Here is a 129,906-nt window from a genome sequence, read left to right as displayed (position 1 = left end):
GAGAGAAGAAGTCAACGTCTAGCTTCAAGCTTCAAAGGACAGGCTGACCCTCTTGTGAGGGGCTAATGCAGCTGGTGACATTAGGTTGAAGTCAGTGCCACTTTACTATCTCAAAAACCCTAGTGCCCTTAAGAATGATGCTGAATCTACTCTGTGTTTTAGCGACAGCACGACACAGCCTGGATGACAGCACATCTGTTTACAGCATGGTTTATTGAATATCTTAAGCCCACTGTTGAGATCTGCTGCTCAGAGAAAAATTTCCTTTGAAAATATGACTGCTCACTGACAATCACCTGGTCGGTCACCCAAGAGCTCTGACAGATGGACAACGAGGTCAATGGTTTTGCATGCCCGCTAACAGTATCGTGTCAAGAAAACTTTTACGTGCACTGGAACCCCAGAAAGTTCATTGGACTTGCTCAATCATGATGTTGGCTCTCCTGTGGCAATCTGGAATCGAACCTGTGAGATCTCCAAGGTGTTGCTGTACGTGATTTCATTTAACTCTCACAAGAGCTCCATGGGGTAAACCCTATTGTCGATCCCAATACCTGGATGAAGAAACTGAGGCTCAGAGGCAGAGACGGGCTGGTCAAAGTTTAACAAGCAGCTTGGGGAAGGAGGAGGGTGCTAATCTGTAGCATTTGTCCATGTCCATGGCGTAAGACATCACCATGGCCAAGGTCAAGCAGCCAACAGGAAGTCAGTGAACACAGAGCTGGGAAAAGATGTACCAAGGCGGTTCGCACGTGCCCAATCGAGGCAGCTCTGGTGCGTGGGCTTGGAGGGGGGCTGGGCAGCTTCCCCACAAGTGCTCATGGCACACGAGTGACAAAGTCAGGGCTCAAACCCGGTCTCACTCCAGACTACCCTTCTCACTGAGGTGCTCTCGCACGCCTTCTAAACTACCAAGACGTCCAAAGGGTCCACACTGGGGAGATGACCATGGCAGAGGGGAGGAAAGAATGGATACGGGTTTGCAGAAAGCACTCGAAGACACACATTGTTTTCCACAGTTGTAGCCCAGCAGCCTGAAAGTAAAGAAAACAGAGTTCAAAGATCAATGACTAATTAACATCCAGCTGCCAAAAAAGAACTGTGCTTTGATCTCAGCAGAATATTACACAAACTCTCCCTGGGCAAGAGACACCTCAGGGAGAATTAAGAGGTGGGACAGGGAGACTTCATTTAGGAAGACTCAGAAGTACTTTCCTGTATGATCCCTGGAATTCTGGCCGAAGGGTGGAGCCCAGGGTGGGGTGGGGCAGGGTGGGGGAGGGTGGGGGGTGGGACAACAGCTCTGGTATTATGGGATTAAAGAGTCAGGTTTCAACAGGCATTCCCAAACTGAAGACAGGGGAAGGTGGTGGTATTGGGGGTAATTTCCAAATTCCGTCATTAAGCTTCCGTGCTGCCTTGTGGACCCAGACTGGACTGTCGTGGCAAAGGCTGTGGCTTCATCAGGGCCCTTGGCACATGGTGACAGCGGAGCACGGTGTGGCATGTTGGAAAGAGCTCTGGACTGGATTCTAGTCCCTGCCCTTACGGACTGGCCCATGTCGGGTATGCTACTCTGAGCCTGTTTTAGTCATTTACAACACAAAACGTTTGGACTGGATTAATTTTTTAAAAATCCGTTTCCATTCTAAAAGGCTCCAATTCTGTGCCACTTAAATATATTCATTTCCTAAGTCCTGTGCTGCATGAAGACACTCTGATGAAGCAAATCTAACGTGAAAATAGAGTCACAACCATACGGTGCTTGTGAGCACCAGGCACTGTTTTAAGGGCTTTGCCCATGTTCAATTATTTAATCCTTACAGCCATCATTTGAAATAAGTGACTTTATATGAGATGATAGAGGCTAATGGAAGTTACTGTGATGATCTTTTCACACTGTATGTGCGTCAAGTCATTATGGTGAGCACCGTGAGCGGATACAGTCTGGATGTCAGTTATAGCTCTATGAAACCGGGAGGGGGGAGAAATTAGTTGTATTATTATCTTCATTTTGCAGATAAGGAAACTGAGGCACAAAGTGGTTCTATAAGCCAGTGGGATAGGTGCTATTCTTACCCCTATTACACGGATGAAGAAAGTGAGGCTTAGGACCCAGTGGCATTTGGCCCAAGGAGGCTGGGGAGGCACCTGCATCAGGTCCAGTACAGGCCTCTGGGGCATGGCGGGACTGGCTGGGTCTGGGCCACACCACAGGGCTACAAGGAGCAGCTCTGGGAAGCTCACTTTCAGCCCCTCATCTCCTAACCATGCTGCATGGCTGAGTCTGCCTCCTGGCTGTGGTGGCCCCAGGTCTGTGGGGAGAAGTGGGGGGGGGGGGTTCTGAGGTGATCCCCTCCCAGAGCCCTGACTGATGCCCTCAGCATTTCCCCGGGCTCATGTCACCCATCTTGAGGGACCCTGGTCTCATCCTCCTCCGTATCGAGGAAGCGCATCTCCTTCCTGCCCTCCTACTTCCTCTCTCCTTACCTCCTCCAGTCCCTCAGACCAGCAGGGGCAGCTTCCAACTTTCCACTTCCGCTATTTCCGATCCTCCCGTCCTCAACAGCAAGCCTGTGGCCTAGGCATGGTGAGCACAGCAGGATCTACTCCGTTCGGTGAAGGAACTTCCTGGGCCGGGTCCTCTGAGACTGGTTCTTGACCTCATTGGGGGAGGCGACCCTCCATGTTCTTCCTGGGTGTGCCAAGAAGGCAAGCAAGGCTCTCCCCCCTTTTCTGGCTACTTCTCAGGGCTGTGTTTGTAGGGAGCAGCCTGAGGGCTGAGGTGACCTCTTGCCCCAGACGAAGAGCAGGCCTGCTCTAAGAGAGTTGCCTCCCTAAACTCCGTGTTCCCTGGCCATGACACACACTGTTCTCACCACCTGTCCCCGGCCTTTCTTGTGGGCATGTGGGGAGACCAGTGAGGAATGTGCAAATGGGTACAAATATGGTAGCTCCAAGGGATTCTGTATTCCTGTGCTGGTCACACTCAGCCTTCAGCAATCCATTACAAATGTTCGTTAAATTCTTGTTACTGGCTTGTATGCACCCAGCAGCCTCCGCCCGGGCCAAGCAAGGGCTCACGGCCCCTTCCCCCCGGGAGGTGCCCGGCTTCCCTTAGATTTCAAGTCTGTGGGTTGACCTGTGACTTCAGCTCTCTGAGAGGTTCGAGAAAAGTGGTGAGTTTTCAGATTTCTCGGCAGACCCTCATTTGTTTGATTCAGACCCAAAAACACTGAAGAGAAAGGCTGTGCTAAACCAACCGGATGAAATGATTCAGCAGTGAACAGAGACATCAGGGAACAAACCACCCAGCAAGAAGCGGAAGCTCTTGGAAATTAAAAAATGTGAGAAGGAGTGGACTGAGCTGAGAATGAGTCTACAGATGACTAGGTCGTCGTTAGACTCCTGTCCGAATGGCACCATCCACGACCATGTCCATGTATCACTTCGATAAGAGAGCTTTAAATTTATGGGAGGACAGAAAAGTCTGATTACTCACAAAGTCAGAAGAACAGGGAAAACATCTGATGGCACGTGGTCAGTAGCTGCCGCAGCGTGGGAATGTACGAGCAAAACAACAGAACCCGAGTCTGGCCTACTGAGAACATCTGAATCGGCTCTTCTCCAAGAAACAGAAACCAGAAGTCCGGGCAGTGTAGGCTCCTTAGAAACCTGGCATGTCTATGCTTCTCGTCCTATTCAGTGACTGTAAAAAATCGAGTTGCAGCAACACCACAACTCAGCATCTAAGAATACCCTTAAAATGTGTCTTCCTACAATTAAGTTGCATGAGATGAGCTGTGGGTAGCAGGCCTCACACCCCGAGGTCGCTGCCCAGACAGGCTGACACATCGTGGAGGTTACAACAATTCACATTGGCTTCAGCCAAGCTTCCTTGCAGCCAAGAAAGGCTTTGCCATCTGAGGACCCCCAACAGTTACCGGGCCTGGGATCAGAGTTCCCGGACCGACCGCACCCCTAAACACTCAGCCATGTCGGGGTTCTCCTGGTCTGAAATCACTTTCCTCAGCCAAACATTTCCAGAAACACATTTCCAGAAGGAAATGAGTCATCATGACACGATATGTAATATTTTAGCTGTTAGAGAATTCCTTGAACCCTTTCCATTTAGTTGCTTCAAACTTAATTTGAAGAAGTAACTAGCTTTCACTTACTATAAGGCGAAGTCAGATCAAGCAGAAATTTGGAACTTTGGCAATGCAGAACAATCTTTCCAGCTTAAGGGAAGGAGATGGTTGTCAACATTTGGATTGCTGGTTTCCACCTTGGCCCTGTGGCTCATCAGAAAAACAAAACAAAACAAAAACCAAATTCATTGAATTTCATCTATCTTCCCAGGCACAGATAAATCAAAACCAGGAAGCTCTAACAAAAAATATACCGGAGTCCCACTGAGAAAAGTCTAATGTTACAAAATGATATGCAGTCCATATTCTCTCTTCTTCCTAAGAGATGAGGATTTGGAACAAACAGGGTCTTGAGCGGACCAGAGTTCTGCAAAGAGAGGATTCCTACTGCTTCCAGAAATGGAAAGAGTTACTCATTGTCACAGCCAAGCTCGCATAGGGTCAGAAGCTTCTGGTTGCTAAGCAGCCTCCCCTAATTCCGAGCTTCCTGCTCTACTAGGCAGGAGAGAGAGTTTTCTATTACAAATCTGCCAAAGCAAGGGCTTTCCACACTGATGATGAGTTTCTAACCACAGTCAGCAGAGGGGGAAAAAATTTTCCTTGGGTGGGAAGAATAGTCTTCTGGTGCATAAAAAGCTGTATTCCTTCTGTATCGTTACGGAGCCTATATGCAAATGCAGTTTGGAAAGTTGCTAATTAGCCTAGAGGAGCCCTGTGGTTAGAAGTTAAGAGTCTGGGGCTCTGTGGCCAGATTGTCTGGTTCAAAGCTTGTCTCTTCCCTTTGTGACTTTGGAGAAATTGTTACACCAGTGGGTGCCTTTGAAAATTTCATCTGTGTAATGAGAATAATACATTTGTAGTGAGGACTTTGATGAGTTATTGTCTACAAAATGCTTAGGACAGAGCCTGGGGCATACAAAGCACTCAGCAGAGGGTACCCATGGTTATTTTGGTGGCAAACTTCTCATGTCTCAATTGCTTGCGATCCATGAGCCATCCTCTACTGGCCAACAGAGGAGGAACAGGACAGTTCCCACAGGGTATTCGTTAAGGGAGCCTTCTTCCAAACCCCCGCCCCAGAAAGGATTTTCCTAAATCATCTTCTGGTCTTTGAGGTCATTGGCAGCTTTGTGGTTCCGTTCTGCCAGCTGAGGAATTTATCTTTTTGCGTGCTATATCACATTTGTATCACATCTACATCACATCTATATCACATCTGCATCGCATCTATACCACATCTGTACACATCTATATCACATCTGTATCGCATCTGTATCACATCTGTATCACATCGGCATCACATCTGTATCACATCTATATCACATCTGTATCACATCTATAGCTCTGCATTGGGCCCACTGGCCTGATTCTTGGGCTATGTGAGGGTTTCACACTCCTAGGCTAAATTATTGCTGTCTTCCAGAACAAGAACCAGGCAATTCAAAGATTTTGGAACTTCCAGAAAATGGGTGATATCCTATGCTATCATGTTAGTATAAGTTCTTTGATTGACCTAAAATACATATACCAAAAAAGGGTACAAACAGTAAGCGAACCACTTCGTGAGTTGTCACAAAGTGCGGAAACACGTATTACCATCATCCCAAGATAAAGTCATGACCAGAACCTTGAACTTTGAACTTCGCCCCTCACCCATTCTCTTTCCAAATGATCACTGCTTCTCTCTTACTCAGAGCTAACCACTGTCCTGATTTCTGACATGAAAAATTAGTTTTCTTGGTTTTGAAACCTAAATACATGGAATAACAGAGAATGAATTTGCAACTTGTTTCTTTCATTTTATATTAGAACCAAAACAATCACGTAAGCTGTTGTATGTAGTTTGTTCTGAACATAGATTTTGTGCTCACTTTGGCAGCACATATACTAAAATTGAACATAGATTTCAATGTCTTTTTTTTTTTTTAGATTTTATTTATTTATTTGAGGAAGAGAGAGTGAGCATGAGCGGAGGGAAGCAGAAGGACAGGGAGGAGCTTGCTCCCAGCTGAGCAGGGAGCCCCACATGGGACTCAATCCCAGGACCCTGGGGTCATGATCCGAGCCAAATGCAGACGCTTAACTGCCTGAGCCACCCAGGCACCCCTATGTAAGCATTTCTTTTCTTTTCTTTAATTTTTTAATTTTTTTATAAACATGTAATGTATTATTAGCCCCAGGGGTGCAGGTTTGTGAATCGCCAGGTTTACACACTTCACAGCACTCACCACAGCACATACCCTCTATGTAAGCATTTCTTTTTTTTTTTTTCTTTCCCAAAGATTTTATTTATTTATTTGACAGAGAGATCACAAGTAGGCAGAGAGGCAGGCAGAGAGAGAGGAGGAAGCAGGCCCCCCGCGGAACAGAGAGCCCGATGCGGGGCTCGACCCCAGGACCCCGGGATCATGACCCGAGCCGAAGGCAGAGGCCCACCGAGCCACCCAGGTGCCCCTATGTAAGCATTTCTGATGAGTATATAACTAGTGGGGAAATGATCAGTCACTGGATATCTGTATGGTATGGTAAAACCAAACAATTTTCCACAGTATTTGTACCAAGTTGCACTTGTGCTAGACACGCATGAGTTCACTTGCTCCGTATTCTCATCAAAACTGGGTATTGTCAGTCATTTTATTCTAGGGTGAGAATAGGAGTGTCTCCCTGGGATTCTGATTTGCATCTCAGATGATTAACTGTTATGAATCATCAGATGCTTAATTAATGAATCTCAAATACTTAGTTGTATGAAATCTTTTATCTAGGAAGATTATTATATGAATTATATGATTTTTTCTTATTTTATAAATACAGTAGACTGCATTGATTGATTTTCAAAAGTGAAACCAATTTTTCATTTCTGGAATAAGCCCAATTTGATGATCTTTATATTTTGGTTCAATTTGATGTGATAATTTAGAGCTTTGTACCAATGTCTTAAAAGAAATTGACCTACAATACTTTTTCCTGTAGAGTTCCTAGGTTACAATGACATTATAAAACAAGATTCGAAGTGTTAGTGTACCCCTTCCTTCAGTGTTTGGAAGAACTCATTGGTAGGGACATCTAGGCTTGAAGTTTTGTTTTATTCTGCTTTGAAGGAGGGTTTTGCTGCTATTGTTAACTTCTTGGGCAGAACATTAGGAAAGTGCTCATAAGTACACAGCAATACATTTCCAAACTGAGTATAAAGCCACGAGGCCAGCTCCCAGATTGAGAAACACAATCAGAACATAATCAGCACGTAATCAACATGCCAGTGGCATTTTCTGGTCTTCTTCCAGCCATTAGCTCCCTTCCCAAGCGTAACTGCTTTCCCGAATTCTGAGACCATTATTTAGTTTGCAGTTTTGGTACTTGATCTGTTGAGACTTACTTTTTGATCCAGTATGTGGTCAGTTTGGTACTGTTTTGTGTTCACTTAAAAAATAAATTGCCTATTTTGAAGTTGCTGGAAGCAGTTTCCTACGTGTCAAGTTAGTCAAGTTTGATAATTGTGTTGATCACATGTTGAATAGCTTTCATGCCTAGTTGTTGGCTTGTTCTATGGGTCAGTGAGAGAGATGGGATGAAATCTCCAACTATGTAGACTTGTCAGTTTCTCCTTTCAGTCCTATCACTTTTGGCTTCTTATATCTTGAAGTCATGTTACAAGGTTCATAAGATTTAGAATTATGTTATTTTCTTGGTGGATTGAACATTTTACAGCTATGAAATCTCCCTCATTACTTTCAGTAATGTTAATTGTCTTGAAATCCATTTTGTCTGATGTTAGAATTGCTTTACCGGCCTTGTCTTTGGTAATGTTTGCAATGACTCATCTTAAGCTACCCTATTATTTAAACATTTTGGTATTAAGAGTTGCCTCTTGTAGGCAGCATATAGTTAGGGTCGTGTTGTCATTGTTCTAAAGATCTTTGTCTTTTAAGTCATGTAATTTGTCCATTTGCAATGAATCTAATTCCTGATGTATTTGGGTTTACGTGTACCATCTTACTGTTTGTATTATACTATGTATCCTGTGTTTATCTCTTTTCTTTTCTTTTTTTGCTTATCTCTTGTCTTCTCTTCATTTTCATTAGTTAGATTACTCCATTGCTTCCCTTTTATTAACTTGTCCTACACATTCTGTACCATTTATATCTGATAGGATTTCAATTCAGCCTAAACAGTTTCCTTTAATATTTCTCATACTACAAAACTGCTAGGAACATATCTTCTTGATTTTCAGTTACCTGAAAATGTCTTTGCCTTTATTTTTGAAGGATATTTGCACTGAGTGTAGAAATTCTGGGTTAACAATCTTATTATTGATTTTAGCTTTCTGAAGGTATTGGTCCAAGGTCTTCTCAACTGCTTTGTGTTTGATGAAGAGTGAAGGTTACTGAAATGATTGTTCTCCTGTATATAGTGCTTTGGTTTTTTTACCCTGCTACTTCTGTGATTTTCTTTTTCTTTAGTTTTCAGCAGTTTGACTATGATGTGCCTAGGCATGCTTTTACTCATATTTATCTTATTTCAGGTTTCCTGAACTTCTTAAACCTATAAATGTATGTGTTACACTAATTTGGGGGAAAATCTAGCCTTTGGTTCCTTGTGGGTTTTGGTTTGTCTTTTTTCTTTTTGTCTCATTTTTCCCATGTTTTCCATCTGAAACTCCAATCATACGTATTTTAGATCTTTGCTAGTGTCCCACAGATGCATGAGCTTCTATTCATTTCTTAAAAATTTTCCCGTTTTTCATATTGGATTAATATTCATTAATCTATCTTCATTTTTATTGAATCTTCTTCTTGTGAACCTTTAATTTGAGGTATTTTTTACCCCTAGAATTCCCATTTGGATGTATTTTATAGTTCTTATTCTTCTATTGAGATCTCCCATCTTTTCCCTTCTAATGACCATGTTTTCCTTTATGTTTTTAGCCGGTCATTATCTCCACTTTAAAATTCTTATCTCTGCTTCCCTCTCTCTCTCTTTGTCTGCCTATCTGCCTACTTGTGATCTCTCTCTGTCAAATAAATAAATAAATAAATAAATAAATCTTTAAAAAAAAAGGGGGGGGGCGCCTGGGTGGCTCAGTGGGTTAAGCCGCTGCCTTCGGCTCAGATCATGATCTCAGGGTCCTGGGATCGAGTCCCGCATTGGGCTCTCTGCTCAGCAGGGAGCCTGCTTCCCTTTCTCTCTCTCTTTGTCTGCCTATCTGCCTACTTGTGATCTCTCTCTCTGTCAAATAAATAAATAAATAAATAAATCTTTAAAAAAAAAAAAAAAATTCTTATCTGCTAATTCTAACATCTGGATCACCTCAAGACCTGTCTCCACTGATAATCTTATCTTCTGAGATTTGGTTATATTTTATTGATTCTTCAAGTAAGTTGGGGTTGTATCCTGGATATTGTGATTGTTTTGTTGTGGAAACTCTGCGTTCTGTTATATTCCTCCAAAGGGTGTTGGTTTATTTGCTTAGGTTCACATAGCAAATTCTGTCTATTGTGTGGCACCTCACATTTCTGTAGTTTGATCGTTAGCTGGGCTACTGGCAGCCTGCCCTGCATATGCGTGATTCAAGGATTGGCTTAACATTTAGACAGAGTATATGTGCAGAATTTGGGATTTCTCCTTCCTGGCTCTGTTTCTGGGACTCCCCTTCACTTTCTAGAGGCTGTGGTTGCCCTGAAATCTGATTTCTGGTTATTAGAGAGGCTGCAAAGTTTCTTAAAGTTTTGCTCATCTCATGTGGTGCAGACTGTAGCATCACAAAAAGCTAAAAAGCTAAACTCAACTAAAAGCTGTCAAAAATGAAAAACTTTTTCTGTGCCATTCTCTTAACTCAGGTGTCAACTGACCTTCAGACTGCCTGTTTTTGCCTGCTCTTCAGTGTTTTCAGGTCATTATTTGTTTTTAATTTATTTCCAGCATTTTATGGTTTCTACTTTAACATGTGGCTGCTTTTTAAGGTTTTCTGTATTGTTTATTTCAGAGGTTTTACTTGTATATTGCTTTGTATTTGTCCTGCATGGGCCTTGAATTGGGGCCTCCTATTCTCGTTAGTTTAGGAAAATTCTTAAGCATTGTTTTTAAAATATTCCCTCTGCCATGTCCTCTGTCCTCTTTTTCCAGGTCTGAAATTATTGGTATTTTAGACCTTTTCACTGTGCTGCAAATCTCTTGTCTTGTTTCTATGTTTACCACCTTTTTTTTTCTTTTTAGTTTCTCAGTTCTTCAGTCTAGACTTTTTTTTTTCAGTCTAGATGTTTTCTGACGTATTTTTTCTTCATTAATTCTGTCTTGGTTGGGCTTATTACTCTTCGTGAACTCCTATTCACTGGGTTATTAATTTTGTCTATTAAAATTTTCAGTTCTGTAATTTCCATTGGATTCTTTTTTTACAGTTTCCACTTCTCTGCTGAAATACTCTCTCATAAACATAATTTATAGTTATTTAAAGGCCACATCAGTTAACCCTAATATCCAAATTTCTTACAGGCCCTTTTTCTATTGGTTTTTCTCCTTTCTTAATAAAAAGTTTTTTTTTAAATTTTTGAATGATTAACATTAAATAACATTGTGTACAAGAAATCATAGGTATAGTGTAAAGTTCTGTATGATATTTCTTTAATAAAAGAAAGATCACTTCATGGTTTCAATAGTCTTATAGATATTGGATATAAAAAAGTGGAACAAAGACAGCTGGGAAAATGGGTTCTGGTCTTGGAACTTTGAGGACTAAAACTGCCCCATCTGTCTTTCAGGGAATGGCACATCTCGTAGTTGCTTCTTACTGATGCTCTGTGCCAATCAGTTTATTACTTATTGACATATAAACAATGTAAAATGACAATCTAGGAACACCTAGGCGGCTCAGTTAAGCTTCTGCCTTCAGCTCAGGTCATGATCCCTGGGTCCTAGAATCGAGTCCCACGCCAGGCTCCTTGCCCAGTGGGGAGCCTGCGTCTTCCTCTGTCTATTCTGTCTGCCATTTCCCCTGCTTGTACCCTGTTCCTCTCTAACAAATACATAAATCGTAAATAAATAAAATGACAATCTACCCCAAATCATCATGATATTATAGACCTCATACCCACCTGTTTCCTCCTGTCTGTTTCAGTATATTTTCATTCAGATTCCTGAAGAAGAGAGTGCAAGAGGCTCAGTGAAGTCTATGGATTGGTATCCACTGGGACAGGCGCGTACCCTGGGTTAGTCAGCCATAGCCGTAAGTGTGAACTCACATATTCAAAAAGGGCAGAAAGACTTACTGAGAAGTAAGTCTCAGCAGGCATGCCTGGGTGGCTCAGCTGGTTGGGTGTCTGAATCTTGACTTCAGCCCAGGTCACAGTCTCAGCATCATGAGATGAAGCCCTATATTGGGCTCCATGCTGAGCACAGAGCCTGCTTAAGATTCTCTCCCTCCAAGGTCCCTGGGTGGCTCAGTCATTTAAGGGTCTGCCTTCAGTTCAGGTCATGATCTTAGTGTCCTGGGATTGAGCCCCATGTCGAGCTCCTTGTTCAGCAGGGAGCCTCTTTCTTCCTCTCCCTCCTGCTACCCTATTTGTGCTGTCAAATATATAAAATCTTAAAAAAAAAAAAATATATATATATATATATATATATTCTTACTCCAGTGACCTCAATTTCATGGCTGAAGTGTAACCAACCCATATGTTCCCACTTCTGAAAATCAGCCGATCCCTTAACTCTGTGTTTCCCCAGGATTTGATAAAATTAGCAGAAGGCGGCGGGGGGGGGGCGCCGGGAAGTCCATCAGAGACCCAAGCAGCACACATAGCGCTTACATGCCTCACCCCTCCTTGTGGCAACCTTTTCTCCATATCACATGGCCCCCTACCAAGCTACTGGAGGTGGAGACATCTGCCCGAGTTTAACCCTCACTCTCCCACCTTCCAGCCACGTGACTTAGCACAAGCTACGTAAACATTCCAAACCTCAGTTTCTTTGGTATACTTCCCATGATTGTTGAAAGGTGTCTCAGGAGACCAGGGTCTAACACTGGTGTTTACACAGTATAAAACCTCACTAGTTGCCTTCTCTTCTGAAAGGAGTTAAATCTTGTCAGTAAGCCACCAACTGGCCTTCCTGTCTCCTACCTCCTTTGAATCCATTACGGTTTGCTGGCAATCAAGTCTCAAATTCCGCGAGTACATACATGACATCAGTGTAGAAGGTAGTGAAGATGATTGTGTCGAACCAGAAAGTCTCACTTATTTTTTTCTTGCTCACTGTCACGGGTCTGTCACCTGCAATGTCATCTCACTGTGGTCAGAACTGAAAAAGTACTTGACCTCAAAGACCCTTAAAGGCCTGCTCCTTTATATCCCCAAATCCCCATGCTGGAGCAAGAGGGAGAGAAGGTTGTAGGTGCCTTCTAGCAACTTACCCTGAGGATGGCGGTGGGCTAGGGGAGAGACCTAAGTCCTCCAACTGCTTAGCTGCAGAGATTGTGACAACTGGACAGTACTGGCCCATGCTCTCCCTGTGCCCGGGATTGGGGTCTCTGGAAATTTGTCAGTAGGGAAACTCCCTGTTTTCCGAGCACTGTCCACACGTTGGCCCCGCTTGCTTCATGGCTCCCCCTGCCGCCGCTGGAGGTTCCCCACCCCTAAATCTCTGCCACACTGTCTGACCCTTCATCTCCCAGCACTCAGCTTCCCACTCCCCTTGCGGAACCCCTGGGGGTCTTCCTCCCATGGGTGTCCTCCCTTCTATGAAAATGCTTAGCGGCTGGGCCTGGGGAAGGATACTCCTGGAAGACTGACCTCCCATCCCTCTCTTGTGGGGAGTGGGCTGGGGTGCTCTGCACCTGTCACTTCCATCTGGTGAGTGGACAGGCTTAGGGCCAGTCTCCAAAGGAAGGCAGAGGGGTACACCCTCCAGGAGAGGGAAGAGAGGGCATTTCTCACTGGCTAGGAGCCTCGCACTCTGTGGGAGTTTTCAACTATAGTCGGATGTCCTCAGAGTGAACTTTGGGGATCTGGGAGGCCATTCCTCCATGACGGAATGTGTTTTACCATCTGCTTGATGTAGCTGCCTCGGTACATTCATATCCTTTTTCCTGAGATATTTCTTCTGTTGGCATTTTTTTGTCAATTACATATCTCTTCATGACAGCCACAAACTCCCCTGTCTTGAAAAGCCCAGACTCTCTTCTGCCCCTATATCCTATCCTGTGTACACTGTAGACACCCCTGAGAGTCAACCCACGCCAAGTCCCAGCTATCCCTATAATGCCCTATTCTCCAAAGGAACTCTTGGCACCAACTGAGTGTCTTTCTGGTCTACCGCTTATCAGTGGCTCATACCACTTACACCAATGGGCACACACCCCCACGCCCCCAGGTCCTTCCAAATTTTTCAATCTGTCGATTTTCTATTTATCCCAGTCCCCCACTCTGCACACTTAAAAATTTTAATGCCTGTGTTCCCAATTTCACCTAAGAGTTGTGCCTAACATACAGTTGAAGTCTGTTGCTACAATGATCACACTGCAAATGTAAAAACCAACCTCGATGAGAGAAATAGAGGAGGAGGAATTTGAGCATTAGTGAGCACTCAGACATGCAGAATAGGGTGCTAAAAGGCATGTATTATTCTATTAGGATGATCTGTGATGGAGTCATAACTCCTGTCCAAATCCCACTCTCAAGAAGGTGTAGGTAGCAGCCCCCACGGGTAATGAAGCCAAAATAAAAAAATAAGCGAGTAGACACGAAATGGAGTGGCTTTTTTTTTTTTTTTTTTTTTAGAGATGGAGGCGGGGAGGGAGGAAAACAGAGAGAGAGAGAGAGAGAGAGAGAGAGAAGTGGGGAGGGGCAGAGGGAGAGCATCTTAAGCAGGTTCCACGCCCAGCACCGAGCCTGCCGTGAGGTTCAATCTCACGACCCTGAGACCATGACCTGAGCCAAAACCAGGAGTCGGACGCTTAACTGACTGAGCCACTCAGCCACCCCGAAATGCAGGGGCTTTTAATATACTATTGAAAGTTGGCCACAACTATTTGGTGAATGAGTTCACTGGTGGTGAGTACAGCTGCAACTCTCCTCCTCAGCACATTTACCCCGAGCTTTCTAGAAAACACTAGTTTGAATTTCAGATATTCAAATTTCGGCAATTCTGAGATGTCTCAGCTAGAAAGTGCCAGAGGCAAAACAAACAAACAAAAACAAAACAAAAACCCTCCTCAGCTTACCTTCTCTTCGCCCTGGGCTCTTCACAGCCCACCTGTTTCAGAGAGTGATTGCAAAGGCGTTATTTCCAAAGAACTGAATACATTTCCTCAGAAGAGATTACATTTTAAATGATGTTTTTAAAAAATTTCCATTTAATTACTGTAGGCAATTTGTGTTTCTCAGTTTCCAATTATTATTGTCAGCACAGCCCACTTACTCACTGTAATTTCTGAGTAAGGACTTGTACACAGGGGACGGTTTTGGTTTTTGTTATGGCAATTAAAGATAAATGTTACGAACAGATTCTGGTGGGAAATAAACCCAGCCGTCTGCTGCTGAATGTGCCAAGAGCGGTGAGCGCGCCCTGCTTGGGATTCCCTTCTGCCCCAAGGGCTTAGGCTAGTAGCCAGGGCCAGGAAGCTCTTGTATCATTTCCTCCCGCGTTAGGTTTTTCCCCTTCCAAGCTGGCACTAGGTTCCACGGGCAATTCTTCTCTAAAGGGATCACAGAAGCTTCTCTCTCATCTTCTACCTGGAGGTTCTTCACACGAAGATATGGGGAGAAGGTTCAGGCGAGTCAAAGGGGCGATGCGTGTTGCTCCGTGGGGAGCACGTCCTGCCTCCCTGTGGGTTCAGACGAATCAAGGTGCCGTCCAGGAGCTCCCTCTCCTCCTCGCCCCTCTAGCTCCAGGGCGGAGTCCATGATCTTCCATCTTTCCTGCAGGTAATGCTTTCCGTTTTCCATTCACTGTGCCTCTTTGTCCCATTATTTCAAAGAGCTGTCTTTAAAAATGCACTTCCAGGGGCCCCTGGGTGGCTCAGTGGGTTAAGCCTCTGCCTTTGGCTCAGGTCATGATCTCAAGGTCCTGGGATTGAGCCCCGCATCAGGCTCTCTGCTCAGCAGGAAGCCTGCTTCCCCCCTCCCTGCCTACTTGTGATCTCTGTCAAATAAATAAATAGATCTTTTTTAAAAATGTGCTTCCGTTGGAGCGACCGTCCTGTAACCTCTTGCTTTCATAGGTCTGCGGCAATGCAGCTCAAGCTGGGTGTGTGCGTGTGTATGTGTGTGCATGCGCGCGTGTGTGTGCATGGAGCAGGCATTAGTGATCTATTCCCTCCCCGGAGGATCCTGCTCATTACATTGCTGGAGAACTTTATTTCAATGACTGGGAATTTTATGTGGACTAGTATTGCCCACAGAAACCCACCTCATGGTCCTGCTTTGTAGAGTTGCACAAAGTGCCTCGTGATTTCTGCTGTTCCCTGCGGCCCAGGTTGGGCCCGTCCTACCGCTGGACCCTCTCCCATTGCTTGCTGTCCATATAGAATGAAGCTTTTCCTTCCTCTCCACCTACCGTCTTTATAGGCGTCTCCAAGAGGATTTTCCAGAGTTGAGTCCAGCTTCGGTCCAAATGATAGCGGAAAGCCCATCGGCGTCACCAATTTAAAACGGTGTACCTGGAGATTCTGTGTTTTAGGAACCTTGTCTTCTACCTCCTGTCTTGCCTTCAAGCTCCTGGGAGTTTTAAAAAGTCTGGATCGGTCCTTGTGGGTTCTCTGATCTTTACGTGAGATTTCTTAGGTCCTCACGATTCTCTGCCCTGAGCGGACTTGTGACTTGCTTCCTTCTATGTGCATTTTCGGGGCACCCGCGCTGTGCCAGAGGTCCTGCCATCAGCGAGCTGATACTCTACCATCAGACAAGTTCGGAGAGTGGTAAATGGGGCTGATACTCGCTAGAGACTAACTGGACGGTAGTACCAGAGGCAGTAAAGTGGGCACTTCTGCCTGGCTCTGGCGTTTTCCAAGCACTCAATTATTAGCTCAGAGTTTTAGAAATCCATAGTGTATGGTTGTATAACTTTTTAATTCACTGTCTGGCTGAGGAGGGTTTGTACTGTACCTGGAACTGTTCCAGATTAAGGGACTAGAGAGGCAGTACAGCTACATATGGTGCTTTTCCTTGGATTATGAATAAAATTGCTATCAAGGCCAATATTGGTATGAAGAGAGAGATTTTAATCTAGACTGTATATTAGGTAGAACTGTATCAATGTGAAATTTCTTGAGTGTGATCATTGTATCGTGGTTCTTAAACTGTCCTTTGTTTCGAAATACTAGGTATAAAGCATCATAATGTAATTTACTCTTGGTTCAGGAAGAAAAGTGTATCTATCCACAGAGAGAAGTGTACATTTGTACAGACAGACATACACACACACACTCAGAATGCCACAGAAAAGGTGGCAAAATGTTGACAAGCAGAAAATTTAGGTGACAGGTATATGGATGGGTTGAAGTTCATTGTATTTCTTGAATTTTTTTTCTGTAGCTTTGAAATTCTTCAGTATAAAGAGTTCGGTGGCAGGGGTCGGGGGGGACAAAAAAGTAAAAGAGAAAATACTTTGAAACTACCTTGTGGTTTTTGAAGCAAAATCCCAAGAAGAGAAGAAAGAACTCACGAATCGGTTCTGAAACCAAACACAAATACTTTTTATTTATGGGATATCATTTTTACATCAATTCCATTAAAACCTAAAACCAGTTTGCTGTACTCAAGTTAGGTGGCAGAACAGGGTTTCAGTTAAGCTGGAGTCACAGAACTTGCACACGTCTATGGGCGGAATGCAGATACTGACGACACGAAGCGTTCACAGTTACAGGCTGGCTGCCGTCCGTTTAACAGTAACCCCCCAGGGAAAGGCCTTAGGATGAAAAGCAACCCACGTTTTGGTCTCATTTACAGACACCCAACACTTAGTTGGTCAATGAATTTTATACATTTATTATACAACATATGAAAGAATAAAAGATAAGGCTTACAGAGGTATTTTAGCAGTTGTAAGAATAAAAACCAAGGGCACACACTAACTCGGAAAGCTTTCCGTATAAACTTCAAAAGCACTGTTAAAATGGAGACGGAGAGGCAACAGATGTGTGTTGTTAAAGGAGAAGGTTAGAGGCTTGTCTAGTCGGATTTGTAAAAACTTAATTCAGAGTTCATGCTTTGAAAAAGCTGCATGTAACATTATAGTGGGTGTTTATGGCAAATCCAATCGTGAAATTTCTGGCCTACCAGTAAACACCGCAAAGTTGTAATCATGACGACGGAGTATTGCAATGTGTAGTTCAAGACACCGTGGGAAGAGAGAAGGGGTGTAGACAGGTAAGAAAGAAAAACCAGAAGAAGGCACCCTAATTTCTTGAACATTAGCCAGTAAGTAAGTGTCTGATGACTGCTCAATTTTATGTAACTTAGGGACATTTTTTAAAAGAAAAGCATCTTGTTACTCGTTTGGCCCCTTTTCGTCTCCCTAAAAATAACTGCATAAAATCAAGAGCCAAGTTGCCCAAGCAGTCCACAGGCACAGAGGCTTCTTTTTCAAGGGAGCTCGAAAACTATTTGGAGTCTTCTAAATGTACGAGATCTTCATTGCTTGGGAATACTTACTTTCCATATTCCAGATCACGAATAGCTTTCCCTTGGGCTTTTTCCCCCTGATCATCAAAATGTTCACAGTGGCTGAAATGAAACATCTCCCCGTAACCATCCTCTTATGTTAGGATTAACTGTGCTTAGTGTTCCCAAACATTCTCCAGTACTAACCGTAACTCCAAAAATAATTTCATCTATGATTTCTACTTGTTTAAACAAAACTAGAGCGGATTGAATCTAAGAACTGTTGCCTTTAAAGTGTGATTTTTTTTTTTTTTTAACTTTGCGGGATACTTCTGAAAATGAATCAAGTTCTTCACAAATTCACACCTGCCTCTGGCCCATCGCCCCTGGAACACCAGGCACCTGCTGGGATGGAACAGATCGGTCCCGAGGGCTGTGCTTGCGTCAACACCTTCTCTTCTCTTCGGTTATTAACTTGTGCAAACTGGTATGAGGTTGTAAGGTAGAGAGGCGAGTCTACCATTCCTAAGCAAGGAATGATGAAGTCTGCTTAATCATTACAGAGTTTTTCACACTTCTGGTTTATTTCACAGCAAACCAAGCCTTTCTTTTTGGTAGAAAAAGGAAGTGATTTCATTCTACCGTATCATGATTTTGTATATGCACACACACCGTATATACATACAAAATTTCTGTCTTTGGTGGTTCAGTTAGGGAGAAAATAATATGAAAATCCGAACACTGTTTGCAAAGAAACTGTGACATAGTGGTCAGGAGTAGCATTGTCTGTGTGCTTTTGCTCATTTAATGCCATTTAAAGGTTCACATTTAGTCCAAGAGATTTTTTTTGGCCAGATTTTGTGATAACCCGAACCTCTTCCAATCATTATTCCATCACGGATCTTGCTCATACCTACAGCATGCACCTGTCCAAATGCACCATTAGCTTTTTACCGGTTTAAATCATTAGACTTTTATGTTTTCACAAAACTTTAGGGACTAAATTAGTCATTCAATAGCACCAGATAGTTGAGGGGGAAACAGGTTATTTATACATTTCCTCAAGAAGGGTAAGGCAAGGAAAAAAAAAAGAGCAAAAAAAAAAAAATGACATAAAATACAAACCTAAAAATACCATCCTGTTTACTCTCGTTTCCTCATCCACATAAATAATGGCTATCACCTTTCTGTACAAATTATTCGGGTAATGAATGACGAGTGGCCCCTCCAGGAAAGGTCCTACCATGTGATAAAATGAGCTCAATGCTGGTGGTTTCGTGTCCATTGCCTGCAATGGACATTCTGCCAGGAAAAGCCTAGCATGAAAGAAAACGAAACAAAACACCTCTCACTTATAGTATAGTTCTTTTTCCAAAAAAAAACTAGAAAATTAGACACCATGAAAGCTTAACTAAAAATCTAAACCACAACTAAAGGTGCTTCGCGGTTACAAATTGCCAGCAAACCATCAGGTTTCCACAGAGCAGGCAAAATCAATGTTACCTAGAATGGCACGGGAAGCATCGGGAGACCCAACACTGACGAGAAGGCAAAAGGGAGAACAAAAACAAAAACAAAAAAAACCCAAAACAAAAACAACAATGGAAGTTTATAAGAGTTTCAAACTCATTTAAAAAAGGTGCAATTTTAATTTGTTCATTTGTACCTATATTCAAACTACTACGGCCTAACATCAGAGAATAAAAACCTACACCCTGCGTGGTGGAAAGCATCTGTGGCATGGTACGTGTCTAGATGTTCAAATAATTGTACCTTCCATCATTTAAAAACACTCACATTGAAGTAAACCAAATTATATTTGGCATGTGCCTCTGCGAAGGTCTGACTCGCACCTCTTTCCACAAGTTGGCCTCTTAAACGATGAGGTTAATTCTGGCAACATTCGCTTATGGTAAAGGTTGTTCTCTCTTGTGTTCTGAAATGCTACACTGGAGACCAAATAGAGTATAACTGGTTCGTTTGAAAAAAGGGACTAGAAATATGCCACAAAAATTATTTTTACAATACAGTTTTGCAGAAATAATCTCTAGGTGAAGCTTTGTCTTTTTATACACATATACAAAATTTAAACAGCAATATACACATCATCACAGTGAGGGCGCTGGCAAAGTCACCAATCTGTAGTGTTAGGTACAAACTGCAAAGCAGCCTTCCAAGAGGACGAGGCTACACAGCAAGCAGAGCCGGCCCGTTCAATAGCAAACACCAAAACGTCCCTGCAAAAGGGAGACAGTGCAAGAAAAGCAGCATGCGCTTGGATACAAACAGCAATTTATGGCTAATGGTTGACAGATCTGTGGTAACAGTGACTCTCTCGCTGCTATGCATAAAGTCCTAGGACATCTGTTTGTCTTTATACCACTCCACAAACTCGTCCAACAAAACTGGCCCTGAAGAGAGAGAGAAAACAAAGGGACTATATAAGGCTCTTCCCAGTGAGGCGGGTGTGCCCATGGACTGGGGGGGCGGGGCTGGGGGCGGGGTTGATGTGTGTGTGTGTGTGTGTGTGTGTGTGTGTGAGAGAGAGAGAGAGAGAGAGAGAGAGAGAGAGAGAAAGTGCGCGCGAGCGCGCGCGAGCGCACATGCCCAGTGCCCTGTACTTACACGCTCCGTCTTCGTCGTAGTTGCTGAGGTCAAGGTTAATTGTCCTGCTAAACTCTAGCACATTGCACCACTGGTCTTTGTTAATAACTTTATATTTTGATTGCTGATGGAGGGAAAAGTAACATGAATTACTGACACTCACAATGAACAAATGGCACGGTTTCAACTGCTGTATGCATCAACTTAACAAAGTTCATGAAGATTAACTCTTTCCATTTGAGGTATGTTAAGCACCAATCTAGGAGAAGGATGAGAGAGAGCAAGAGTAGAACTTAAGATGACAATTCCCATTAGGAAAATATTATGAGGGCTCAACACAAAATGACAAGCACATCAAAGAAACATGATTTTTATCCCTAGAAGTGAAATTTCTAGACTGCCAAAGCCCTCATTAACCTACTTCATAGAGATCCTGCAAGAATTACAAGAGATAATTTATGTAAAGTACCTCTTTCAGTGCTTGGCAGAAAGCAGGTGCTAAATAAAGAGTAGCTCCCCATTAACAATCCCTGGCCTGATCAGCATGCTCACTGTCAAGTACACACACGGCAGGAAGTTACTCTCCGGGAACTGACGAAGAGCTAGCAGCGGTCTCAGAGCTAGGTGCTCTAGCTGCTGGAGAGAGTTACTGTTCTAATCATTCAAACCTTGAATCTGATCATAAAAGTAATAAATCAGAACACCCATGAAGTAGTTCTCCTATTCCACTCAGACAAAAAACATGCCACAGGTATTTTCTTTTCAAAGTACACGATTCCTGTATAAAGACTGAAAAATTAAAACTCAGATTCAACAGTTTTTAAATCCTATCCACTAAAAGTCAGGAACACTGGGAACCAATACGAGGACGGAAAAAGCAGAGAGAGCTGAGCCCACGGTTTTGAGGATGCAAACACAAGAGAAGCTCAAAGGAAACGCTCGCTGTGTCCTTTGAAAAGAAAAAAAAAAAAAAGCCAACTAATGTAAAAGAGAGGACAAAGCACAGACCACAAGTTGAACTTTCGAAGCAACTCAAAGCAAACATCGGTCTCGGAAACCGCTGCAGACGCTCCTGGAACCATGCAAAGTCAGACTGGCTTGCGGCAAGGTCTTTCAGCTACAAAACTCCTCGCACTGGGGCTCAAATTCTGCTCTACTCTAAGAATAGGACCTATTTGTACTCATTTTCCGAAGAAAACTAACATTTCATGGGACGGCCAGAGAAATTAGAACAGATCACTTGTAACCACGGACTGTCACCTCAATAAATACTTCTTATAGTAAAACTATTTCTTATACCCGTCTTGAGGAGTCCCGGTTAGTGACCATTAAAAGCAGTTTTTAGTAACAGTCCTCAAAGAATCAGATCAGCTGAAAGTTTTTCTGGATCACTGCATAAAGTGAGCTGGAAGAAAGATTAAGGCAAGAGTGAAGCTGGAGTCAGGGTAGGGCCCAAGTTTTTCTCAAAGACCCAGGACCCTCGTCCTTTGAAGCAAAGGGCACTTTTTAAGGGGTCTGGGTCTGGAGGGCAAGAAGGATGCCGTCTGTGATAACCCCCGAAGCTGAAACTTATGTCTCCAGTATACTTCCAGGTCCTACAGTATCACAGGGCATCAAAACCAGCTCCGATAACCAGCAGCTCAAAACGTTTGATCATTAACACTTAGAGCAAGCAAACCTAGGTGGAGTCAAGCTCTGGAGATTTTTTCTAACGCAAACGGAAAGAAAATGGAAACTGAGGGAGATGTTGCCAGCGTGCCTAACCCTTAGATTGACCTAGGTGCCCGCATTCTTGGACGTAAGAGTAGAGAACAGTACAGGACCAACTGCTGTGAGTAAGAAGGTGGACAGCTGTTTCTGAACCTTTGCTTCATAAGAGCGGAAATTCATCTATAGCCACAAAAGAAAGTGAATCTTGGTTCACTGCTGTTATACAGAGCAGGATATCCTAACGGAGGTCAAGGGGGGCAAGAGAGCGGGAAGGACAGTCATGGCCGTCTCGGATGCACCTGCACCCGGAAGTGATGTGGCACATATACCCCGCCCCCCCAGACACCCCCAGAGAAAACAGGGAACTGCTCACAGACAGCGATTGTGTCACCATCATTCCTATAGGCAGAAAAGTACAACAAACAGAAAATTATGTGAAATGGTTAAATAAAGTATACTTGGTAGTTCTAAGCAAGCAAACATACATTCCATAAAATAACAATTTGGTACCTCTAAGAATTGGTGAAAAACTGGAAAAAGGGGCCAGATTTTTCCTAATAACAGTCCCAACATGCACTTGGCAGTGTTTATGTCTAGGCTGCGCTGGTCCTTTTCCTGTTTAACAAACAAAAACAAGGATGAGCCAGATGCCCCCAAATAATAAATTCCAATAATCCAAATTTCTATTTCACTTCAACACAAAATTAGTAAACAGCTCATTTGTCATACACCATAAAAACCCTGAACCAAGCCTGAGGTGGGGGAGGGGGCGGTTCAAACGCAAGGGAGGGCTTAATCAGTTTGGTGCTGTATCAGTTTACCGTGGGCAAGATTCATGTCAAATGAGTGATCGCCCTAATGCAAAAGCGATTAGTTATGTACTCACGGTAACTACGATCATTTCATGGGATAAAGAAAAATCTACAAATCGATCACTTGCTGCAACATTTACAATAATTATCCAAATCATAATTATGGACCCCAAAGCCTGTAACTTTACTAAATGGAATTTAAAGGTTTCGATTTCCATACTTAGGAATCAGGTTTCCTTAAGAAAAATCATTTTTTTTCCCACAAATTTATTTCACTGCTAAGTGTTTTTCATTGTTTTTCTTGAACCTAAAAAGCTGGAATTAAATCAACTCCTAATAAATGCTGGGGCTCTGGAGATTCTGAGAGGATGAATGCATCCGCGCACTGGGGGGCAGTGTCTAATGTGCTGCAGTCCTCCTTACCTTGGATTTATTAGATGTAGAATCTCTTAGCAGAACACCCCTAACTAGTAGCCAAGTGAAAGACAACATTTTATAAGGAAACCAGAAAAGCAATAATACATTAACCTTAATATGGGCAGATTAAGTTCAAATTCACTTCTACTTGCGATGAAGGATACTACTTTCTCGTTCTGACTTTTCATACAAGTTTCCATTCCAGAAATACAAGCAGGCTGTTTCTAAGTAAAGGGACTGAGGACCTGGGCCCATGAGCGGTAACCTCACATATCCGAAGCTAGCCTCCTGTGGTATTTTAACTACAGTGGAAATGTGCAAAAGGATTTTTGAAAAAGGGAGAGTGAGCGCCTGGCCATCCTGCTCGGGACGGAATCTCAGTGTTCGCCAAATTCAGGGATGATGCTGGGACTACCACGGTCAGCCACGTATGAGCCACACATACCTTCCGACCAAAGTAACTGTTACCTCGAGGACTCTAACACTGAGGTGCTCGTTAGTACACATGGTATTTCTGGCCATGACACTGGATTTGAAAGGGAAGGACTTGAACAATACGGCCCATGGGAGGGCCTCACTCAACAACAGCAAACAGGGCAGATGCAGATACAGGAAGATGGGCAACAGGTCTGTCTCGGTCCCAGTCGCAAAGCGTTAAGGACCGTTCCCCGACAGACCAGGTCAGATGGTCCAAGTCCCCCTTCTCCGTTACAGGCCACACAAACTGAGTCTGATGATGGTGGGGGCCCAGCTCCACAGCTCCATGCAAACAGGTGGGACCTCCTTTCCACGGCGTTCTCTGCCTGTCTCCTGGCCACGCATATGCTCTTGCTCAGGGCTGCGGGACTCACTCTCAGGGAGAGGAGGACAGGAGGAGAGGTGCACCCGAGCCTGCCCACCTCTCGCCAACCACCCTCATCGGTTTGCTGCATTTCAGGGGCTCACACTTCTGCGATGCACTGTGCAAGCAAAGGGACAACTTCCCCTTACCCTGTAACATGGGTGTGGCAGACAGCAACAGCACACCACACTATAAAGCAATCCACAGAAAAATAAAATAACGAGTAAACTGTTGAAAACACACGCGGCACCACGGGACGGGGCCCAAAGTTCATTTGCTGAACAACCGCTCAGGCAGCACAGGGCTGAGGCCACCGGCGTCCTGCAAACCCTTTCCCCCTGAGGAGTTTGTAATCACTCACTACGCCTAACGTCGCTAGTCTTGCCTTGATACAGTTGTGCCTTCTTCCAACATCAATGCCTCTGTCCCCATCACAATGGACATACACTAAGGTGACAAAAAAAAAAGATACAAAGGACCTGGACAGACTCTTTGCAACAATATAATCATCTGACAAACTGATGATCATGAAGGAATTTCAATGCATGTGTTTGGCAGTGATGCCAAAACATGGAGGAAAGGCATCAGACTCACAGGACCGGAAGCTGAACAGCACTCACTTACTCCTGCTCTGCAAGGGTGCCAGCCGGCAGCTCGCAATCACTAACACCATCTTCTGCCTAGCAAATAAGAGAAAGATATTATGGACGCACTCGCGGTCTGAACGGTGGCATCTCGCTGATAACCAACATTGCCGGTGCGGGGATACAGACTAAGTGCAAATGACCATGACTGGAAACGCTCAAAGTTCCTGGGAACAGCATGGTTGAGAGCTCCCACAGCACACATCTCCTAACCAGCAAAATTGAGACACGCCCAGGGGGTTCTCAATGATCCTAATGGCAGTCTCTGCAAAAGGGTTCCCAATCAGAAGTGAAAAGAAACTTCTAGGATGCTATGAGGCAGCCATCGACATCACAGGCAGTTAAAAAAAAAAAAATCACCTTAACAAATTCAAGGAGTACAGCAAACACATACAGAATCTCCTTGAGAGAAATTAAATAGTACCCTGTCAACACTGACCCGATGACCCTCTGCTCTTGGAGCAACCAAGGAGCAAAGGACAGATTTCTGCATCTCAAGGTCAGAATCTAAGCAGAAAGGACCTTGAGGCAGTCTGTCAAGAGTCCGTCAGCACCCCGCAAAGGCCCATCAAGGTTAAAGGAGAAGAAACCAAACTTTCATTCCTGCCTACTCCTGACCCAAGAAGTGGGGGTATCTCTTGCACGCACTTCCACTGTCTAGGAGAACAGCTTAAAAAGGAATTTTATTTTTCAAATAATAATAGGAACCGAACTGGTTCTAGACACCAAAGATACACTAACTCCCTACAACACACAACTAGATTCTGCCTTGCTGTCTTCCTTAAACAGAGATTTTTAAAAGCGCAGTTACAGATGAATTGGGCCTCTTCGTGGGGCAGCTGTAAAACCAAAGGAATGTACTCTGGAGATCTGAGGAAGGTATGTGTCGTCTCCGGACTAAATGCATTCCTCAAGCTAAAGTCTAACAACAGTGAATGTAGAAAGTGATGACGTTTATCAAGGTCTGATTTAAAGTTTTAGTATCTATTTACATATATTCAATATACACATAAAAATTGCCTTTGTTTATGTAAGACTGTTCCAGTATAAGTCTTCTTGTAAAATATGAAAATTAAGCACCTTTTTTCTTAAAATGGCTCAAATGACTTAACAATAACAGAAACAAAGCAATTTAAATATGTAAATACGGTATTACAAAATGAATCTGTCACCACCCTAGATATCTAGATATTCTGTACAAGAGGTTCCCAACTTCCAGATTCTCTATTTCCAATTTTCACAAAGTGGTAACAGCTTAAAACTTGTATGTGAAACGGGGCGCCTGGGTGGCTCAGTGGGCTAAAGCCTCTGCCTTCAGCTCCAGTCATGATCCCAGGGTCCTGGGATCGAGCCCCACATCGGGCTTTCTGCCCAACGGGGAGCCTGCTTCCTCCTCTCTCTCTCTCTCTCTCTGCCTGCCTCTCTGCCTACTTGTGATCTCTTTCTGTCAAATAAATAAATAAATAAAATCTAAAAAAACAAAAAACAAAAAAAAACCTTATATGTGAAAAGGGAAACCCTGAATTATTAAAAGTATAAAGAAAAAAAAACCTTCAAAAAAAAATCCCTCATGTTTTCAAGAGAGACTAGGTGAACTCAAGAAACCATATATGTGACTACAACTCACAAACATACATGGCAATTACCAAGTCAGAAATTGGTACGTGAAATCAAAAGGCCTAAAGGGAAGACCTATGACACACGCCCCGCAATTCTTCTAGGTCACCACTGGGATTATAAAAAAGAAAGAGAAAACGCAGTCCTCCTAAACACGGCTACCTAAGGGAACAAATGCAAGGTAAAGACAGTGCTAAAGAACTCGAATTGTGATATGGTTCGGTTTTTGAAACTGATAATACAATAAATCAGTTTTTCAAGTGGGAGTTTTTTTTTAAATGAATGTGAAAAAACAAGCAAAATGTCAAAAAACCCAAGAGTGCCCTCCCACTGGGAAATGTGAAATAGTTTTGCTCTTAGAACTTACCCAGCATTCATTAAGATAACAATGTTTGCAAAGCAATTACTTAATTAAGCTAAACTATTGACACTTCCTTTAAAACAAAAGAAAAAAAATGCCAAAAGTCTTTCCTTGTCATTTTACTTGGCACAGATTCTCTGACTGTAAGCACTACTCTTGGAAAACAAGTCATTATTTGGAACTTGAGGTTTGCAGACAACCTAAATCATGTCAGTGTAGAATAACTGAACAACTGTTCCTAATTCTACAGGGCAACTTGCGGACTACTTCAAGTGCACCAAAAGCTGTTAAAGGCGCCTATACTTAAACACATTCAATACAACGACTCTGTTAGGTCAGGCGTTATTACAACCCCCACTTTATAAATAAGGAAACTGAGGCACGGGGAGCTGAATGACAGTCATCAACCAGTTGGTCAAGCCCAAGCCCGAGCTCTTGGCTGAGTAGCACAGCACCTCCCTGAGAAGGAATGAGTGGGGAGAGAGAGGTTGGAGGCAGCGAAGTCCAATCGGCTTTACAACTAGGGGCTGAGCAACCGTGTCTGCCCCAATGACGGGATGCTCAGGGTCAGGAACCGGGGAGGAGCAGACCACACCCCCTTCCTACTTTCGTCCTCCCCCTGGACCACCCCGTTTTCTTCCGAATTCACAATGAAGAGAAGGAGAAGAAAGTGGAGGGACGGCGGGCGGGTGGGTGTGTGCGGCAGGGGGTGTGGACAGGGAAAGTAGGCAACTGTGCTGCTGAGGCCGGGAGAGACGGACCCACGTGAGAAGAGAAGAGAAGCGGCTCCCGAGACCGCAACAGACTCGGGTCAGCGTCGGCGTCAGGCCGAATTCTCCGCCGACCCGGGCCCCGGGCCGCTGAGCCAGGCCTGGAAAATGCTCCGGAGCGGCTTCTGCGGGTGACACTCACGGTCATTCCTCGTTTGCAGGGAAATGACTCAGCCGCTGTTTCACTTAGAGGAAGACGACACACGAGCTTTGGGCCGCGTAACTTCTGCCGTCTCGCCCAGGCCCTGGGGCCCGCCCCCCGCAAAGCGCGCCCGGAGCACTGTACCAGCCGCGGGGAGCGCCCTGCCAGCGCCCAGAGCATCTCACCGCCCACTAAGCCCGCGACCGCGCCTCCCAGGAAGAGACGCTCGGGCTCTTCTGCCTCCACGGAGCCCTCCGGCTCCACTTCTTCAGGCTGGACCTCCAGGAGTGCGGGAGTGAGAACCCCCGCCAGAGAACTTGCCCGCTGTTCGGGGCGCCGCGAACCGAAGGCCTCCCTGCCTCCAGCGGTGGCTCCTCCCACCTCCTCTTCCCACCCTCGGTCTGTCCATCCGCATCATCTCTGGCACTCTAGGAGGACCCCCACGTCCCCTCTCTCTCCTTTCTTTCCCGGGCCGGACGGGGCCTGCTCTTCTCAGGGCTAAGACGGGGCTGCGCGCCCCCCTCGGCCCACCATCTACCCTCCTCAAAACTCTGGGTGTCCACTCGCCCCGCGACCGCAGCTGGCTACTTGCCTCTGCCATAGAAAACAGGTAAAACCAAATGTAACATATTTAATAACTCTTCCCAGATCAACACAAATTACTATAGTCTTTTACCTCATTCCATTTGTCCAATCTTATTCTCACTAGATCCTTAAAAAAAAAAAAAAAGGAATCAAGAAAAAATGGCTGTTTTATTTTAAGTGATCCATATAATGATACTTGTTTATGTAATAATATTTACATTGGGGGGGCCCTTCTGCAAAAATGCCCACTTGTATGAAAGGACTGGCCATTTCAACCCCTGAATGTGTGTGTCCCACCATCTTCCTCCACCAAGACACCACAAGATCCTGACAGTGTGAAGTCAGGGAAGGCAGTGTGGCTCTGTGAGAGCCCCGTGCTGTCCCCTCCTATCTGGCTTCCAGTCTCATCATCTGCATAATGACAACACTGGACCACGTGGTCTCTTATGGTTTCTTTCAGCTCTAAAGTTTCCCAATTCTAAGACATCCATGAGACTATAAAAATAAGTTCAAGTCAAAAATTAAGTTAGGAGAAAAATAACAATGAACCATTATTTTTAATTGGCTACAAGTATGAAAGTGAGGGAAAAAACCATCACATTCATAGGGCTATATAATCTTGGTGGTGAGATGTCAAAGAGGTCATCTTGCCATTTTCTGGTACTGTATCATAGCTTCTTTCCTCATATATTAAAGTATAATTGAAAATATTTAACATAAACCATTGTTATTTATAATAGGGAATATTTAGGATGTTAAAACAATAAGAAAGCTTAATTTCTACTAAAAGTTTGGTTTTAAAAGGTCTGCTGTGTTAATTATATGTTATTACCTCTAGGAGTCCTTTCTTAGTAAGGAAAAAATAAATATTAGAGGCAAAAGAGAGGAGATGGACTTTTCCCAACCAAGATGGAGTCAGAGAAATCAGATTTCCCCTTTCACTTTGAAACACTGGGAAACTGGACCAATTATCTGAAATGATGGCTGTCACACAATGGACAACAGGCAGCATAGGACCATGACCACTAGAAGGAGACAGGACGGAAGGCCTAGGGTAATCCCTGCTCACTGTTCGGGGGCAGGTTCCAACCCGGAACACAGGAGGAAGAACCCAAACCGAGCCCAGGGGTCTTGCTGAGCTGGAAAGGACAGAGGCTGTAGTTCAAGGAGGCAAAGATGACTATGATTTGTGGGACAAAATACCAGCAAGGGGGGAGCTACACAGAGAGGTATCTGGAAATCCATAAAGTGTCTCCCTAGTCATTGGCCAAGGACTTATCTGTGTAAGTGCCAGAGGAGACTGAGTGCCCGGAAGGCAGCACCCACCCACTGAAAAGGAGTTAAGAAGAAATTCCCAGACCTCCCGCAGGGCTGGGGAAAACCCTGTGTTCCCACCAGTTACAGTGGAAAGATCTAATACACATGGCCTTGGGTAGAATCCTCAAAAGAGACTTACCAGTGGGGTTGAATCATCCCAAAACTGAAGGTTGCTCCAGACCAGGACTTTCAAAGGATCAGTCTGGTTCCAAGGAACTATAACTGTACACCAGGAAAATGCTTAAGCTCAATCTTATTTAAAGGAATACAACAAAACTCAGGAACCAATAACATCCAGCATCCAATCAAAAGCCAAAAAAACAAAAACTACTAGGAATGCAAAGAACTTGTCAAATAAGATCATAATCAAGACAAAAATTAAGGAATAGAAAGATACCCAAAAATGACAGACGTGATGGTACCAGGAGAGAGAGTTTTTAAAACACCTGTCATAAACATGTTCTAGATGTTCAAGAAGGTAGGAGAAGATATTATCACATAATGAGGAGAGAAATGGATATAAAAAAGGCTCAGATGGAACTTCTCCAGCTGAAAAATACAGCACCTAAAATGATAAATACACAGGCCAGGATTAACAGCAGAATTAGACACTGGAGAAGAAAAAATCAGTATTAGCAGACATAGTAAGAAATATTACAAAGGGCAAGGGGAGACCCCCAAAACTGAACACGGAATCACTGGCTTGTGGGACAAAAATCAAGCTTCTAACACAGGTGTTAACTGCTGTCCCAGAAACACAGAAAGGGGGAACAGAAAAAATGCTGAAGAAATAACAGCTGACAAATTTCCCAACGTAATACAAACTGTAAGTCCACACATTCAAAAAACTGAACAAACCCTAACCAGAATGAACAGAAGGAAAATTATGCCAAGGCATATCGTAATCCACTTGCCAGAAAGGAGGGAAAACGAATAAAAGCAGCTACAAAACAAGACACTATGTTCAATGGAAAAATGAACATCAGACTTATCATTGAAAACTATTTAAGACAGAAGACAAGGGAAAGAGATCATTTAAAGAATATTAACAGTCAATCTCTAATCTTTTATCCAGAGAAGCACCTCCTATATCGAAGGCAAATTAAGTTTAGAGAACTCACCACCAGAAAGTCTGTACTATGAGGAATGTTAAAGGGAATTTTTTAGGCGGAAGGCAAAGGATACCAGGAAGAAACATGGATCTATGTCAAAGAGCACAAACATGGCTCATAAAAGATATTTTTGTCTATTTAAAGCAAAAGTTTTAACAATGTATGCTATGGTCTGATGTTTGTGGCTCCCTCTGAATTCGTATGTTGAAATCCTAACCCCCAAGGTCACGGGTATTAGGAGATGTGGCCTTTGAGAGGTGGTTAGGTCATGAGGCTGGAGGTGAATGCCATTCTAAAAGGAGACCCCAGAGAACTCCCTCTTCCCCTCTGCCACGTGAGGGTACAGCAGAGAGCCATCCAAGATCAGGCTTTAGGCAATCACCAGGGACCTAACCTGCCGGCACCTTGACCCTGGACTTCCCAGCCTCCAGAACTGCAAGAAACAGATTTCTGTTACTTATAAGCTACTTAGTCTCTGGTATCTTGTTATAGTAGCCTGAACAGACTAAGACAATATACTATGAAATTTATAGTACAAGTACAATGTCCCACAGCAGCAGCAGAGAGTATGGGAGGGCGAAAGGAAAGTCTACTGTTGTAAAGGTTCTTGCATTACACATAAAGTGGTAAAATATTATTTGTAGATTGTGAAAATATAAAGATGTATATGTCAAGCCTAGAGCAACCACAAGAAAAATGAAACAGAGAGGCAGCTATTAAGGCAATACTGGAATGGAATGATTAAAATGGAACCATTTAAAAAAAATAACCTCAATCCAAGAAATCATGATAAAGGGGAAAAAGGAACAAAACAGATGAGACAAACAAGGAAAAAAATACCATAGGAGATGTAAGTTTAACCATACCAATAATCACACTGAATGTACATGGTTTAAGCATCTCAAGAGGGTATTTTCAGACTGTCTATATGCTGTCCATAGGAAACTATATCCTGCCTGTAAGAAACCCACTTTAAACATAAAGACACGGATAGGTTTAAAGTAAAAGGGTGGAAAAAGACAGACCCTGCAGACCTTCATCAAAAGAAAGTAGGAATGCCTGTATCTGTATCAGACAAAGTAAATTTCAGAACAAGGAACATTACGAGAGATGAAGAGACATTTCATGATGCTAAAGGATCAATGCTTTAAAAGGCTGTAACCATATGAACTGTACGTACACCTAATGTCTGCACTTCAGAATACGTGATGAAAACGACAGGGGGAATAAAGCTGGAGAGTTCAACGCTCCTCTCTCGGTAGTGGACAGAACCTAGAAGGCAGACAACGGGAAGGACAGAGAAGACCGGAACAACACTATCAACCAGCGTGACCTAACTGACCATCATAAAACACTTCACCGGACAGCAGCAGGACACTCATTCTTTATGTGTTTTACACAAAAACACATTCATCGCGGCAGATTGTATTCCGGACCGCAGATCAAGTCTCCACACGTGTGGTGAACTGAAATGACACGTGCTGTATGTTCTCTGACCACAACAGAATTCAACCGGGGGATCACCGCGAGGATTACTTGGAAAGCCCTAAATACGTGGAAAATAACACCAATGACACGTTTCTAAATAACCAACATGTCAAAGAAGAAATCACAAGGGAAAATGGAAAATATCTTGAACCGAATGCCAACGAAAACACGTACAACATCTCAAAATGGCGGATGCGGCGAAGCAAACCAAACCGAAGGGTCCAATGACAAAGCCATCTCAGAGCGTATTTTGGCCCAACTGAATGTGTCTGGCGAGGATTAACATGGGCGGCAGTTACTCATCTTACCTACCAGGGCTTGTGAATTCACAGGCAGCGCTCGGGAAAAGCAAGGATCTCTGCTGGCTGCTACTGGGGATGCAAAGAAGGAAAATGCCGACTCCCTGGCTCCGTCGGAGACCGGGAAGGCCTGTGCCCAAACTCCACAGCCGCGCTGGAGGAGGCAACAGGGAATGGGGGGGGTGGGGCAGGACCCCTGAGGGCATGAGGGCGGGGGAGGCTGTGGGCAAGGGGACAAGGGGATGAGGGTGGCTGGGCCCAGAAGCCCGAGGCGGCAGAGAGCTGTGGGAGCGCAAGCAGGGCTCCGGGCGGGGGGGCCCGAGGACGAAAGGCAGAAAGCAGAAAGGCCAGAGCAGGTTCAGCAAACAGCGGGCTGGACGTCACAACACAGGTGTCCTGTGAGAAAGGAAACCCGAGGGACCCGCGGCCTGGACGTGGGACCAGAACCTGGGTTTGAGTCCGGATCTACTGCTGATGGATGGCGTGACCATGGAGCAGCGTCTCTGCTTCTCCGCGGTCCACTCTCCTCCTCTGTGAAGGAGGCTGAACCCACCCCTGCTTGTCACGCACACTGTGTCGGGGGAGAGCCGCACCGAACACATGGCGAAGCGCTATGTACCCTGAAGGCCCAGGGGGCGGAAGGCTCTGCAGAGCCAGAAGGTGGCCCGGTGACCCTGGGGCTGAAGGCAGACGAGGGACACCCTCCTGACGGGATGCTGGATGAGAAGTGACAGGATGTGGAAACAAGGTGACTGTGGCAGTGCAGGCCTGGAGGAACCAGGGCCTCGAGTGGCAAGGCTGTGGTGGAAGCACCAAGGAAGAGGCCAGCAAAGGGGCCCCTTCTGAGACAGGCCACACTGACAGGCCACGCTGATGATGCCACGGATGCGGCAAGCCGGGGCGAGGAGTAAAATGGAACTCGGGGCTAAAGCAGTGGGTATGTGGCAATCTCTGACCCCCAAACAGAAAAGCTAGAAAACAGGGCTTATTTTGGTGAGAAGGTGTAATGCTTTGAAACACACTTCGCCCATATAATAAGAACAGCGGACTCTGGGAGGAAACCGGTCTCACGTAATAAAATGGTTAATCCTAAAAACCATGTATCTATTCTAAAAGCATCTGGCAAATAACTCCCACGTACAATTTCACAAATGCCATTTAGTAGAACACTGTGTCTGAGCTGCACCATATCATTTCTAACTTCTATAAACTTTGATATGTTGTGATTTTATTGGTAGATTATGAAAATGCAAAAATTCACAAATGAGGCCATGCTAGAGAACTACTAATGTGTTATTACGGATGCACCAGAATTCACCGTCAAGTAAATCCTTGGGGCTGACCTACCAGAATCAAAGCATGTAAAAAGGGAAAAAGATCAGCATGGTGGTTATGGTTAAAAAAAAAAAAAAAAAAAGAGTTCTCTGTCCCTGAACTCTCTGCTTTAAAACCCAATCAATCAAGAAAGCCTCATCACCTGAATCCACCAAACGCACAAGCCTAACAGAGACCACAACACCGTTCCTGAATAGAGTATAACCGTATGGGCCGTGGGCTGTGTGTGAATGAACACAGCGCCAGCCCGAGCCTTGGGACTCCCCACCCACGGTGACTCGGCTGGGAAAACGAGACTTCATTCACTCCAGTAGAACCACGGTCACACTCTCAGATGGGCCTCACCACGTGACAAACAAGATTGCTCACTTTTCAAAACGATGACTAGAAATTATGTCTGAGTCACGTTCACTGAAATCCGCTTGGGTCTGAACGTCAAACGGTTCCCAAACACAACACAGCACCCAGAAGGAAGGTGGATTCGACCTGAGTAGTTTACTCCAGTAACTCAATGGGTGAAGGTCTGCTGTTTCACAAGAATGACAAGCTTTCCCAAGCCTGTCTCAAAGACATTTAAGAAAACGGTCTACCGCATGCCCATTTGTAAATGACTTCTAAGCCAATCTCAAGAACGACTGAAGGTCTGCCATCACAGCTTTCTGCTAACACGCTACATTTTTGCCCAGAATCAGTTAGTTTAGAAAGCGTACGTGTAGAAAGAAGTGCTAACTAGCATCCTGGGAGTAACTTACTCAACTTTGTTGATTGCAGCATGTAAAAACGAACCTCAAAAGGCAATAAAAAAGGTGGGGGGGAGAGGGAAACATCTGGATAGGCTCCAGAGAACTCACCCGTGCAAAGTCAAATGCATATCTGTAAATAAGTTTAAAGTTTGTAGAATCATTTAATAATGATCTTAAGTATTCCAAAGTATTTCTGAGTTTTTCTGTTGTATCACATCTAGAAAAACAGAATAAAGGCAAATTATAACCTGAGTTTTTTTCTTAACTGGGTCGTTACATAAAACAGAATACCTAAAGAACACATTCATGATGATCTTATTTTCCCCACATGTTTGATTTTAAAAAATTCCAATGTACAGAAAAATGGAAAGGAGAGTAAATAGGCACCCACATACCCATCCCCTAGGTTCATAACAAATACTATCAGATTTGCACTTTCTTACATACAGGCACTTTTCTGTACCAGCTACTATTTGAAAGTAGCTGGCCAACATTGTGACGCTTCAATCCTAAACATATGAATACCATCATCACTCTTAATATTTTACCAATGTCAACTTTCTTAGCTAATGTACAACCCATATACAAAACTTCCAATTGTTCCCCCAATTTTCTTTATAGATGCTTTTTCTTGATCCAGGATCCAATCAGAGCTCATGTACTGCTTTTAGCTGTTTATCCTTAGTTTCTAGAAGAGCGTCCTGCCTTTTTCTGTCTTTCTTGACAATGCCATTTTCGAAAAAAGTCGTTTTGCAGAATCCCAGTTTGTCAGATAATTTCCCTGGGATGATACTTCAGCTAACTACTTACGGTTAAGAACACTGCTCATGATATCCTTCTCCCTGTGTCCCATGGGGAGGCTCCTAATGTCAGTCTGGCCCATTATGAGTGATTCTAAATTCCTTCATTCAATTTAAGTACCATCCCCCAGATTCTCCACTAATGGGTACTTTCCCTCCTCTGAAATGGTATATGATTTATGGGCTGCTATCTTGAGACTGAATCCCGTTCCTCAACAACCTTTCATCTGGTGGCTTTAGCACCCACCTGCTTGAATCGACTTCAAATTTGAAGATGTGAAATGGTGATTTTTCTGACTCTCTCCTGCTGTGACACTACCGGCTGGAGTTCTTCTATAAAGAGAAGTTCTACTCACCCCCTTTCTTCTCTTCTGGACTTAAGGATTTTTGCTTTTTATTCAGTGTTATAATCTCGCATTGCCTTCCGTCTTTGTGATGCACAAATTGTCCTCATTTGGGCAGTAGCCCCTCCAAGCTGGTGCCACTGTCCTTCTGACATGTCCCCGTCAGTCTCCAAGCACGTCCTTGTTTCTGGCACAAGACATCCCAGCTCACTTTGTACTATCTCTACCCTAGAACTGAAATCAGCTATTTCTCCAGGGAGCTTTGGTGATAAAAACCTATTTTTTACAGGTAAGTGACACATGGTTTATTTTTCCTAAGGAAATAGACTAATTGGCTATTTTTACAAACTGATTTTCTGTTCCTAATATCTAGCCCTTAAAAAGGAGAACCAAGAGTCACCACTTCCACCAGTGATATTAACCTTTTCCATGCTGGATGTGGTTCCTACTAAGTATAAATAATACATACTGTAAGTCTTATCAATGTAAACATTTTACATACTTTATAAACTAAAATATAGTTCATACTAGAGCACACTGATCAATTTTTAGCAATAAATCTGTAAAGGTTTCTTTTTTGTAGCTAACTACAAAACAGTTCTCATAATCTAATGAGATAATAAAATATTTAAAAGCCAAAAATTAGAGTAAATGCTTCATTTCTATGAATCTACAACAATTTAGAATGTCCTCTATTTCTTCCTGATGTTTAGAAAGTTAAAAAAAAGATAACAATTAGACTATTTTAGAAGTCAGAAAAGGCTTCTTGAAGGGACTGAAATGTTTGCTGACAGTTAAAAGCAGACACCAAATATTTTTAGCAGAGAGGGTCTTTCAGATAAAAGGAACAGCACGTGCAAAGGCCCAGTGGCAGAAGGGGGCACGCCAAGTTCAAAGATGAAAAGGAAACCACTGTGACTAGACAGGGTAGATGAAGAAGGGAAGTGAAAGGGAGGTGAGGCCAGGCCGTAAAGGGTTTTGTGGTCCAGACTGTTTTGTTTTTTTGAACTGAATGCTAGAAAAAAAAAAGGAAGCCACCCTCTACACCATGGGAGAGACCACAGTAACTGGGCTTGCATCTTGAAAAGCCCCCTCTGGATCTCTATGGAGAAAGACTGGGGAAGACTCCCCCCCAAAAAAAATGCTGATACCCTAGATAGAGATCTAGTGTCAGACCCCAAATGTGGGGTGAACAGCGGTTCAAAGGACATACAAGAAAGCAGTAAGTGGGAGTCTAGGAAACAAGAGGGGAACAAGCTAACTCTGCATTGGGCATTCTACTGTATGATTTGATTTTTTTTTGTTTATATATATATAACTAGTAATATTTTATTAATAATATGGGGGAGGGTCAAAGAGGAGAGAAACCAGCTAACCCCAAAACATTTAAGGCCGAGGTCTCTGCTCTTCACTGGAAGGGCAGGTGAAGGACCAAAGCCACAGGACATCGGCCAGATATGGGCAGGTGGTTTAGGGGACTCCTGCCCAATGAGAGGAAGAAGAAAGATGTTGCAACAGATTCGAGGGCAGGGACCACTCATCTAGACAAGAGCTCCGGCTGCAAAGCTAACAGAAAAGGAAGGAGCTACAAGTCTTCAGGCAGGACCACAAGGCCAAACGTGAATGAAGCTCAGTTGCTCGCCTGGGAGTCCCGCCACCACCCCGGCCAAAGACGTCCTTCTGCTTGAAAGACACCCAGAGCTCCTGTCTGGAGTGTCAAGCATAAAATGCCCGAAGTAAAATTTTCACTTCGTGGATGTACTGAAGACAGTGACATGGTTTAGGGCTAATATCATCAATAAAGGGTTTAACCTGCTTAAAAGGGGGCCCTGATATGTACCCCAGTGTTCACGGCAGCAATGGCCACAATTACCAAGCTGTGGAAAGAGCCAAGATGCCCTTCAATGGATGAATGGATAAGGAAGACATGGTCCATATACACTATGGAATATTATGCCTCCATCAGAAAGGATGAATACCCAACTTTTCTATCAACATGGACAGGACTGGAAGAGATTATGCTGAGTGAAATAAGTCAAGCAGAGAGTCAATTATCATATGGTTTCACTTACATGTGGAGCATAAGGAATAACATGGAGGACATTGGGAAGAGGAAAGGAAAAGTGAATTGGGGGAAATCGGAGGGGGGGGGATGAAGCATGAGAGATGGTGGACTCTGAGAAACAAACTGAGGGTTTTGGAAGGGAGGGGGGCAGGCGGATGGGTGAGCCTGGTGGTGGGTATTAAGGAGGGCACCTACTGCATGGAGCACTGGGTGTTGTGCATAAACAACGAATCTTGGGACACTGAAAAAATAAAATTAAAAATAAAATTTAATTTAATTTAATTTAATTTTTAAAAAGGGGGCCCTGCCCCACAGTCTCTAGACTGACCCCCATCAGGGAACAGGCCGCTGAGTCACCCTGCTCGAACCACAGATCGCCATCTAGTGGTCACTCCGCAAGATCACGTGCAGAGGGATTCCCTTCTACAGGGCCTGTGAAGAAACCGGCTTGGGGCACTGAAGCAAGTCGCCTGAGACTTTCCAGAAAGCAGCCGCATCTTCAGCCCATCTTCCCTGCTTTTCGGTGTAGCACAAATGAGAAAACTCCTATCGGCCCAAGTCCAAGAGTGACAGACTATGCCACTCCACTCAGGGACATCACCTCCCAAAACAAAATGTGCACCTATCGTGGGATGGTTTCTTTTGTGAGTTTTGCTCCTGTAACAGACTCAGAAGCACCAGGAATCAGAACAATAAGCCTCAAAGGTTCTGAAACCAAAAGTAAATTCTCTATTACCTGGGGAAAGGCCTTTACCCCTTCACTTAGCCACAGGTATTTTTCTAGCCCCTCATCAGTTCTATGCTGAGTCAGCTACATCTCTAACACTGTTTTGTTCTGTTTAGGGTAAACATCCCTCTAAGCTTAATTCATCAGAAGTAACCTAAAGCCCACATACTGGATTGCCCACGTACTGGATTAAGGCGATAAGCAAAACAAAGAGTCGACTGAAATGAGCTGTGCCTTCTGACTGAGAATGATCTACAAAGCTTAGCAATGACTGTCCCCCACCAGCTGCCATCACTCCTTCCAGCACTCACGAAACACTGGCCCCGGTGGGGCTGGGCAGAGCTCTGAGAGCTCAGGTGTGAACCACAGTGCACCACTTCCCCTTCCTGGTTCGAGAGGTGCTGGCGGAGGCACCCAGGAAGTGGCGGAGCTCATTCAAACCTCTAGTTCCAAAACGCATGGGCTGTCTGTCTCTGGCACGCTCCCACTGTACAGTAACCATTTTTTTTAAGCTTAGCATTTTCATCAAATATACTAATATGTTATAAATACAGGTATTGTTACATAACTTTAATTCCAGTTTGAGTTCAAAACACTTCCCTCGGCACGTTTAATAAAACTAAAAGTGAGCAAAAAAAAAAAAAAATCCAAAACAGAAGACAAAACAGGTAATTCAGAAGATGGACTACCTTTCGTCTCTCCAGCCTATGAGTGATTAGTTTCCATCCTTATTTACTTCTTGTCTATTTACTGGCCAGGCACACCGTATAAACACGGTACTTACTCAATGCAAGAAGCCTAGAGAGAAGTGGCCTTCTTACTTTTGGATCTTTCGCCTGAACTTTGCTTCTGACCCCCTGCCCTGAACGGACTGTCTTGTTCGTGGACTTTGTTTCCCCAGGAAGTAGAAACACTGTACTTGGCACGTCACAGCCGTTCAAATACTTGCTAAACAAATGATGCATCTAGGGAGGCCCGAGGGAGGGGGGGTAGAAGTTCTTAAAACTTGACATTGGACTATTCTGAACTATAAAGAACCTTAGAGGTTATTCTGAGTAATTATCTCTTCCTCCGTCATGGGGAAAGCCGTCTCAGAGCTGCACAACGAGGAAAGAAAGCAGGCTCCTCAATGTCCTGAGTGGGTCGGGCTTATCATTCCGCCCCAAATGGCAAGGACCAAGTTTCGTACGGGAACCCATCTGCCACCACGTGCGTTACACCAAGCGTTACGCAGGGCTCACAACGAAGGAATGGCGGGTTCCTGCAATCTCCCTCTCCACCCCCGCTCCAGGGAGCTGTGCACTTCCCAGGGAAGGTGGCCCCCACATGGGAAGGGCCTGGCATTGTGTAACTTTCTTTGGTAAAGGCAAACGTCAAGAAGAATCCAGAATGACGTAAAATGGATATTCTACCCTCCCTCTTAAGACAAATGAAAGTGTGTCTGAAAAATATTAACAGTGCCTCCTGTGAAGCCTTGAAATAAAACCTTGATGTGGCCGTGCCTTCATCAAGACAAGGACCCTTAAAACAGAGCAGCCATCCTGTGCCGTGTTCGAAAGGCAGCGAGGAAAACCATGAAAGTGAGTAGCCGAAAACTGTCAAGGAGATGTGCCCAACACCAAAAACACCATTTTTAAAAGAGATTTCAGAGGACTTATTCCCTCAAACTCTAGACACCATGCTGTTGACTTTTACCTAAAACTCATTCGCTATCAGACAATAGTTGTTACAGGAAGAACGTGACTTAAGAATCAGAAGTCTGGGGCTTTCTTCTCCTTTCTGCCACTTACTTTTAACACATCATGTATCCCTGATAAGCCTCAGTTTCCTCATTTGTAAAATGTGCAGGAGAAAGCCTGATCTGTCTTCTTCACCAGGCAGCCATGAAAACCGTAATCAACTATTACAGCCAGGTGCAAAGACAGCATTTTTATCGATAACAAATGGACAATGCTAGTAAGTTGGCAAGTTCCAAATTGTTTCAATAAAACCATAAAACCATTTTCACTCCAATTTCAATCCAGTAAATATCAAAGTCTATTATTCCAAGTTGAAATGCAAAAAAAAGATCAAAGTTACCATGTTAAGAATCAGCACTTCACCTTCTAGGACCACAGAAATATTTACGTACCCGTCCCAACCGTATCCTTCAATGCCCAGCAGAGGGTTAACAACTGTTTTCTTGAATGAAACTCTTAGTGTGTGTTCTCCCTCACTCACACACACACGCATGCATGTATGCAAAGGGAACTCGTAAAACCACTGTGGTGTTTTTTTTTTTTCTTATTCTGGCTCAGGTAACACAAACAGAATCATTATTATTACTTTTTAATTACCAGAGTAATGAAGTTCCAATTTTTCCCAAAGCTAAAATCAGAATATATAAAATAGAAGGTATCAAATATTTTCATTTCTAAGTTACACTCAAGTCAAAGTCTTCCCCCTACCTGAAAGCCAGATGCTATTACGCCTTTACTGTTTAAGCTCTAAGCCTGTGCTGATAGGACAGCCACCAGACACACGCGGCCACCGAGCTCTTCAGACGCAATTAATGCAAACTGAGGTGGACCAGAAATGTAAAACATGCACCAGAGTTTGAGGATTTAATAAGAGAAAAAGAACAGCTCATTAATTTTTAAAATACTGATTATATGTTGGAATAATAACAGTTTGGATATTTGGAGTTAAATAAAATACATTAAAATTAATTTTACCTGTTTCTTTTAACCTTTTTTAATGGGACTATTAGAAAGTTTAAAATGACACACTGGCTCACATCTATGAGAAGAGGCTTCTATTGGGCAGATCTGCTCTAGAAGAATACTAAAATAAACAATATACATTCCATAAAAATTTTAATTTAAATTCATGCATAATGTCCTCTTCACCATATAAAAATGGGATTTGGTCTTTAGACCTACGGCCACAGATGAAGTCTGCCAGATCACCTGGCTTCCTCCAATCACCCAGCCCGGGCTCCCTAACCTCCCTTGGAAACAGCCAGCTGGGGAGTGCATGGAGGCCCCCCCACAACTCCACTCCCAGGGCAGCCTTGGGACTTACTGTAGAGAAGTCATTCCCTTCAACCATTCCTGCAGAGTAAAATAACCCATGTTTTGTGCATCCAATTTCCAGGCTAGGACAAGCATAACTACCTGTATAAAAACAAACAAACAAAAAATTAGAAAAACCAATCAAATCAGAATGACAGATCTCAGGAATTAAAACATATCAACAACTTGTCAGACGTTTCTGTTTATGGTAGTTTAGTCACCGAAATATGAACAGGGTAACTTCAAAGATGCGTTCTGGTTTGGAAAACATCTAAAAAAAAGTTTGATTATTCGTCTGTTGACAAAGGCTTGGAGGAACATGAACTCTTACGATGCATGATAGTTGAAGTGTAAAGCCATTAACCTCTCCAGAGCGCCATTCTGCAATATTTACCAAAATTAAAACCAGTTACTGAGCCAACAGCTCCACTTATGGAAAGTTACCTTACAGATACATGTATGCAAAGATATTATTATTCAACAATATTTTTTGCAGTATTACTTATAGTAGCAAAAGCCTGAGAACAACCACACATCTATTAATAAGGGCCTAATTAAATACTTCCTTGTTGAATGCTTTCCGCACAAAGAAATACTATGCCACCATTAAGACAAATGAAGTAGAGCCATCAGCAGAAATGGGGAACAATCCCCAAGGTTTATTAAGTGAAAAGAGCAGGTGCAGAGCAGAGGGCTACAAAAATAAAAAGGCAGGTGATGGGTCATATGTAATAATGGAGTCGTATCACAGACACACAATAATGTTTGTGAATTTAACTGTATAGACTGGAGGAAAATTATCTGAAAGGGGCCCAACATTCCACTTTATTTTTTTTTTTTTTTAATATTTTATTTATTTATTTGACAGAGAGAGAGAGAGATCACAGGTAGGCAGAGAGGCAGGCAGAGAGAGAGGAGGAAGCAGGCTCCCCACTGAGCAGAGAGCCCAATGCGGGGCTTGATCCCAGGACCCTGAGATCATGACCTGAGCCGAAGGCAGAGGCTCTAACCCACTGAGCCACCCAGGCGCCCCCCAACATTCCACTTTAAAAAGCGTGGTGTCTTGACCGAGCACAGGCTGAGTGGCCCAGCCGGATCACTTCTCAGTGGGGCACTGCTCTGGCTTCTAGGGAACCTCCGGAAACGTGGTATCAGGAACCGTGACAACTCTAGTTTACAGCCCAGCTTATCACTTAGCAGCTTTAGAGAAAAGACGGCCCACAGATCCTGATGGTGAGCTTAATAAATGCCTGAAAGCGTAAAGTCAACGTTTCAAAGGTATGTCCAGCTTCTAACTATCCAGGGCTCTGCACAGCGATAGAGCTGACCCTGCCCATCCATGAGTCCATCCATGAGTGTGGAAGAGGAGGAAGCCTTCCCATCTCGTCTACCTCAAAGACCCAACATCAGACGAGGAGTAACTGAAAAGGAAAGGAGGTCAGCCCTAGGCAGGTAAAGAAGAGGGATGGGGATTTGCTAGGACCATCCCATCACTCTGCGGGGCTGGTTACCACTGGACAGTTGTCCATACCTAAGGGACACCCGAGTCCAGAACTGGAGCTATACACTGACGAATGGCTCCATGTCTGCCTGTTGTAAGAACAACAACAAAAAAACAATGAGAAGAAGACAGATGTTTCTGCAAACGTTGGCCAGGGACTAACATGTTCCGTGTTTGGCAGTTAATCTGATTTCTTTACACAGGACTCGAAGGCATCATTTCAGCTACCAGAAGAACTTCCCCAAACATCAAGTCACCAGCCATTTGGCCCCACTGGGTCCGACGGTGATGGTGGTAAGAGGATGACATAACAGGAAAAAAGTAAGGCAAGCAGTCAATTAGAAATCACTTGAGATGATTCAATTAGCCTCTGAGAGCCAACACACACATTAAGTACTTCAGAACAATAGTATCTAGGAGATGCAGCAAGTCTGTCCTTTTGTTTGCCAACAAGCTAGTTTGTAGACTAAAAATGTCCAGTTTTGTCTGATTTCTAACTGCAAGATTAATGAAAAGCTTTCTCTTCATGCTGACTTTATGGTGAAATTTCCACCTTGGAAATTATTATCTGAGAACTGATTCTCTAAGCCCTTTCATCAAATCTCAATTAAATCAATACATGTCAATTTTTAAAGATACTACATTTCTTAGATTAAAAAATCTAGATTACTAGGTAGATTATTAGCACTGATTAGTAAACCAATGTTTCTACATACCACACATATCATCACAAAATATCATCGCTTAACAGGTTAAAAAATTTTAACTTAAGAGACCAGGGGCTACTCAGAAGAACTTCCCAAAAAGAGCTTACGTGTTCTTCCAAATATTTACACAGTAGTGGATCTCTCCCTAACCCTTAGCTTTTCTTGGAATTTTGACTCTGGCATATCAATTTACCTAGGTGAAATAACCCACATTTTCTAATTCAAACTTGGTATCTTCTCACACAATATCTATACTCAATCCTCTACCAGAGAGATTTAAAGTTCACATAAATACTTGTTAAGTTAAAACAACAGTTAGGACACAGAAACACACAAACACACACACATACTAATATGCAAGAAATGTGGCTAAAAAGCCAAGTCGATATTTGCGATGAGTATTTCTTTACACAAAATGGACTTTTTCTTATGGTAGCTAATTAGGATGCTAATCACTTAAATAAAGGATTTTGTTGTTGCCGTAGTAAATGACAGCACATTTGAATTTTACGAGCCTGCTTAAATTTTATAAGCTGTAAGTCTCAGGCAAGGTGAGGGCTTTACAACCTTTATTAATTTTTTTTAAAGATTTTATTCATTATTTATTGCTTCCCACTGAGCAGAGATCCCAATGCGGGGCTCGATCCCAGAACCCTGGGATCATGACCTGAGCTGAAGACAGACACTTAATGACTGAGCCACCCAGGTGCCCTACAACCTACTTTTAAAGTGTTTTCAAGTGCTAAGTCAACAGAGCAGACAAGCCTTTAAAAAACTATCTCACCACTTATTTTTCAAATGTTAACACTTCCAATATTGGGATGCATTCACAATTGATGCATATCAGAGTTTACTTAGCAACATGATTTTCTTTCTTAGTGATGATATAAAATACAACTTCTATTAGTGGTGTCTTAGAACTGAAGCATGGTAATAAATACTTTAGGATAATATTCTGAATTCGGTCTCCTGGTCTTCAATGTGATTTCACATTTCAAGACTACTTCTTTTCCTACAGAAATCGAGAACTAAAGGCCTCATCCCTGCTCCCCAAAAGGATAATAACAGCAGCTCTCTGTAACTGAGTACAGCTATCTGAAGAACTAGAAACAAGGGCAGCACTCCCTCCTCTCCAACAGGCCTTCCCTGCCCCTGGGAGTAAATGCTCCTGCAATGCCTCTCGCAATGCCTCTCACACTGGCCGTCCTGATCTCCTTCCCTCCAGGCCCTGCAGTCCACCCCTCCTCCCATCCAGGCTGACATCTATACTCCTTTAGGTCGGCTCTCCGGCCCAACTCACTCTTACCCCTCTTACCATTCAGTCCAGAAAACACTCTGCCAACCTCGGCCCAGCCACCATCAGGAAATTTCCTTCATAAAGCTGGTGAAATATTCTTTTCTGTGTCTATGACTAGTCTATGGGCCTCATCAGGCAAGTACTCTTTATTGGCCCAGTTGCCCCTAAACCTTTAGAGCAGGGTGAATAACTTATTAAGATCCCTGAACTAGATCACATTAAAATAAAAAATGTAAGACAGAAATCCATGTAATGAGCTAAAAGCTCTTTAGAAAATGTAAAGCACTGGGGGGAGTTGGGGGAGGACAGAGGCATAGAAATGTTAAGGATAAAGAAAAGTTTTAAGAAAAAATTGTGAAGTCTTCATTTCTAGTTGTCTTTAAGAGCATGGGCACCAGCGATCTTGCCAAGAAGAGTCTGAATGAGAGGGATGATCTCTTGAGATCTCTTCTAGATCATAAATTCATTTAGGAGCTAAGACATATTTGTTAAATCGGAGGCTAATGCAATATTAGGCTGCATGGTTAATGAGCCAGGGCACTTGTATGAGTATCGTTTTCATTTTAGTATAAGAGAGATGATGTAGGAACAGGAAAAAAAATGTTCAACAATACCATGATGATAAGAATTAAGAAAAAATAATTAAGTGTATAAAGTAACTTCTAATTAAATTTTTTTAAGGACATACTTAGGGCCTTTATATACTAAAAAGTAATCCCTGTGTTAAATCTGATCAGAAGTGGAAGAGCTATGAAAAATTCTTGATTGCTACAACCTACTCTAAACCCTGATGAATAATTAATTTTCAAAGATCTGGGCAAACTCTACATTGGGCTGGAACAACTACAGAGGAGGACAGATAGACTGTGACTCAGTCTCCCGACTGATCTCCCACTGAAGGCACACAGGCCCCTACCACTTTTTAAATATCTAGCCTCATTACTTTATTATAACCAGGCCTTTCAGATACAAGAACGTAAACAAGAAAAAAATGACTGACTAGTCACACCATACCAACTGCAACAAAAAAATTTTGCTTAGAAATCAAATTGGATTGGAACTTGTTGCCTAGATTGCCTCATAACACTAACACACCATTACTTTTTTATTGTTGCTTTATTTGTCAAGGGACAAAAGAGGTAAGGAAAGTAGTCAACTGATTTGCCTACCTTAATAGGCTACACTTACATTTTCTGGTTCGACACCAATGTCTTCACAGAATTTCTCCATGCCTTCAGGGCCTACGACATCATCAGTACCTGCGATGAAATGAAACCTTATATAAATTAAATCTTACCAGGTACACTACTACTCCTATAGTAGTGTTATACAGTTAAAATATGATTAAAGGAAACTAAAATCAAGTAACACTTACAGGCCATGATCCTTTCTGAAAAAAGAAGTCACCAAGTATAAACTAGAAAATATTCTGGAATTTCCATTACTTTTTAAAGGATTTGGCTCTGCACGATGATTTAAGTCAGTTTATTGCCACGTCTTCCAACCTGAGGACACAGGCTACACATAATTTGCGTCTAGAGATAAGGCTACCTGAGTTCAACTCCTTCTCCCTTTTTTTTTTTAAGGATTTTTATTTTATTTATTTGACAGACACAGATCACAAGTAGACAGAGAGGCAGGCAGAGTGGGGGGGGGAAGCAGGCTCCCTGCTGAGCAGAGAGCCCAATGTGGGGCTCGATCCCAGGACCCTGAGATCATGACCTGAGCTGAAGGCAGAGGCTTTAACCCACTGAGCCACCGAGGCGCCCCTCCTTCTCCTTTCAAGGAGCTCACAGCTCTATCTTATTTTGGTGATAATTTCAATATATACAATAATCTCCGGAAGCCCAACAGAGAACCACATAACATTCTTTACAAAATTAACTGGGAAATAACACAATTGCTTCTCTTCCGTAGGAGAAAAGCAAGCAGTCTTCCTGTTCTTGATAAGGCAATAAAGCCTCTTTCTTCCCACTCTGGCTTCAGCTTTGTTTCCTCCTAAAAGAACTGCCTACATGTTCCATCTCTACTTTATCTCCCGTTCATTCTTCAACCACTGCAATCTAGTTTCTGCTCCTCTCTCTCCATGGAAACTCTTCTTGCCAAGGTCACCAACGACACCTTCACTGCCAAATCTAACCGACAGCCGGTTTTTATTTTATCTGACCTCTCTGTGCTATCTGAAACTTTGGAGTTCTTTCTTCACAAAGTTTGCCTCCTCCCACAGCTTCTGGAAGTACCTCTCTCATCTGGTTTTCCTCCTACTTCTCTTTTGGATTCTTCATGTGTTCCTTTGCTCTCTCCCAACTTGTTAAATCTGACGTGCGGAGTTCCATCTTGAAACCTCTCCTAGGCCATTCTACACCCTCTGCCAAGGAAGTTGCAAGGGCGCTCAAGCTCCCGGGGCCCACGCTTTCCCTCTTAGCTTGGGACTGTCTACCACGTCCTGTCGAACGGCCACAGCTGAACTCATCTTCTGCCCCGAGCCACCTCCTGCGTTTCTTCATTTTCAGCCACCACCTGACTGACTAGATCCTCTCTCCATGCCACGCCTGCTTATCCTCCCGTAGTCCCTCTCAGCTGGTGGCCCCACCAGAAAACAGAAACCTGGGAGTCATCCTGGACTTCTCCCTTCTTCTACACGCTCCACGTCTGGTCAACTAGCAGGTGCAATGCCAATTTTGCCTTCCAAATATTTCTGAGTCGCACCTATCCTGTGCTGGCCTGTTCAGGCTTTATTCTCCCACACAGACGACCACAGCAGTCTCCTTGGGATCTCCTAAATTCCATAGCCCCGCACCCCCCGACCCACCCTGCCCACGGCCACCTAAAGGAGCCATCCCAGACACAAACCCCATGCTGGCTTCAAGCCCTTCAGTGGCTCCCCACTCCCCAAGGATGAGGTCCAAAGTCTGGCATATCCAATAAGGTTCTCTAGGATTTAGAGCCTCCCTTCCTCTTCAGCCTCTCATCTCTCCACCTTCAGCTCAAGGTTCTTGGGAAGAAATGAATCAATAAGCAGTCCTCAGTGAATAAAAACTGAGCCCCAGAAACACTTACCTGTGGTTTGCTCCGCACACACGTCCTGCCACACACCCTACACCAGACTATTTTCTGTGGCCTCAGCCCGTCCTCCTCTCCCTTCCCCGTGTTAGCTCGCTGGCTCATTCAGTCTTGAAGACTGAAACCAGACAGGGAGTCCTCCACTCCCTCCCACCCCTGCCTGCAGAGACTGGGAGGGGCAGGCCTCCGGGACCCCGCCATCCCAGGAGCGCTCTTCTCACATGAGGCCCATCTGCGTTAAGTCCTGCCTCCTGTGTCTTTCCCTCATGATTCCTCCAAAGTAAGAGCTACTATATTTCCAGGGGACCCTCAGCACCCCACCTGACACAGAGCAGTTGCTTTTAGAAAGCGTACTGAATGAATGAGTGAAGAGTGGAATACAGGAGTCGCTCTACAATCTCTGCACAGCCCCTAGATCTAGCAAGCCCTGCAGAATCCCACCATCTTCATAGCTCTGTTTCATCCAAGTAACAATTTACCTGACATACGGTGGACCTTTGCTAAAGATGGAGAAAACATGGATCCTGCCCTCCAGGAAGGAAGACAGAGCATAGGAGTAATTCCTTTTTTTTTTTTAAGTAATCTGTACACCCAACATGGGGCTTGAGCTCACAATCCGGAGATCAAGAGTTGCATGCTTAACCGCCCAAGCCAGCCAGGAGTAATTTCAATACAAAATAATGATATACAGAGGCGCCTAGGGGGGCAGGATCCACGGAGCACTCGATGCTTGATCTTGGGGCTGTGGTATAAGTGCTACGCTGGATGTAGAGATTACTTAAAAAAATAAAATAAAATCTTAAAAAAAAATAATAAACAACAATAAATGTATAAGGTGGCTGTCCTCAACAAAAAATGAATATTAAAATCACCTAGAGGGCTTGTTGGAAAGTCTTATGTCATTTCCCTGCTTCAAAACCTTGGCTCCCCTCAAGTCAAACTCAGGCCCTTCCCTTGTAATGTGGCCACCGCAAATATTTTCTCTGCATGTTGTTATTCTCCTTTGCATCACAAATGTGCTGTTTTGTTACAAAATGTTTTGTTTCACATATTCAAATCTGTTCCCCTTTCCGAGGATTTTCTTTTTTTCTCCTTTTATTTTACAGGTTTTTCTACATTAGTCCTAATTTACTTATCTTGATTACTGGGGGAGAAGTTATTGTTCAAACAAAAATTTAAATACTGAAATCTTTAAATAATACTTAAATATTAAGACAATAATAAAAGTTATTATCCAACTAAAAGAACTGCATTTTTAATCCAGTTATATTTTGCTACATTAATACACACACATGATACAAAAGTTCATGCCAAAGTGAAAGTGAAAAAAAATTAGAAAGCAAGTTTCCCCTCCAACCCTTCCCTACTCCTCAGAGACAATCATTTATTAAATAGTCCTTTAAATAGCCTTCCCAAAATAAGTCGCGTATAGAATTCTACAGGCATGGAATAGGTCCATGTTTATTTGCTGTTTCTGTTCGTCCATGAAATTCTCTGTGGCTTTCCAGGGAGAATCTGATCATTTCGTCTCCAGCCAATGCTCGTTTTTGCCTGCTCCCTTCCAATGACTTATTCCCCATTCTTTCCATCTCTTGTCTAACAGCACTGGCTCATCTTTTCCAAAACATCGGCAAATAAGCATCGCCAGGGGTGAGCACCCTTATCTCTCTTCACTCAAATGAAAACACATTCAGCATTTTACCACCTGACAGGTTGCAAGCTCTGGCTTTGAGGGCATGGGCACCCACACGTGGGCGGCACGTAAATATTCTGCAAATGACACAAGAATACAGCCACATGGGAAAACGCTCCAATAGACAAAGTCAGGGCAAAGTAGACTAAAAAGAAAAAGGTGTTTTCTCCCTTTCCTACCAGGCAGGCGCACGTCCTCTCAGACCTTCCTGCTCTCGGACTTAGGTATGCGCAAATACACAATGAAATCACTTATCAGTTTGCTGACACACAAGGGTTCACGCTAGGCCTGTAAATCCTGCCCCTCGCTTTGGTCCCCGTGCGTACCTGGTGGTCTGCCCGGGCGAGGGCCCGCACAGCGCTCTGCTAGTGGCCTGTCTTCCGTCACCTCCCTGCACGGAAGCATGTGTACGGGTCACACATGTCCTGGCCATGGTTCTACTACTGTAAAGATTCCAGCGACAAGATCCAAGAAGAGTTCTTCTCGTGAGGAAATATCCACCCCTTCCTATTATGCTAAGAGGTTTTGTTTTTAGGAACAGATGCCTTTTTTTGGTATCTACTGGGAGGACCCCTTGAGAGGTAGTTGCAGATGTGAAAGAAAAGGTTACTTTATAATTCATTTAAAATTCCTGTCTTTGGTTTCCATTACTCCCAACAGGAAAGGGCTCTTCTGCCGTAACCTGTCCTTGAGCCTTGCAAGGTGCCTGCTTTTCCCTAGGCCTGTGCACAGGCCCTTGGTGGGTCCCGACTTACTTTCCCCCTTGTCCATCCTCCAGCCTGGCCCCCGACACCTCTCTCTGCCAGCATTCAGCCCAAAGATGATGCTCCTTGGGTCTGTCTGTTGGCCTGAGTGTGCCCCAGAGCCTGGCACCCAGCAGGCCCTGAGGGGGAGGTTTGCTGACGTATGTGTGGCCATCATGTTAAGTTCTCCAGGGTTCTTCCTTTCCTCCAGATTCTGCGCGATGCCATTGTCCTATTACCTACAACACCTGCATCTGTTGTTTCTAAAGAGCAAGTTTTAACTGTATGACTTGCAGGGGCATGACTCTGCCCGAAGTAGTATTTTATCCTAAAAACCGTAAAATATAGCTTGTCAATCAACATTATTTAAAAGATACCCATAATTCTGCTACTTAAAACAATTTTTCTCTTTTTGCCATGGTCTTTCTCGCGCATGCACTGAGATTCAGTTGTAATCACGCTGCTCGCTGGGATCAGGAATTTATCAATTCACGCGTAGAATTCAGCCATCTTAACTCTACCGTTAAGAACTGAGAATTCTTCATTCTGAATACAGAACTGGCTGACACGAAGTGGTTAGAGGTGAAGCATGAAGGAGATGATTTTTAAAAGTTGTATCTAAAATCCTAAGCTGTGGATTGCCCTGGTAACAAGCTAGTGGAGATACACTTGGAAGGCAGATATACTGACAATGCTCTAAAAAAAAAAAAAAGTAGTCCTCCCACTTTCCCCACCATCTTAAGCAGGGGCCCCTCATAAATATATTTAACCTTTTTCATGGTGGCCTCAGGCCCTCATGAGAAAGCTTCCATAATGCCACCACGCTGCATCCTCAAGGCAAAGGAGGCCACACTGTCCCTTACGTTACCCATAACCTCTGTTCCCTTGCTGACAGACCACTTGGTCACTTAGCATCTGCTCCTGGTCCTTAATCTCATTTTGGTAAACCCAAACACAATCCTGCCATAGAACTTAATCCAAAACAGAAACTAAGGGCCTAGAGTCAGGACTTGGGAGAACTTCTATGATCTACATATACGTGAGCTTCCTTGTAACTCTGACATTGACGATGGCACGTGTCTGGCTTAATTCCTTATTCTTAGATAGACTTCAGAAAGCAGAAGTTATCAGGTCAACTGCTTAGGTAACACTGGCTATTTCTCATCCTTAAGGAAAGAGCTGGGACTCGTTTCCGATGGAGGTCTGCCATGGGCAGTGGGGGGCAGGGTTAAGGAGTGGAACAGAGAACTCTGGGAAGGGAAGGGGCACCCCAGTGAGACGAAGACACCACAAAGGCCCCTACCGCCCTCTACCCACCCTAGATGAGAGTGCACGGAGTCGAGCTCATGCCAGTTGCTCTTCCCCAAGGAAACAGAACTCACCACGGGTGCTAAAGCCTTCCTCTTGCTAGCTAGGGCCCCGACTCCCTCCCCTGCCCCCCACAGCCTCCCAGCGTGCCCCTCCACAGACTCATCCCACAGCACAACCTGACAGTCGCCCTGGGTCATGTCACCATTTGCTTTTCTTGAATAATGATCTACAGCTTTTATTCATGTGCTTGGGATATGAGAAGGGAAAGCAGGTATCAGCTGGAGTTCCTCGTTAGTCCCAATTTCAAGCCATTTTCCCTACCAACACAGGAAAAGAAGACAAAATGGGAGTAAAAACAGGGATGGCCGCACCCACAAAAACTGTTTGCAGAGATGAACGGCAAGGAACCACCCGGCAGGGATTTCAAGGAACCTAAAGAATGTGGCTTAATCTTTATCCCAAATGTCACCTTCCTGAGCCAGAGAAAAGCAAACAACAAGGAAAACTGTAGCCTGCTCTTTTTAAAGGACACGGAAATGTGGCCATACCATGAAAAAAATGATGTTTGCTTGGAAAGAAAACAAACACACACACACACCCCCAAAATAGCTATGCTCTGATGGCAGAATTAAGTGTACTTTTTGTCTGTTTAAAAGACAAAACTTTTTCCTTTTCATAACCCACTTCCATAAAAATCAATGTGAACCAAGACAAGACAGCAAAAAATCTTCATAATCAAAGTAATATAAATATGAGAAGACCACATTCAGCACCCAAGTATCAAACACCTGGCAAAGGGCCAACCGCTTTTCCTAGGAATACAAAATGTCTTCAAGAGATTCACTTTCTCTTGATGTAACATGGAAATACATACATTCTAATACTATGTAAGTATTTGTACTAAGGTCCATGCCCTGCAAACAAAAGCCAGCTCCAACTAGTTCAAGCGATGAAGGAGAATTCATTAGGAAGATACTGGAGTAGCTCTCAAAAATCAGAAGACCTACATGGAAACAGGATCATGTCCTTTCAAGTCTACCACCAGAAGAGAAAATGATCTTCTCCTGGCTCCAATTTGAAAATCCCAGGGAATTTGATCTGACTGGCCTGGCCTGAGTTACCTGCCAGCCTCTGGAACAACTTCTGTGGCCAAAGGGACAAGGTTCTTACCAATAACGAACAGGGTGAGGTCGGGGATGGGATGGGGGGCGGGGGGGCAGGGAGTGGCAAGATCAGACCACAGGAGGAACCCTCTCCCTGACTCGTAATAAAAGGGTATGTGAACCAGTTATGAAAATGTCCTGTGTCAGTACAGAGAAGGCTATTAAGCTAAGGACGAGGCTTCGAAGATGACCAGCAAGAACTGTCAGATGGCAAAGCGGAGAGAAAACCCTCCAGGTGGAGGGACGGCAGTGAGTCAGTGAGCCGGCTTTTTTTTTTTTTTTAAAGATTTTATTTATTTATTTGACAGACAGAGATCACAAGTAGGCAGAGAGGCAGGCAGAGAGAGAGGAGGAAGCAGGCTCCCCGCTGAGCAGAGAGCCCGATGCGGGGCTTGATCCCAGGACTCTGGGACCATGACCTGAGCTGAAGGCAGAGGCTTTAACCCACTGAGCCACCCAGGCGCCCCAGGGAGCTGTCTTTTAACCTGAGGGAGCACAGAGTTTGCAGCAGGAGGCAAGGCTAGAACAGAGTGTTAGGGAATGACATGTCTGATCTGCTCAGTTTTTTGTTTTTTAAGTAAGACCACAGGAGGTCCACGAAACCTAGTTGGGAGCAGAGACAGAGGACAGGAAAATCGGTTTGAAAGGGGCTGAAACTGTCAAATGCGCAGGCTAGGAGAGGGCCAGAAACACAGCAAAGAGGAAGGGGAGAAGAGCCTTCAGCTCAAACTTGTCTGGAAATACTCCTTTTCTTTTTACACTGCACACAGCTACAGTGACAAGCCACCCTGGATTTCAGTCTGATATTATCCAACCAGTTATTGTGAGCTGCAAAAACAGGACGGAATTTGAGACACTTTAAATGACAAAACAAACATTTTCTGCCAAATGATCTTTCAAAATAGACACTTAATATAAGAAATTCCATTGCACATAAGGGTTCAAAGCAGCAAAGCTTATTTTAACTTTGATGTACAAACCAAAGAGTCACCCACCACCAGCATTCTAAGTAGGTTTCCTAGCAATCCCGAGTATTTCTCCCAAGTGCATTCATCTTTTCAGTTCCCTTCTAGTGTTCTGAATTCTTTGGCTTAGCTGCTGGCTATAAATAGGACATTTGGTGACTTGTTTCGACTATGTTCCCTCCCTCAAACAGGAAGAGACGGCACACAAACCACATTAGAAAAGTACACATTTTTAAATTCTTCACTCTTTCCTAAGGTAGTCCTTACTTTCGTGAGGGACAGTCTCAGATCATCTGAATGAGGACCTACCTGCGTATTCGTAGAACCACTCTAAGCATCTCTTACTTGAAAAGGCTTCTTCCTCCGTCTTTATTCTGGTTGAATCATATTTCCTATACATGCTAGAAATGGAGAAAGGAGTCTGAAATTACTTAAAGAGGCGGAGTTCTCTTTTAAGTGGCAGACAGTTTTTTCCTCTTTTACCCAAACTAGACATCTATTCAGCCAGTATTTCCAGTATATTTTAAACATTTTGCTTCGTGCGCATGGAAGCTTCAGCTTTTGTCACTACAGTTTTAAACACAGTCAGACCCAAAACAGAATTAAATGGTAAATACCTGATACAGGTTTTGCTCTGATTAACAAGTACTCAGTAAGGACTGATTTAATATACTCCCCTCTACCTCACTAGCCAGAATGACCTACAGAATAATATAGTGAGACGCAGCCAGAACTGGCTAAGGTGTTTCCTCCCGGCGATGACCCTAGAACTCACTCCTGTCTCTGCATTAAATTCTCCTTTCAGGTCTTACAAATCAGGGTGGGCACAGAACACAGTCTAAGGAAGAACCCATCAGTACTGGACACGTCAAGGGAACATGAAGCAAATAAAAAGAAACATAAAATTACGTCCAAGCGTCTAAGGGGAAAAAACCTCAGAAGAGAGAAGTACGGGAGCCTGGCTTCGGCCCCTCTCCTGTCATGCCCTGCTGGTATGGAAACACCCAGCATAAGCCGCAGAACCAAGTCAGGAAGCCTGGCAGCCTCCTCCTGCAACACTGACTCTGCAGGAGTTCGGTCTTTTGTGATGACTGGGACCTAAGAACCAAGATGTTCCCCATCTGGGGAGGGCAGAAAAGGCAGGATCTTTAAAATAGTCCTTTCAACAGAAAATTTCTATGTACCTTTTCTTTTCCTCATTTATATATAAATCGCCTAAACATGTATGTGTATGCATATATATATATATATATGTCAACACTTAAGAATATAGTTTTAATTTACATATTATATATTACAAAGATCATACACAAGTACATTTTATTAAGAATTTATTCATGACCTAGACATTCACCAGAATATCTGTATATACCCAATTAGAGATTCTGGGTTTTCATCCCGAGCATGGCTATAAGGTATTAAGATACTGAAACAGCAAAAACCCAGTTTTATATTTCTTCTATAGGCCATACTACCCAGAAACAAAGGTGGGACTGGCCAACGCGGTTCAAACAGAGAGCTTCCAATCCTGGGCCAAGACATTCTCAGCTCACAGTCTGTAACCGATCAACATGGAGACCTACAGAGGATGCTGCCATGTTTGAACTGCCTCGAAGTACTCTACATAAAAAAGGACAATTGAGTACTATTTGGTAAATAAAAGAAAGATGCCAATACATGTGATTACGTGAATGAACCTCAGAAACAACATGCTTAGTCAAAGAAGCGTGACACAAACACACCGCTCACGTGAAATGCCCAGGAAAGGCCAATCTGTACACGGCCGCTAAATGGGGGGTTGTGGGCATCTGGGGGTGAGAACGGGGTTGGGGGGTGACTGTGAATGGGCCTCAGGGATCTCACTGGGGTGGTGGACATCTTCTAAAACTGGTTTGTGTGATGGTTGCGTTAACTCAACTACTTGGTAAAAATCACTGAATTGTAGGCTTAAGGTGGATGAGAGCTAATAAAGTTGAGTAAATAAAGTTGGTTGTTTTTTTTTTTAAAAGACCAAGAATGAAACTCAGCCAAAGCTACAGACCCCTATCCCTTGGGTGGCCAGTGAAATGCTATCCTATTGGCAAGAGGACATCACACCCTCCCGCAATGCAGCTGCCGGTTTCTAAGCAGCTTTCTCATACGGAGTTATCCCAGCGAGTGGTGGGAAGTAACGAGGGCTGTGGATAGAGTCACAAACTCCGTGTGACAATTAGCATTTAACAGCTCCATGGCCAGAGCATCAACACCACCAAAGAAGTATCAAGTGACTGGCTTCCCAAAGCTGAAAATCACTGGTCGAAACTTTGCTGGTGATTGTCTTAGTCACTGCTATCTTCTTACAGATCACATTTGCTGCTCATCTGGGCTAGGACAAGGGATGCCATTTTCAGAGTCGAGTTCTCTATCCTTCCAAACGAGGTAGAGCATATTAAGTACCATGGCAAGAAAACAACAGAAAAATCTCATCTAATCCCCTTAGGTTCATAGATGTGAATGTTCAGGCCCATGAGCGAAGTAACCTACAGAGCCAGAACGGAGAAAAGTGGAAAAAAGGCAGAAAAGATTGAAATTATGATGTCTGTTCCCAATGACTCATGAAAATCAAGGTGAAAGATTAAAGATGTCTAAGATAAGTCTACTGACTTTCGGAGTGACCAAATTCAACAGTGCATTTGTCTGAAAGAGAAGTGGTTTGCAGGGTCTTATTTTTCACAGTTTCTAAGAAATTCTCACTCATCTGAGACTGGTCTGTCTGGCTAACACTCCAAGCAGGCTCAGAGCGGCCAGGCCACGCAGCGCTCCCCCAGCCACTTGGCCCTGGGGGCCCGCATGAAAGCAATTACGGATTCCTGTGATTGTGTTTGGTGAGACCCTCTTAGAGGACAGATACATACCAATCCTGTGGTCCTCAACGGGCACAGACGGCAAGCCCTTGAAAGGAAAGAAAGAGACTCTACACCAGTTTTGGTGGCTCAACGGACCAAGATAAAAGTTCAATTTCTACGAACTCGACTTACCTAATTTGGATTTCGTTCATAAACCCACACGTAAAATAAATATCCCAAGATAATTAAACTCTGAAAGTGTGCCTCTTTGATAAATGTCATCGTGTCTGATCTACCGGCTCTGCGACATACCCATCGTGTCTACTTTTCTTGGCGGATAAGTCATCTCCGGATGCAGGTCTTCTCTTTTTCCTCGGCGGCATCACTTTACTAAAGCAGTCTGAAGAGCTGCACGAGCGCAGGCTTCCTAGGAACAAAGGGTCACAGGGCACAACAGCCAGTTTAGCCACATCTTAACATCCCCAGAGAGCACCACCCGCCAAATTAAGAACGTCCGAGGCTTGTACTGTAAAAGGTTTTGATGTTATTTGTAAATGTTCTAAGGTGAAAAAAAAGGGTTTTGGTTCCTCTTTGGGAAAATGTTATAGTCAAGAAATAAACCTAGCAATGACACAAATAAGTTAATATCCCTCCCCCCCCAAAACACATTAGAAACGGAAGTTATCATGATTTCCATTACTCTCCAAAAACACTAATGTAAATCATCAAAGCTTTCAGTCTCTTTCACAGGTCAGTGTTCCTTCAAAAGGAACTGCACTGCTATCTCATTTGTGTATTTCATTAGGCAAGGTCAGATCAACCAGTAACCTTGAATCTAAAACACAAACAAGCACATTAGTCCCAATACTGTTAAGCTTCAAGGGATAGCTGATCTCAAAAAACAGGATTTAGGGTTTTTGGACAGAAGCCTGACGGGATCTTGAGCAAAATTTCCATACTAATTTTTAGTCTGCTTCTGCCACTTTTGGTCAGGATTTTCAGAAGCAAACCTTCATTTGGTAAAAGATACTAAAATGTACTAACAGATGATCCCAACAGGGAACACGTACAGGGACCTCACAGTGAGCCAGGCCCTGTTTCTAACACTTACATGATGTCTTCACTTGTTAACCTCGTACCCGGCTTATGAAAAGAGAATCCTCATTACTGCCTACGCGGATAAGAGAATAGGGGACAGGGAGAGCTTAGGTTAAGTGGCAAAATTGGAGTTCAAACCCAGACAGTCTTGCTTTGGACTGTCTAAAACCATTGCAACTTACAAAACAATTATAAGATAATTAAAATGTGTCCATCCTGGCACAGGTGCTACCGGATATGCCATCTGGGTCCCACACTAACCCCGAATGTCAGTCTGGCAAGGCAGAGATCGTTATCTCTGCTCGACAGATGGGAAAAACCAAAGCTTGGGCATTCAAGTGGTTTTCCAAGGTCCCCAAAGTGTTGAGGGGTGAATTCGGGACCCCCATGTCTCTCCTCCTTCCACTAGTCCCTTGGTAGAAGGCCCTGGGCTCTCCTTGAGTCAGAGGATAAGAGGGAGCTTAAAGAAGGGTGCTGGTGTTTGAATGATCTGCTTTCAGTGAGTAAATTTATTTGGCTTGGTCAATCACTGACCTATTCTGGTTCATCATTTTAAGAGCAAGAACTATGATGCCTCCCTCTCGGGACTTTCATGAGGAAACACACGCCCTGGAAGTGCTTCGGTGCCAAGCACTGTGTGTAGAGAGATGGCGGGGGTATAAACAGACACGAGTTCTAACGGCCGGAACAGAGGGATGCCCGCAGTGCTCAGGCGGACCCCAGCGCCCCGAGTGCTCGCGGCGACCATGGATGTAGGCATTACTAGCACCCCCATTTTTACAGATGAAGAAACTGAAGAAGAGAGATCAAGTTCCAGCCAGAAAGCAGCAGGTGAAGTGGATGACGGAAGCCAAGCAGCTCCGCAGCGAAGTCCCCATGCTCAGCCACTACTCGGTGTCGCCTGTGTAAGGGCGTCTGGGCGGAGATGGAGAAGCAGAGAACTCGGGACAGAGCCCCAGGCGAGGGTGGATGCATAAGGGCTCAGAAAGACCTGGGCAGGGAGAAACACTCGGAAAGCGTCAGGCCTTACAAGCCAAAGGAGGAGAGTGAGTTTGGAGGTGTGGTCCAGGGCAGCCGAGGTCAGCTCGGGAAGGAGCGAAGGCCCCCACCAAGGCCCCCACCGGACTGGGGATGAAGGCCCGCAGCAGGGGGCGAGAGTGGAGGCCAGGCTGCCATGGGCCACAGAGGGATGTGGGTGAGGGAGCCCGCATAGGGCACACGGCAGCTCTTTCTAGAAACCTGCTCTGAAGGCAGGGAGAGAGCCGTCAGTAGCTAAAGGTCACAGCCCCAGGAAGAGCGACGATCAGGACTGGAACCTAAGTCCCAGTTTACAATGAGGCTCACAAATGGAGCTAGGTTCCCAGGGCGACATGCTTCAGGCACGGGTCGGCCGAGAGCACCTCTTCTGTCATAAACCACGACCACAGCCCGAACAGGGCGGCTGCCCAGTGCCAGGCACTGAACAATGCATGAGCTCAAGGATCCTGCCTCCTCCTCTAGCTCAGAAGCAGACCCCAGACAGGGCTAAAAAGACAACCAGCAGTCACCCTTCTCCAGGTCCCGACCAGATCCTGTGCAAGGACGGCAACGGAGAGTTTTTCGGAGACAAAAGGCAGACGGTATCTCTCACCCCAGCAACAGCAGCGGCAACTGGAAGAAGAAGGTGGGGAAAGTGCCTCCCACCACCGCACACACCCTCTCTTCCCTACAGAATGGTCCTGTTTATAAATAACACTAAAGCATACAAAAAGGTCCAAAGAGTTTCACGGTGACCCAAGCTTTAAAAAAAAAAAAAAGAAAGAAAGAAAAAAAAAGATTTATTCTTGTCCATGAACGCTTTGGGGTAAGGTCTGCAGAGTGTAACAGTGTGTCCCACCTGGCTGGAAAGCCGGCCACACAGCTTGGAAACAACGGTGTGTCCGAGGAACAGCGAGTGTGGGCGAGGACGTGGGGCTAACAGGACCATCGTGCACCGTTGGTGGGCCGGCAAGCTGCTGCAGCCGCTCTGGGAAACAGTACGCAGGTCCCCCCAAAAATCGAAACTAGGAATACCTATGACCCAGCAATTCTGCTGCTGGGGCTTTATACCCAAGGAAAACAAAAACACTAATTTGAAAAGAATGTATGGACTCCAACGCCGGGTGCAGCATTATCTACAAGAGCCCAGAATGGAAACAACTTTAGTGGCCAGCAATAGATGAATGGATAAAGAAGAGGGGGTGTATACATACAGTGGAATATTACTCGGCCATTAAAAAATAATGAAGTCTTGCCATTTGCAACAACATGGATGACCTGGAGAGTATTATATTAAGTGAAATAAGTCAGAAAAAGACAAATACCGTATGATTTCACTTATATAGGTAGAATCTTTAAAAAAAAATGAAAAAACAAACAGAAACAGACTCATAAATAACAAAGAACAATTTGGTGGCTGCCAGAGAGCAGGTGGGCTGGGGGGATGGGCTAAATAGGTGAAAGGGATTGAGAGGTACAAACTTCCACTTATATGTGGAAGTCCCAGGGATGCAAAGTAGAGCACAGGGAATAGAGTCGATAATACTGTAATAACCTTGTAGGGTGAGCGATGGTAACTACGCTTATCCTGGGGAGTCCCGTGTAATGTACAGAATTGTCCAATCAGTATGTCGTACACCTGAAACTAATACAACATCGTATGTCAACTATACTTCAATTTAAAAAAAGAAAGGAAGAAGGAAGAGTGGTCTGTCTTAAACCTCAAAGCTCACTTTCCCCTCCTTGATGTCTATTTATAAAGAGAAGCCGGAGCGCCTGGGTGACACAGTCCGTTAAGCATCAGACTCTTGATTTCAGCTCAGGTCATGACCTCAGGTTCATGAGACCGAGCTCTGCATCCGTTTTAAGATTCTCTCCCTCTCCTCCTGCCCCTCCCTGCCCCCTTCCACCCTGCTCACTCTCCTTCTCCCTCTTAAAAAAAAAAAGTCATTTCCATCCAGTACTGGGGATGGGTTGGTTCTGAGCACCTCATGTGGCAATAACCACCCCTTTACACCAGTGTCTGCAGAACATGGAGGAAAACACACCATATCCCCCCAGCCCACAAACAATGCACACTGTTTAAAATAATGTCTCCACCAATATTCACCAATAAAGGTTAAGCCACTAGCTCCTCTGCTATCTGCTTCCTCGTAGACACACTGGCACAACATCTAGCTTTCGCTGAGGCCTACTTTTCAAGGGTATCCTATTTCTGGTAAACATACAAACATCATAAGTTCCTTATTCAACTTTCTCTTATTTTCTTCCTCATTGCTGAATGTTTTCTGTGAAAAGTTTCACAAATTACTCTTTTTTTGGTGGTTGTGTAAAATGCACTCCTATTTGAGCCCCAATTCGGCATTTTATTCTTTGATTAAAATTTTTATCTTCTAGCTCGGCTTTTGCTTAGATCGCTCTACTCTAATGACCAGCATAGGCGAGTGGCTATTATGGGGCCATCTTTCACCAAGAAACAACGTCTGTTCACCTTCCCATTGCCCTCACTGCCTCGCTGACCCATTCACCCCGCCTCAGAGGAAAGATGTGTCAAACTCATCCCCGAGTGTAGACACAAAGGGCCATATGACATAGCTCCAGAGGTAGAACCCTAGAACCCGTAATGTCAGGGAAAAGTTTCAGGCTACATGAAGCAATTTTTTAATGCTGAGGAAAGCAAGTTTATTTATAATACACTTTGCCACATGAACCAAATCAACAAAATACACAGAGAGCACACAACTCAAGGCTTATGTGCTCCAAACCTGCTCCCCTTCCCCGCCAACAGAGCTCCAGGAGTCTACCTGGGCAAGGGCAACACTGAGGGTTTTTAAGTGCACACACAAAGGTACACGATGGCTTGGAGGGCCCCATCTGGTTCACTTGTCCGTACACAGCAGCTAATACAGTATCTTAGTACAATAATAAGATACATACATTACCGGGAATCCTACAGTAGGCTCTCAATAAATAAGCATTCCTAAAACATGAGTAAATCAAATTCTATTTAAAAAGTCAGTACAGGGGCACCTGGGTGGCTCAGTGGGTTAAGCCTCTGCCTTTGGCTCAGGTCATGATCTCAGGGTCCTGGGATCAAGCCCTGCATTGGGCTGTCTGCTCAGCAGGGAACCTGCTTCCAATCCCCCCACCCGCCCCCGCCTGCCTCTCTGCCTACTTGTGATCTCTGTCAAATAAATTTTTTAAAAAAGTATGTTTCCTCAGTGCCTTTCCAGATATTTAAAATACCAATGAACAGACAGTATATCATCATTTCAGATTTTTTTTTCTGTCTTCAATAAAATAAGCACTCAACTTTAAGTCGCCTGGCAAGTAAGACTTTTTTTTAAACAAAAATATTCAAGAATGTTTGCTTTTTTTTTTTTTTAAAAGATTTTATTTATTTATTTGACAGAGAGAGAGAGAGCAAGAGAGGGAACACAAGCAGGGGGAGTGGGAGAGGGAGAAGCAGGCTCCCTGCCAAGCAGGGAGCCAGACACGGGGCTTGATCCCAGGACTCTGGGATCATGACCTGGGCTGAAGGCAGATGCTTAACGACTGAGCCACCTAGGTGCCCCGAGAATGTTTGCATCTTAAAATAACTCTGTAATGTCTTTTTATAATAAAAATTATAATCACTTAAATGAATATTTTATAAATTTGTATTTATTTGTATCATTAAATTTTGGCTTTACTGACTCAGATTTATATCACTTAATCCACTTCAATTAAACTTTATTTTTAAACTAAAAAAACTACTTATAAAAATATTATGAAATGTGGTCTACTTCAAAGAATGGACTATTTTAACCCCCAGAAGTAGCTATGGAAGTACAATCAATGTGACGTTATCGATCGAGACAAAATGTAAAGGCGGACATTTTAAAGAATAACTGAAGCATTTTTAAAGTTATCCTCACAAATCTGAGAGATATTATTACCATCCCAATTCTACCGATGAGAAAACTGACCTATAGAGTTGAGCACCCAAAAGTTCCTAGATCAATAAGTACTTAACAAAGAAAAAGCAACTTCCATAGATGAACTTTAAGAAACCCCAAAATCCATTTGAAATGATCAGAGGTACAAGTTTTCATTCTTTGCCAATCATCCAAGAGAAAGCACTGAATGAAAAAGATTTTAAAGATCCATCTTGTATCATGAGAAATATTTGGCAGATACACAGGAAAGAAAAGCCTTTTGATAGTAATAATAATAAAGAAAGAGGAAGAGGGAGAGAAAAATCTCAACTAACAATCACAAACTCTGACATTCTTTAATATTATCTTGATGTCCTGGTGTTCAGTCTCAGTATTTCTACACAAGATGGACAGTCTGAAATCTACCCTGATGCTGGTTTGTGTGTGTGTGTGTGTGTGTGTGTGTGTGTGTAATCCTTAAGAAGGCAATAAAAATTGCTTATATTTTTTACCCAAGGGTTATGACTTGAGTTCAGGTTCACTTATTTTTGATTTAGTGTTAAAAGAACTTCGGATCACTAAAGTGGATCCAAAGTGATCTCAGGTACTAAAGAGAACAAATGAAATATTCTACTCACTGCCTATATTTTCAAATAAATCGGGTAGTCAGTGAAGTCTTTTCACATTAAACAATCAGAAATACTGCCAACATCCTTCAGCTTATTTATTTTAATAGTTGGTCCCACAAAATCTATTTTAAACAGCAACTCGAGTTCACCTGGATCAGACCAAAGGCTATTTAATGACTATCCTGCTTGCTGTTTTGAGGATAACTTAGCTAAACTTATTACTTTTTTTAAAAGATTTTATTTATTTATCTGATAGAGAGAGTGCACAAGTACAAGGAGGCAGAGCAGCAGGCAGAGAGAGAAGGGGAAGCAGGCTCCCCGCTGAGCAGAGAGCCCGATGTGGGGCTCCATCCCAGGACCCTGAGATCATGACCTGAGATGAAGGCAGAGGCTCTACCCACTGAGCTACCCAGGCACCCCACTTTTTTTTTTTTTTTTAAGATTGTATTTATTTGAGAGTGTGTACACGAGAGGGAGAAGCAGACTCCCCACTGAGTAGGGAGACTGATGCAGGGCTAGATCCCAGGACCCTGAGATCATGACCTGAGCCTAAGGCAGACACCTAACCAACTGAGCCACCCAGGCATCCCTAAACCTGTTATTCTTAATAAATAGTATCTAAATAGGTGCTCCACTGCCTTTTCTTTTTTAATCTTTTTAAATTGGGGCCTCAAGAGATCCATAAAATCAGAGAATTTGTCTGACTTTTCCTAACAGCGTAAATGCATGTTCTAACACAAAAAAATCTCACTAATTTTTCGTTTTATTGAGTTTATTATAACCTTGTTTCACTTAATAGCATACACAGTTCATTCTGCCACTTTAGTACTTTTCATATGGCTGTTTCGCCTCACTCATCACTGAACAATGTCACAAAGACATAGTGATTTCGGTTGATAAACAGATCATATTTCAAAACACTTTTCTAGTACCTAATATTTTCTTTCATGTCCTTGAACAGATCATTGAACTACTTGCTTGCCTGAGTGAAACTATCTGGGTCTAAACGGGAAATTTTTTCCCTATTTAAGACAAAAAAATTTTGCCATTTCTTTCTAAATACTGACTTCTGACATCTGTCATCTTTCTCCTCATTCGTTGTTTTTTGTCCTTTCCATTTGGCTTTTTTTATTCATTCCCTATAATCTGGATTTGGGGCTACTTGTCCAAGATGAACTCTCTGTCTCTCTTTTTCTTTTTTTGGTGGGAGGAAGACCGAAAGCAGCAAAGGAAAGTGTGAGAAGAGACAGAGCAGGAAGACAGCAGCCCCTCTTGGACTTAGGATTGGCTCCTCCACGTACAGTTTCTTATAGAGATTGCTGAGACTATGGCTGAGCCAAAAAGACTCAAAGCAGCATTACGGTGATTAATGTTCTCGGATTTCCAAACATAACAGATTTAATGTTTGATTTTTAAAGCACACTCTGTCAGGTATGGTAATCACAAGTGATGCTAGAACCAAATGGGGAAATGCTAATGAAATGGACTATTCAAAGAAATTACTAATGCTAATTGACACTGATGGGCACGTACGAGGTGCCAGGCATTGCACCAGCACGTTACATACCAAACAGCACACATATCCTCTGTCCCCAAGGGTGAGAGAGGAGGCATGAGGCCAGATACATTTTCCACTTTCATTTTCTTAATTATAGTTTCCAGTTTTTAAATTGCCACATTCAGGTTAAATATTTAGACATAAAATTACTATAGTAACAATATTCATTTAAATCTGAAGTTCAGAGTTAACTACATAATGTACAAGATTCAAAACTTAAGAGGTTTTATTACCTCAGCTAAAGAAGAGACAATCTCAAGGCTGTACCAACACAAAACTCAGTTTTCAATCAAAATTGCATAAACTCGGAAGTTTAAAAAACTCCTCAGAGCCCACCAACATATTGGTTCAGAATTGGAGAGAAACGTGCTTTACTTCTGAACTATTAAAACTGGCCCTGAAAATTTTATTTCAGCATAATTGGGAGCAGCCGAGTCAAAGAGACTTAAATGTGTATCAGTAGGAGGCTGCAGAAACATTATGATAGGTCCATGAACTTTAAAAATGCAGAGACATGAAAATATAAAGCAGATGCTTTATAAATGTGCTACTAGAAAAAGATCAAGATATACTGAGTGACAAACACAAGAGGCACATATAAATATATACTGTTGGGGGGGATATCATCATCATTGGGGAGACAAAGGGAAGAATCCAAGAGTTATCCCTAGAGAGTCAAATGGGGAATGCTAATAGGGGATGACAGCTGGGGGTAATAAAATGGAAGAGAAACTTTCATTTTTTTAGTTTATACCTTTTCAACATTTCTTTTAAAACCACGTGCACACATTGTTTTCAAAATGTATTAAGCAAATTGCTTTTGATTGCCCTTGAGTTGATTTACTGACACAGAAAGATCAGGTGAAGAGAGCCTCTGTGGCCTGGCCTTCTAAAACACTCCTAGCACAGACTCTGGCCCCCCTCACCCCCTCACCCACCACCTCTCTCACTCCTTGCCCTGGAAGGAGGAGTGTCTGATCTAATTAGTGGTCCAGGGAGAAAGAGCTGAGCAGAGGGGCCCAGCCCCTCCTGAACTCCCTTTCAGACTGGTCTGCTGGCAGAAGCTCGCACTCCTCTGCTGTCATAACTGGCGGGCCAGAGGGGGCACAGCAGGTGTGCCGGCCTGGGCTCATCCGGTTGTGGCGGTGACTGGGCAGCAGGCTATCTCACTCAGGTGAAATACAGAAAAGCCTCCGCCTTCTTGCCACACATCAGAGCTGTGTTCTCCAACAAAACTGTTACTTCAATCTCCATCTTTGACCTAATTTTCAACTGGTTCTGAACCTATCTGGAGGAGAAGGTGGGAGAGTTCTAAATCCCCAAACCTCCAAGATATACCATTCAATGAAAAAAAAAGCAAGATGCTGTATAATATGTACATTATGATCTTAGAGATGCTAAATTTTTACAGTACTATAAAAGTATATGCATACATAAAATTGTCTGAAAGAACACATATTAAACAGCATAATGGGGGAAGGCTGGATTGGGAGATGAGGACTGTCACTTTTTATTCCATTCACTTTTGTGCTGTTCAAAATTCACCAACAAGCCTGTATTCCTGTGGTAATTTCCAAAAACTTTAAGTACATTTTAATGATTTTTGCTGGGAGATGTAGTAACCACAGATCAAGTCCAAGTTTCTGAACCTTCGGATTAGCAACAGTTTGGGGAAGTGGTTCGCAAAGGGTGGTCTTCTGACCAGCTGCACCAGCATCATCTGAGACCTTGTTAGAAATGCACACTCTAAGGGCACCTAGGTGGCTCAGTGGGTTAAAGCCTCTGCCTTCGGCTTGGGTCATGATCCCAGGGTCCTGGGATCGAGCCCTGCATGGGGCTCTCTGCTCAGCGGGGAGCCTGCTTCCTCCTCTCTCTGCCTGCCTCTCTGCCTGCTTGTGATCTCTGTCTGTCAAATAAATAAATAAAATCTTTAAAAAAAAAAAAAAAGAAAAAAGAAATGTACGCTCTGGGGCCCCAGCCCCAGTCTACAGAATCAGAAACTCTGGGGGAGGAGATTAGCAATCTGTTTTAACATGCCCTCCCTAGAGGGTTATAAGCTAAAGTTTAAGAACTACAGAACTAGAGAACTGTTTGTAATTATTAATTTCCATTTTTAATTCATAAATCCTCAAGACCTATACAACACATACATCCAACACTCTACTCATCTATCAAATGATCGGTCATCTTAATTCAAGAACCATTTGTGGGATACTTTTCGAACCGCATCACCGTAGTAAGTTTTTAGTATAAACTAAAATACTCGAGTAAAGAAACAGTACTGTGAAACCACTAGGGAGGATTCCCAGCCCCTTTAAAGGGACTGAATTACTCTGACAGAAGCCAGAGCCCCACAATAGATATGCTGCTGGGAGGGAGCTATAACATGGCTTCCCTCAGACACCCTGAGAAACACCTCAACCAAGTAACAGCTTGTTGGTGTATTACAACACAGAGCATTCTCAGCTCATGTTTCTCCTTCATAACTTTATATTACAAGGCTTATTTAAAATCAAGTAGCGTAAGCATTTACAGATACCTGTTGGGTGATCGTCTTGGCCAACGTCTTCTGTTAGATTCTGCAAGAAATATGTTCATTATTACCAAGAAATCACACACCACACAGCAAGTATGAAAATTCATAAACATTTTCATAAACAGCCAATATCTTCATATCTGTAATCTAAATTTTTACCAAATACACGTAAAACAACTACTTTAAACAGCTGGTAGTTTTGTCTTTAAGAGGTTGACTTACTAGCTTATTAAGGGTGTGGTAGATCTTATGAATATTTGCCAGTGTTGAGAGATGAGGGTTCAGCTGGAAGTCTTTAAAAGAAAAAGAAGAAAATTCAGTGTCATTTATTTCCCAGGCTGCCAAAACAGTGTAAAAGAAGAAAATCAGAAGTGAAGAAAAACAAATGTTTGGATACCACTGAGTGGTATTCGCCATTAATTTGATACTTATTAAATAAACTACAACACGCAACTACTGACCTATCTCTTAGAAATAAAGTCTGGCAATAAAGTTAAATTCCCATCCGAATGTTTAAGTTCATGAAATTTTCATGTGAACTGTAAGGAAAAACAAAAACCCCTCAGTAGTTGTAAAATCCTACCAGCAATGAACGTAAGAGAAAAACGTCAATAATGTTAGTGAATTAAAGTCACACAAATAGAAGAAAGATCTCAGAAGAAACATGTTCACTTTCTCTTTCTCTTTCCTTTTCCTTTTTTCTCGGAATTACTAATACAGTATCAAAGCAAGCTCCCAGCCAGGGAAGTATAAAAAAGCATCTCAACCATTTGGCATTTCTTGCAATATATTTATTTTGTTGGCTCTTATACAAGAGAGAGCAAAAATGGAACCTAAGCCCCTCCCTCCCATCAAGCGAACACAGACAAATCAAAGGACTCCACTGCAAGCTGAGGCCAGGAGCCCAGAGCCCAGGGATAGAGCCTACAGTTACTTGCGCTGCAAGATTAAAAAATGCCACAAACCCAGGAACGCAGAAGCAGAAATCATGCTCATAAACCTGTCCAAATCCAAGAACGTTATCCCCCATCGTCTCTAATAATTTCAGGATCACATGCTCAATCATACCCCCATCTTAGAATCCCACACAACATAAAACGTTCAACTGTTAGGCTTTTGAATCTCTAAGTTCAAATGTTTCTTGTCGCTTGCACACATATGAGGCTACACAAATATAAGTTAAAAGTCTACAAACAATTTTGTATTTGAATAAACATCAAAGAGTATTTTCATAAAATATCAAGATTTATACTAGTTCCTTTACCATCAGAAAAGTTAGTCTGAAAGTAACCTTGAAAAGACACCGTAACTCCCCCAAGTTAGGCCATTCTGATAAAAAAAGAAAAAATCGCCTTTCACTGGAACAGTTTCTTTGGGACATGTATTAGATGCGAAGAAAAGACCAAAGAGCAGACACTACAAGTTGTCTGTGCTGGGCTGGACTCTGGGCTGCTGCTCGGGGGCTGGAAAGTAAGCTGACTTCCCTGCCAGTATTTAGAAAGCTTTACTTTCTTTTCAAAATTGTGCCAGGAATCCAGTTCTGGGCAGGCCGGTAGAGCGGAGCCCCCGGCATTCACAAGTCAGTGTCAGGAGCAGCAGGCACGTACACACACACACACACACACACACACACACACACACACAGGTGTGCTGCTGGACCCACCTGGTGGCAGCCATGGTCAGAGGCTCCACTCACAGCCATCGAGAACTGCCCAGCTAACCAGATTTTTTGGCTGAGAGACAACCAGAGCAGGGCCTCCGACTCTAAATGGGCTTGACTAAAGACAAGTGTTACTTGTTTAGCATCTGAATGCTTCAGCCATACTTAAGGTAAATGATGACATCATGTGGCCCAGAATCATGATTTTCCATCTTAATCAGTGCAGTTGCACAGAAAAGGTTTAGGAAAGCATTTGGAGTATGTGAACATACGTGTGTGCATTTATTTACTTATGCCTTTATTTAGTAAACATTGATGGCGTCTCTAAAGCTAGGAGCAACAATGCTCTCTGATCCACAAGAGGCTTTGGGGAGCCTGAACACACACAGCCCCCCTGACCCACATTTACCACCACACCCATAACCTCCCTTCTTCATACTCTCTCAATTTCAAAATCAGAAGACAAATGATACACTCCATCATCATCTCTAAATTAAATCCTGAAATAAACTCCTGCCCATCCCCCCCAAAAAACTAAAAACTGAAGAAATTTAAGGATCTAGATTCTCTCTTCACTGAAGCCACATGGGGGTTGGGGGGGGCACAGAAAAAGGGGCTTGCCAAAGATCATTCAAGCACCCAGGTTTCCAGATGCCCCACCCCCATGCTACACTTTTTCACCACTCTGATGTTAATTCAACTGTTGAAATTCACATAAAAGAATCTAAATGAGGGACCCCTGGGTGGCTCAGCTGGTTTAACATTCGACTCTGGATCTCAGCTCAGGTCCTGGTCTCAAGGTTAAGAGATCAAGCCTGGCATCCAGCTGGGTGTGAAGCCTGCTTAAGATTCTCTCTCTCAGGGTACTTGGGTGGCTCAGTTGTTAAGCGTCTGCCTTTGGCTCAGGTCATGATCCCAGGGTCCTGGGATCGAGCCCTCCATTGGGCTCCTGCTCTGTGGGAAGCCTGCTTCTTCTCCTGTTCCCCCTGCTTGTGTTCCTGCTCTTGCTATCGCTCTCTCTGTCAAACAAATAAATAAAATCTGGGAAAAAAAAAAAAAAAACTCCTCCCTTGCCCTCTGTCCCCCCCTTAAAAATCTAAATGAATTAAAATTTCTAAATCCTTCTACACACACACACACACAGAGTTCTGTACTAAAAATCACAGCCAAAATACCACTTCGATGTACAATCTCTCTGTGAAGACCGAAAGCTGATTTGAATCTCAGGTCTACCCATTATTTAACCTAAATCTCAATGCTCTTATCTATAAAATGAGACTATGATTCCTAGATATGGCAGACATCCACTATAAAGCCTAGAACATATTAAGTGTCCAATAAAAGAGACCAATTATCACTACATTCACTAACATCATTTTCCGTATCACACTGCTATCTAAAATGGTCCCTAATTTCCATTGGTCCAAGTCAAGCCCCAAAACAAAAACTCCCAAGTTGGGGGGCGCCTGGGTGGCTCAGTGGGTTAAGCCTCTGCCTTCAGCTCAGGTCATGATCTCAGGGTCCTGGGATCGAGCCCCGCATCTGGGTTCTCTGCTCAGTAGGGAGCCTGCTTCCCCACCCCCCTCTCTGCCCCCCTCTCTGCCTACTTGTGATCTCTCTGTCAAATAAATAAAATCTTTAAAAAAAAAAAAAAAAAAAAAACTCCCAAGTTGGGGCCACTTCTGTGATTAAGGCATGTGGCCTGGTACGTCTTTATAGCCTACGATGGCATTTCTATATTCATATACCACCAACCAGTGTCCATGATGACAGTCAAAGATATCTTGACATAGTGGAAAAAAAAGATGAGCATTTAAGACCAGGTTCTACATACGAACTTTCAGTTCACAGGCAATGTGGCTAAAAGGTTTATTTCGCAAATCACACAATACAGTCAGGGATTCTCCATTTCCACATCCATTGTCATCACCACCTCATCACTGCATCACCAAAAGGAAAAAGAAACCAGCAACACACATACTTTCTCTTTAGCTTCACCAAGGTAAGAAGCAGCTAAGGAGGAGACACAAATTCAGAGAAAAAAAGACCAAAATGGCATTAAAAGATAAATCCACAAAGGTTAACACATATTGAATTTATGGTTCATCTGTTTAGTGCTCAGGGCAAGTAACAGACCTTGAAATCTAAAATAGATTTCACATCCTTAAGGAATAGATATTAAGGGTAAAGATCAAATGCTTTCCAGAGAACGTATTTAGGAAAGCACTAACTGATTCATAAAAAAATTTTTTTGCTCATATTTCAATTCCAAAGGATAAATTCTAGGTTAAGTCACCTTTATTCCATGATCAAATGACTCTCCACAGTCAAGCACTGACTGGGTTTCACTCTCCTGTATGACATGCAAACCCTATTATCCTGTATTAAAAGCCAAACCTGGCTGTGCAAAAAAGGCATAGCCTGCTTAATAAACAGCATGCCTAAATGATCTGGGATTCTTACAACCATCAACAGAGGATGACTGGGCATAAAGCTTCCTGGGTTTTTGTTTGTTGTTTTGTAATTACCATTTGCTGTGACCTATATATGATAAAAGAAAAAAATGAATAACAAGTGGTGGGGGGGGGCAGGGGAAGGAGTCAAAGTCCATGTCCCCAACCTACCCTAGGTATAGAGTTCCACAATAAAACAGGCCCAAACATTAGGAAGGAAACAATTATGTAACTTCAGACAATGACCATCAACCAAAAGAATCAAATTTCAAAAATTAACAGTCCTAATAGGAGTTTGTTTCCAGAAGAAGGTCAGAAACAATTTCAACTCTAAAAAATCAAATCCTTCCCTCATACCATAGTTACTTGTCAAAGACAGCAGGGAGATGATCTCAATTACAATAGCAACAAAAAGCATTCATACATACAAGAATAAACAAATACGGAACATACAACTGAAAAAACCATTAAAGTTCACTGAAACACACAAATGTGAGATATCAGAGATATTACACCACTGGAATGCAAACACTCAGTATTATAAAGCAATCACTTTCCCTTTGCACTAAACTACAAATTAAATGCAATCAAATTCCTACTCTTCCTGCCTTCCAGATCTCCACCCCAAAAGAGGTGGAGAAAAGGAAGGGAGTCAGGCAGATTGATTCTAAAGTTCATCTGAAAGAATAAACACGTTGGCCTTGCCAAGAAATTGTTGAAAAGGAAGAATGAGGAAGAACGTGCCCTATCAGATAGCAATACACAGTATAAAGCAGAGGTTGGTCAATTCTTTGTAGAGGGCCAGATAGTAAACATTTTTAGCTCTGTGGGCCACGCCATCTCTGTTGCAACTGCTGGTGCCATTAGAGCGCAAAGCAGCCATAAACAACACATAAACAAATGAGGGTAGCTGTGTTCCAATAAAACTTTATTTATAAAATCTAAGTAGCAGGCCAAATTTGGCCCGTGGGCCGTAATTTGCCAATGCTGGGTATAAAGGCACAATAATTACAACAGAATGGTACATGTGCGAGAAGACAAATCAATGGAAGAGCACTGATAAACATACGTACATCTGTGTAAACACACATATGTAATTATATATGATAAAAGGACATTCAAATCAATGAGGAAGAGAGAATCAATAAAGAGAGGGGCAACTAGCTAGCATGTGGAACAGACTAAAGTTAATTCCAACCTCACCCAAAGGTTACAGATGGAAGGGGAAGGCATTCGAGGTGGAAGAAAATCCCTTCCCTTGGGTTCAGAGCCCTGCGTGCTCTGCCTCTACCCATCTCTCCGATCTCACCTCCTACCCATCCTCCTCTCGCTTATTCGCCTCAGCTACGTGAGCTTCCCGCTGTTCTGTGAATATTCCAAGCACACTCCAATCTCAGGGCCTTCACTCCTGCTTTGCCTCGAGCCTTCTGCTCTCTGATGAGAATATGGCTGCTCTCACATTTCACGGGACTGCACCACCAGGTGCCTTCTTACACAACTTCGCCGGACCAACAAATAGGACCCCTTCTTCGATCTTTATCACTTTCCCACACATTCCTTTCCTTTTTCTTTTCTTTGTATCACAGATTTGTCATCTTCTTCTCCCTTTAAAGGGTAAGCTTCATGGAAGCCAGGACTGGGTCTTACCCACTACTGCATCCCTAGTACCTAAAACGATACCTGGCACATAATAGGCACTCAATAAATACTCAATGAATGAATGGAGATCAAAGGCACCAAATCTTCATTTCAGTACGTTCAGGGCATTTCAAGGGCATCCACACCATTAGACCTTCAGATGTGAGAAGCAGCATGGTAAAAGAGGAAACTCATAAAGGCAGCCAAGGTCAGAACATGAAGAATCTGTGAACCCTGCTTACCAGTCTAGATTTACTCTCTCAAGGCCTAGACTCCACCTGGGCCACCTGGGGGTATGCAAATCACACAGGCAGACATAGCACATTCAAGCAGCATCACTTCTACTCAAGAGTGATTCACCTGAAACAGTGTTACATGCACACAAAGACACGAGTACGGCACAAGACTTCGAGGAGACGTCACCACACCGAGCTCTGCTGCCAGGATCCTGGGGACACTGAAGTCACTCAACCTCTGCCAGAGCAGAATGTCAGTGGAGAACTCTGAGGAGCACTGCTGTGGGTCCAGGTGCTGCAATGTTCAATTTGGGAAGTTTCTAGAAGGATCGCTTGGCAGCAAATGTGTGGCACGGACAGTGGGTGGCCTGGCTTCAGAATGGCCTCTCACAGAGACCACCGGAAGTGACTGAGACGAGGAAGGATTAGGGCCTGATATGAGATGGGGCAGGACCAGTGGAGAGGAGCAACACTGAGTACAGTGGGCCCCCCCCCCCCCCGCCATGCCCACATGGAGCTCACACAAATTCAACCTCATTCACTTGGCCAAAAAAAAAAAAAAAAAGAAAGAAAGAAAGAAAGAAAGAAGAAAAAAAACAAAAGAAAGGAGGAAGAGAGAAGAAAAGAAACTTCACTTGTCCCATAACCGCCTTCCATTCTACTGAATGAGCCAGAGACAGGCACACAGATCCCATAGTCGCTCGGCCAGTCCGTTCCCACATGCTAGTCACATTTTGTGAATCTCACAACACTGGATGAGTCTAGTATTTAAAAATGTATTTTCCATTAAAACATGGTCCCTAAATGCAAGCCAGCTGCTTCAACTGGTGCTCTGCTGAAGAGCCAGAGATCTGTTCCAGCGCCGGAGGAAAGAACCGGCCGTGCTGGGCTGATCTCAGGGAACCTCCAGCGGGGCACCTCCTGAGAGCATTTCCAAGGGACGTTTTTAATACAGGGGGTTTTGACCTTACACAGGGACTCAGAACTATCGTCCAGATAAAATGTGATCGTGCTATCGGGAAAAACCACTATGACTGCATTCAGGAGACGGCACGGAGGAGTTCAGTGTTTCGTGTCCATCTGTCCAATTCTCCCTTTACTGGCTCAGGTAGGATCGCACAGCTGGCTGTGGCCAAGCTGGGAGTGATTCACAGATCTTCAAATTCCCAATCCAGAGCCCATTCCTCCATTCTAGCTTATTTCTAATCAGAGCAAGAACAGATCGATCTGGGGCACCTGGGTGGCTCAGAGGGTTAAAGCCTCTGCCTTCAGCTCAGGTCATGATCTTGGGGTCCTGGGATCGAGCCCCACATCGGGCTCTCTGCTCAGCGGGGACCCTGCTTCCCTCTCACTCTCTGCCTGCCTCTCTGCCTGCTTGTGATCTCTATCTGCCAAATAAATAAATAAAATCTTTAAAAAAAAAAAAAAAGAGCAGATCAATCTCCGGCTCCATTAAAGGAAAAAAAAAAGCAACTCTCTCTCCCACTCGAAGTTGTTAAAAATCAAGTACACAAACTTAGACTAACATTTTCTTAAAAGTTACTAAAACCGGCTAAATCTAAAACAACCTACCCACTTTTTTTTTTTAAGGTTTATTTATTTATTTTAGGGGGAGGCGGAGGGAAATGGAGACAGAAACTTAAGCAGACTCCACACCGAGCTCCACAGGGGGCTCGATCCCAGGACCCTGAGATCAGGACCTCGGCCGAAGCAAGAGTCAGACACTCAACCAACTGCGCCACACAGGGGTTCCCACCACCTTTATTTAAAGGGAAGAGATGGGCAGACAAGATATCACCACCACCACCAATGTTATTTTGACTTCAATACACCTCTTTCTTCTGAGCACTAACGATCAATAAAAGTATTTCATTATTTTTCTAAAGATTTTATTTATCTTAGAGAAGATAGGCACACGCATGCCTGCAGGGGAAGAAGAGGAGGGAGCGGGAGAAGCCTGACAAGCGGCTCCATCCCAGGACCTTGAGATCATGACCTGAGTGGAAATCAAGAATCAGACGCCTAACCGACTGAGCCACCCAGGCGCCCCTAAAAATATTTTATTATTAGCTAGACTCTAGTTGGCCCATCAGTGGCAATGTGCTCAGGTATAAAGGATTTTAATGCAGCACTGTGCACAGATATGTGCTTAATAAATGCTTCTTGATGACAATGAAAATGATGAACTAAAGCAGTAAAGGCTCCTGGGGAAGGGAGGGGCAGAATAATGACCATGTTAATGACAAAGAAATGAAACAAAAATCAGACAAAAATTAAAGGTTATCAAGATCAGCATTGGTCCTGAATGTTTCTCAGACAGAACCAGAACATGAGCAAGCAGCGCTTGGCCTCTTTAACTGGGGTTCAATACAGAACGCTCAGGGGCTCTCTAAGTTAGAGGTTATATCACCCGTTCTCCTGAAATGCCAATTTTACTCAGTGATAATGAAAAAGAAAAAAATTCTGTTGTCAAAGTCAAGAGTGTATGGTAGCTGAAATGTATTCTTTAGGTTTGCCTTGTCTCCTTCCTTCTAGAAACAGGAGCCCTCTTTCCTGTGGGCTTTAGACAGACAGAATGAGAATGCCAGTGATGTCGAGAGGAGACCCCTACCAACCTATAAAGAACACGTAACAATGTCTGATTTCAGTCAACAAGATTTCAGATTTGTTACTGCAGCATAAAAGAAAAAAAAAAAAAAAAAAACCTAAGTCTTCAACAAGTCCTTACAAGGCCCTACATGATCTGACCTAAGTCATCTCATTCCATTATCCTTGCTCACTCCATTCCAGCCACTCTCTTCCTTGAAGACTCACGTGAATTCCTACCTCAGGGCCTTTGCATTTAATATGCCCTCTGTGTCAATGACTTCTGGTGCTCACAAAGCCCCGCAGCTGAGTGCACTACCTATTCAAATGTCACCTCATCAGAGAGGTCTCTCCCGACTCCCTATCAAAAGCAGCATCTCCTCCCCCCACCAGCTTTAGATTTATTTTATTTCTCTACGTTTGTGTGCTAGGTTTGTGGGTCAGCTTCATCCGACATGCCCCTCTTTGCTAGGAAGCAGGAATTTCTTTATAAAATGCCTAACAGTGCCTGCCTCATAGGGATACCGCGAGGCTGGAATGAGTCAATGATGTGATGGGCTTAGAACAGTACCCAGCTCGAGGTAGGCACTACCCGGGATGCACTATCGGCCCAGTGCCGTCTTCCCCGCAGCCCAAACCAAGCCTGCTGATGCAGCCTCTTTCAAACTAATCCAGAGGCTGCCCATCAGAGAATCACCTGGCGAGGGCCCCCATCCAGATGGGAGTGGGGTCACTGATTTTTCAGCAGCCCAGATGATTCTAATAGGCAGCCAGAGAAGGGAGTTCTAGCCCCACTCTTGACTCTGTCCCCAGCCCGCAGGCAGCCAACCCGCTAACGGGACAAGCTCCGCACGCTACAGACCAGAATCTCACTCAGTCATTGGTACCCCACTGGCGCACTGAAAAGAACCAGAGCGAGATCCGGGGAAAAGATGACAAAACTGAAAAGCCAGGTGAAAATGAGAAACTAAGTAGCAGTGGGAAGATATTAGCATCTCTCTCCTCATCAATAAATATTTGCCACTTTACAAGGCACAAAAGCCAGAAAGTGAGGCACGGCAAGGGGAACCTGGATCAGGGGTGGGAGGCAGGTCATCGTGGGTGACTCAGCGTTTTCACGGAACGCAGGCTCCAAAATGAAAGCCATCCAAGCATACCGCGGCTGGCTTTTTCCTTGGGGCTCTCCCAGGACCCATAAAAGAGGCTGCGAGGAGAAGCCATCCGGCCCGGAGAGGCGGCGTGCCACCTAGCCGCGTCATCCACTCCGTGGCCTGTGCCTGCCAGTGCCATCTCAAAGGAGCCGGCCGCTTCAGGACACCCTGCGTGGCTGCACTCCAAGTGTGACAAGGTACAAGGGGCCCTAGATTCATTCCCTGTGCCCCGCCTCACCCACTGAGGAACACAGATCCATTCGATAGTTCAGAGGAAAAATCATCCTTTAATCTTACTGATGTGACAAGAGTTCTGCTGCTCTGGCGTTGGAAAGGCCTAAGCTAGAGTCTCAGCTCTGTGACATTCCAGCTGAGTGACCCTGCCCGTGACCCAGTCTCACTGTGCCTCAGTGTCCCCATCTGTACAGCTGCTCTCACGGGCCCCTTTTCACAAGGCTTCTGCGACGGTGAAACGAGATGGTGCCTCACAAGCACGAGCAGAGCACAGGCCTGTCCTATGCGCCCATAAGGTGCACTGTTTTACTCCCTGTTATTATTAGAACGTAGAAGAGACTAAGACACACTGAAGCTAGAAGATTAGAAAGTAAAGACAAGGCAGAAGGGATGACAAGGTGATGGGTCTTTAAAAGTATGACATCAACAGCCAGCTGCCTGAACTTGAATGTACAACCATCTTCTTCAGCTTCCTGTTTAATTAAGAACAAGTAATCTGTGGTCAGATTTTGGGAATGGCATTTGTAGAAAGGGATATTAAAGCGGAAAAGGACTTAATCTCAACTACAGGGAAAAAAAGAAAAAAATAATTTCAAAGATGTTATATGAAAACACATTAGTAGTTCTACTAAAAGGTAAGGGGTTTGGATTTTGTTTTTGTTTGTTTGTTTGTTTGTTTTTGGTTAAGATTAATTTACTTATTTGAGAGAGAGCATGCCAAGATGGGAGAGTGGCAGAGGGCAAGGGGAAGAAAATCTTAAGCAGACTCCTGGTGAGCACAGAGCTCAATGCGGGGTTTGATCCCACGACCCTGAGATCACCACCTGAGACAAAACCAAGAGTCGGATGCTTAACCAATGCGCCACTCAGATGCCCCTAAAAGGTAAGTTTTACGTTTTGTAGCTTTTCTGCAATGTTGTCCGGTATCTTCTATATTTAAAAATAATATAAAAAGTGGGGACGCCTGGGTGGCTCAGTTGGTTGAGCGGCTGCCTTCGGCTCAGGTCATGATCCCAGCGTCCTGGGATCGAGTCCCACGTCGGGCTCCTTGCTCGGCAGGGAGCCCGCTTCTCCCTCTGCCTCCGTCTTCCAGTGCTTGCTCTCTCTCTCTCTCTGACAAATAAATAAATAAAATCTTTAAAAAAAAATAATATAAAAAGTGTATTTAAAAAGTAGTTAACACAGGTCTGTTTAAAATTAAGACCCAAGAAGACTAAAATGCCGACATCATTAGTGAGTTAAGGAATGCAATACTTCTCTTTGCCATGATCAGTGCCCCACTTATAATAAGTTTTTAAAGCCTACTGTCATTGAGGGGAAGATGACAGAAACGAGGGGACAGGAGGGATGGGAAAGAAGGAATCCCTCCTACATCCTGATGCTACTGGGGCCCATTCTAAGAAGAAAAGAACCAAAAGCAAAATGGAGATGACCACATCAGCCAGCTCTTCCATCAACATTCATAGGCCAAAGACAAAAATAGCATATTGAATTCACTGGCACTGGTGGGGCCCCTAGACCCTGGAGTCAGAATGCCCGAGTTAGAATCTCAATTCACCACTCTGAAGCTGTGTGATCCTGAGAAGATTAATTAACCTTTCTGCACCTCAACTTCCTCATCTGTAAAATGGGCATACTAGCAGTACACAACCTGCTTCTGTGGGTCGTCGTGAGGACTGAATGCATTAACGAAGGCAAAGCAGCTGGAAGAGCCCAACACTAATCACTAAACGTGTGTCAGCCCCTCCCCACTCCCCCTTGTTCCTCCACACTCCCTGCGCCCTGCCTTCTGGCTTTCCTCCTCTCCTCTCTCTGGTCCCTCTTCTCAGCCTTTCACCACCAGGCTCCTGCCCACCCTCCCCCTTATCCCCTTTCACCCCAGCCTACCAACCCCCTTCTCCAGCCCCAGTTCTCAGTACTTTCACCCTTGCTGTCTCTTCCCCTGGGAAAGCACCCTCCCCCTCCCCCACCGCTGGGGGCACACAACAAACCTTTTTCGGGGGGGGGGGGACTTCAGAAGCAAAACCCACATGATAAATGCTAGCCCTTCCATGAAGTCTAATTTTAATGACTTCCCATTTGTTTCCAAAGCACTCTGGGCAACCCAACCAACCTAGCTGCCACCATGCCATACTTAAGCTGTCCATTACTTCTCTGCCTGCACCACTAAAGCCACCAGAAGCTCTTTGGACACAGGGCCCCAACCCCAAGCCCCCAGTCACGTGTGTTACGGCACTGCCTGGCAACAAGAAACCCTCAAATGTTTGGTGAATGACTAAGTGAGGGAATGCCTCATTTAGTTCTTTCTGATAACCTCTCTTCCTCTCAAGGGTCTCCTTTTAAAGCCTAACTGACAGCGTCATTACACAGCAATCATTAGCAACTAAAACAGAAGAGAGCCAAGCACTTCTCCAAACTGTTTGTTTGTTTTCTCACTTAATCCTTGGGATCACCCTGACTTCACCTCCTACCTCCTCCTCTCTGCCCAGCTCCCCGCTCCACTCCAAGTACACCAGCCTCTATGGAATTCCTACCACAGGTCTGCTCCCTCCTCAGAGCTCCTGCATTCCTCTTCCCCATACCTGGAATGCCCCTCACTCCCACCAGTCACCCTGCTATTAAAAACTACAACATCCTCCACTCCTCTCCCCTCCGTGCTCACGCACCTGTGCGACCCACCCCCTGCTTTACTCTTCTCTACAGAACTTCCAACCATCCAACACACTGTATGGTTTACGGGCTTACAGGCTCCCTCCCCTAAGCCAGACTGAGAACTTCACGAGAGACAAGAACAGGGCCTGGTACATGGTAGATGCTCAGTAAGCAGTGTAGACCGAACAGCTCCATACTCTGCGGTAGGTACATTTTAGGTGTGAGGACGCAGGAGCGCGTGCAGAGGAGCTGACGAGTAACTCACCTGCGGTCACACAGCTAAGACATAACAGAGCAAGGATGTGAATCCAGGCAATTTGACTCTCGGGCCAACTCTGGACTATTAACTGTCTCCCAACCTGACCCAGGTAATAGTTAAAAGACATCATCACATTCAGGGAGCAAATCCTAGCCGTCTGTGTCTTTGGGCGGTACAGAACAGCCATCCACTGGAAAACTTGAAAAGGACAAGTAATTTCACTCTAGACAGTTCCATGTGGTAAAGCACTACCAGATTTATAATTTATACACCACTGACAGTTTTTCTTTGGACTTAATAGTTCAGGAAAAAAAAAAGGAGATTGATCACACCTTTTTATACTATAATATCCAAATGAACAGCAAAATGACAAACCATCAACTAACATGGAGGTGGCTTCCAATGACATATATGAAAAGCCAAAAGTTGTGGTGGAGGTGGAAAAGTACAGACTGCAAGGGGACACATGGGAATCTTTGGGGGTCATGAAAACGTTCTGGACCTTAATTTTAGTAGCGGTTATGCCAGTATAGATATTTATCAAAATTCATCAAGCTGTACACTTAAAACAGGTACAATTTTTTATTATATCTAGGATGCTAAGTAAATACTAAAAAATAAAATAAAGACTATCAGAGTTCTACCCAAAAAAGGTACAAAGAATATTTCCAGGCTAATACTCCCAAATTAGATCCAAAAAGACACACCAGAAGTTAGGCATTATTAGCTTCTGAGCATCACACCTCTCTCTCTCTCTTTTTTTTAAGGACAAAGAGGTGATTGGAAAAAGACAAGTAGTGAAGAGCTCCGTATAATGAGATCCAGCAGGGTGGCTGATGTGCGGCTCAGAGCCTGCCTGACCGGTGGCAAAGGTGGTGCCCACAACTGACATTGACTGTGTGCTCCTTCTGTCCTTTGGGTAACCTCAGATCAGGACCCTAGGACCCTGAACAGAGTCCAGTCGGGGTAGTAAGACACATCACTGCTCGTCTCCACAAGGGCCTCTGCCGCGTCTTGACCAGTGACAGGTACGGATGTCGAATCTGTCAGGATTCTGAGTTTCGAGCATCAGAAACCAACCAGCTAATAGAACAGGTCTGTGATTTCTTTTTTTTAAAGAGCCATTGGATAGTTCACAGAAGGTCTAGGAAATCCAGAAAACAAGCCACATAACTTAAGGACACACAGCAGAGCACATGGACATAGCCAGAACTGGCCTGGCCCCTGGGACCACAGCCAGCAGCTGCCCCCCAACTATCTGTCCTCTTCAAATGGCCTCCAGGCACTCCCAGCTTCTTTCCAACACTTGCCTCCACGCCTCCACCTTCGGATTCACACTCTGGTGGGCGTGTCTGAGCAGCCTGGCCTGCAAAGGTAGGAATTTCCCAATCAGGGAAAGAGCCAGGGCCCTTAAGACTGATGATGCCCACCACGAACAGAAATGGATGACACCCCATCTTTGGGAATACTAGTGATAGCAAGTAATAAAAGGTTTTCCAAAAATATTTACAAGAAAAAAATCCTCAAAGAGGGAACTTAAAGGACTCATAACCACAGGTAATGCTATTTGGGGAGGGTGGGAGTCTTTTTCATATCATTTAGTGTTGTACTCAGTATATTAGTTTCAAAAACTACAAGTCTACCTTCCTAAATTGAAAATGACTCATTAAGAGTGTTTTCTAATTAAAAGAAAATTCAAATCTGGAGTAGCAAATACTTTGTCTGCTAGAATAAAGGACACAAGAGAAAAAAAGTCCTTAGCTCTGAAACAGTGATGTGATAATCACTAAAATATACGATTCTATTTAAAATGCATTTCAATATCTTTTTCTACTTAAAGCATATTTTTTTATTTATTTTATTTTATTTTTTTAAGATTTTATTTATTTATTTGACAGAGATCACAAGTAAGCAGAGAGGTAGGCAGAGAGAGAGAGAGAGAGAGAGAGAGGAGGAGGAAGCAGGCTTCCTGCTAAGCAGAGAGCCTGATGTGGGGCTCGATCCCAGGACCCTGGGATCATGACCTGAGCTGAAGGCAGAGGCTTTAACCCACTGAGCCACCCAGGCACCCCAAAGCATATTTTTAAATATATGTTCTGCTTAAAAGAATAATTCTCAAGAGGTACTTCTCCTAACCCCAATCTCAGAATAAGAAAAAAGAACAAGCTATGAAAAGCTATTAACACTAATTCAAGATGACCAACTATAGAAAGATATCTGTGTCAATGTCAGATCATCAGAAAATCCACCTCCAACTAACAAAGTTTATTTTCTAAAAGAAGAAAGCCTTCCAGTGATCTCAATGTGTAGTTAACATGAAATAAACCCTACGGACCAGAATCTGGTCATAAAACAAAAAGACAGGGAATGTCAGACCTGTCAAGCCCTGCCTTAGCCTTATCTACACAAGACTTACATACCAGATCCAAAATGGAAGCACGCATTTTCACACACAGACTCCGGGGCCCTTAGTACATCAACAGCATTTTACTTGCTCCTTGAGAATTCCTCCATGCCACAGACATTCTTCAAAACTGGTATCTTCGCGCGTATTTAAAAAGAACTATTGTTTAAATTGGTTTGCTTATGGCTGACTTTGTCAAAAAAGACCGAATGAATAAGTGAGAGTTTGTATTCCCTGAGGAGACAATCTGAAGATAATGAAAGACGACTCAGAAGCATGCTAAACAGCACAAGGGAGAACTAAAATTTTCCAGAGAATTCACTATTTAAGAGTTGACCATGTAAGTGCAATTCAATACCTATTTGAGGCCCTAAACAAAGTGCCATCGTGGATGAGAAATGGATACTAAACAGACGGTCCTAGATCTCAAGGGGGTAAGACTCTAATTGGGAAAGGGACAAGTAAACGAGCAGCTATTGCTATATTAGACAGAACTGAGAACAGAGGTAAACCCAACTTTGGAGATTCAATGGAGGGAAAGAACGAGTCTGCTAGAGAGGGAACAGGAACCCAGTAAAGAACAGTTCTGCGGAAGCAGCGCCGAGGGCAGTGGGCAAGGAGGCCGCAGTGGGCAGGGGGTGGCGGGGTGCAGAAACGGAGCTTAAACTGCACAAACCAATTCAACCCCAGGTTTTGAGGAGTCTGCATTTCATGAAGCAAACAGGAGCCCTTGAGGTTTTGTGTGGGGCAATCCTAAGGACAAAGGTGATTAAACTGAGGACAGAGGACAAAGTGAGAGGGGCTGAGGCTAGCAAAAGGATTACTGCAGATTAACAACAACGTGAGAAAGATGGGTGAGCCCTAGGACAGCAGCAACAGGTATGAGAGAGTTCCATGAGGCCCAGGAGGAGAGGCAGTCTCACTCTCACCACCAGCCAGGGAAACGAGAGGATGAGGAATCACTTAGTTTCCACCTTAAGTTATTAAATGAATTGCGAGCGAATAAAATTAGTCTTGTTTTCCTCTTTGTTTTGACTACTAGGAAGCTCAGAGCCAAATATATGGCTTATTTCTAACATATGGCAAGCAATTATGTGCAGCCTGTAAATCTACGGTTTATTTTCCTTCTGTTTTTTAAATTTACTTATGAGAGAGAGACAGGAGAGGCAAAGAGGGAGAGAGAGAATTCTAAGGAGACCCCATACTGAGTGTGGAGTCTGAGGCCCTGGGATCGATCTCACAACCCCCAGATCATGACCTGAGCTGAAATTAAGAGTCGGACACTTAACTGACTGAGCCACCCTGGCGCCCCTAATTTCCTTCTCTTCGCAGGCTTTTATCTATACTTAATAAGTCACCTTTAATTATTTTTAAATGAGGCAGAAAATAAATCAACATATTAAAAAAAGACTGAGACCAAGCCAGAGATAGCTGGACAAAGTAGCCGGATCAGGGATATAACCTGTAGGCTGCCAAGCCAGAGCATTCTCCTCACTGCTCTACCACTCTAGCAAAGGCCACATCTCCCAAAAGAAACTGAAAAATGCCAGACTTCCAGATTTTCCAAACTTCCTTATAAGTAGCAGTGCCATGAAATCAGTTCTCCCCAACAAAACTGAATGGGAAGTCTCCAAGGTGACCTTCTAGAAGACTCCTCTCTGCTAAGAGGGCGTTACAAGAAAACATCTTCCTTCCCTGTCTCACACAGGCATGATGTCTGGGGTCACAGCAACCACATTGCCAACATGAAGCAATGAGCCCGAGGCTTTCCATAAGCCAAAATACTAAAAATAGAGGAATAAAAGAATGCAAAGAGCCTAGAGTCTTCAAAAACATCATTTAGACACTGCACCACCCTTATAACCAACTATTTTCTACACTTCTTGCTACTGGACAACAATAAATTCTGTTATCTATGCCATTTTTTGTAGTGTATTGTTACTTCCCAATGATGGATACAACACTGGTCAAATCGTGAGGTCAGTTTCTGACAGGCTGATTTTTATTCTGCTGAGTTAACAAGATCATTATTACTGAGACGAGAAAACGCAAACATGTATTAGAAACATGTATTGCAGTCAGGAAGAAAGCAGTAACCTCTAAGAGCTATTGGGGGCAGCTAAAGATAAAAACAGAAAGGGAAGTAATGATAAATAACATTTGAAAAAGCATGATCAAGTACTGATTGACAGGAGCACTTCTTGGAGGCAGGACCAAAGGAAGGAAAGAGTAATGTACAGAAGTCCTCTAAAATGGAGAAAATGAAGGAGACTTTCTCTTCTGGCAATGTTATAAACAAGATAACCTAAAAATCCTTCCCAATATAAAACGACAAAAAATTCTTTGTAAAGTAGAAGAAACATCTGTTTAAACACGTATCTTAGTTCACACGAAAATAAAGAACCTCCCCAAAGACCAAAAATCAAAGAAGAGCCTGAAATCCACAGCATAAAGTAGAAGCTGATCATGTTTAGAAACCTAGGATTTGGGAGACTGGAGGAGAGGGGAATTGTGTGTGTGTTAAGGGCACCTGATCTTTGCACTGTAACAAAAATAAAAAGGGAAAGAAATTACTAGCCTAATATTTTCTTTAAAACACCATCTTGAACACAAATTATAACTAGTTTTCAACCTCGGACACTTCACACTTTATATAAACAAATTCCAGCATTAAGTGCGTATTTTAAAAAAACATGTTCATATTACATACTTAACATATCACAACGGGCTTCCTGAATATTTCATAAGATTAAGTAAAATATAAGATGAACAGAAATCTTTTCCTGAAAAAACCATACATTGCCCAATTTTTTGGCCACGATTTAATCATTAATCACTTTATCAAGTTCAGTATATCTGTAACCACACTAAAAGGTTTCCAAATTTTAGGACTTTTTGGTAAAATTTTATCATTAGGGTCATTGTAATAATCTTCTAGCGACTATGCTACCAATAATTTCATAATACCTTATATATCACAGAAAAATAGTCTGTCATCTTTGAGCTAATGTTATAGCCCTCTACATGACAGATTCTGCAATGTACAAATTCAGCATATAAATAAATAGTAATGGGAACTGGCAAAGGATGTTGGGTCTACATCTACATAGAGGAAAGTCTCTAATATTAAAGAGGCCAAGAGAAAAGAATTACCTCCCCAGCTAAAAACAACAACAACAACAACAACAACAAACCCCCCCCCAACAAAAAACACAAAAACCTCTTAAGGTGGTCCACTGAGTTTACCTTCTGCTAGCCTCATCTGCTTCCCACGTTCCCTTGAAAACTGAAGACATCTTATATTCCCTTTGCTCAGCTTCATGCGGGGTTTATGAATGGGCACAGTTCCACCCTAAATTCCACTAAGCCACCTTCATTACTCAATTTATTTCAAGGCCATCTTCTTTCAGGAAGTCCTATCTTTGGGCAGTTCAAAGAGCCCAGGAAATGCAAACACATAACCTATATTATCCTCAGAAGGGTTCCATGGGTCTCCACTGCATTCCCAGATTTACCTAAAGACGAAACCTTTTAACCTTCTGTTTAACGCTGGATGCCACAATAAATACAGCATCCTAAACTCTGCTTTGGACGGTGCTGCACCCTGCATGTTTCTCCAAACCTATGTGCTAGAAGGTAAAAGACTAAGCATTTACTCTACAAATAAGGCCACTAAATGCAGAGGGAAGTAATCAACTCGGGAATCAAGAACCCAAGTGTGAAAGGACTGCGTTTGGCTTGGTTTTCCCCCTCCCGCCGACTCAGGGAGAAGGTCCAGTGATTCGCTCCAGTCCCAGGGGACGACAGAGGCTCCCAAGGGCTCGCTCGGGTCCTCCGGGAATAAACCACGAGTTAGCGGTGCCGGGAGGCTCCGAGGGGCGCGCTGCATTCTGGGACTCGTTTCCACAGTTACCCACGTGCACCCAACCCAACCGCGACTCCGCGCGGCGCGGACCACAAGTCCCAGAATTCCGCGCGACCGCCTTTCCCCTTCACACCCGGCCACTGGAGCCAGACCCTAAAGGAAACCCCTAAAGCGTCCTCCCCGCAAGCTTGGCAGAGGTCGCGCCCCGCGAGCGCTACGCGGGGCCTCTGGCCCGGCCCTCCCTGCAGGGAAGCGGGTCCCCAGGCACCAGCGTCCACACCTGACGACCAGAAATTAGACAACTGCGTCACAGACTGCCAATCCCACGGACTGCCTGGGACCCCAACACCTCCCCTGCGCAAAACCCCCCACCAGGTCTCCAGGGTGCGACCCCTCCGGATCCCGCCGCGGAAAACCCGCAGCCCGCGCCCCGGCCCCGCCTCCCAGTCCCGCAGCCGGAGCCCGCGCCAGCGCTGACCTCGCTTCCCGCCGCTCTGGGGGAATCGTGGCCAGCGCCAACCTCAGGGCACCTCCCCGCCCCCTCCACCTCAGCCCCGCCCCCTCCACTCCCCGCACCCGAAGCTCAGGGCTCCCCCTTCCACGGACTCTGTCTTGATCGGGGGGAGGGATCCCCTCCCAGAAAACATAGTCTGACACCTCCCCCCCGACCCCGAGCCCCGCGCGGACCGAATCTGGACTTGACAGTCCTCCCCCTGCCCTGGCCCCTCCCAACCCCCCTTTCCTCCCAACTAGCTCTACACCCCCACCGCACCTCCTCTACCCCTGCCCCCATCCTGTCACCCCAAACCCTCCCCTCTTCTCTCTCCTCTCACTGCCAATTACCCTCTCTTCCCAACACCTGCTCAATCCTATTACCCCAACGTCTGCCCCCTCTCACCACTCCCAGTTACCCCACCACCCTTCTATGCCTCTCCAGCCCGCCGGACTCCCCAACTATCCCATCACACCCCAATCCCTCCCACCACCTCGCTCTCCCGTTACATCAGCCCTCATCTCCGTGCCCGCCCTCCTGCCCCGCTCGGCCGCTACCCCCATTCCCCCACCGCATTGTTCCCCCCACCCCCGCCATCCAGCCCTTCTTCCCATTGTCCCCGCCCCCGCGCTCCCCTCGCACTCACCCGCCTTTCTCACGGAGCCGCCCGCACCGCTCAACCCCTAGGAAATCCTCACCCCTGCGCCCCGCTCGCTCGCTCCCTCGCTCTCTCTTCCCGCGCCGGTGCCACCCCCGGCCCTGCCCGCTAGCGCCCGCCGCCGCCTCCACCTCCATTCACCCCAGGCACTCCGGTCCCAGCCCTTCATCGCACGTCCCGCCCCCCCTGCCCCCAACACTGAAAAGGAGCCAGTCCCCACCCCCCTCACCTCCGCCCTCCCCCGGCAGGCCGGCCCCTTCCCCCCCACGCCCGCCCCCGCCCCGCGCCGCCCGCAGCGTCACCGCCCGCCGCGGCCCCGGGAGGGGAAGGGGTGGCTCCCGGGCAGGGGCTCCCGGCGCGTTTCGGGACAGGAGGCGCGGGGCGGGGACTGCGGGAGCGGAGTGGAGAGTGTTGGCAACCGCCCGGCCCCGGCCCGCTCCCTCTCTGTTACTCACTGACAGCGGCGGCATCCGAGTGCATTTTCGGGCAGCTCACACCCCACTCTCCGCCCAGGCTCCCGCGCTCGCCTCGCGGTCCCCCCACCGGCTCGCCGCACCTCGGCTCGGAGCTGAGGACCAGCCGCCAGCACACCCGGCCCGCCCACCTCGGCTCCAAGCATTGGCTGAACCTCGGCTGCGGGACCGCCCCTCCGCGTCTCTCATTTGACAAAAGGAGTGCGGAGGGCGCCGGTCTAGAGCTGGCAATGAGGCCACGCCCCTTGAGGTCCAATGCGATTGGCCCCGGCGCCTCGTCCCCGTAACGCCCCTGGCGGAGGCCACGGTCTGGAGCAGCAGGTTGGACCCGGCTGCTGTCACTCATCCCCGGGGGTCCGAAAGCGCGTGTAGGGGCGAGGCTGGGGAATTGGTCCACCTTGACCCTGAAGCCCCGCCCCGTCACGGGCGGGATTGGTGGAGCTGCAGACCAACCGAGAAAGATGCGTCGGCTCTGAAACAAAGCACGCGTGGTGTTCCGCGAAGAGCGGAGAAGGGAAAGCACAGTTGGGGCAGCTCGTGTCCCGTACAAGGAGTAGGGGAGTCTCCCCTACTGGGATCCCCCACTTGTCTCGCACGCCTACGAGCCGTTCTCAGCAGGAGCCCAGTCCGCGCGGAACTTGGACTGGGACTTCTCTTGCGAGGTGTTTCCTACTGCTGGAAACTGGGTAAAGAATCGCCGCGTCCTCGCTTCCAGCAAACCCTCGGGTGAGGAACAAATTCCCAGTTCTTGTACAACAATTACAACAATCTGTCCGCTCCCCGTTTTTGAGATGCACGTCTCTTCCAGGATCATCACACTTCTTCCCCCTTGGTCACGAGTAAGCTTTTCTAAAGGCTTCGAATGCTACAGGCATTGTCCGTCATGCACACATCTGTATACGCCCCACACCAAATACAGGAAATTAGGGCCACGCTCTGAGCTTCAGTCTGGCACATTGGCAAGTCCAGAAGGTAGGTGCTGAGCCCTCAAGGACATCTAGCCTGAATCTAACTCACTGACTCTGAGAGGGCCTCATTTGGCTGTTACTTGGCAAAAGAATATGTTAATGTAAGTAAATTCGTCGGGCCATTGAGCTTCCTAAGTCAAGAATTTGCACCATTTTCATGAGTTGCAACCACTTTTTTCAACGCTTCCCAACGAACTCATCACACTTAACCACAGTGTAGCAGAATGATATTTTGAGATATTTAGGGAGGATAGCCCCCCTCCTACCCCAATCACAGGATACATACACCACTTACCTGCATCCCAAGGCCCTACCCCAACCTACAGCCAGAGCATTATACAATCAAAGAATAGGATTACATCACATACAATTGGTAACAAAACATCAGTCATTTTGGTTTTCGATTTCTTCAGCCAATGCTTTCGAGTTTCAGGGTTCTGAAATTTAGGTTTCAAGTCGGGATAAATGTCACGCCATAACCAAGGTATTTTTAAAGAACTGGGTCAAACCAGTTCCTCTGACCCACACCACTCCTGTTGTTGTATACTCTGTCCCTCTTAATCCCTAATGTCTCATGGGTAAATTGCATCCTTGTAATTTTATATCTACCATACTTCTATCATTCAAATATTTATGAATCACTTCATCTAATCATAGAATCTCAGAATTGACCTGAATTTATCCACTGTAGGTTTCTTCTCAAGATTCTCATCCATACTGGTGAACTTTAACAATGACAGGTTGGTCAGCTGAGCCCCACAGAGATGGTAAGTACTTCTGAATTCTGAAAGAGGCCATTTCTTGTTGGGCAGATCTAACTCTAAGAAAGTCCCTCCTTACTCAAAATGGAAAAGCTTCTCCTGCATTCTTTATCCCATAGGTTTGCAACCTATTCACTATCTAGGAAGTAATGAATTCTGTAAAACTTAAATCATAATATTTTCTATATATATTACTTGTATGTTTTTACTGATCATAGTACTTTAAGGGCTAAGACACAACTGTTGTTTTGCACAGAAATGGGTTTGCTTCCTGATACCTCCAAATTAAAATAAGCTCACAATTAATTTGTTTTAGGTAGCCATTTACTATATTGATTTATTTGCTGCAAACTTGGTGATAATGTATGTAATGGCTAAGCTACATGAGCGACCTGCCCGCCGTTTTGCCCCTAGCACCCAGCTCTTCACTGGCTCGTGGTGTCCACAAAAATATATAGAATGTTCAACCTTTGTTATTTCTCAGCATCACTTTCAGTGAGGTCACTATGGTTATTTTCCAATGAAAAACAGACTTAGAGAGTAATTTAAAGCAGATCTTTTTGGTAGGTCAACTACAGCCTGAAGATCAAGGGGCTAAGCTTATTCTTAGTCTGCTAAAACTAAGGGCCCCACATGTATGAATAGTAAAATAGGTATAATTGAGTGATTACATAATATTCTGCAGTTATCACCCCATCATTTTAATAAACCACAAGACTATAAACCTTTGAGGGCAGGAATTTTCTTATATTTATCTTTATGTCCCTAGCATCTAGTACAGTGCTTTCAGATAACAGACACTACTTAATTGTTCCTTAGAGTGAACTGAATGTTGACTGTAATGTGAAATTTTAGAGCTGAGAGGAGCCTTGGGAAAATTCAACTTCCTCATTTTAAGCGTATGAGAGTTGAGGTCCAAAGGAGTTAAATGTCTAATCCAACTTACTCAACTAGTTAATTACAAGGCAATAACTAAACTCAGGTTTTTCAACTCCTAGACCAGGTCTTTCCCCCATACCAATATCAAAGCCTCAAAACTCCCAAAATGGGTAAACTACTCTTCCTTCCCACTTGAGAGTTGTTATAGCAATCTAATACAAATCCTATACTTCATAGCTGGAATACTGCCTTCCTTTTTATGAAATTCAACAGGAATTTTTTTCATTATGTAATAGAACATTTCACTTTTTTCTCATTGGTACCATCTCCAAATAATTTGATCTCTGTGGGGGGATGTTTAGTAAGATAATAATGTTACACTTCTGTGCCTTTATATTCAGATCCTTGGGGAGAAATTAATAAGTGTCTTAGGACTGTGATGGTAGAGTAAAACTTTTCCTCAAATTCCACACGTCCCACCATAGCATGCTGTTCTGCATATGTTGGGGAATGGGGGCACAGAGTGGAGAATGGCATAGTCCTAAGACTGAAATAAACTTGAGCCTGCTTAGACAAATTGATAAATATGCCCCTGATAAAACTGGGAGAGAGTTGGAAGGAACTCATGTCAGGGAGGAAATAATTCAGCCTCAGATTGAAGTGAGAGAGTGTAGAGAGCTCCACTAGTTATCAAAAGTCAGGCTAGGGGCGCCTGGGTGGCTCGATGGGTTAAGCCTCTGCCTTTGGCTCAGGTCATGATCTCTGGGGTCCTGGGATCAAGCCTGGCATCAAGCTCTCTGTTCAGCAGGGAGCCTGCTTCCCCCCCTCCCACCCTTTCTCTTTCTGCTTGCCTCTCTATTTGTGATCTCTGTCTGTCAAATAAATAAATAAAATCTTTGAAAAAAAAAAAAAAAGTCAGGCTAGATGGGATTACATGGAAACAGACAAACCAAAAAAAGTAAATCTATCGGTAGAAGTCAGGATAGTTCATTTCTCCAAACTCATTACCAACTAACAGTTTGCTGATCCAAGTGATTCCAACTTTTTTTTTAGTTGCTTCCCATGCGGTAGGCATTACTCTTATACTCTTACAGTCCTTTCCTTGTTAAAGTATTCTGTGTAACCTCACAACACTCTAAGGCGGAGGTGGGAGGGTTACTAATATTATTCCCAATTTACAGATAAGTTAACTGAGGCTTAGACCTTTCAGTAACTTGCCATACAGCTAATAAGGAATAGTGTGCCTAAGTGGTCAAACTCCTTGTGTTATATAATATTCCCTCTCTTCTTAATTAGGTTAACGTATGCCCTCCATACCTGAGAGATTTACTTAAAAGGATACGCTAATATGGAGATGAATGTGTTTTTAAAAGGTAGTGAAACCTGGCCTCTTCCTAGAGTTGAGTATATAGACACTCAGGTTGCCTTTGTTGATACATATTATGAAAAAACGAGTCTGAAAGATTATTTCCAGGTGACTCTGTCCTTCTTATCTATTTTAGCCTTTTGACCTTATTTCAATAACAACTATTGACTTCGTGGTATATTATTAATGAGATTATTTATCTAGAGTATCCAATGAGGCACTGCTGAGTATAATTTCCCTACTCTGATAGATCAATGGGAGGGGGCAGCCCCTTCAGCCTACAGGAGTTAGCCTTTTAACCATTGAGGCCTGTGCTATTGGGAAACAGTTTCAGCTGTCTAGCTTTTAATCTCCTAAGAATGTCACCGTAACTTTTTTTTTTTTTTTAGATTTTATTTATTTATTTGACAGACAGAGAGCACAAGTAGGCAGAGAGAGAGGAGGAAGCAGGCTCCCTGCTGAGCAGAGAGCCTGATGCGGGGCTCAATCCCAGGACCCTGGGATCATGATCTGAGCTGAAAGCAGAGGCTTTAACCCACTGAGCCACCCAGGCGCCCCTCACCGTAACTTTTCACATATATACATAGAACGGTTTTGCAATTAGTCACTTACCAAATGCTAATAGGGTAGTAAAAATGTAGGTTTTTGGGACGCCTGGGTGGCTCAGTTGGTTAAGCGGCTGCCTTCGGCTCAGGTCATGATCCCAGCGTCCTGGGATCAAGTTCCACATCGGGCTCCTTGCTCAGCAGGGAGCCTGCTTCTCCCTCTGCCTCTGCCTGCCTCTCTGTCTGCCTGTGCTCACTCTCTCTGACAAATAAATTAAAAAAAAAAAAAATGTAGGTTTTGTTTTTCAATACCTATACATAGTCATGTTCCAATCATTAGGTTAATGAAAAAGCATAGAAGTAGACATTTTCCTCCAGTGTCACCAATAGGGATAGTCCTTCCTCAAAACTGGTCATGATTGGCAAGCTGAAAAGATGGCATCATCCTCTCCTCTCATCAGCTTCCTTTTCCCCTGCTCCTCTTATGCTAGAGGTCAGAACACTGACAATGACACACAAGCAAGTGACCTCTTTGTAATCGCTCCAGGTTACTTCATAAAATTGATATCCTGTCATGTGCATTTATAATGTACATTAAAAGGTTTTCTTTCTTTTTTTTTTTTTCATCAACTTCTGTTGGGGCAATAGTATAACTCCCACAATAAAAAAGAGACCTTAAGGGATGGAATTTTCTGGAACCAACGCTACACTGGGCAGTGTTAGCCATGGCAACACTTTTGATACTTTTTTCCTGAAGCATAACATAGGCTTAATTCAGATGGCCTGGATTAAAGACCCATTGGCTTAAGAAGACAATGCATCATTTAAAAGAAGTTATTTCACATCTCTGTGTGTTTTGGTTTCCTCATCTGCAAAATAGTGAAAATAATAGGAACTACCTTATAGGTATGTTGTGAGAACTACGTGAATGAGTCAGTATAAGTAGAGCTCAGAAAAGTACCTGTCTCCATACCTGTTAGCCTCAGTACTCACCATATCCTTGAATCAGTCCTTCCCCCTCACAGCCAGCTTGTCATCCCATACCTTCCTTTTCCTCTAAGCTGGTCCCTGCCTCTGCAGTCACTGTGTTGTTGTTGTTGTTGTTGTTGTTTAAGATTTTATTGATTTATTTGACAGACAGAGATCACAAGTGGGCAGAGAGGCAGGCAGAGAGAGGAGGAAGCAGGCTCCCTGCTGAGCAGAGAGCCCATCTCGGGGCTCAATCCCAGGACCCTGGGGTCATGACCTGAGCCAAAGGCAGAGGCTTTAACCCACTGAGCCACCCAGGCGCCCCTGTCACTGTGTTTTATTAAGTTGGCTTCCTTTCTCCTTTCTAGAGTTTTCAGTGAACACTGAGTTAGGGACAAAATCGTTCTTCAGGGGCACCTTTGGGCCAGCCTGGGATAAGATGCCGACCCTCTCACTTGAGGAGGCGTTAAACTTGTTTGGGCCTTAATTCCTCCATCTATAAACATAGGATTAATATCTTCTAGGGCTAAATATGACAACATATGTACAAGCATTTATAAAAGTAGGAGACAGAAGCAGGAATAAATGCATGAGCCCCAATTATGTGATGTTTTCACATACATCCTTGTGAACTTCATGCAGTTTTGTGAGGTACGGTTTAATTTTTATGCTTGGAGCTATTTCAAGTAAAAATGAGTCTGTGTTTCCAAGTTATCTAGAAAACCCGGGTTTCCTTCTTTATGAAGCTGCCATTTTAGGGATCTCTCAGAAAAGCTAAGAATTTTCTAATTCTGCTGAGATTTGACATCAGTGTTTCAATTTCAATTTTTTTGTTGTTGTTGTTAATTTCTCCAGCACAACTATAGAATGCTTTAACTGGCATTTTTATTTTCTTTCTTCCTTTCTTTCTTTCTTTCTTTCTTTCTTTCTTTTTTTTTTCTTTTTACCCAGGCCCTTCTATTTTTCAGAAATCATACCTGCCTAGGGATTTAACAGAGTGTTTGAATAAAATTGTGTTCATTACCACATGTTCTTTTCTGAATTGGGTATTTTCACCTCATTCGCATCGAGCTAATCAAGTCCTAATGATGTTGCATTAAATTCGATCTCAGAAGGTATAATTTTCCAATCGAATCTAAACAATGCATGAGGTTTATAGTGACTTTCATAAATATACCATTGCTTCACTTACTCCAGCTAGCAAGGTATGGGCAGAAAAAAATAACCATTTTACTTGTACAATGGCTTCTGTGTGCTGTCAGCCTCTTCATTTCTCCTCGCCTTTTCTAGCCTGCTTCCATGAATACAATGTCTTTCTAACATCCCTCTCAGGGCAGTACAGGAGGCCCCATCCATCTCCAGACGTCGGTGGCTGCACGGCAGCCGAGCATCTCATTATGGCAAAGTGAAGCATTCTGGGAGAGTGGATGGAGCCGGCAGGCAGCAGTAGGCAGTGGGGGAGGGAAGAGGAGGACAGGAGCCGAGGAAAATATATGCTCACTTCCTTGGTGATAACATGTTATGGAAGTAAGAACTTCCTGTTCTAGAAAGGAAGAGGATGTAGGATGTCAGAAACCTGTGACTAAGCAGATTCCCGCTCCTACAAGCTGGTTACATCTGCCTCAGTGACCACAAGCCCCCGACACACCTGAAACCCACCCCCCCCCAACTGAAGTTACCACAGAAGCCATGTTGTGGGAAGAAAGTAATGAATCCAAGTATTTCAGAAAAAAGATCTATCATTCCAAATTAGAAAAAGGAAAGAATTTGGAGGTGTTTGCATGTGTGCATGTGCATACACACACGGGTGCAGGCACACTTACACACATATACATCACTGATTTATCCAGCTGGGAAGTACTTCCTTCCAACTGACCTGAATGTTTACACTTTAGTTTGTTATACTGCCTTAGCCAAGATAGGTTAAAGCGAATGCCCTTAACATATTGGGAGTCATAGGACCCCTTTAAGAATCATTGAAAATGATGACTCCCTGTCAAAGGCCTGAAATCCCCCTACGTCCATCCCATCACCCCCTAAATTAAGAATTCCTAGATTAGACATTCATTTGAGTTCACAAGTATTTCCTTTTTAAAATCCAGACACTTGAGGGACTAGTCAGTGGCCATCAGTGATTTGTTGGCGAGAGAGGAGTTCCCCAGTCTGACTGTCATCTGGGCCTGCGCTCAAGTAATGGGAACTGGTGGGTGAGGTGAACAGTTTCAGGCCGTGGAACAGTAGGAGAGGAGGGAAGCCTTGGCTCTGGGGGGCAGCAGGTTCAAGGCAGTGTGGTCTATTGGACCATTGGACAAAGAGCAAGAGAGAAGCAGTGCTCTTTGGAGAGGAGATGCCAAAAATAAACTCCTGTTCCCAAGTTTCGTTCACCTCCAGTTCCAAACTGGGTTGCAGTCAAAGCGGCTTTTTCTGCAGCCACCCCCAGCCAGACTCTGGGTCCTCCCCTGCCCACAGTCACCCTTTGCCTTCCCTCTCATCTGATTGTTTCATTTTCTCATCCCCTGATCCCAGGCCCTGAGCAGCTCCCACTGGGCTGGGGCCGTGGAGCCCCCTTGCCCCACCCCCACGGTCTGGTCAATTTCCTGGGAAACTCTGACCTTGACTCCCTGCACCTGCTTTCATCTCATTCTTCATCCCTTCACCTCACAGTCACTGGTTCTGGTTTCAAAGCTCTATCACTACAACCTTCATCTGTTCTAAACCTCCATTCAAATTTTAGATAACTGTAGCTTGGGGAAACATTTCTAATTCACAGATAACAGACTAGGGGCTATAAATACTGTACAGGCAAACACTTAATTTAAGTACCACTCACTTATTACAGGCACTTTTCTAGTGTTCCTATCAACTCACTTAATTCTCTCAACAATCCCAAGAGGTAGAAACTTTTGTTAAACTCGCTTTACAGGTGAGGCAACTGAGGCACAGACAGATAAAGTAACTTCCCCAAAGTCACACAGCTAGTAAAGGGCAGAACTGGGAGAATTAAGCCCAGGCAACCTGGATTCAGATCTGTATTGTTCATCACTTTGCTGTGTCACTTCTTCATATGGCCTTGTACAAAGGGCTGTTTGCCCACCCTCTGCGGCTGCCCCCCCCCGCCCCCGACCCAACACACATTCCAAGTCCTTTATTGTGGAAACTATACCTATTTTTCTTGTACCAGTAGGCAGTCAAGCCCAACATAACTCTAGGGGGCCAGGGCAAAGGTCCCGTGTTCTCTCTGCCCATCATCAGTGGCAACATGAAACATGGTTTCCCTAGTTCCGGGGTGTGGAACTTTATTCTCTTCCTTGTTAAAACAATCTGGGGATCTGGCACCAGGACTACCCATTGGGGGATATAAGAGTAGGGCTCAGGGGCGCCTGGGTGGCTCAGTTGGTTAAGTGTCCGACTCTTGATCTCAGCTTGGGTCTTGATTTCAGGGTCGTGGGTTCAAGCCCCATATTAGGCTCCAACCTGGGCATGGAGCTAACATTTAAAAAAAAAAAAAAAAGTAGGCCTCACAGCAGAGTAGGGTTACAGGCAATTCAGCTTTAAAGGATTGCCACTGCATGGGGGTCAAAACTCTGCCACTTGCCCCTGCTCCCCACTAGCCTTCTCTCCCTTTTTCAGCTCCCCTGCCAAGTGTCCAGGGCTCCTGTCATCGTGGTGCTTGGTGGCCAGCCCTCCTGGACAAACCCCTGCCATTTTTAGGACGAGGTCCATCCCCAGTGAGAGAAGGCGAACCTCTCTGTTCCCTAATAAGAGCAAGATTGAAACAAGCTTTAACATCCCAGAGGAAAGACACAGAGGAGTTGCCTGAGAACCGGAAGGAGACCAGACTGATGGTGAGAGATCGTGGTACTCAGGGGCCACAGGAAGGGTGAAATTCCCAAAATTCCTCACGCCATTTTTGGGTTAGGAAATGGAGACACTTCTTTCTCCCCTGCCTCCGAGTCACTCTGCCGCTAATGGAACAAAACAAGGCCCGCCGCCGCACGGCACGCAGGCAAAATACAGAGCCCAGCGCCATCAGCCTGCTTCACGCACCCCAGAGCCACATGTAGTGCCTGGGACCTATTTTGGTGATCAAAACTTACCCGTCCAATGTCTCATTCCCTCAGCTCCTTGTGCATGACCGGCTTGCTGTTCTCCGATAAGCTAATCCAGGGGAAATACACATGCGTGAACAGAGTACACCTTGCAAAGATATTTACACTTGAAATACACTTGAAATAGACTCCTAACAAACACTTGGCCCAGCACCAACAGCACACTTCCCCCAGCCAGCCTCCCACCCTCAAGCCTGTCCTCCTCCCTGTCTCTGTGACAGCTCCGTCCCAGCCCTTCCCGACTCCGCTTCAGGCTCACCTCCATTAAGCCCTTCTTTGCCTGAGGTTGCCCACAGTCATGTCTTTTTCCACTGAACACCTGCTGCACTAGAACGGAACTTGGCAGGAGGGAACAGAACCGGAACAAAAGGGAATAGAATGTTTGGGCAGGACAATCTCAGAGGTGAGCTGGGCACATTCCCTCATCCCACAGGCGAGGAGACAAAGACGCAGAAGCGGTGGGGCCACTTGGACTTTCTCCTGCCTGGCCTTCCCCTCTTTTGCTAGGAAGACCCCTGCTTCTTTGGGGGGAACTGCTCACCTCACCAGTCATCAGATAAAGTTTTGATAGCCAAGCAGGATCCCTCCCACTCCCAGTGGGCACGTGATCTCTTGCTTGCTCATTCATCTATCTGTTCATGAAATAACCATCAGCAAGGGCCTTCCATGTGCCAGACACTGCTGGGCTCTAGGAATAACACATTGGGCAAAAACAGCCCCACTTGGTACCCTCATGGGGCTTATGAGCTTGCAGAGGAGGCATTCCTTAAGTAACCAAGCAAGCAAAGTAAAATGGCTCTTTTGACAAGTAGGAGAAAATGAGCACAATTTTTGAGAGCATACAATAGCAGAGCTGACTCAGCAACTTTGTACGGGTGTACAATTCGTGCACTGCACAAAGGAGCACAGCCAAGGGAGAAAAGGGGCTGGAGTACCACTTACAGTCCGCTCACCGACCCATGGACTTGGTATGAAACTGTGTCTGCTCAGACGGGCATCTTGTTCTTCACATCTTGGTGGTCCACCCAAAAGGGTCATCTTTTTCTAATATGCCCCAAAGTCTCAAACAGACCAGCCAAGGCTCTGGTTGTGCTTCAGTCAGGGAAGAGAGTGGAAAGAAGGGAGGCTCCCCTGAGGAGGTAACTGGAGACACACAAATAACGTGTAGTGAATAAACCAAGTGGGAAGGAAGAGGTTTCCAGACACCTGGAAGAGCCCAGGCAGTGGCCTCGTCATGATGGCCATCTGGTCCCTAGTTCCAAGCACTTCTGAGGCTTAGCCAATCCCCTCCCTTCCCAGACAATTGCTCTCATGACATTCCATTTCCTATTTGTAGTTCAAAATTAGTTTCTGTCACTTGTACTTGCACTGGCTCACAGAGCGAAGCTGGCCCAGCTCTCCTTCCTCCCAAGTCCATTGGGCCTCCTCCCTCTGCCAGGTCCCATCCTTCCGTGCAAGAAACCTCTCCTCTCTCAGGCTAACTCACTTTCAGAGCCCGAACTCTGCCTTTGATGATCTCGTATTGTCTCCAGCATGGAACAGCAACTCAGTCAACGTTTCGTGAATCAAGACTCGATTAACTCTCTACAGGTGGCCATTTTGTCCACTGGGGCTGGATAAAGTGGGAATAGTGGAGTACAGAGTAGCTTTCTTGTACATCTCTCATCTCCACCAGTCACCCATGGTTTCTACGGGCCCCGGGCATATGCAGACTCCAGCTTTTGCTTGTGTTAACGAAGGGCTCCAGTTTGTCTAGAATTTGGCTGTGGAGAGCTGATGGCCCTGATTTCATTAGGAAGAGTCAGCAGCTTTTACTCTGTCCGTGCATGCTGAGTGCTAGGGGGCTGCCTTTAAGATCAAGCATTTTCCAGATCTCAAAGTCCATCGCTGAACGTTAAAGACAGTTTTCACCCTGTGCTTAATATCAACTAAGGCCTGGTCGAAGAGGGTCAGGCTACCTGAGATCCTCTGTGGTTCTGTCAGCTGAGAACAGTCTACTCTCTCACCGATCCTTGTATTATTCCCAAGTTAAGGACAATCGCTCTTTTGGGTACATCCTTCCCCTCGAACTCTAGGGCCTGAAGAATTTCAGCTTTGTACTCTATCTCATGCCGCTGTTGCTCTTAGCTTTGTTAAAGAAGCTGGTATTTGAGGTTTTTTTGAGAATCGTGTTCCCTTTAAATAAGGCCAGCTCTACTGGCTTGAGATGGAGGCTGCTGAATAAGCCAGCATTTGGAAATAGGGATCATAGAATTAGGGTGCTTCTCTTCACTGTATCTCATGATCCGAGGGTTCTGTCTTTTCTCAGTTCATCAGATTAGAAGGGAAACACAAAGATGATGCATCTGTCAGATCCTATCCATATTTTCTTCACTAAGAAGAAAGTGAAGCCGGGTGGTAAGGTTGTGAAAGGGTAACACACCAGATTTCGGAAAAGCAGCCGAGACTTGAACATGGACTCTTCTGCTCAACACAGGACACATTATCTAAACTCTCTGGGCAAGATTTCTTTATTTTTAAGATGAGCACAATAGCACCACTTACCTCCCAGGAGCGTTGTGAGGACTCAACAGATGATTTGTGTGTGGTAGGCAGAACATTGGCATCCCAAGTGTGTCCATGCCCTCATCTGTGGAACCTGTGAATGTGTCCCTTAACATGGCCAAAAGGGACTTGGTAGATCTGATTAAGAATTTTGAGATGGGGCGATTATCCTGGATTCTTCCAGTGGGTCCTGTGTAATCACAAGGGTCCTTATAAGTGAAAGAGGGAGGCAGGAGGGTCAGTCAGAGAAGGAGATGTGATGGGGTCTGAGTGAAGCAGCTACTGGAAAGGGCCAAGGAATGCTGGCATCTTCTAGAAGCTAGAAAAGGTGAGGAAATGAATTCCTTCCAGAAGGAAGAGAGCCCTCACAACACCTTGACTTTATAGCCTCTTGAGATTCATTTGTACTTCTGATTCAAGAACTGCAATAAATGTGTGTGGGGTGTTGTTGCTGTTGTTGCTTTTAAGATTGTATTCATTTATTTGAGAGAGAGAGAGCATGAGCTGGGGACAGGGAGGAGAGAAGGAAAAGCAGACTTCCCGCTGGGTGGGGAGCCCAGTGCAGGACTCGATCCCTGGACTCCAGATCATGACCTGAGCTGAAGATAGATGCATAACTGACTGAGCCGCCAGGTACCTCTAAATGTATGTGTTTTAAACCACTACATTTATGGCATTTTGTCACCAGAGCCATAGGAAACTAATACAGGACATAAAGCGTTTATCTCAGGACCTGCTAAAATACAATAAATTGTTGTGGCTGTTACTGTTATTTTTGTTTCCTTAAATCAGATTTCTTTTGTTGTAAATGAAAGAAATTCAGCCAATGTGGCTTAGGCCAGAAAACAGGGAGTAATTTTTTTGGCTCCTTTAATCAAAAAAAGACAAAACAAATGTAATAATGGAAGCAAATTTATTTATTAAATGCTGGTCTTGGCATTGAGAAGGGGGTCCTGGTGGCTGACCCAGGGCCACATAAGGATACGCTCCTGCCCAAGACTTTACCTCTTCAGAGAATGGTGCCTGGGTGGCTCGGTTGGTTAATCATCTGATTCTTGATCTCAGCTCAGGTCTTGATCTCAGGGTTGTGAGTTCAAGCCCTGTGTTGGGCTCCATGCCCAGTGTGGAACCTACTTGGAAAAAAAGAGAGAGAGAGAGAGTGGGACACAGGTGCAAGGGTGAATTAGAGATAGTTTCTTGACTGCGGCAAGGTTGAGAGTCCGAGGGCAGAGCAAAGAGTTCAAGAGTAGCAGCATGGATGGGGCGCCTGGGTGGCTCAGTGGGTTAAAGCCTCTGCCTTCAGCTCAGGTCATGATCTCAGGGTCCTGGGATCGAGCCCCGCATAGGGCTCTCTGCTCAGCGGGGAGCCTGCTTCCTCCTCTCTCTCTCTCTGCCTGCTGCTCTGCCTGCTTGTGATCTCTCTCTGTCAAATGAATAAATTAAATCTTTAAAAAAAAAAAAAAAAAAGAGTAGCAGCGTGGAGCCCAAGCAGGGAGGGTCTGGCCTCCTAAGCACACAACTTCTGTGGCAGGCTCTGGATCAGGCTCTAGCTTACTTGGCTCTTGCTTCAGCTAGTTTTTTCAAACTTCCCATGCATTCTGTGAGCGTCCTAGTGCTCTCCCACTGAATTCCGTGTCTGCGGAAGTCAACCAGAGTAGTTGCATTGTATGCAGTTGAGAATCCTGTTACGCTCAGCTGAGATAGTACAGCTTCAGGGTCCACTGGATTCAGGAACTAGAGCTCAACGGGAGGCTCTCCCCACTCTGTCTTGTTGCCACTCCCATCTGTTTTGACCTGTTTTTATGATGGCGGTGGTTTTGTTGGTTGTTTTGCATGTTTCTCAATTTGGTAGCATCGTTCTCTTACAATTGTGTGTGGGGAGGGGGGTCACTCCTTAAAACAGGTGATCTCAGGACAGAACTCTAATTGGCAGGGCCTGACTCACATGATCATACCAAAGCCTTTCTGTATGGCAGGAAATGGGATGGAATTGGCCAGCCCTGACTCATATACTGTCTTCCGGGGCCAGGGGGTAGTGGACACTGTGGTATGAAACCCCAAAAGAACAACATGAAGTTAGTGAGGGGTAGTTTTCCAAGCCTGCGTGAGTGTTCTTTCCTGAAGAATAGAGGGAAGGAATGCTAAGCAGGATATTTTTTAGAGATGTCCACTTCATAATCATTGTTGTTGTAATTTTATGAGAATTTATTTATTTGTTCAAATGATACTTGTTTAGCATTTACTGTGTATCAAGCACTGTCCTAAACTCTGGGGATACAACAATTAACAAAACATAATTCATCTCTGGCAATTCAAGGAACCCCAAATAGCCCAAACAATCTTGAACATATGAATAAGGTTGGATGACTCACTTCCCAATTTCAAAACTTAAACTACAGTAGTCAGGACGGTGTGGTACTGGCATAATGGTAGACATGCGGATCAATAGAATAGAATTGAGGGTGCATACATTAAAATTACAAGCATTTATGTTTAAGTGATTTTCAGCAAGGGGCCAAGACAGTTCAATGGAGAAAGGGTAGTCTTTTCAACAGCGGTTCTGGAACAACTGGATTTCCACAGGCAAAGGATAAACTTGTACTGCTCCCTCACATCATACACAGTAATGAACCCCAAATGAATCATGGACCTAAACATAACAGGTAAAACTATAGAACTCTTATAAGAAAACATAGGCAGAAACCTTTGTGAAGTTGGATTAGACCATGCTTTCTCAGATATGACCCCAAGAGCACAAGCAACAAAAGAAAAATACAGATGAATTGGACTTCATCAAAACTAAAAACTTGTGCTACTAAGAACACCATCATGAAAGTAAAAAGACACTCCACAGAATGGGAGAAAATATTGCAAATTATTTATCTAGTAAGCGACTTGTATCTAAACAACATAAAGAACTCTCACACCTTTAAAAAGTTACCTGTACTTGAAAAACGATAAAACACTGATGAAAGAAATTGAAGATGACCACAAAGAAATGGAAAAACATCCCAATCTTCCAATCATGGATTGGAAGAACAAATATTGTTAAAATGTCTACCCAAAGAAGTCTACATATTTAATTCAATCCCTATCAAAATACCAACAGCATTTTTCCTGGAGATAAAATCCTAAAATTCACAATCCTAAAATTTGTATGGAACCACAAGAAACCCCAATAGCCAAAGCAACTTTGAAAAAGAAAAGCAAAGCTGGAGGCATCACACTTCTAGACTTCAAGATATATTAGAAAGCTATAGTGATCAAAACAGTATGGAACTGGCATAGAAATAGACACATAGATCAGTGGAACAGAATAGAAACTCCGGAAATGAACCCACAAGTATATGGTCAATTAACCTTTGCAAAGCGGGAAAGAATAGCCCACGGGAAAAAGTCTCTTCAACAAATAGTGTTGGGGAAACTGGACAACAACATGCAAAATAATGAGACTAGACCACTTTCTTTCACCAAACACAAAAATGAGTTCAAAATGGACTAAAGACCTAAATGTGAGACAGGAAACCATGAAAATCCGAGAAGTGAACACAGGCAGTAACCTCTTTGACATCAGCTGTAGCAACTTCTTTCTGGATATGAGCTACCTTATGGTCCAGCAATTGCATTACTAGGTCATTACCCAAAGAATACAAAAATACTAATTCAAAGGGATACAGACACCCCAATGTTTAAAGCAGCATTATCTATAATAGCCAAATTACGGAAACAGGCCAAGTGTTCATCCACTGATGAATGAATAAAGAAGATGTGGTGTGTATATATACATATATACATGTATATGTATACATATATATGTATATGTATATGTATACATATACATGTATATACATATACATGTATATGTATATATGTATACATACACACAATGAAATATTACTCAACCATAAAAAGAATGAAATCTTGCCATTTGCAATAATATGGATGGAGCTAGAGAGTACTAATTTGCTAAGTTGAAATAAGTCAGTGAAAAGCAGATACCATATGATTTTACTCATATGTGGAATTTAAGCAACAAATGAGCAAAGGGGAAAAAAGAGAGGGGGAGGCAAACCAAGAAACAGACTCTTTGCTATAGAGAACAAAATAATGGTTACCAGAGTGGAGGTAGGTGGGGGATGGGTGAAATAAGTAAAGGGGATTAAGGAGGGCATTTGTGATGAGCACTGGGTGATGTGTGGAAGTGTTGAATCACTGTATTGTACACCTGAAACTATTATTACATTGTATGTTAACTAACTAGAATTTAAATAAAAACCTAAAAAAATAAAGATACATAACCCAATCAAGAAATGGGCAAAAGATCTGTATAAATATTTCTCCAAAGAAGATATACAAATGTCCAAGAAGAACATGAAAGATGGTCAGCATCTTAGCTATTAGGGAAATGCAGATCAAAACCTCATTGAAAGACACTGAACATCTAGTAGGATGAATGTTATTAAAAAAAGGAAGATAATAACAAGTCTCAGCAAAGTGTTGGAGAACAAGTGTTGAAGAAATTGGAACCCTCATACATCACTAGTAAGAATGTAAAACTGTATAGCCGCTGGGAAAATAGTTTGGCATTCCTTTAAAGGTTAAAATAGAGTTACTGTGCAACCCAGACTCAGTAATTCTTCTCCTAGCTATATACCCAAAAGATACAAAAACATATATACACATAAAAACTTGTACACAAATGTTTATAGAAGCATTATTTATATCTATTAACTGATGAATGGATAAATAAAATGTGCATAGCTATACAATAGAATATTACTTAGCAATGAAAAGGAATGAAGTACTGATACATGCTACAACATTGACCTTGAAAACATGCCAAGCAAAAGAAGCCAGTTACAAAAGATCATGCATTGTATATTCCAATTTTATGGAATGTCCGTAATTCCAATTCTGGAATGTCCAGAATAGGCAAATTTATAGAGACAAAAAGTCAGTTAGTTATTTCCTGTGGGGAGGTGGCAAGAAGAAGAGTGACTGCTAATGGGAATGTATTTGGGGGGGGGAAGGGAATGAAAATATTCTAAAATTGTGATGATGGTTAGGCAAATCTGATTATTTTTAAAAATCCATTAAATTGTATGCTTAAGTAGGTAAATTGTGTGTTATGTGAATTATATCTCAGTGTTAAAAAAAATCCATATCTTCACGGGCTTATATTTCTTTTTTCTTTTTTTAATTTCTTTTCAGCATAACAGAATTCATTGTTTTTGCACCACACCCAGTGCTCCATGCAATACGTGCCCTCCTTAATACCCACCATCTGGGTCCCCCAACCTCCCACCCCCCGCCCCTTCAAAAACCTCAGATTGTTTTTCAGAGTCTAAAGTCTCTCATGGTTCACCTCCCCTTCCAATTTCCCTCAACTCCCTTCTCCTCTCCATCTCCCTATGTCCTCCATGTTATTTGTTATGCTCCACAAATAAGTGAATCCATATGATAATTGACTCTCTCTGCTTGAGTTATTTCACTGAACATAATCTCTTCCAGTCCCGTCCATGTTGCTACAAAAGTTGGGTATTCATCCTTTCTAATGGAGGCATAATACTCCATAGTGTATATGGACCACATCTTCCTTATCCATTCATCCGTTGAAGGGCATCTTGGTTCTTTCCACAGTTTGGCGACCGTGGCCATTGCTGCTATAAACATTGGGGTACAGATGGGCCCTTTTTTTTCAATACATCTGTATCTTTGGGGTAAATACCCAGTAGTGCAATTGCAGGGTCATAGGGAAGCTCTATTTTTAATTCCTTAAGGAATCTCCACACTGTTCTTCAAAGTGGCTGCACCAACTTGCATTCCCACCAGTGTAAGAGGATTCCCCTTTCTCCGCATCCTCTCCAACACACGTTGTTTCCTGTCTTGCTAATTTTGGCCATTCTAACTGGTGTAAGGTGGTATCTCAATGTGGTTTTAATTTGAATCTCCCTGATGGCTAGTGATGATGAACATTTTTTCATGTGTCTGATCATGGGCTTTTATTTCTGTTGGAAGATAAGGAAAACAAACAGAAATATATAAACAAACACATAGTATTTTCAGTGTTGCTAAAGAAAATTATAAAGCAGAATGGGGGATAGGGAGTTTCAGAGAGTGGATGGGGGCTGCAGTTATGACTAGAGTGTTGTTGAAAGCTTTACAGAGAAGGTTCCATATGAGCAGAGACCTAAAGGAGATGAGGGTACAAGCCATGTGGGGAAAGAGTGCTCTAGTCAGAGGAAACAGCAAGCACAAAGATCCTGAAGCAGAAGTATCCCAATCATATGGCTGAACGGCAAAGTCAGTGTGGCTTCAGTGTGGCTTCAGATGTTAGGTTAGTTGGTTTCCTTCCTGTTATTGTTTTAGACCTTATACAAGTTTTTGGTATACAGGGATCAGGAATACATCATCCTATTCTTGAACCTGGACCCTTGATCTAAGGAAAGTGATTCTCAATCCTTTTTCGGCCTTGCTACTCCTGAAAAATATGTTTCTGTGAGCAACTCGTTCCACAGACATTAAAATTAGGAGTGAGATCATCTATACCATAGGTTTGCATATATGTATGCTGTCCTAAGTCTTCCATTCAAGGAAGTATACCAGAATGAAAAGGAGTGAAACTAATGTTAGTATAAAGATAATTTTGAATCTATTCAATTTATTTTTTAAAGAAACATAGGACAACCTATAGAATGGGAGAAAGTATTTTCTTTTTTTTTATTGCCACATCTCTAGTTACTTATTTGTTTATTATTTTTTATTATGTTATGTTAGTCACCATACAGTACGTCATTAGTTTTTGATGTAGTGTTCCAAGATTCATTGTTTGCGTATAACACCCAATTCTCCATGCAATATGTGCCCAGATGTGATCCATACACACACAATGGAATATTACTCAGCCATCAAAACGGATGAATACCCAGCTTTTGCATCAACATGGGTGGGACTGGAGAAAGTATTTTCAAATCATATCATCTGATAAAGGCCTGGGGCCTAGAATATATAAGGAGCTTTTACAACTCAACAAAAAGACAACCATGTCAACTATATTCAGATTTTTTTTAATTGATACCATTGAGACGTAAAGGGGAAAAAGAACATATTTTCTACTGTGTTTGTAACTCTGCATTGTACCCAAATGCACCACATTCATTAGGTTCAAAATAAATATTGTTGACAGGCTGAATGATAAGAAAGGGGGAAAAAAAAAAAAGGACAGCCAACTTTTAAAATGGGCAAAGGACTTGAATAGACATTTCTCCAGAGAATATATACAAATAACCAACCAACAAACAAAAAGATGCTCAACATTGATAGTCATTACGGAGATGCAAATAAAAGCCACAATGAGATAGCATTTTATACCCACCAAAATAGCTATAATTAAAAAAGAATAAAACACAAATACAAAGTGTTGGCAAAGATGTGGAGAAATTGGAACCCTTGTCCATTTCTGGTGAGGATGTCAAATGGTTCAGCCACTGGGAAAAATAGTTTGGCAGTTCCTCAAAAGTGAAACAGAATCACCACATGACCCAGCAATTTCACCTGTGGGTATATATGCCCAAAACGATTGAGAACAGCTACTCAAACAAATCTACTCACTTGAACAGCAGCACTATTGATGATAGCCAAAAGGTGGAAACAACCCAAATGTCCATGAACGGATGAATAAATAAACTAACTGTGGCATATGCATACAATGGAGTGTTATTAGCCATAAAAAGGAATGAAGTACTGATACATGCATGCTACAACGTGGATGAAACTTGGAAGCTTGGAGGCATGTGCTGTGTGAAAGAACCCACACGCAAAAGGTCACGTATCGTGTGACTCCATTTTACGTGAAACATCCAGAATAGACAAATCTGTAGAGACAGAGTAGATCAGCAGTTGCCAGGAACTGGGGGTAGGAGTCAGGGCTGAGTAACTGCTTCCAGGGAAAGAGTTTTATTGTAGGATGATTCAAATGTTTTGGAATCAGATAGTCGGAATGGCTGTACAACATTGTGAATGGACCAACTGCCACTGAGTTGTCCACTCTAAAATGGTGAATTTGATGTTCATTTACTTCAATAAAAAACATCATAATGCATTCCAATGTAGGCCTTTTATTATTGATAAGAAATAACCTAGTAACATATCTGTGAGGACACTGTAATCTAAAATGCTCTACCATGGCAGTGCCACTCCCCCACCCCCACCAGTCTACTTTGATTTCCCTTTAATTCTCAGCTAAGGGCTTGCCACTGTGTATCACATAGAGACATATGGACGGGTAGGCAGGTGTGTTCTTAGAGGTGGACAGATTCACTCCGTTCTCCATCAGCTGGCTTGTTTTGAGGGGGTCATAACTCTTGATTCTCTTGATGACCATAGTTCACGTATCCATCCTCTCTTACCATCTCTTAGGTACCTGTAGGTCTTACTTCCTTGCACTTGTTAACATCTCAAGCCCACTTTGTCTGTCCCCGTGCCACTACACTGGTTTCTCAAAAGTGACAACTGTAGACCGGTTGCATCAGAATCACCTCACCCCAAAGCCAGACCTACTGAATCAAATTATTTGGGGAAGGGGGAGAGAATCCCCAGGGATCTGCATTTTCATTAAGCAACATTGCCATATGCTTTTGCATGTAGACATTTAAGACCTTTACCTTTGTTCTGGATTCCCCATTAATAGTTAATTTACTAATTCATTCAACATTGAGTGTCCATCCAGGCAGTAGCCTAGATCTAAGGCGAGGAAAAGAAATGGGAACCCCAATTTGCAAAAACAAACATACAAACCAAAAATTTTTAAAAACCCCGTACTTTGATTTTTCAAAAGTACCAAACCATACTATTCAATATAAACTATCTAAACCCAAATTATTTCAACACCAGCTCATTCAGACCCATATGTTTCTAGATAAGACTATAGTAACAGTAACAACACATGGATTTATGTGTTCCAAAGAGCACAGACAGTTCTAGCAACTGGCCACATGTACAAATTCTGTCAATCTTGACAGAATGGGACATCCTTCAGTCCTATAAACTCTGTAAGTATCCTTCCCTAACTTCTCTCTTTGGAGACCCTACTAAGACTTTGTCAGATCATGTTTTTCCTTGCTCAGCAACTTCAATAAACTTAGCTTTATAAGCAGCAGGTTTCCTTGGTGTTCTTTTTGTTGTGCTCTAATAGCAGGCACAGATATAATATTGTTATTTTCTACCATGAATTATTGTTTATCTCCCTCACTATTATTTTGCATTCTGTGTTATGTGATACTATCCCTAGAATCTAAATTTATAGTGTTTCCATGCATTTTCCTCTTGAGGCACATCAATCAAGACCCAGCCTTTGGGTCTTGATTCTGTACCACCTTGTTCTGTACACCTTGAGAGCAGAGTATAGGAGAGTTGTTTCAGGAGTTGAGTTGAAGTAGCAATCCCACAGTCTTAAGCAATTTTGAAATGTGTCTAGATCCAGTAGCAACAAGGACTGTGATTTCTGAAATGTCGCCAGGGTGTCTCTTGACTTGGATTTAGTCTCCTTCATCCTACTCAGGATTTAGAGAATGTGTTCCATCAGAATATTCCTCTTTGTTCAGCCCTGAAAATTTTTCTTCTACTATTTCTTTATCTCTTCCCCTTCAGTCTCTTCATTATTCCCTTCTACACAAATGCATAAACTTCAAGGTCAATCCACCATGAATCTTAACTTTTTTCCCCCTTTAGCCATTTTCATTTTGAGTTCTAGCCCAACCTCTTGGGTTGATCTTCCAACTCAGTAATTCAGTTGTCAGCTATGTGCTATATAATAACCCATTAGCAAAGGGTTTTCTCCCCTTGTTTTATGAATGTAACAGCTTCTTAGACCTCCCTGAGTTTAGTTGTGGCATGGGGAATTGTAATGAACTGAATGTTTATGTCCCTCTAAAATTTGTATGTCGAGGCCCTAACCGCCAGTGCGCATTTAGAGATAGGACCTTTGGCAGGTAATTAGGTTTAGAGGAGGTCAAGAGTATGGAGTTCCCATGATGGGATTAGCATCCTTACAAAAGAGGAGGAGACACCAGAGCTTGCTTTCTCCACCATGTGAGGACAGAGAGAGAGGGCAGCTGTCTTTAAGCCAGGAACCAAATTTGCCTGCATTTCGATCTTGGACTTTCCAGCCTCCAGAACTGTGAGAAGTAAATATCTGTTGCTTGAAGCCACCGGTCTATGGTTATTTTGTTATAGCAGCCTGAACAGACCGAGACAGAAGGTGGACTCCTCTGCTTTCCTTCCTGATGCCTCAATGTATCCTACAGTTGGACAGCTTGCTACATTCCTCAGTCCAATCCCATATGCTTCTGCCTTTTGTGAATTTCTAAGCAATATTTCTAGGAATGCTCAATCTGTAATCCTCTAACAGTACCATCTCTTGTATTCCCACACTATTATGGACTTACCCTTTTGAAAATGTTTTCTCTGCCTTTACAACAAGACTTTGGACAGGAGATAGGTAGGCACACGTATTTAGTCAGTCATCTCGGTTCAATAGCAGAACTCTGATCTCCATTCTAGGCATGGCTTCTCACAGTGACTTTGCGAAAGCCTGGGGTGGTAAAAAGGGCATTGGTCCAGAAGCCAAGATACCTAGATTTCATTCCAAGGTCTATGCCTCATTTGCTATGTGATTTCAGGTGAGCCACTCACTTCTCCAGGCTTCTTGTCCTCCTCTGAAACTCAAGAGGATTGGCCGGATTAGAGGCTCTCAACCTTCAGATCCCAACACATTGTCAAAAAGCCAGAAATAACAATGGTTTAAGTAGGACAGAAATAAAGTTCTCTATATTGTAAATAGACAGCCCAAGGATCTCATGACAGCTCCAGCATCTTCAGGCACCCAGGCTCCTCCTTCTTGGCTTTCCCTCGCTGTCCTCAACACCTGCTTTCCGCACCATGGTCCAAGATGGCTGCTTTAGCTTTCGTCTCCCCATTTCAGCCACAGAAGGAAGGAAAGGGCATGACCCCCTTTAAGGACACTGTCTGAAGCCTCACATGCCACTTCCTTTTATATCCTGTCACCAAGAACTTGTTCCTAACCTCTACAATGATTGCTGTAGCTGCAAGAGAGGCTGGGAAATGTAGTTCCCCGCCCTCCCCTCCCCACACCCCCCCGGGTGTCCATGTGCCCAGCTAAAATTTGAAGGTTCTTACAGAGGCCGGAGGAAAAGAAACATCAGGGGACAGCCACAGGCTCTGCCACGGTGTTGTGCCAGTGGTGATTTGTGCACCAGGAAACCTAGTAATTGAGTAATTAAGTACTCAAGATTACTAATGAATTATTTGAAAAACCATGGGTGGATTCAAGGTCATCCCTATATTAACACCTATTCTTGCTTTTTTATATTTTGATGAGTTTTCCTTTTGAGGCAGTGTTTAGTTCAACAGTAGGGAACTGAGTGAAACACAGCCTTTTCAGTGCTTCGGTCTGCAGTGAATTATTGCAGCTGATAGGGAGTCCTTACCAACGTTTGTGGTTTTGTCCAGCGTGAATACATTAATAAGAAAGTTTCGTGCACTCATCTTAATGGCAATCACGTTGGCTTTTGTGAAGGGAAGAAGGTTAAGAAATTTTACACCAAGTAGCTCAGAAAGGGTTGATCATCTTGAAGACATGTGCGATTCAGGGCATATACAATCTCTTCTGCATGAACCCCTTACCTTCCACCTGGGAAGCTTGTTCGCAGTAGAGTGAACAATACAGTTCACTGAACAGTTCACAGAACAAACACAACTCACAGTACAGTGGGTCCCCGGCCCACTCCATACCATAGACTAAAAATCTCTGGGGGTGAGGCCCAGAAATGCACCAAGGGCACAAGCTCTCCGGGTGATTCCTAAGGACGCTGGAGATTAGGAGTACTTCCAGAGGTCTTAGGGACAAGCTCTGGCCAGCACTTTTCCCGGTCTCCCGTGGACTCCTCGCCCTGCATCTGGCTGCCAGGCAGCTCGCGCAGCTGGAGGCTGGGGCTCCGCCTTTCTCAGGATGATCGGTGATGTCGTGGTTTTACCAAGCGTCCCTCACAGTATGAGGTTGAACCGCTGCAGTCTCTAGCCCCATCCCCGACACGGCTCTTCTTCGCAGCTTAAAATTATAAGCAACTCTTAGAAGGTCAATACGTCCAATAAACTCATTTGCTGCCTTCTCCCACCTGTCTTTCTGGTCCAGGCCTCACCACGTGTAATGCACCAGGTTGTAGCCCATACACGTAAGAGATCTTTTTGGCTTCCGTACATACACGGATGGGCTCGGGACTGACAGGTCTCCCCTAGCAGGCAGAAGAACATAAACCACTGGGCTGTGGGGTCCACAGCCATCGGGGGGGGGGGTGGGCGGGGCAGTGGGGAGTGTGGGAAGAGAAGAAGCGAGCATCTGTTCTGTGCTCAGGGCTCACCATGGGTTTCTGGTGTACGCAAGCTCATAGGACACCCCTAACAGTCCCACAGGAGAGCGATGTCTCACTTGATTCTCATTCTCCGGAGTGCTTAAGTAACCTACTTCATCTCACCCAGGAAGTACAAGAGGCTAACCAACCCTCCTTGACTCGGGGTCGATTAGCAAAGCAGAAGAAAAGGGACGATATCTGTGGTTCTCGAATTAACACATTTCCGCCACAGCACATCTTCAAACGTTTGTGTTTGCCCATCCCCTCGGGAGAAGCTTCCAAGTGTGTCTCCTGTATGTACTTAATTATAAATATACATATCAGAAACCAGTCTGCTCTTCAGACCTTAGTGGGTGCCAGCAGCACCTGTGGTGTTCAGACACAGCTCCTCCGGCCCCCTCCCCAGAGCACCAGACATCCCATGGGGTTTGAGATGTGACCCAAGAGTTTGTACTTTTAACGGGTTCCCAGGTGATGTTGAAGCGGCCTCTGATGGACCTGGCTTTCAATAGCATTGCCATCACCATAACCCCAAGGCAGGAATTTAAAGCACTGAAATACGACGGAATAAAATAGTAATTCTAATTAATATTTTTCCCGCACCCCGATAATTGTCTTAGGAGGCTCCAGGAGCCAGAGATGGATTTTGGAAACCGGGGCATTACACTGAGCCACACTGGCGTTCCCTGCCAGAGAGGCAGGCCAGGTGGTACTTCAGAAATCACAGAAATTTCCCAAACCTCAAACGCTGCGAATAAAGGAGATAATAAAGGGACACATCAGATGCGCACAGCTCTCGGGCCCACTAATATCCCCCTGTCGAGCTCAAGCACTCTGCCTCTCATCTTCAGCTAACTCTGCTCCTATCATCTTTCCTCTGCCTTAATTTTTTTTCCCTTTGTGATAACAGCTACCATCACTTTCAGGTAACGCAATCTAGCACCCCTGTTGTTCCTTTTATGGAAATTCTAGCCACTGCAAGTACATGTGGTACTTGATATCCACAAAGCAAAAATGTTCTGAGTGAATGATGCTTTGATTGAACTTTAATTTTGCTGTTGCTTTGAAGTCCTGGCCCTGTGTAAGTGATGTGCTGTTCAGCCTGGTTACTTTCAAAAGCACTTGGAAGGGAATTTTTCCCTACTCAACGTATGATGTAGATTTCCAGTGTGCCCTTATAGATTTCTTCCGTGCGTTTGCTGTTTTGGGTGAAAAATGAGGGAGGCTTAAACGCAGTAAATAAAACCAGTCCCAGCACTTTGAAAGAAAAGAGACAAGGTATTTGCAAAAACTTGGTGCATAAATTTAAATCGAAAGGTTATTATATAGCGATGGGCTATAGTAGCAAGAGGCTATTGTAGGGATATGATTATATTATAAATAATATCTGACATAATGAAGATATATTATAAATATTATAAATTATAGCAATAGGCTGTACTATAAAAGAAAGATAAAAAACGTTAATCAGTGCTTCAGCAGATGAGAAAAGAAACATCTTTTGAAATTTTGACATAAAGGCAGCTGGACGCGTAGCTTATTGGTAAAGACAAAATGCCTTCTTCCAGAAATAATCCTGGAGTTTCCTATGACCAAATCCAAGCAAGAGAGCAAATGTCATGGACTGAGAGGTGCTTTGCAAAATCCATTTGCGCCGCACAGGAAGACTGCTGTGACCCATTGCTGGCTTTGGTGGAATTAAGTTTGGTTTGTTTTTTTTTTTAAGATTTTATTTCTTTTTTTTTGACAGAGACAGAGATCACAAGTAGGCAGAGAGGCAGGCTTAGAGAGAAGGAAACAGGCTCCCTGCTGAGCAGAGAGCCCGATGCGGGACTCCATCCCAGGACCCTGGGATCATGACCTGAGCCGAAGGCAGAGGCTTTAACCTGCTGAGCCACCCAGGTGCCCCTGGTGGAATTAAGTCTTGATTAACCATCTTCCACTTTCTCCCTCTTGCCCCTCGCCTCATTCCTGCCTCAGACAGGAAACAGGTCAAACAGGAGAAGAGAGGCACTGGGGACACGCACCGTCAGAAACAGAAACAGAAGGCCCCTCTGGGCCTCGGGTGCCCTGGACGTCTCCAGTGACTTCTCAAAGAGGAAGAGCAAAACAAGAAGCAATGTTTGCATATTGTGTCCCTCAGAAAATATTTATTTGAGTCCAGTAAGGTGTCCTGCAATGTATGGACGTCCGTCTTAGAATCGGCAGTGACTAAATGTGCTATCCTGGGCAAGTCAAACTCAGTTAGCCTGAGTATGAGTTTCCTCAGCTAGAGAATGCAGAAGATGCCTCCTGAAATCTAGCTGTGGTGGGGTAAGGATGGCCACACATTTTCTGACACCTCTCCTACTGAGAAGTGGAGTCCTGGCTCAGGATCTTGGAATGGTGAATAGGATACGGCAGAAGTGACATTATTCCATTTTCTGAGCCTAGGCCTTACTCTTCTAGAAGCTTCCATTTTCTATCAAGAAATACTTTGGGAGCCCTGAGCCACCATATATAAAGTCCAACTACCCAACAACATAGAGAAAACAGCTAAAGGGCTCAGCTAAATCTAGCCTTCCAGCTGTCCTCATCAGGGCACAGTCGTATGGGAAAACCAACTTGGACTCTCCGGTCCAGCCCAGCCACCATCCACATGCCCGCTAGTGACCCCAGTCAGTGCCACTTAGAAGGACTGCCCAGCCAAGTTCTGCCCAAATTTCTAACCTGCAAAATCACGAGACATAAGTTATTATATAATAATGGGTAATCCGTTTTAGACGATAGTAAGGCTCAAAAAGAAATTATAGATGGAAAAGGACTTGTCGACTGCAAAGCAACATGTTTTGTCACTAGTGTGTAAAAGAACAAATTCAGTCTCTGAACACAGGCATTTACTAAGTAGTAATTTTGGTGACATTTGCCATTACTGCTTAAGGATGCAGTCACTTGCCATCAGGTGACAGTAGTGGAGATTAAGAGAAATACCTTCAGTGTCTAGATATTTATGTTGATAAGGGCCAGGGCTCTGAAGTAAGGGATACTAACGCAAACTCCAGCAGAGCAAAGAACGTACCATCAAGCTTCAAGTTATTTATTTGGTAAAAGAATTGGGAGCAATGATTTCTTTTCTTTTCCTATGATTATATTCACTTTAGAGTATTTTGAAATAATCAAATCAATTAGCCAGAATATACAAAAACCGCGTAGTGTATCTGAAAATTCCATCAATGCTTCTTGTTGCAAATCTTTCCAAAATGCCATAATAGCTTTCTTGCCTCAGTCAGTTGTTCAGGAAATCCAAGATCTTTGAAAAGACTGTGAAAAGTTACCTCATACGTTGAGTGTTTGAAACTTAAAGTGCATTTTCCCCCTGAAATACCCCTATAAATGAAAATAAGATTCCAAGACACAAAGCCAATAGAATTACCAATGTTTTATAAGGCTGCATCATTATGTATTTTAAGGTTTTTTTTAAAAAAAGATTTTATTTATTTATTTGACAGACAGAGATCACAAGTAGGCAGAGAGGCAGGTAGAGAGAGAGGAAGGGAAGCAGGCTCCCTGCTGAGCAGAATGCGGGGCTCGATCCCAGGACCCTGGGATCATGACCGGAGCCAAAGGCAGAGGCTTTAACCCACTGAGCCACCCGGGCACCCCGTATTTTAAGGTTTAAAAAAAAATGTACCCAGCAAATTCGTTGCAGTGATTTCTTACACCTCATAAAATAGACTCCACCTTATCAAACTCTTTTCGGTCAGATCTAAGGGAGTCTGCAGGGTGTCAGAGCCCACCCAGGAGGGCAACAGCTTTAGGGAGGTAGCGTCCGCTACCTTCTGTCTCTCTGCCCAGGGCTCAGCAGAGAGCCCAAGGCCGGGAAGCCCTCGGCGGCAGTCTGCTGTGGACCCCGGGAGAAGCAGCGTACAGCAACTAAAATGTGGTTCAAATCAGAGAGACCGAACTTGGATTCTGCCCTGCCTCTTGCCGGTGGTGATCATGAACTGAACTCAGCATCCGTTTCCTCAACAATAAAGTGAGAGTCAATAATGCTAACCACATGGTGCCCCTGCAAGCGTTCCATGGAACGTTTTAACGGAAGCCTTGGTACCATGCCTGGCACACAGGAGGTCCTCCAAAAGGGGCAGCATTTCTTATTACTACTCCTGAATGCCAACGTGTCCCATTTGTGGCTCCATCCAGTGCCTAACTCAGCAGTTCTGGGGAGTGGCAGGAGAGGGAGGAAGTGTAACGAGAAACTATGAAAACTTCTGTGTTTCTTTCTTTTTACCCCAAAATATTGGAGGGAAATTAAGCTTTACTTATATTTGATACATGGATTTATAGGCAAACATATATGTGAGTTACAAATAGATACATCAAGAGTATACACTGCATTGCTCTGTGTTTAAATTCTAAGTAATACAGCGGTACTCATTAAAATGTTCAAAGAGCCCCGGCCTGATCCTTCAGCTAAGTCACTGGAAGGGAACAAGGGCCGTGGTAGTAGACCCTGACCTCAAAGGAGCCCAGCTGTAGGTAGAATGAGCGAGTGTCCTTAACCACAAGAGGGTCCTTGAGTCTCTGTCCCCTCAAAACTTCCAGCAGAGGCAAAGTCCTGCCTCCTTCAGGTGGGAGTGTTGTTGGAGGGGCAGAAGAGAGAGGGAGAGTAGGGGAAAGTGGGGTGACTCTAACAGCCAGCCAGCCAGCAGGCAATCCATTGGTGACCAAGTTCGCCAGCGGGTAGACATGGCTTCCCTCTAGTCAAGGGACCTCACGAGATGGAGGACGTAGAGCTTCCGCAAGGCGGCTGACACTGGGTCTGACAAAGTGAAGGAGACACATGAGGTCAGAGGGGTGGCTGGGAAAGAAATCTGCCCCGGAAATGTGGGCCCTGCCCCAGTGGGGGATCAGCTCTGCCCTAGCAGGGTGGTGAATCCAGGACCAGGGCCCCGTCCGTGTATTTGAGACATGTGTAAGTCAGGCAGCCGTAACTCAGTTCAGAACATCAGCTTTTATAGTATAGAGGTTTGGACTACGCATCAGATCTTCATGATATTCCCTGGAAATGCTTTTCCCCAACAAATTTTATAAGAGGCAGGATCATGAGGAAGGTGGAAAGCTGGGCCAGGGAGTCAAGAAAACCGTGGGGGCGCCTGGGTGGCTCAGTGGGTTAAGCATCTGCCTTCGGCTCAGGTTATGATCTCAGGGTCCTGGGATCGAGCCCCGAGTTGGGCTCTCTGCTCAGCGGGGAGCCTGCTTCCCCCGCTTTTTCTCTGCCTGCCTCTCCGCCTACTTGTCCTCTCTGTCTGTCAAATAAATAAATAAAATGTTTAAAAAAAGAAAGCCGTGTTCTTGTTCCAGCTTTTCTACTATTTAGCTGTATCCTTCCATTAGTCACCTAGTGCCTCTGAATTCTGTCTTCTTACCTGTAGAGTGAGAGCTGCTTTACCTGGGTCCTGGAGTCCTCTCCAGCCCTGTGATGATGAACTCCAGGACGCTGAAATGGGCAAATTCTCTTAGGATTTGCCTAAATCCTAAACCTGATCCCAGGGTCCTGGGATCGAGTCCCACATTGGGCTCCTTGCTCTCCTGGGAGCCTGCTTCTCTCTCTCCCTCTGCCTGATGCTCCCCCGGCTGTGGTCTCTCTCTCTCTCCTTCTCTCTCTGTGTCAAATAAATAAAATCTTTAAAAAATTTTTAAAAAGCATACTGAAGTTCAAAAAGTAAATAAGAAAGGAGAGGCAAGAGACTACAACTCTTGAATTACCAGATTCCACTAAGTGAAAATTTGGTTGGAGAGCCTGGTCTCCAGAACAGAGGAGACATCAGCTATTACAAGAGTGACCACTGTAAAGTAGGGACAGAGATTGGGATGTTTCCATTTCTCCCCACTGGACTCCCTTCCTCTCTACTGACCACCCCTACCCCAGGTTGAGTCACTAGGTTATCAGAGCTGTTCTAGTCTGTTTGGGCCGATAGAACAAATGACCCATAGACTGGGTGGCTTAAACAAACAACAAATAATTCCCACAATTCTGGAGACGGGGAAGTCCAAGATCAGGGGGCCGGCAGACCCACTATCTGGTGAGGGCTCTTTTCCTGGTTTGTAGACGGCTGTCTTCTCCTTGTATGGTCACATGCTGAAGAGCAAAGAGAGAGACAGAAAGCTTTTGAGTCTCTTCTTTATAAGGGCACCAATCGGATTCATGACCGCTCCACTCTTGTGACCAAATTTCCTCTCAAAGGCTCTACCTCCTAATGCCATCACATTAGACAGTAGGATTCCAACATAGGAATTTGGGGGGGCACACAGTCCATCCATAATACCTGTCCCCCTAGAGGCATACTGAAGAAACAAGTGAATTCTCATCTTAAATGTAAAGGGAATCTGGAAAAAAAGAAAGAAAACAAATACTATAGTCAACATATTGCTAGATAGCTAAAAATTTTAAGGGAAAAAAATAAATCCAAGTGGAAAACTGCCAGAAACGTTAGAAAATGTTTACAAGGATATTGTTAGAAAATTTCTGTTATGGCAAAGAAAATGGTTATATAGTATCTTACTCTGCCAGGAAGCAGTACAAACATGAGGAATCTGTCCACTTTCCTTCTCTACAAAGTAAGCTACAATTGAGGAAGAATTAGGTCCCCAGAATTCCCAGTCATCCTGTAGCCAATTATAGAATAGGAACTCTGGTGGCTATCATTAACAGGAACCCCAAATTTCCATAGGATTGATTTAATTTCTAATCCAAGAGATTTCCTCAGAACCCCTAAAAATAAGAAAAGCTAAGATCATGTTGTATTTTGCTGGGTTGCCAGCTTATTAATCATTTCGAGTTTAGCCACCTTCTCGAAGTCTCCAAAGCAGGCCCCTTGAGCTCCCTTCCCCCAATGTACCAGAGGCCTGAGCCTCCTACTCCAAGGCAGTCCAGCCGGTCTACTCAGAGGGCCCAGAGTCAGAGAAGTTGTGGTCAGCCACACCCTCAGCCCACCCCAAACATCAGGGCCTTTATTTTACCTCAGGACTCAGCAATGGCAAGCATGTGCCAGACCACATGGTTAGAGGCCCTCTGACTAAACTCGCACTGGAATAACAACCAGCAGGTTAAGGGGGATTACATAATACCAGGGCTCTGTGTACTTTCTGTTAAAACTAGTGAAGGGTGTATCCTTAGGCTTGCACAGAGCACACGACTTTGAAGCACACTAGTGTAAAGGTATAAAGAGATTATTAAATATGTTTTTCTTTTTTTCCCCAAGATTTTATTTATTTATTTGACACAGAGAGATCACAAGTAGGCAGAGAGGCAGGCAGGGGGTGGGGAGCAGGCTCCCCGCTGAGCAGAGAGCCCGACTTGGGACTTAATCCCGGACCCTGAGATCATGACCTGAGCCAAAGGTAGAGGCTTAACCCACTGAGCCACCCAGGAGCCCCTATGTTTTTCTTTATATGTAGACCAAAGGTAATGTCTTTACAAAAATAAAATGCATGCATTTGCCTTTTCCCCTTATCTCTATTTCCTGGGAGACTTCCATCTCTAGATCTCAGTTTCTTCTTACCTATCTTCCAGTTCTTCTGCTAGTTTTCTATCCTGGTATTAAAACATTTCACTGAGGGCACCTAAGTGGCTCAGTCAGTTAAACTTCTGACTCCTGGTTTCATTTCAGGTCGTGATCTCACGGTCCTAAGATCAAGGCCCACATGGCCCTGTTCAGCGTCGAATCTGCTTGAAATTCTTTCTCCCTCTCCCTCTGCCCATACCCCTGCCTGCTCTCTCTCTAAAATACATAAATAAAATCTTTTTTTTAAACATTTCACTGAATTCTTAATTTCAGGTACAGTATTTTTGAGAATTCTAGAATTTTTTTCCAACCCTGCCACGTCACTTTTTATGGTTTTTGTTTCCTGTCAGAATATTCAAGCATGGCTTTTATGTCCTTGAACACAGTAAGCATAATTTTTGTCGTCTGTATTTGATAGATCCCACACCTGACGCTTCAGCGTGTCTGTTTCTGTTGTTTCTGCTCATCATGGTTTACGGTGTCCTATCCCCTATTGTGCTCAGTTGTCTTTGGTTATGTAGTGGACATTGTGTATACGAATTATTTGTAGAAATAGTTTGAGATCTATTAGCTCCCTCCTAAGAGGATTATTCATTGGATTCTATTTTATCATATTTTATTTACTTATTTTGCCAAGAGTCTTGGGCCTTCAGCCATCCAGAGTCACCTCAGTCTCAGTTCAGGGCTTGAGATTTTTTTGGTCCACCAAGATCAGGGCTTCTTCAACTGACATAACTTGTGGCTCTTGTTAAAGTGAAAATTTTGATACAGGAGAACTGGGGCAAACCTTGAGACAGCACATTTTCCACAACCTCCCCCACCCCAGTGATGTCAGTGCTTGTGATAGTTACGTTTACATGTCAATTTGACAGGCCAGAGGATGCCCAGATTAAGCATCATTTCTGAGTATTTCTGGAAGGGTGTATCTGGATGAGATTAGCATTTAGATCTGTGGACTCAGTATATTTCTCTCCTCATATGGGTGGACGTCATACAGTCTAGTGAGGGCTTGAGTAGAACAAAAGGTGGAGGAAGGGGGAATTCACACTTTTTTTCTTCCTGCCTGGTTGCTTGAACTAGGATATAGATCTTCTCCTGCAGTCAGCTCTCCTGGTACTCGGGCCCTCAAATCCAGACTGGAATGTGTATCGTTGGCTTTCCTGGTTCAGGCCTTCAGATTCAGACTGAATTATACCACCAGCTCCTCTGGGTCTCCAGTTTGCCAATTATAGGACTTCTCAGCCTCTGTAATTGTATGAGCCAATTTCATATTATAAATCCACTTATATAGATGGATTTATCTATACCTATCTATCTATCTAATCTCCATCCTATTGGTTCTGTCTCCCTGGAGAATCCTAATGCAGGGCTAATGTTCCATGGTTCCATTCTTTAAGGAGCAAGGACTTAGAATGACTTGAAGCAGGCTTGCAGTTCTTTTGAGTGATGACTTATTCCCAGTTTCTCCTAACATGGGTTTTCCATTTCATTTCTGCTTCCAGTAATTCTAAACGTTTATCTGTTGATTCTGGTGGGTTTTCTTACATAAACAAATCATGTGGTCTGAAATAATGACAATTTTATTTTTTCTTTTCGAATTCTTATACCTTTTATTTGTTTTTCCTTATACCTTTTATTTGTTTTTCTAGCCCTGTTGCTCTGGGTAGGACCTCTAGGACAACTGAAGTGGTCATAGCAGGCATTCATTGACCTCATCAAAAAAGCCATGCCTGGGAACAACTGTGTGGCTCAGTTGGTTAAGTGTCTGCCTTCGGCTCAGGTCATGATTTCAGGATCCTGGGATAGAGGCCCCACATCAGGCTCCCTGTTCAGTGGGGAGCCTGCTTCTCCCTGTCCTCCCCCTTGTGCTCTCCCTCTTGCTCTCTCTCTCATATAAATAAGTAAAATCTTTAAAAAAAAAAAAAAAAGCCATGCCTGATCTCAAGAAAAAAAATTTTTTTCAATAGTTTTTTCAATAGATTTTTTCAATAGTTTTTTTTCAATAGTTCAGTATTGCTATGTTCACTGTAAGATTTTGTACATATACTTTAAGTTTTCTTTTTATTCCCAGATTGCTAAGACATTTTCTAAAAAATAGTAAATGAGGGATGCCTTAGTGGCTCAGTCAGTTGGACGTCCAACGCTTGACTTCATCCCAGGTCATTATCTCAAGGTCATGGGATTGACGCCCACGTGGGGCTCCACACTCAATCTAGAATCTGTTTGGGATTCTTTCCCTTCCCTCTCCCTCCCCTTCTACTCCTCCCCCACTCACATTTTCTCTCTCTCATTCTCTTTCTCAAATAAATGAATGAAATCTTTTAAAAAATAATAAAGGGTATCAAGTTCTAACAAATGCTTTCTTAGATAAATCTTTTCATATATTGCTGAGGTGGAGAATTACATTGGTTGACTTTCAAATGTTAAACTGAGACTGCTTCCCTGGAATAAACCTAACTTAGTCATAACATATTATCTCTTTATACAGTGCTGGATTTAGTCTGCCAATATTTTGCTTAGGAATTTTACATCTATGCCCATGATAGAGATTGGCCTATAATTTGACTTTCATTTAACATTCTTTTCTGTTTTGTTATTGCATTAGTCTGAGTTCTCCAGAGAACAGAACAATAGGAGATGATAGATGATAGATAGATAGATACCTATATAGAGCATAACTACAGATACAGTTATATCTGTATGGATTGAATGATGCTCATTAACAGAAAATAAATTTGGTAGAACACTTGGCCCAATAGAGGATCAGTGGTCTATTTCAGTCACCTGTATCTCTCGATATGCCACATTTTCATTACTATTTAGTTCAAAATATTTTCCACTGTGAGCTCTTCTTGGACCCATGGGTTTTTTAGAAGTTTATTATTCTGTTTCCAATATTTAGGGATTTCTCATTATCTTTTTGTTACCTGTTTCTAGCTTAGTTTCATTGTCATTAGAGAATATGCTCTGTATTAACTTGGTACTTTGCATTTGTTGAATTTTGGTTCTTTGGCCCAGTACATGATCAATTTGGGGAAATATTCCATGTTCACTTGAAAAGAATGAATAATTTGAAGTTGCTTTGGGGCACTGTTCTATAGATTAACTGTGTTAGGTTAAGTTTAACTGTGTTGGTCAAACTTTCTGCTTATTCTGTCACTTACTGAGAGAGGAGGATTGACATCTCCACCTTGGATAAGCCATTTGAGATGTAAGTAGGTCCTGAGAGCTTGATGAATGAGTAAGAAGGAGACCAAGAAAAAGAGATAAAAGGATCTGCATTAGAAAGTAAAGATATGTGGGGTAGATGTGGAAACCAGAAAAGGTTAAGACAGAGATTCCTAAACTAACCGATGTGGAGAGCACAAAGGATTTGTAAAACAAAGGAATATCTATTTAAAGTTGTTTTGGGTTTCTATAATGTAAACTCCTCCCTGTCTTTCCAAGATCTTCAGCAAAATAAGCTAATAAAACCCAAGGTGAGAGTGTTTTGTTTTACTTTGTTTTGAGGAAGTCAAGGCAGACTCGAGTTCTAGGTGTGCTTGTCACAGTGGAGAAGTGGCACTTGCTGTCAGTGTAGACCTGCTTCCTCAGAACTTTGGGAAATACTGAGCGCCTGCTGAGGGCCCGGCCCTGGCTAGGTGTATTAAATACACTCTCTCTACTTTGCATTGTAGCCTAACCCAAGTCAGAAATGCAAGAGAGAGACCAGCTATGAACTGAAATATGGCAGTGGAAAATAGTTGAGAGAGACCATAAAAACCTGAACCTTGCTCTTTAACCTCCCCACAACTCACAGAAATCTTGGGGGGGGGCGGGGAGACACTGTCTTTGGGAGGAAGTGGAAGGAGAATTCAGGCCATCTTTTTTTTTTCTTTAAAGATTTTATTTATTTATTTATTTATTTATTTGACAGAGAGAGAGAGAGAGAGATCACAAGTAGGCAGAGAGGCAGGCAGAGAGAGAGGGGGAAGCAGGCTCCCTGAGCAGAGAGCCCGATGTGAGGCTTGATCCCAGGACCCTGAGATCATGACCCGAGCCGAAGGCAGAGGCTTAATCCACTGAGCCACCCAGGCGCCCCAGATTCAGGCCATCTTACCCAGAGCTGAAAGTAAGGGTACCTCAGTTAGCATCTAGGTGACATAACTTTGCAATATTTCTGTCAGGAGATAAGGTTGCTAACGCACTTGGCTCAGTAGAGGGTCAAGAGTCAGTAGTTACAATTCAAACTGTTTCTGCATCTTTCTGTCCCCAAAAATTGGCAGGTAGGATCCAGAGAAAAGGGCAGTGTTGTTCTCAGTTTGGAGAAACCTCCATCACCACCTCATGCTAACACAGAATTGTAAGAGACACTAAGTAATATGGTTGCTGTTGTCAGGTTCTCGAAGTTCCCCAAACATGATTAGGCTCAAGGGCTGAATTAGTGATTTACTGATGCACAGCAAATTGCCCCAGTCCACTGGGGCTTAAAACACCAGTTACTGTCTGTTAAGAATTTTGGAGCAGGGGCGCCTGGGTGGCTCAGTGGGTTAGGCCTCTGCCTTCGGCTCAGGTCATGATCCCAGGGTCCTGGGATCAAGCCCCGCATCGGGCTCTCTGCTCAGCAGGGAGCCTGCTTCCCCCTCTCTCTCTCTGCCTGCCTCTCTGCCTACTTGTGATCTCTGTCTGTCAAATAAATAAATAAAATCTTAAAAAAAAAAAAAACAAAAAAAACCCCAAGAATTTTGGAGCAGCCAAGCTGCATGGTTGGGTTTATGTCTCTCATGAGTTGCTGTCAAGATGTCAGCTGGGCTGAAGCAGAGCTTGAAGCTTGGCTGAGGTGGGAGGTGCCATGGCTGAGGTGATTCACCAACATGGCCGCCGGCAGGAGGCCTTAGTTCCTCAGCACCTTTTCCTCACGGCTGCTTATGATATGGCAGCTGGCTTTCCTCAGACCCAGGAGAGTGAGACAAAGGCGGGAACCGCAATCTCTCTTACAACCTAAGCTTGGAAGTCGCATGCCATCACTTTCACTGTATTCTCTTCATCCGGAGTCACTCAGTACGTCTATCCCACAGCCCAAAAAGGAGAGTTAGGTGGAGCCAAATCACTTGTAGAAGTTTTATATTTTATTTAAAAATTTTTTTGAAATTTGAGTATAGTTGACACACAATGTTACATGAGTTGCAGGTGTGCGACATAGTGACCTGACAAGTGTGTGGGGGCCCTCTGTCCCAATAGAGCACTAGTACAATTGCATTGACTATATTCCCTGTGTTAGGCCTTTTATTCCCATGACTTACTCATTCCGTAACTGGAATCTCCCACTCCCCTTCACCAGTTTTTTTTCACCGTGATAATATTATTTTATTATCGTATCTACTATTTATGAAGTAAGCAAATAATGCACTTAACCTCTGCCAGGCATTTGATTTGTTACAGAACCGATCCCGTCAACAATCTTACATTATAGATCCCTTCACCAATTTTTTTTTACAGATTTTTTATTTATTTATTTGAGAGAAAGAGAGAGAGAGAGGGCATGAACTGGGGAGAGGAGCAGAGGCAGAAGCAGGCTCCCCAGGGAGCAGGGAGCCCGAAGCAGGACTCCATCCCAGGACTCTGGGATCATGACCTGAGCTGAAGGCATATGTGCAACCAACTGAGCCACCCAGCTCCCCCTCCAACCTATTCTGCCCAATCCCTCTTCCCCCTCCCCTCTGGCAACCATCAGTGTGTTCTCTATATTGATAGGTCTGGTTCTGCTTTTTGTTTGTTTATTCATTTGTTTGGGTTTTTTTAGATTCCACATATGATTGAAGTCATATTTTTCTTTCTCAGTCTGACTTACTTCACTTAGCGCAATACCTTCTAGATCGATCCACGCTGTCCCAAATGACACAATCTCACCCTTTTCTATGGCTACATAATATTCTTGTGTGTGTGTGTATGTATACATATCCCATCTTCCTTACCCATTTATCTATCGATGGACACTTAGGTTGCTTCCATATCAGGGCTACTGTAAATGATGCTAAAATTTCAAAGCAGTGATTTCATTTTCTTTGAGAAAATACCCAGTAGTGGAATTGTTGGATCATATGGCATTTCTAATTTAATTTTTGGGGGGACCTCCGTACTGTTTTCCTTGGTGGCTGCACCAATTTGCATTTCCATCAACAGTGCACAAGGGTTCCTTTTTCTCCACATCTGTATCCTTCATTCACTGTGCAGAAGTTTTTTATTTTGATGGAGTCCTAATAATTTATTTTTGCTCTTGCCTTAGGAGACATATCTGGAAAAATGTTGCTACATCTGATATCTGAGAAATTACTGTGTTCTCTTTTAGGACTTTTACAGTTTCAGGTCTCACATTTAGGTCTTTAATCCATTTTGACTTTGTGTGTGTGGTATAAGAAAGTGGTTCGTGGCCATTCCTGCATGTAGGTGTCCAGTGTTCCCCCGAATCATTTATTGAAGAGATGCTCTTTACCCTACTGTATAATCTTGTCTCATTTATTGTAAATTCATTGGCCACATAAGCTCATATGTATGCCTGGGCTCTCCATTCTATTCCATTGATATATAAGTCTTTTTTTGCATCGGTACTATATTATTTTGATAACTACAACTTTGTAGTATATCTTAAAATCTGGGAGTGTGGTATTTCTAGCTTTGTTCATCTTTATCAAGACAATTTTGGCTATTTGGGGTCTTTTGTGATTCTATACAAATTTTAGGATTATTTGTTGTAGTTCTTGGTACTTTGATAGGGAATGCATTGAATCTGTAGATTGCTTTGGGTAGTATGGATATTTTACCTATTAATTCTTCCAATCCATGAGCATGGAATATCTTTTCATTCGTGTCATCTTCAATTTCATGCAAGTTTTATAGTTTTTACAATACAGGTCTTTTACCTCCTAGGTTAAGTTTATTCCTAGGTATTTTATTCTTTTTGGTGCAGTTCTAAAGAGAACTATTTTCTTAATTTTTCTTTCTGCTACTTTGTCATTAGCATATAGAAATGGTATCGATTTGGGGGTATTAACTTTGTATACTGCAACTTTACTGAATTCATTTATTACTTCTGGTAGTTTTGGGTGAAGTTTTTAGGATCTTCTATGTATAGTATTATGTCATCAGCAAATAGTGACAGTTTAATTCTTTTTTTTTTAATTTTGTCTCTATTTTTTTTGTAATTTCATTTTATTTTTTTTCAGTGTTCCAAGATTCAGTGTTTATGCATTACACCCAGTGCTCCATGCAATACGTGCCCTCCTTAATACCCACCACCAGGCTCATTCAACCCCCTCTCCCCTCCAAAACCCTCAGTTTGTTTCTCAGAGTCCACAGTCTCTCATGGTTGTTTCCCCCTCCAATTTCCCCCAACTCACTTCTCCTCTCCTTCTCCCAATGTCCTCCATGTTATTCCTTATGCTCCACAAGTAAGTGAAACCATATAATTGAATCTCTCTGCTTGACTTATTTCACTCAGCATAATCTCCTCCAATCCCGTCCACGTTGATACAAAATTTGCGTATTCATCCTTTCTGATGGAGGCATAATACTCCATTGTATATATGGACCATATCTTCTTTATCTATCCATCTGTTGAAGGGCATCTTGGCTCTTTCCACAGTTTGCCAACTGTGGCCATTGCTGCTATGAACATTGGGGTGCATATGGCCCTTCTTTTCACTACATCTGTATCTTTGGGGCAAATACCCAGTAGTGCAATTGCAGGGTCATGGGGGAGCTCTATTTTTAATTTCTTAAGGAACCTCCACACTGTTTACCAAAGTGGCTGCACCAACTTGCATTTCCACCAACAGTGTAAGAGGTTTCCCCTTTCCCCACATCCTCTCCAACACTTGTTTACTGTCTTGTTGATTTTGGCCATTCTAACTGTGTGTAAGGTGGTATTTCAATGTGGTTTTGATTTTTTTTTAAGTATTTTTTAAAAATTTTATTTATTTATTTGACAGACAGAGATCACAAGTAGGCAGAGAGGTAGGCCGAGAGAGAGAGGAGGAAGCAGGCTCCCTGCAGAGCAGAGAGCCTGATGCGGGGCTCGATCCCAGGACCTTGGGATCATGACCTGAGCCAAAGGCAGAGGCTTTAACCCACTGAGCCATCCAGGCGCCCCCAATGTGGTTTTGATTTTAATCTCCCTGATGGCTAATGATGATAACATTTTTCCATGTGTCTGTTAGCTTAATTCTTTACCAACATAGATGCCTCTTATTTTTCTTTCTTTCTAGTCTGATTACTGTGGCTAGGACTTCCAGTAGTATGTTAAATAGGAGTAGTGAGAGTGGACATCCTTGTCTTATTCCTGGTCTTAGAGGGAAAGCTCTCTCAGTTTTCACCATTGAGTATGATGTTAGCTGTGGATCATTCATATATGATCTTTATTATATTGAAGAATGTTCCCCCTACACCCACTTTGTTAAGCTTTTGACATAAATGGATGTTGAATTTAATCAAATGCTTTTCAGCATCCATTGAGATGATCATCTGATTTTTATTTTTCATTTTGTTGAAGTGGTGTGTCACATTGATTGATTTGCACATATTGAACCATCCTTGCATCCCTGAGGTAAATCCCACTGGACCCCAATGATCCTTTTAATGTATCGTTGAATGCATTTTGCTGATATTTTGTTGAGGAATTTTGCATCTATGTTCATCAGGAATATTGGCTTATAGTTTTCTTTTTTTGTTGTGTCTTTGGTTTTGGTATCTGGGTAATGCTGGCCTTGTAGAATGGATTTGGAAATTTCCTTCCTCTTCTATATTTTTGGAATAGTTTGAGAAGAACAGATATTAGCTCTTCTTTTTTTATTTAAATTCAATTAGCCAATGTATAGTACATCATTAGTGTCAGATGTAGTGTTCAATAATTTATTAGTTTTGTATAACACCCAGTGCTCATCACATCATGTGTCCTCCTTAATGCCCATCACTCAATTACCCTAATCCCCCCATGCCTTTCCAGCAACCCTCAGTTTGTTTCCTATAGTTAAGAGTCTCTGATGGTTTTTCTCCCTCCCTAATGACTTCCCATTTTGTTTCCCCCTCCCTTCCCCTTTGGTCCTCTGCCCTGTTTCTTATGTTCCACATGTTAATGAGCCCATATGATAGTTGTTTTTCTCTGATTGACTTATTTCACTCAGCATAATACTGTCCAGTTCCAGCCACAACAATGTAAATGGTAAGTATTCACCCTTTCTGATGGCTGAGTAATATTCCATTATATATACATACCACTTCTTCTTTATCCATTCTATTATATTACATCCATAATATTCCATTATCTATATATAATGTATATATGTATATATGTATATAAAATATAATGTATATATGTATATATAATATATATGTGTATATGTGTGTGTATATGTATATATATACACATACCACTTCTTCTTTATCCATTCTATTATATTATATCCATAATATTCCATTATATATACATACCACTTCTTGGATAA

The 129,906-nt window shown here is 43.7% G+C and overlaps 1 protein-coding gene across 7 annotated transcripts; it reads right to left on the bottom strand.

Moving 5' to 3' along the window:
• Positions 1-16,809: 16,809 nt before the first annotated feature.
• On the bottom strand, positions 16,810-88,433 carry DCUN1D4 (defective in cullin neddylation 1 domain containing 4). Of its 7 annotated transcripts, none has more exons than XM_080795813.1 (11): positions 88,294-88,433; positions 67,772-67,842; positions 67,553-67,592; positions 57,107-57,221; positions 54,279-54,370; positions 46,220-46,290; positions 41,537-41,628; positions 34,646-34,754; positions 22,565-22,669; positions 20,366-20,468; positions 19,793-20,151 (listed from the first exon to the last, which is right to left on the bottom strand). In XM_080795813.1, the coding sequence occupies exons 1-11, from the start codon at positions 88,316-88,318 to the stop codon at positions 20,096-20,098; spliced, it is 879 nt and encodes a 292-aa protein (XP_080651939.1). In that variant the 5' UTR covers positions 88,319-88,433; the 3' UTR covers positions 19,793-20,095. The 7 variants fall into 7 exon arrangements, with proteins under 7 accessions (XP_080651937.1, XP_080651935.1, XP_080651939.1 ...); XM_080795812.1 differs by lacking the exon at positions 88,294-88,433 and adding an exon at positions 87,827-88,012; XM_080795807.1 differs by lacking the exon at positions 88,294-88,433 and adding an exon at positions 87,879-87,993.
• Positions 88,434-129,906: the final 41,473 nt, after the last annotated feature.

Source organism: Martes martes, assembly GCF_963455335.1.
Source record: "Martes martes genome assembly, chromosome: 2".
NCBI classification, from domain to species: Eukaryota; Metazoa; Chordata; class Mammalia; order Carnivora; family Mustelidae; genus Martes; species Martes martes.
The sequence above is the reverse complement of the archived record's forward strand: the minus strand, read 5'-3'. Positions and strand labels throughout refer to the sequence as shown.

Excerpts from the sequence above, each read along its gene's own strand:
- DCUN1D4 (XM_080795807.1), bottom strand. The coding sequence starts at position 87,975 with ATGGAGGTGGAGGCGGCGGCGGGCGCTAGCGGGCAGGGCCGGGGGTGG. Across the intron at positions 67,593-67,771 it reads ACCACACCCTTAATAAGCTA|AATCTAACAGAAGACGTTGG; the intron begins GTAAGTCAACCT and ends TATTTCTTGCAG. Across the intron at positions 57,222-67,552 it reads CCAAGACGATCACCCAACAG|GAAGCCTGCGCTCGTGCAGC; the intron begins GTATCTGTAAAT and ends CTTTGTTCCTAG.